Source organism: Canis lupus, chromosome 20 (assembly GCF_011100685.1).
Source record: "Canis lupus familiaris isolate Mischka breed German Shepherd chromosome 20, alternate assembly UU_Cfam_GSD_1.0, whole genome shotgun sequence".
NCBI lineage: Eukaryota > Metazoa > Chordata > Mammalia > Carnivora > Canidae > Canis > Canis lupus.
In genome coordinates, this window is record NC_049241.1 from 4,066,466 (window position 1) to 4,209,352 (window position 142,887).

Sequence of the window (142,887 nt, forward strand, 5' to 3'; positions counted from 1 at the left end):
GGCCTTTGCACTTGCAGATCCCACTGCCTGGGATGACTTTCCCCTATTTAGACTCTTGGCTCATTGCCTGGCCTCCAGGTCCCTGCTCAAAAATCATCTCCTCCAAGAAGCCTTCCCTGACCACTCATGTATGACCTGTACCCTCTAGATGGCTCTTGGTAATACAGCAGCCACCAGCCATGTGTGACTCCTGAGTTCTTGAAATGCAGCAAGTCAGAGCTGAGACACGCTGGGAGTGTCAAAGACCTCGGATTTCAAAGACCTAGTATTTTAAAAAAATGTGAAACATCTCATTAATTATTTTTTGTATTGATTACATGTTGCCAAGATAATATTTTGGATCTATTCGATTAAACAGTCTTTTTTTTAAATTAAACATAATCTTAATATTAATTTTGTCTTTTTTAGTTTTTCCAAAGCAATGAGAAATTTAGAATTCCATGGGTGGCCCATTCACCTCAATCTCTCTTTCCAGAGCTCACCCCATGTGATGTTTTACAGACTTGCTTGTCTGTGTGTCTATCACCTGGGAGTCCCCAGCAGGACAGGGATCCCTGTTCCCTTTGCGCACACAATGGTAGCCCTCAAGGGAGCCAAGTGCCCACTCTGTCCACCGTTGCACTAAGCTTTGCTCCTGAGCATCTGAACTTGGAGTGAGAGTGAGGAGTCAGGGGAGGAGGGTTGGGGTCCACGGCAGTGAGGGGGCACAGCAGCATGTGAGGTTTGGATTCAGGTCCAAACACAGCCTCTGGCTCACTTTGTCTCGGCAGGTTTTACGGCCTGTCCTGTGAGGATCCCGGTCTCTGCCCAGAGGTTCTGATGGGCTCCAGGAGGTGGGAGAGGCTGGCGAAGCTGCTGCCGTGGCTCACCCACACCTGGGCTGGACAATGAATGAACCATGCCTGCAGGGGGATCACCACCTTTCCCACGGCCCCGTGGGAGGGGGTGCAAATGGAAGAGCCAGGCCCGACTTGGGTGGGAGGTCGTGGTGCCTTCTGGGGAGGGGGCAGGAGAAGGGTGCCTTCTGCCCCGGGGACACACAGGTGGACATGGCATGGTCCGTGTCCTCGAGAGGGATCTCAGAGAACTCCAAGGAAGCTAGGTGAAATGGCACAGTTGGTCAGAGAGCGGCGTGGGGTTCCAGAGGCAGAGGCCAGGGTGGGGGGAAGCTGCCCAGAGGACGCGGCATCTCGCCTGGCAGGAGAGGCTGGGTAGGGCCTGAGGGCAGCCATGCAAAGGCAGGAGGGGTGTGGGGTGCTGAGGAGGCGGTGAGTCTGGGGCGGTGGGGCCCCAGGGGTAGTGGGAGCTGCGCGGGGCTCTGTGCCCACGGGTGTGGTGGTCGCTGCTGCTCCAGGCCCTTTCGGAATGGGACCAGAGGACCTCAGGTGTCCCTGCCGGAAGGATGCCGAGGAGTCGGCCACCGTCGGTCCACACCTGCGGCTGCTCAGCGCCCCATCTCCAGCCTGCCCTGCAGGGCAGAGGGTGCGTCTCCCCCCGCCGGTCTGTGGCCACCCTTCTCTCAGCCTCTGTCCACGCTGTCTTTTCTCCGGCCTTCTGGCCTCTGGGCAGTGGTTATGGATCCCGGGGCTCCCCTTGCAGGGTGATGGGGAAGCCCGGCCCCAGGGGTGGCTCGCGGGCCCCCCCTCTTTCCCAGGAGCTGGGTTCTGAGGGTGAGGTGCCCGGCGGGGGGGGGGGGGCGGCGGGGAGAGGTGGTTGGGGCTGGCTGGCTCTGGAACTACCGCACCCCGCTGTGGGGGGGCTGGGAGGTGGAAGGGGGGCTGAGGAGCCGGGATTGATTGCACACCTGCACATAATTACCAAATGATCTGTCTTCTGGGAATTATTTTTAACTTAATCTTTTATTTGGTTCCAAATAAAGTGAGAGAGGGACCAGCAAAGCCTAGGAAGGGGCAGCAGGGAGCTGCTGGGGTACCAGGGGGTTACCGCCCCTGCTGTCACCCATCAGGGCGCCTGGCACTGCCGCTCCCTGGCCGTCGCGAGAGGACGTCCAGCTGCTCTGGGGCCTGCGGCTGACCTGGGGAAGGTGGGAGCCCAGCTGAGGGCAAATGAGACCCTGCACTGCTTCCGGGGGAATGTGTGTGTGTGTGTGTGAGAGAGAGAGAGAGAGAGAGAGAGGTGGGGGTGACACAGTACTGGGAAGGACCAGGTATGTGCCGATGTATAGTGTTTCTATACGTCAGGGGTGCTGACAGCAAAAATCACAATGCAGATTCCCAGGCTCCGTCCCTGACAGACCCAATCCGAAGCCCCGGGGGACAAAGTTCATGAACCTTCACTTTTGGCAGTCCTGATTTTTCGCTCCCCGAGAGAGGCGACGCAATGACTCGTGTACATTTTAAATCTTGAGAATCACTGTCCGGTTCTAGCAATGTAGGATCTTTGGCAGTTTGGGAACTTAACAACAGTCAGTCCTTGGGCAGTTTAACACCTTTAGAAGTCTGGAATATTCTGATCTTAGGGGGACGGGAGGATGTTCGGAATTGTTACAACTTCCAGGTGTTTTCATTTTTGAAGAACCATTGAAAGTCTAGAACGTTCAGATGCCTGAGAGCAGGGTTTTGCAAATGTCAGATGCTCCTGTCTCTTCAAAATTTCTGCCTTCCCCCATGTCACGCCTATTACATATTTTTTCCCTTTTTTGTCGTCAGGTACCATTTGCCTTCTTTTTAAAAAAATTTATTTTGGAAAACTTCATTGCTTATTTATTATTTATTTTGGAATAACTTCAGACTTGCAATAAGAATACATAGAGTTTCTATGGAGGCTTCACCCAGCACCCCCTGATGTTGACAATCTTGAGCATGAGTGCGATTGTTTTTGTTTTTAATATTTTTATTTATTTACTCATGAGAGACACAGAGAGAGAGGCAGAGACACAGGCAGAGGGAGAAGCAGGCTCCTTGCAGGGAGCCCGAGGTGGGACTCAAGCCCAGGACCCTGGGATCATGACCTGAGCCGAAGGCAGAGGCTCAACCACTGAGCCACTCAAGTGCCCCTAAACTGCAGATTTCTTAGCACCAGGAAGTCTTAACCTATTTCGTACCTTTGGGATGAGGCCCTGGACTCTGCCCTTTTATCAGGTCCTGCACCCATGGATGAGACACCCACCCCCCCGACCGGGGCCATGTCAAAATAGCCCCGTCCCTTTGGTCTCCTGCGGACGTAGTTATCACATCTCAGCTCTTACATAAATCTCCATATAGGAAAAGCACGGAAGTCTGGGAAGTTATGGGGTCTGGCTCCCAAAAGTACACCACAAAATGGGAGCCATCATGTCAGCACAGGCCACTGGCCACAGTGCCTGCCACGATTGCACCACGTCTTCTCTGCTCCCCATCCTAGGGGAGTACCCTGGCTGGAAGCTCTTCACCACACCGGGCAGGGACGGGGTCCCGGGGAGCACTGTTCCCAGACTGTGTGGTGTGCCAAGGTGAGCGACGGGCAGCCCAACACAGCCAGGCCGTGTCCAGTCAACATTCTAAGGACACAGCTTGACCTTATTACCGTGTGGATAAGACCATGGCAACACCACGCTTACACCTGCTGCCCTTCGGCCCACTGAAGGTGTGCTCTGCGACCTCCCTGTGTCACCTGGCCTCTTGCAACTGAGCCACAGGCCTCTTTGACGTCTGTGACTTACACGCTGAGATACCGGGTTACCACCAGCAGTGCACCTTAGGTCTTGACAGAACGGGGATAGGAGAGGAGGAGGAGAAAAATAATGAGTTACTATGTACAGGTATGTTCATATGAAAGCAGAGGAAAATACTCAAATTCTACAGTCTCCATTTGTGCGCTCAGGCATGAGGCCTTAGCTGCATTGACAATGCCATCTTCACTCCCGATTCAGTGTCCCCCCAGGCCCACTGGAGCTCGGTTCCTGGCCTGGTGGCTGCATTCCTGAAGGGGCTATTCCACTAGTGCTTCTGCCTATATGGGCTGCCACAGGACATGGTGTACCCCAGGGGAGCCCCGGAGAGCTCCTGATCTCCAGGGGCCCGCACTGTGATTCTGCTGTCTACACGCTGGGAGGCCCTCAGAAACCTCTGCTTTAGGGATGCCAAGGTGCCATCCCACTCAGCCCACAAGGCAGGGACCAGCTCGACCTGGAGCGGTCATATGAGGATGGGGGGGGGCATTTTCCGGTGGGTGCCGAACAGCAGCCTGGCCGACCTGATCGGTGCCAGGTTGGAGCCCAGCTGCTCTGGGGGTTTGAGGACTGGGGTCCCTGAGGACTCACTTGGGTCTCTTTGATCCCACCCTATCCCTGAGGCCACCCCTTCCCATCTGGCACCCAGGAAACCAGGCCAATTCTGGGGCTGGGGTGTGTGGGGTGGGCAGGCTGGTGGGGCCCGCAGGAGGAGCTGCGGGAGGAAGGGATGAAGAAGGCATGCACCACGGGGTCAGGAAGGAGCCGGGGTGCAAGCCCAGGCCGCAGGCAGTGCAGGGGCCCCGGGCGTGCAGCAGCAGGCCACGGTGGAGACACAAAGCGCCCATTCACTGTCTCCCAGGGCAGTGGCGACTCGCAGGGGAATCCCTCTGCCGCCTGGGGCTCTGGGGAAGCCAGTTCCCAGGAGACAGCTTCGTGCCTATGTGGCATGACATCTCACCCGAGGGGCGGGGTGAGACTCCTTGAGCCTCGCTGCCAAGATTGTCACACAGAGCTTGCAGGCTAAGCCCTGTCCCCGAACGACAGCACCAGGCACTGCTCCCAACAGCTTACCCGCACTTAGTCACCGAATTCTCACAACAACTCTGTGACGTGGCAACTGTTAGAAATGGGGAAACTGAGTCTCAGAGAAGCCAGGATTCAAATCCATGAAGTCAGGCTCTGAAATCCACAAGCCTGACCAACTTGCTGTGCTGCCTCCATAAACCTGGATCTCATGAAGAGGTGACTCCTCGTGGATTGCAGATCGAGGGCCTAAACTCGAATCCTGGGCTGGAATTCGAGTGCCGATCCCGGGCACCCCTTCAGGCTTCCCTCTACTCCTGCTTGCATTCCCCTCCACCCCTGACACAGAGCTTAGGCAGCCCATTTAATCCCTACGTAGCTCTAACACTGAGGATGTGCCGTCTTGCAGGGTGCCGGAGCCTGGCTCCATGTGACTTCCCAGGAAAGTTCTGGCTCCTCCCAGGCAGGGAGCTCCAGCCCATCTCCTCTCCTTTTCTGAACATGCTCTAGGATATTCCTGCTTCACCTTCATGGTAGGACTCAGTTCCTTCTGGGGAGACTCTGCATAGTACAGAGCGGAATTGAATAATCAGCTCCCTTATGCTAGGTATGGATCTTGGTTAATACGACCAGAACTAGGCACTTCCTTATTTACAGGCACAGTCCCATTGGTGATTTTAATTAGTTCTCAATTTCCATTAGTTCAATGAAAGAGGCCCTAAAATACTTTTCACTTGACATAACTATGACTTCTAAGATTTGAGAATTTTGTTTTTGCCTCTTTTCAACCCTGTCATGCTCAAGGGCATCAAGAGGGCATCTTGGTGGGGGTGGGGTGGGGCAGGGTAGGCTGGCTCTAATGCCCTCACCACAGTGATAACCAGCATCAACACCTGCTTTTCCCACTGGTATCTCATGAACACACCACAATTACTACATTGGGAAACTGAGACTCAGAGATATGGAGGGACTCCCCAAGGTCACGTGGCCAGAGGCGGGCAGAGCTATGGTGCTGCTGAAGCCAGCACAAGAGAGGGGCAGAGCGAATGGTAAAGCTGACTGATACTTTATTATTTTTTTAAAAGATTTTACTTATTTATTCATGAAAGGCACAGAGAGAGAGAGAGGCACACACACACACACACACACACACACACACAGAAGCAGAGACACAGGCAGAGGGAGAAGCAGGCTCCATGCAGGGAGCCCGACGTGGGACTTGATCCCGGGACTCCAGGATCACACCCTGGGCTGAAGGCAGGGCTAAACCACTGAGCCACCGGGGCTGCCCTGACTGATACTTTTTAACCATTTACTATGTGACACGCATTGGGCTATGTCTCTCTCTCTCTCTCTCTCTCTCTCTCTCTAAAGATTTTATTTCTTAATTGAGAGGAGAGAGTGCACAGGGGAGTGGGAGGAGAGTGGGGGCTGGGGGAGACCAGAGGGTATGGAGGGGCAGAGGGAGAGAGAGAAGCAAACTGCCCCCTGAGCAGGGAGCCCAACGGATGGTGGGGCCCCACCCCAGGGCCCCAAGACCATGACCTGTACCAAAGACAGCTGCTGAAGCCACTGAGCCCCCCAGGCGCCCCAGGGCTGAGCCTCTTACAGCAATCCTCTAGGGTAAGTGCTGGTTTTCCCCCTTTCTACAGGTGGGAAAACAGAGGCAAAGTAACCTGCCCAAGGCCCACAGCCAGTGTGTGGCTAAGCTGGGACTTGAACCCGAGCGGGCTGGTTCGGGTGCATGCTCTTCACAGCTCCTAAAGCTGGAAGGTACAGGTTTCAGCTCCAGTAACGAGGCTGGGCCAGGCTGGTCCCCTCCAAGGATGCATTCTCTCTTGTGAGTTGGGCATAACAGTGTCTTCCCCATGCGGCGTGGGGCAGCACCCCCACCCACCGTGCCGGGCCGACCTCTCAGAGCAGGTGCAGAGCCGAGAACCCAGGGAAAGAGAGTTTACAATGAAAGACAAAGAAAAGAGAAATGTTCGAAAGCCTTTTTGGAGTCAGGTTGCCTTCCAGTCTCCTTCCAGTTTATTCCTTCAACCGATCTTCGTCAAATGCCTGTCAAAGTCTCCCTGGGGCCTAGGAGGCCCTGTGGGTCTGGAAACTGTGACTTTTCTCCCCTCATCCCCTGCCCTCAGGCCACCAGTCTGCCAGGCTGCTCCTCCGGCCTTACCTGCCACCCACATGCCCCGGGGCATTTGCACCGGTGGCTCTCACTCCTGGACAGCTCTTCCCCCAGATGTCCCCTTGGCCCACAGCTTCGTTTCCAAAGACTTGTCATTTCTCAGGGGGACCTTCTTTGACTACCACGTCTGACATCCCAACACCCTCTTCCACGCAGTGTGTCATTCTCCCGTCCCAGCTCCATGATCTCTCTTTCATCTTTACTGTACTCTGGGTGGTTATTGTTATTTGACTACCAGATTGGCCAGAATGGGGATCTTTGATACGCTCACACTGTAACCTCAAAGGACCCAATGTTCTTGTGGGTGACCACCATCTGGGAGGTGTCTACAGCCAGCCCAGGGCCTCAGAGAAGGCCTCCGTGGGCCTTGGGCCCTCGGCTGGCAGGAGAAGGGCATCCGAGCCGGAGGATGAGCAGAACTCAGAAATTTGACATTAATACCTCAGGACCTAATTCATAAAAACATCTAATTACAGGGTGCCAGCGTTTAATTGTCATTTAGGTAATGACCTGCAACTGCGTACAAATTATAGGGTAATCAACTCAAACGTGCTTGCAGCTGCTGTAAATGCCATTTAATCTAACGTGGAGCTCCCCAGCCAGCGTCTCCGGCACTCAGACAAGGGCAGCGTCCTGGGGACGTCCTCCGTTTGGCTCGAAACGCCGCAGCGGGGTGAATCGCGTGAAGCTGGGCTGCAGATGCCAGCTGGCTTGAGTTTCTACCCACCCTCCACCCCGCCCATGAGCACAGGCTTCCTCATAAGCCCCAGTTTGAACTGCAGCAAATAGAAATTTAGGTTCCTGAATCTGGAAGGGGAAGGTCGACCTCCGGGTGGGCTTGGGGTGGGCGGGGAGCCCAGAGACGGGGTGTGGCTGGTTTGGCTTCCTCTCCGTTGGCAGGGACGAGACCAGATTAGAGGTCAGACACCGATGGCCCGTGCTGTGTCTTCTCTGGGCCTCACAGACCTCTGGAAGAATGCATCTGAGAGGGACACCGGGTGGCTCAACGGTTGAGCATCTGCCTTTGGCTCATGGTGCCATCCTGGAGTCCCAGGATCCAGTCCCACATTGAACTCCCGGCAGGGAGCCTTCTCCTTCCTCTGCCTGTGTCTCTGCCTCTCTCTCTGTGTCTCTCATGAATAAATAAATAAAATCTTAAAAAAAAAAAAAAAAAGAAAAAAGAATGCGTCTGAGATCCTTGGACCAGGCTCATGCTCCCCTGTAACTACACTCCCCACCGCTCCCTATCATCCTCCCTAAGCCCTCTTTCTTTCACTGTCCCTTGAACCTTTGTCACGTGTGTGCTGTTGGCCCCAAGTTGTCTGCCCCTTTCCAGAAGCAGGTGCCCATGGTAAGAGCAACGTGGGCTTTGGAGCTGGACACCCAATGGTTGAAATCTCCACTCAGCTGAGTGGCCCTGGGCAGGCAAAAGGATCCCTTTGAGCCTCTCCATGTGCCAGAGAGACCACACACATATGTAAAATGCCCGGCTTGCAGGGTTTGGCCCACACATTTTCTAGCTGCAGAAGGCAGCATAGTGTACTGGTTAAGAGAGTGGGCTCTGGCGCTGACTGCCCAGGTTCTCAACCCAGCCCTGGTACTTATGAGCTTCCTGGACTTGCATGTACTACTTTACCACCTAACATCCCTGCTTCTCTATGTGTGGGATGGGGGTAATCATAAAGAGCACCCCTACCTCCTAGAGTTTATGCAATGAGTTTTTCTAATATGAAGTGCTGAAAATAGTGCCTAGCACACAGTAAGCACTCATGAAATGTTAGCCATGAGTACATACTGCTTGCTGAGGAACTGTGGATGGAGTGGAGGACAATATAGCCCAAGTCCCTGCACAAGTACACACATGTACACAATGCATGCCCTACTCGTTCTCCTCTCCATCTCCTCAAAAACGCTCCCTTGCTGAGAGAGAGTCTGGAGAACTCCTATGCACCCTTCAAAACCCAGATGGCTTCTTCATCTCTAGGGCAATATCCATTGGATGCTAGTTGCTCTTGTGGCATCCAGCTTAAGAGGCCATTGGCTTGACTCTGTCTCTGGGAGTGTTTGGGGGTGTTTGGACGGCTGGCATCATAGCTGCACTGGGCATGACACTCAGAAGAATTTGCTAAATGTTGGTTGAACTGATCATACTGAATCAGCAAGCAAAGAGGATCTTCAGAGGACCTCTGTGCCAGGGTAGATAACTTTTAACTAACTTTTTTGAAAAAGGAAAATGAGGAGAATAAATATATAACAATAAAAAAGTACTTACTATAAAGGTAAAACTTTCTTTTTTCAACCTCTCGAATTTTCTAGACGTAGCCAATGTGACTAGCTCCTTGTATTGCACTGTGGGTGTGTTCTATGCATCTACACATAGTATATATTTCTCTCCAAATAGACCCGTTGGTTTGCATCTCTGTTTTCACTTGCTAATATTTCTTCAACATCCTTCTATTTCAAATTTCATAGAGCTTCCCCCACCGTTGTAGTGGCACCTGATGCTCCAAGCTGTGACTTGGAGATCCAAGCCTTATGATTTATGTAGCTGTCCCCTATTAAGAAACATCTGGGCTGTTTCTGATTTTCGGTTCCTACACAAACATCTTAGCGCATACACCTTGGCATACGCATCTGTGAGTGGTGACGTGTTCAGGGGTGGCGAGCTCCCTGGAACTGGTGGTGGGACCCCCACGACGGGGCCTTTGAGTTGCTTCAGCCCTTTGGCATTTGACTTGTCTTTTGGGTGCTGAGTGCTAATTCTAGTCTGCTTTACAAATAGCCTCATTGTGATGGCTTCCTGCCACAGGTCAAGAGCTCCCAGGTTTGGATGGGTAACACCATCGAGAGCAAGAAGCCAGGTAGACTGGCACATCTCTCTGGCCACTCTCTGCCCCTCTTTGCCACCAACCAACAGTGACAACGCCGCTTTGCCCAGTTCGCTATGGATTTTTCATTGTGAATGTGGAGTTTCTCAGCCATGCGCAAAGGCATTTAGTCAGTCAGGAACCTCCTTCCCCCTCCATGTGTTAGATCCAGGGAAACTGAGGCCCGGGAGAGGTGCTTTGTGTGTGTGAGGCCCTGCCCGGCTGGGACAGGCAGCCGACACCCGCCTTCCCCGGGCGACCCCCATCAGGGGCCTTCAGCCCTGTCCCTTGGCCTAATCCCGTTTTCTGCCCTGCTGAACAGTGGAGAAGGCTTATTTCTCATCCCATTTTAATGCAAAGGAGGCTGCCAGGCCTGGCTTGTTCTGAGTGTGGTGACAGTGGCCGTGAATGGGGACCCCAGTAACGGGGACAAAAATGTGACAGGGCCCTCCATCATGGCATTGTCTGACAGTCAGGACATTCTGGTTGCTCCTGGAACCCTCTCTGGGAAGGGGCAGGGGCCCCCGCCTAGTATGCTAAGCAGGCAGAGGCCAGGCCCGCCTTGGGCCACCCGGCCTTGGCCTGGTCAGTAATTCCATTGTGTCAGGGGCTCGGACCTGAGCGATTCAAAGCATCCCCCCAGCTGCCTCCCTCCCTCAACCTCCCGCCCCGGAGGCCTGGATGTCTGGGGTATGGGTGGAGGGGCTCCCACACCCTGCCTTGGGGAGGCTGCTAGTCCCACTGCCCTGCTGCGTGACCCCAGGACAGGTGCTTCCCTCTCTGGGCCTCAGCGGGTAACAATAGCAGTGACCACAGCCACGACCATCGCACAACGGCAGATATTTCTGCGTGTTCACTGTGAGCACTTGACATGCATTCTCTCTACTAATTCTCACAGTAACCTTGGGGTGGAGCCACGAGCACCCTCAGTGTACAGCGAGGCACCCCGAGAGGGGTACCCAGGTCTGGAGCGGCGCAGCATGGTTCGGCAGGTGGGCCACAGGACCGCGGAATGCAAGCACGACTTTACATCGCCCAGTAGAAACACAGCCACACGTGTGAGGATCTCAAGCATTCTGGTAGCCGTGTTAAAAAAAAAAAATGTAAAAAAGAAACAAGTGAAATGACTTTTAATAATATAATTGATGTAACTCTACCCAAAATATTATCATTTCAGCATGAGATCTATATCTAAAATACAATAATCAGACATTTCCTATTACTTTTCTTCAAACTAAACCTTTGGAATCGGGCGGATAGGGGACACTCACAGCACACCTCAATCCAGACTTGTCATATCTCTCTTTTTTTTTTAGATTTTAATTAATTAATTTATTTATTTATTCATGAGAGACACAGAGAGAGAGAGAGAGAGAGAGAGGCAGAGACACAGGCAGAGGGAGAAGCAGGCTCCATGCAGGGAGCCCGATATAGGACTTGAACCCGGGTCTCCAGGGTCACACCCTGGGCTGAAGGCAGCGCTAAACCGCTGAGCCACCCGGGCTGCCCATATCTCAAGTGCTCAGCAGCAACCTATGGCTGGTGGCCGTCGTGCTGGACAGAGCAGCTCTTCAGGGGACCAGCGCACATGCTCAAGCTCAGCCTGGGCTGCTCACCTGCTCTGAGACCCAGCCAGGGTGCTTCACCTCTCTGGGGATCAGTCTCCTTCTCTAAAGCTCCCTTCACAGCCTCGGTGATGGAGAGGAACAGAGTGAGGCCCAGGTCTCCGTGCTCACGGCTACTCGGGTGTTGGCACTCTGGCACGGCCTCTTTGAGGCCCTGGATCCTTCGGCAGCTCCCCTGCAGGGCCTTTCTCCCCAAGCCTGGTGGGGCAGCGACCCCTCCTTTCAGGCCCAGCAGAGCCCTCCCAGCTTCTGGCCATCACCCCTCTGGAGTACTGGGATGCGGGCAGTGGGTATGGCAGGGGGCGGGTGATCTAAGTCGTTAAGGGGAGTCCCAAGACTGGTTTCCTTTACTAAACCTCCCTACGCTGAACCCATTTTGCAGAAGTGGAGACAAAGGCCCATTTACCCAAGGACACAGGGAAGCAGTGGCTGAGCTGCATGTTCACCTGCCTCCTGTAGAAGTTTAGCTAGGAGGGTCCTCCCTACTCCAATCTCTTCAGAGATCTATGGATTTTCTCTTCAGAGATCCCCTCCACTTATAAATGAAAATGCTACTCCCCGGCCGGCGCGCAGCCCACAGAGAGGCAGCTGGAAGAGCCTGTGGTCAGGAACTGGGTTTGCCCAAACTTAGTCCTGGCTGGCTCTGTGCGATGAGCCACTCGAGGTAAATATCACCCTGTCCCCGGGTTTGCTCGCCGGCAAGTCCAGGGTGTCTCTCTGCATCGAGTGCAGGAAGGTGGGCACGTGTGAGCAGTTCCAGGTCAGGGGTGGAAGGGCATCGATGCGGCTTCTTTCTCTCCCATCCACCATCCTCCCCAGACCCCATTGATCAGAGGAGGCTCCTGTCCTCAGAACCGCAGCCCCACCAGCTCTGCCAACCCCCGGCTCCTTTCCATTTGCAACTGGACAACTTCCAGGGCCGGAGTTGGGACAGGCAGTAATGGACCACAGAGTGAGTGATGGAGCCCTGGGAGCAGACTGGGAGGAAATGGGGGTTGGGGTGGCAGAGGACAAGGCCGTTGGGGCTCCATGCAGCTCAGGAGTGCTGTGCCTCCTGTCTTCCCCTCCTTCTGACCCTGTCTCCTCCTCCAGCCTCCCTCCAGCCCTCCCTGGTGGGCACAGCAGCCCCATCTTCTAGAACTGGAGACTGAGGCCCGGGGAAGAGAAGAGGCTTGCCTGAGGTGACACAGTAAGTGAACTCTAGAGTCCCAGGCCCTGCTTCTCCTGGTCCAGAGGTGCCTGGGGACTCTCCCAGCAGCCGGGAGTCCTCCCCATCTGCTCTGGTGCTTCGAGGTCCAGCCCTGAGGCTCCAAGTCTACTCTCTCTCTGGCCTTGGACTGGGCATCTGCCGGATGCAGGGTGCTGGTTGCTTCCCACCTTATGTGCTGTGTGACTTTGGCCAAACCACTTCTCATGGAGTCTCAATTGCCTCATCCTCAAATGGGGGAGCAGGACCTTTGCACCTGCTCACAGAGCAGTTGGGAACAATGTGAGAATAATTATTAGGGCCTTGGCCCTTCAGGACGTGCCCGTCTGAGCCTTGACCCTGGGGCCTTCTGTATCCTGGAGTCCCGATTGAAACCAGGAGCCCCGATGAGCACTAGGCTAGCCCAAAGTAGGATGAACCTGCGTCCCCCCCAACTCCAGAGCTTCCGGGGCCCAGATCGTGGAGTTGTCTCTGACCACAGAAACTTTGTGGGCTCTTCATGCCTGAAGGGAGGAAAAGCTGCCCCAGGAGAGAAGCCCCTGGTGAGGGCTGCACAGTTAGCCAGGGGTCCTACAGGAGGCCCTGCCAGGCACCCTCCACCTGAGCAGCCACCATCAGGGCTCCAGGAATTGCTCTGTTCCTTTTCATCAGCAGATTGTGAAGGGAGCCACAAGGTGGGGAGCTGACCCCAAGAGGGGCAGAAGGGCCTGCCCAGGCAGGGGGTGAGTGCATCCCCTGGTCCTGACGCTGATGGCCTCATACCTGCCCGCAGCACACAGGGAGCATGTGGGAGCCACATGCATCCTCATTTACTGAGTGCTTGCTGTGTACTGAGCACCAGGAGTTAGGGTAGGCCCAGCCGAGCAGTCCCAGTCCTGCTCCCAGGAACTCCCACCCACGGGGGACCACATCAACCAAGTAGGGACAAAGGAACAAAGGCCAGGGAAAACCTGCATTAGTGACAGAGGAATTGAAAACCATGCAGGGGTAGAAAGTCACTGAGTTTGGGCCGGGGTGGGGGGAACAGTGAGGAGCAGGGGACCCACCCAGAGGGGCTTAAGGAGACCCCTCTAAGGAGACCAGAGCTGACTCACGATAGCATAGTTGGGAGACATGTGTCCCGGGCAGGGGAACAGCAAGTGCCAGGGTCCTGAAGCGGGAAGAAGCTTCTGGGGGCCTGGGAACAGAAAGGACCTGTGTGGTTGCAGTGCAGGGGTGAGAGGAAGGGCAGGTGTGGCTCTGAAGACTCCATGTGGCCCAGATGAGGAGTCGGGCTGGGAATGCCGGGCTGTTCTGAGCAAGGTAACGACATCTCTGATCGCTCGGTGGGAAGGGAAGCCAGGAGACTCGCCAGGAGGAGTCTCACCTGGACTCACCTGGACGAGAACTCATGGTGGCAGGTCCAGGGGGGCAGTGGAGGCGGGGGAGGACAGTAGATGGATGCCAGAGCTATTAAGGAGTGGGAGACAGTAAGTAGGCTCAAGGATCAGACATGGGAGGCGAAGAAGAAAGACAGGTGAGGAATGATGCTGAAGCTTATGGTCTGAGCAGGAGGATCTGAGGGGATAAGTAGGAGTTCCACACTGGCCTCATGGAATTGCCCGTGAGACCTTAGAATGGATAGGACACGGGTAGTGGGATGCCTGATTTCACTGGGGTGGATGTTTCATACCAATGGATGGTCATCTGGAGACAGACACAAAGAGAGTAAGGAGGGTGGGCCCCTGGCCAGGCCAACTTAAGCTTAGGTCCCATTAATCAAGGTCTATACCTAGAATGAGGGAGGTGACTCATTTGTTTGTGCCTTATGCTCCTTGGACTCTCCCTGAATCCTGTGCCTGGCCTGGTTGAGAGGAAGCAGCCAGGATTGGGAAGAGTCTGCAGCCACCATTTGGTAAGTGGGGCTGGGAAGATGCCGCACTCCATCTTGAGTCTCTGCTGGCAAAGGGAGGAGGTGGGGCTTACGGCTCCAGTGGCCAGAGCAGAGAGGAGGCTCCAGTGTGGTGTGAGGGAGAGTTTCCTCCCAGCCGGCTCCATAGGCATGGGGCAGGCTGAGCAACCACAGGGGAGCTCTGCACGCAGGGAGCTATGTCACTGGGGACGCAGCCCCGCCTGGTCTCCTTCTCCTGGGGGCCGGACTCTGGGATCCGCAGGGCCCCTCCTGCTCAGTGATGCAGCCTCCAAAGGGGAACAATGTTCCCAGGGAGCAGCAGGAACCACCACTGATTACAAATTGCTCTGTGATTTTTCTCTCGTTACCAGGGCGACAGCAGGCTGAGCATCTTAAGCAGCAGCAGGATGCAGCTCTTTTAAAGCTGCAGATGATCTCCATATAGGATTCACCTCCTCCACCTCCTCATCCTCCCCTTGCCCTTGCCTTCCCGTCTTCTTCACCCTGTTCCCTCCCTCCCTCTCACTCACCCTGTACTTGGCATTGGGGATCATTCCTGTTCCCTACTCACCTTCTAAGTACTTCTTTTTATAGCTCGTGTGCAGGCTGCTTGCTCGCAACTTCTCTGGGCCTTGGCTCATCTGCAGAACAGGATGGACAGGTGCCTGGAAGACCCAACCCATCCCCACATACCCAATACTGGACCCAGCTCACCCAGCTCACCTTTCGGTGTCCAGTGCTGATACTCCCTCCGGTGGGAAGTCTCTTGATTTCTCCAGCCTGAAGCATGTTTGCATGTATTCCTCTGCCTGCACCGTCCAATACAGTCGCCACGGGCCACAAGTGACCACTGAGCCCTTGAAATGTGGCCAGTGCCACACGTTGAAACATTTGAGATGTATCAGGTTAAGTGACATTAAAATCACTTGCACTAGTTTATTTTCACTTTTTAAGAAAGATCTAAGTGACCTACGTGGCTCGCATTCTAGTTCTGCTGGAAACGACATTAAACGGACTTTCATGAATACGGAGTAGCAATGACAGTATCAGCTGCTGTAAGACGGAGCTCGGTGACTCAAGTCATCCTGACAAAACCCCGGACATTCTGTTAGTTTTCCTAGTTAGTATTCTTATTTCAAGGAGGAGAAACAAGAGGCTTGGAGAGGGAGCCCCTTGTCCAAGGGCACACAGCCTGGATGGTAGGGGCGGGTGGAGACCCCCAGTCCCCATGAGAGGCTCGAGGAAATCCAGCTGACAGACACAGAGGCCGAGGCTGGAGATTTCACAGCTGGGAGGGGCAGGTGGTGCAGCTTCTCAGGGCGGGCAATGGCCAGATGCTGTCCAGGGTGTGAGGTAATGGTAAGCTCTGGGGGGTTCATCACCAAGCTTTTAGCCCCTTCTCAGCACGTCACCCTGAAGCTCCGGCCTCACCACTGCATTTAGGTGGTTCTGACAATCAGGAGCCAGCTGCCATTCTGTCCACAGGCTACAGAGGCCACCTGCCCCCCCACACCCCCCCGCCCCGGGCCCCGTAGCAGCTCATGCAACAGCCTGGTCGGTGAGCATGCTTGGTCGGAAGTCTCTGAAGCCACACATCTGCAGGATAGGGAGGGAGCAGGAGGCCCACAGGACACCCCAGGGTGGGGCTGCCACCCAGACTCAGTCTCAGTGGCTCTAGAGATCTTGCTCTTAACCCTCCTGACTGCTGCCCAAGGCTGGCCGTTCTTCTCACCCTACCCCATACATTCCCTGCCCTTCCCTACCCTGCTCAGCACCCAGAGGCTGACCCCTGAGGACCCCACCATCCAGGGTCTGATGCCTGCCTGCATCCAGCCGGGCTTAGCCAATGGAAAGGCAGAGGAGGGGCGCAGGGGCACTCAGTCCCCACCTTTCTCTGTCCAGAGTCCCCCGTGGCTGCCTTCCTCCACCTAGAGTTGCAGCTCCGACATGAGGCCCCCTCCGGTGGCTCCAGGCCTCTCCAGGGACCACTCCCTGCCTTGCCCCCAGGTCCAGGGTGGTGATGGCACTCCCCTGTGCCCAGCTCTGGGCGCTGCTCTGACCCTGGGGGCTGTCAATAGTGCCTCCATCCGGAGCTCTTCGGGTACCCTGCTGAAGGGACATTGGTGTCCTGCCTGGACCTGCATGAGGCTCATCCACACCCCAGAGCTCAGCCAGCCACCTGGCTCTGGCTTCTGGTGCAGTCCAGCCATAGCAGCCCCGGCTTGCTCTCCCTGGCCCTGCAGCCACCACTTTACATCTGGTTTCCTGTGTGTTCTGCTTCCTCTTGCGGTCATCAGTTCCGGTGAGGCTTGGCCTCCTCACTGGGTCCTGGCCTCACTCAGGGCCTATAGCTCATTATCGCTCAGGGGCTCCTAGAGACACAGCTCTGCATCCAGTTCTTTCCCCATCTCCTCTATCCCAGGGCCTGGCGCACAGGTGACCCCAGTGCATTTTGTTCAATGACTGAGTAAATGAAGCAATACAGAATATCCACGAAGTCTGGAAACAAAGCCAGATATATGCATGTGTATGTGAGTATGTATGTGTGTGGACATAAGTGTATATATGTATAGACACACATATCCAGTGCATATACATATGTACATGCATACACACGTGTGCATATACACACAGACACATACACATACACACACATATTCATACGTATGTATGTGCATAGAATGTCGTCAAGGACATCTTTAATGTGCAAAACCATTTAAAAATGCCACGTAAAAAATAAATAAGTAAATAAATAAAAATAAAATAAAATAAAAATGCCACGTAAGTGTCAGACGCCCTGGGAACTCCGTGCCCTGAGGATGCCAACCTGGGGGATAGAACCCTTTCAGCAGCCTCCACAGCTTCTGTAGTTTACTCTGTCCAGCGAAGCATCTAGCACAGGGCCTCCAGCACACTCTGCGTGAAGGAGTGTTCAGTAAATGGATGAACAGGCACTCGCTTGATGGAGGCACGATGTCCCTGGGACTTTGTGTCATTTCTGTGGCCAGTGCCAGGCCTGAGCGCTGGGCCCGGTCCTCAGGCAGCATGGCGAGCTAGTGGGCGGATGGGAAGCATGGGTAGGTGTGTGCACTCTGCAGGAGCCCAGGTTCTGGGCTCACGGCTTTGTGGAGAAGGCAGGCTGGCTCCTCTCCGTAAGCCCCTCCAGATCCACTCAGCCCTGCTCGGTGCCCTGGGGGCTGACTTTGGGTCTGCGTCCGTGGCCTCCCAGCCCACTGGCTTCACCCGGCCTGAAAGGGGATCAGAGGGTGAGTGGGGCTCCCTGGCCCCTCCTGCTGGGGGAGCTGTGACTGCATCCCCCCATGCCTACGGCTCCTTGGGGCAGCCACCTCCCCAGCGGCCGCTGCCTGCACAGGTTCCAGGGAGGGCTGCTCTGTGCCCCAGGCCTCAGGAGGGAGCAGCTGGGCACTGCTGGCAGCGCCCGTGTACGTCGCTGTCCCTTGCTGGTTTCTCTGACCCTGCTCACGTCTCTGTAACCAGCCCTTCATCAATTACCCATTCGGCTGTGCATGCTGTCTGTTCCTTGCTATGACCCTGCCTCCTTCTCCAGGCAGCCCACTTGCCAGAATTGAGTCTTGGCTTCTGTAAAATGGGAGCAGCCACCATAATAGGGGGGCTGAACAGGTTAAATGAGAGAATTAACCTGGAGCATGCCAGCTCATCGCCGGGGCACAGGACATGGCTGTTATTTAACCATGCTACAGGGTGGGGAAGTGGGGCGTAGGAGTGGGAGCGGGCTAGGATGGTGGTTAGTATCACAGAGCCTGCAGTCAGATGGTCTGGGTTCAAATCCCGGTGCTACCCACACAGCTGTGTGACCTTGGGCAAATCATTCGGCCTCTCTGTGCCTTCTCTGTAAAATGACTGGCAGCGTAAAACTGGTCAGCGTAAAATGAGCGGTAGTTCCGATAACATCTACCACACGAGGGCTAAACACATCAACAGCACCAACTACCCTAACGGCAGGGCTGTGACTGCCACTACCGAGCGGCCACAGAGCCCCCGCATGGGCTGGCCAGAAGTCACGCGGCGGCGGCAGGCCTCGGCGGGCACCTGCCAGCGTTTACGCCAGGGTACTTGGCACACACGACAAATGGGAGTCTAGCTCCGGCGCCCACACGCTGTTTGACTGTCCCACATTCTCCTGACCTCTTCCTTGTTGGCCGTCGGAGCGATGTGGCCAAGCATCCCGGGCTCGATCGGGGGATCGGGGTGGTGGGCGGGGGCCGGGGTGCTCCTCTCACCGCCGCGGCCGCTCCACCCGTCTGCCATCCACCTGTGGGGACGCGCGCCCCTCGCCCCCTCCGCTGTCCTGGCCGTGTAACCGGAGCCGCAGCCCGGGGACTGGTCGCCGCGGCCAGATCGCACAGGTATCGGCTGACGGCCGTGGCCCGTTTTACCTCCACTCCGGCGCCGTAACAACGGCCGACAGTCCTCACAGGGGCCCGGGCCCCCCAGGGAGAGGCCCCGCCGTGCTATCGGCCTCGCGATCTCACCCCTTCAAAGGCCTGCCCTCCCCGCCGACCTGTCGCACAAACGGGGCCTTCACTCGCTGCCAGCGACCGTCTGCCGCCCTGGGAGCGCCGGGACCCCCGTGCCAGCCGGGCCGCGGCTCGCCCTCTCCCTCCCCGTGAGCCTGCCTCCCCACACACCTGACCATTCTTCTCCCCTCGGCCTGGATTACACCCCGTGAAAGCCCTTTGTTCTGCTGCCCTGGTCGAAACTGGGTCTGGCACGGCGAGGGGCCGCCCTGCCTCTGCCAAAGCAGCGCCGGGCCGCGGGCAGCCCCCGGGCCCCTGCCCAGCTGGCTCTCGGGGAGCTGCAGGCTCGGGAAGCAGGTTGGGATGGTCGGGGGGTGAGGGGGCTGCTTTGGCCTCAGTAGCCTCGGTTTTGTCTCTTTCTTGCCTCGAGATGCCAGGCTCTTTTGCTCTCCTGGTTTCTCTGCGCCAGCGCCAGCGGAGGCCCGGTCTGGTGCTCTAGCTCCGCCCTGCTTCCCTGGATGAGCCACTGGCCCGCCCTGAGCCCTCTCTTCCTCATTTCCAAGGTTGGAATAATGAGACCCGCCTCCCTGTGTTGTTGCGGGGACCAGAGGTTCACAGTACAACGGTGCCTTCAGGAATGCTGGACCTGGTGGTGGCGGATCTGTGCGAGCTGCCACAAGGCCGAGGGGACACGGACAAGGACCAGGCTCAGCGGCCGGCATTGGGTCAGAGACCTTTACAAGGGAACCCATGCAGAGCAGTGAACAGGGGAGGCTAGAGACGCCCAGTTTCAGGCCGGGTTTGGGGGTCCTTGAGAGAGAATTCAGCCTAAGTGAAGTCACACTAGCCAGATTTGAAGGACTTAGTAGCCACGTGTGGCCAATGGTTCCCATACTGGGCAGTATGACTTTAGAACGTTTCTAGCACTGCCGAATTTTCTTTGGATGGTGCTCCCGTAGAGCCTGATGAGTGACTTAACTCAGCGCATGCTAGTCGAGGCCCTATAGTATGCTGGGCCCCACCTGGACCTTCTAGAACCTACCAGTCACATAAGCCTTCTGAGCTTCCATTGCTTGCTCTTCCCACACACATTTATTGGGCATGGGCCACATGCTGGCACTAGAGGGTGGGGCATCCAAGCTCTGCCCTTGGCCAGCTTGCAGCGGGCAGTGGAGTGAGAGCTTGGATGCACAGCACAGTAACCCAAACCTGGGCGTGATAAGTCCCCCGAGAGCAGTGCTGAGGGCCCCGGTGATGAAGTTGCACCCGCTAGGGCAAAGGATGCTTCTGTGCTTCCATCTGGAAACATGCCAGATGGTCTGAGAATGAGCTCCTAGGTCTTCATATTCTGAGTTAAGCATCCGTGACTCCCACTGCCAAGGTTTTGAGTGGGCCTAGGATGTGCTTCCATACATCCAGGGATGGAGAGCTCCTTATCTCCACTTCAGCAAGATTTAGCCTAACCTAGTTGTGGTAGGCAGGATAATGGCCCCCCAAATATGGTCATGTCCTAACCCCTGGAACCTGTCAATATGTAACCTTATATGGCAAAAAGGACTTTGAGCGTGTGAATAAATGAAGGATCTTGAAATGGAGAGATTATCCTGGATTATGCAGAAGGACCTAATGTAATCCTAGGTCTTATATGAGGAAGCGGGTAGGGTGTGTGTGTGTATGTGTGATGACAGAAGCAGAGATTGGTGTCATGTGATGTGCTCTGAAGACAGAGGAAGGGACCCTGAGCCAAGAAATACGAGTGGCACCAGAAACCGAGAAGTCAAGGAAAGAGGCTCACCTCTTAGAGGTTCCAGAAAGATCCGTCCCTGCCAACACCTCGATGTTAGCCCCGTGAAACTGATTTCAGACTTCTGAATCCCAGAATGGTAAGGGGATAAATCTGCATTGGTTTTAAGCCACCAAGTTTGTGGTGATTTGTTCCAGCAGCCACAGGAAACCAATACACTGGCATAGTGGTTAACATCATGGGTTTTAGCACTGGACTGAAATAGGTTTATATCCCAGCTACTACCTTCTCTAAATGAATAATCTTGGAGAAGTGGCTCCATTTCACAAAGCCTCAGTTTACCTTAGCTAAAAAATGGGGCTCATAATGATACCCAGCCCATAGGATCATTAAGGGATTTGAGGGAAAACATGAAAGCAGATTATTCAGAAAGCGCTCCCTGTTGGCATCATTACCACGACCTCACAAAAGGCAGTATGGGGTTTACCAGGAGTGTAGTGACCAGCGGCAGACCATCTGGACTAAAATTACTCATTCCTGCCTCAGCTTCTGTTGAAAATTACAAATTTCCTGTGAAATTACAGTAATAGTGGGAACATGATGAGGATTACATGAAATACTCCGCATACAGCCCTGAGAATAGAGCTGGCTCCCGGTAAGCATTTAATCAACACTATTATTATTGATGTTATTGTATTTGCAGCATTAGTGCTCCATCCTGGGGACCTCCCCCCACCCCCCCAGGTGCGGCCCCTCAACAGCCAGGCCCGTCAGCCAGGGCTGAGGATGTGGTCAGGTGGGCTGCGTGGCAGTGCCCTACCGAGGGGCCAGGAGGAATGTGCCTGTGACTGCCCTGGCCAGGCCGGGCTCTCTGTTGCTCCACTTTCTTTGCCCCCTGCGCCCCTCAAGCTGTCCAAACACTGGCCAGGCGCCCGAGGAGGACTCCCAAGGAACAGCTCTGGGAAAGGTTGGCCGTCCACAGCATGCGGCTGGAGGAAATGGCCCTTGTTTGCTTTCCTGCAGCCCTAGGAGCTTCCTTCCCTCTGCGTGTTTGCTTTACTTTCCAGCAGCTGCCTGCTGTGGAGGGCTGGCTGCCCAGTGGACCCAGGTCCTGGAGCCCCAGACACTTCCAGACCCAGAGAGGCAGCTTAGAACAATAGCTCAATTCCCTGGCCTCAACTCCCAGAATCAACTCTCGGACTGCCTGCCCTTGGAATGAAAGAAAGAGCAACCAAACCCAGCATTTGCTGAGCACCCACTGTGTGCAGGCTCCCTTCGCAGCCTGAGCATCCACCTGGTTCAGCTCCTTGAACCCTCACTGAGACACTATGAGCCACTACTTTGCCATCTCCATCTGCCAGCCGGGACTGAGGCCTGGAACCGGCAGGCAGTGCACCCAAGTTCTCAACAATCCTAAGAGTTGCACTGGGTCTCCAGGAGCCCCGTTCCAAAACCACCTGCCCTGTGCACCCCTTGGAGCTTTAACACAGAATCAGAGGCTCAGAATCACCAAATCAGAACATTTCAAAACAGAGTCGTAGAATGCAGGAACCAGATGATAGAAATTCTCATCACTATTATAGGATCTTGTAAAAAAAAAAAAAAACAAAAACAGAGATCCTTATTCTCAGGCCCATTACATCTCTTTGCCAGGAGACCCTAAATATTCTATGCCCTTCCTTTGGCTTAGTCCCTCCTAAGATTTGCATTTTCTTGCACACCCCCAGTATGGGGCTCTCCTTCCTCACCTAGCCCGCCCAACCTCCCAGCAGCTTCCATCCCCCCTCCGCTCCCTCCTCCTTGCCTGCATCAATTAGCACCCCTGCCTCTGAACATCTGGTGACAAACAGTGGCACTGATTATAAGGCCGCGTGTTTTTTGTGCGAATTTCACAGAGCCGTCCCAGGGGGAGGACAGGGAGTTGCATCCTCCAGCTGGGTGTTGGTGAGAGGCTGCTCTAGCTCCCCCAGCAGGGAACTTCTGATTGTGGTCATGAAGGAACCTCATGAGATTCCTAGCCAAGATCAGCCCCAGAACATTTGTATGGAAATAAAACATGCTAGTGGGAACAAGTAAAGGTTGTCCAGGACAATCCAGAACTTGACGGAGAAGCCCCCTCTGCAGCACCCTGGTGGGTGCTTGTCTAAAGCCCCTGGAATTCTTCCAGCAAAAGAAAGCTCACTACCTCACAGGCTTTCCACGGTTTATCCAGGGTCATCCTGTGGGATGATTAAACCCCTTCTTGGGGGAATCCCTCAAAATGTAAAAGCCACCACTGTGTGGCCAAGAACCCCCACTTCTAGGAGACAGGAAGACTTTGCAGCAAGACTCACAGCAGAACTAAGAGATGGATGTTCAAGTACCTCTGCTACCATGTTGTTAGTGATGGTGGAAAAACCAATGGAGGCCTTGCCCAGGTGCACCTACAGGAGGATGAGGAAATAAATTTGGGTACTTCTGTGCTATGAAATCCTCCATGACTGTTGAAAAGGATGAAGCAGGTCTACTTATGTGTGATGTGGAGTTGAGAGAATACCTTGGGGCAGAGGCACATGGCAGGGACATACACGTATGTGTTCGTATTCATACATACCAACTGCGGTCCTAGTGGCTCCCTCTGGGGAGCAGGATTGGGGGATATTTTTTCATCTTTTGCTATCGATACTTCTGTGTATTTTTAAACCAGGGAGCAAACATTACTTTTGTTAATAAAAGATATAAAGGAAGATGTCCTTCCTTATGCTGAGGCAGTGTGCCTAGAGAGAGCCTCAAGTAGGAAAGGTGGACTCACTCCCCATCTATCAGCTCATTTGCTGAGACTTTGGCTGGGCACCTGCCTCTAGCTACAGATGGACATGGCTCCTATCCTACTGTTTTAGAGGGTAATTCTAGTTGCTCTACTAGAAAACCTGGGCATCTTGGTGGCTTAATGCAATCGAGGTGACCCCTTGAGTTTCAGCAGTCTGCAGTGGGTGTGTGGCAGGAGGCAGGCCCAGGCTCCTGCCACCTTGTAGCTCCTCTGTCAAGAACCTACCGACTGCTGGATATGATGCATATCCACTGTTGCTCCTGGTTCACTGGGGGTGGAGTGGGAAGCAGTCCTGCAGAACCGGCCCCTAGACATAGGACTAAGACCCCCAGGAAGTGGCTCTGCTCTGCACAAATGTTCTGGACCTTTTTGCCTCCACTACCAACAACTTCTCTTGTGCAGATTAAGTGGGTAGTGGGACTCAGGAGAAAAATTAAGTGGGCTCACCTGAATATCCAGATGGATCTGAGTTAAAGCTGCCCTAGGAGCTAAGTCTGAGCAGTGCCAAGGAAGTCACACCGGCTCTGTTTTGAGGCTCCTGCCGGGGACTGCTCTGTGCTTACTATGGACTTGGCATGCATCAGCTTCCTCACCTCTAAATACCACTAAACAAAAACATGCATGGCATAGTGACTGGCATGGGTAAGTGCCGAGAAGAAAAATAATTACAGGGCAGTAGGTAATGATGCTCTGGTATTTTAGGCAGGGCCATCAGGAGTAGTCTCTTTGAGGAAGTGACTTCTGAACAAGGCCCTGCCTGCATCCTCAAGGTTGGGGATGAGCATGGCACTTCAGACCTAGCCAGGAAGCTTATGCCAGTGAGCAAGTTGATGTCCTTGCTTGCCACATCATGTGGACTCCTGGGCTGGCCATGGTGTTTGAATCTTATTAAGTTGTGCTGGGAAACCAATGCATGAATGAATGAAATGAGAAAGTAACAGGGGTAAGAAGGCAGCACAGAGAGGCCAAGTGCAGGGAAGTACAGGCATCCCGGGAGACCTGTGGATGTATAGCCAGCGCAGACTTGGACAGAACAAGATGCCTGTGGAGCAGGAGAGATTGGCCAGGTAGCAAGCACAGAAAAGTTTTCCCAGATAATGGGCCAAAGATGTAACCTGGCCACTTACAGGAGAGAAGACAGAAAAGGCCAAGAAGCCCATGAAGAGATGAGCAAACTCATTAGCAGTGACCAGAGAAGCACAAGGTATCACTTGACAACAATTAGACTGGCAAGAATTAAAAAGCCGGGTGCTATTGCATTTGAACCAATAAATGTGAATCCTTCTGGAAAAAAAAAACAAACAAACCGGGCGCTGCCAAGTGCTGGTGCGGGCGCAGAGAGGATCCCTAGTGCCCTGTGTGGGAACAGTAACTGGTGGAGCCAATCAAGGGAGCCACGTCCTGGGGCTCATGCAAATGAAGTCGCACCTACCCTAGCCAAGACACAGCAATTCCGCTCCTGGATACTTACCTGAGACACTCTCACACAGGTCCCTTAGGCGACATTTGATGTGTAAGGAGGCTCGCTGCAGTGCTATTTGGGGCAGTGGGCACTGCAGGCATGGATTCCCACCACTCAAGAGTAGATGGCCGTATTCTGAGCACCTAGCATTTGCTAGACATGGTGCAGTGCTCTTGACCTCATTATTTCATTGCACAGAGTCCCTCCTATCAGTGTTTACTGCTGAGGAGGCTGAGGCTCAGCAAGTGGAAGCCCTGGCCCAAGTCACAGAGTCAGGAGCTAAGGTCTGTGTGGCTTTGCCTCCCCCAAGTCAGCTGTCCTGAGTGATTTCACTCAGCTCCCAGTGAAAGAGGTGGCTCCTGCAGAGATGGTGGCTGGGAGGCTGGGCAGGACCTGGTTTTGCAGGACACACCTGGCTGCAGTCAGAAGCCCACTATGAGCCTTGGCTCTGCTGCTTAGCAGCCCCATGACTTCAGACAAGTCGTCCCTTTGCTTGGTACCTCAGGCTTCACACTTGTGAAAGGGGCACAATGAAACTCACATCAGAGACCTCAGGGAGGCTTCTCAGGTCAAGCTCTGGGCATAATAAATGTTTGCTTCCCTTCTCCCTATTGCCCCGAGGCATAGGGGAAGTCTCTCATCTCCGTGCCAATTTTAAATAAGGAAAGCTTCTCAGAGCAGGCGTATCTACTCAGGGAAACTGGCTTTGCAGATGTTAGATCCAGGCAAACTGAATGACCTCTCATTCCAGCTGTGTGGCTTTTGAGGGGTGTCCATTCCTCTCCCATTGTTGAACCAGCTGGTCCAGGTGAGCAGACACTCTGACCAAAGCACTGCTACTTGGTCAGGGCCAGGAGCTCTGGGGGCTCTTAGTGAAAGAGCCTGGTGTGGGGGAGAGGGAGAGCCCCCAAGGAATGGATGAATCTACACACTGACATGGGGTCATGTCGGAGGGGGGCTTCACAGGCTGGAGGCGGTGTGCTGGTCCCTGCTCGACCCCCACCCTTTCTCTGACCAGTAGACCCTCTTTCATGAAACTGCCTTGGCAAACATACTGGGGAGTCCAGCCTCCCCTACCATTAGCCTCGACCCACATATACCAGAGAGGCCAGGCGTGCAGCTGCAACCCTCCTCATGGAGCAAACTGGCATCCAGGGTGGCAGTAGCTAATATCTGAACACTGACAGGGGAAAAAACCAGAACCATCTGAGGCTTCATGTCCTTCATGTCCCAGGCGCCACCCCCCTCAGCAACCTGGGCGCACCATCTCACCTCTTTGTACCTCTAGTGTCTCCATGGGGACAACTGACTTCTCACTGGCTTGTTGTGTCCATACCATGGGGCAACCGAGGGGCATTAGGCACACAACCCCGATAAGCCACAGTCATTGTTATCCTGGCAAGTCCTACCCCTCCCAGAGCAAAAGGGCCTGAGCCCTCGGGGTAACACTCGGGTAACAAAATCCCATTTGTCAGGACCCTCAGTCAGGAGATGGTAAGTTATGCTGCTGTAACAAAAGCCCCAAATCCCACTGGCTTAATACAACAAAAGTTTATTTCTCACTCATGCAAAATGTCCCAATTGGGTCAGCTGTGGCTTTGTTCTGCGGCATAACAGAGCAGCAACCACTGTGGGGGACACTGGCCATCACTCTGGCAGAGGGGAGAAAGGAGCTGGGAGGTGCCACTGGCTCTTAAAGTGTCCACCTGGAAGTGAGACCCATCACTGCCCTTTCTGTTCAAATTGGCCAACATAAGTCATAGGCTGACCCTAAGGGGTGGGCACCACCCCCACGTGCCTGGAGGATGGAGAGACAGAATCTTTGCGAGCAGGTGCCAATGACTGCCCTGCCATCTTTCCTTCTTCATTACTATGATTGTTGCTGTTATTCTTTTAAATATGGGGCTTGGAAGGATCCAGAAGCCAGTCCCAGACCACAGAGCAGTCACTGGCACAACAAAAGCCATCCCCTTATTCAACAAGCATTTATCAAGCAGCTACTATGTTCCAGATACCACCTTAGGTACTGGGGAAATAAGGCAAAATAAGAATGTCAAAATGCTCTGTGTTTAAAGCTTTTTCTTTTCCTGGTGGTAGCAGGAGCCCGACAATAAACAGTCAACATAATAAATAAGTGAATGAGGGCATGAGTGAAAAGGTAGAAACAAGAGCAAGGGTAAGAAGTAAGAAGGCTGGAGTACTGGGAGGAAGAAGGCCCTTTCACTCTTAAATTATGTTGTCAGGCCTTCTCGAGCGAGGACTTGTAGGAGGTGCAGGGGTGAGCCGTGGGGATGTTTGGGAAAGAGCATTCCAGACAGAAGCAGCAGCATGCACAAAGGCTTGTTTTGTTATTCAATCAACAAACATTTATTTATTGGGGCCTACTCAGGCTGGGCAGGTGCTGCTGAATTCTTGGCATACAGAGCAGAATGAAATAATCCCTAACTGTGAAGGCTTCAGAACCCAACAGGGGAGAAAGGAAAGGCCAGATCATTAAGGAATTAACCATCCATCCATCCATCCATCCATCCATCCATCCACTAAGCATTTATTTAGTGCCCACAGAGTGCCTGCCCTGCCGGAGCCTCGGTGCAGGATCAGACAGTCTCTGTCCTTGAGTTTCTCCCCGTCTGGTGAGGGAGGCAGGTGCAAACAGGCAACTACTCTCTAGTGTGTAAGAGAGAAGCACAGTGGCCAGAGGAGCCCAGGAGGGGCCCGTGGTCCAGACAGCCGGGAGGCCAGACCACAGTGGTGAGACCTGAGAAGGGAGCAACCGTTGGGGTCATCTTTGATTATAGGGCAGACGTTGAGTTTTACCTTCTTGGGTGCTGGATACTTTTTGTGTTCCTGTCAATCTTCTCAAGCTTTATTCAGAGATGCAGTCATGTCACTTGTAAAGAGTTTGCTTCCTTTGAGGTCTTGCTTTTATGATCTAGTAGGTGAGTGTGGAGCTGTGATTGGTGTACAGCTGATGATTCCCTACTGCTGAGGCAAGGCCTTCTGGAACGCCCCACCCGCCACCCTGTTAGTGGGAGGAGGTCCTATTCCCAGTCTTGTGTGACACCAGGTGACCTTACCTTGAACCCTTCCAGATGGGTCCTCCCCTGGCCTCAAGTAGTGTCCTTGTGTGCAGGAACAGATTGCTCTGCGGGGTCCTCAGGCCCCTCCGCAGATCTGGGCAACTGTCTCCCCTGTGGCTCTGCGCGGTCAGCCACGGCTGCCTCCGTCTCCGTGGACTCCAGCAAATTCTAAGCACTGCAGCTCCCCTCCCGAGGCTCCAGCCTGGAAACCCTCAAGGCAGCAAGCTGAGCAACCACAGAGCGTACTTCATTTGTTCCCTGTTTTGTAGGGATCGTTGTCCTCTGTGGCCTGAAATCCAGGGCCTTGACAACGACTGTTTCATGTATTCTGTCTGTCTGGTTGGTTTTGGGCAGGAGGATAAATGGGTCGCCGCGACTCCATCCTGGCCAGAAGAGGACAGCCCCAATAATTCCGTACCCTCCTCACCTGAATTAGATTCTTCTCTCCCTGTTCTCCTCCCCTCCTGCCAGCTCAGACCCTTCACCGTGCCCCCAAGGGAGGCCACATGGAGGTCAGAGAGCCTCGGACCTGGAGGGGACCCAGAACGCCCACAGAAGGAGGAGAGGTTTATGTTGCAGTGCTGTCCAGGGGCCCGGCAGCATGTACTCAGAAGATATCTGGGAGCCCACAGGAAGCTAGCTGGGATGTCTAGGGAAGGATTGTCATCCTCCACACCTTCCACAGATGACAAAACGGAGGCCCAGAGAGGTGAAGCCCCTCCCAAGGTCACACACACAAGAGGTCAGAGCAGGATTTGAATCCAGGCCCAGCAGACCGTGATATTAACAGCTAACATTTGTTGGGTACTTTTTCTGTGCAGGGCACTGTTCTAAACACTTTCCATGGCTCTGCTGTGTAATCCCTGGCACAGCCCCATCAGGCAGGAATGCCTGGCTCAGTTTCCAACAGGCAACGCTGTCGAGGGTTTCAGAGTAGTGGGCTCTGGAACGGAGGTTTGCATCCCACTTCTAGCTTTTGAAGCATGTGTGATCTTGAACCTGTTACTTAAACTCCTTGCCTCAGTGTCCTTACCTAGAACCAGATGTTATAGGTCAAATTGTGTCTCCCCCCACCCAAATTCAGGTGTTGGAGTCCTAATACCCAGGGCCTCAGAACATGACCTTATTTGGAGATAGGTTCTTTAAAGGGGTGATCAAATGGAAAGGAGGCCATGTGGATGGCCCTAATCCAGTACGACTGGTGTTCTTACAAAAGGGGACACTTGGACCCAGAGAACATAGAGGGAAGTCAATGTGGAGAGGCTCAGGGAGAAAGCAGCCATCTATGAGGCGCAGAGAGAGGCTGGGAACAGACTCTGCCCCGCAGCCCTGAGTAGGAACCAGCCCAGCCCATGCTTTGATTGTGGACTTCCAGCCTCCACAACTGTTAGGAAGTCGGCTTCTCTTGTTCAAGCGCCTTGAGCCTGGGAGGCTGTGTTCCGGCAGCCCTAGCCAACTCATACCAAGGCCAATAGCCGCCTATTCATATCGTGGGGATTACACGAGAGAGTGTGTGTAAGGCGTTTGGGAAAGGGCCTGCCACACACTGACACTCAGTAACTGGTGAGGAAGCTGAGGCCCTGAGGGGCTGAGCACCTTGCCCAGGATCACACAGTTCACGGTGTCTGAACCCCAGCCCTACGCTTTTGACGACTCACCTGCCTGAACTGCAAGCCAGGCTCTCTCCTAAGTGCACTTCGCCGGAGTTCCTGCCACCCCATGCCTTCTTTGCCCATAGTTGGTGCTTAACCACATTAATCGATCATCCTCTCAGAGGTCAAAGGGGAAGAAAGTGAAACAGCAGAGAAGAGGGCCAGGCTGGCAGAGAAAGGATCTAACTCAAGGAAGTAATTATATATTAAGTGAAAAAGTCCACCGGCATGCTCTCTGATTTAGCACCACCACGTCTCTGAGGGATCTGCAGCCCTGGCTGCCTTCCAGTAGCAAGAGCTGTGTCAGAGTATCTGCTGCAAGTCACGTCTCTGCCACCGTCCAGGTGTGCTGGCTAGCAGGTGGGCGCTGGCAGGTGGGCTGGAGGCTGTGCAGGGCAAAAGAAGATATTCCTGTGGAGAGGAGGGCAGCCTGGCGCCTAACTAAGTGCCAAATGACAGGCCCTGGGAGCCGAGCCTCAGTTTGCTTGTCTGCAGTATGGGTGTCACTGGTCCTGGCAGGAGCCCCAGGACCTGGGGGTGTTCAAAAGCCTGTTACTGAGTGGCAAATCCGAGCTATGCCTTGTTGGAGACCAGAGAGGGTCAGGGGGAAGCTGCACAGAACATAGTCCTCTCCGGTCAGCCACCATGGGGGAGGGGTGCAGGGCAGTGGGGTAGACAGGCAGATAGGCTGCCTTTGGGGGGTAGCAGAAGGTGGGGTGAGCAGACTGCAGCAGCTCTAGGACCACCTCTCAAAGTAGTCCTGATGGACTATGTTCCCCTATGCCGGGGGAGCGGTGGTGTGTATGGGGGTGGTGAAGAGAGCAGTTAGGTGGCTATTGAGAAGACTTTCCCAGGCTCTGAATTTGAGAGCAAATGTTACCAGAATGAAAAGTGCCCAAGATCATCACAACTCAGCTCCCCCCACCCCTCATCTCTGCCCTGGGGAGAGGGATCATAATGCAGACCAGAGAGGGAAGGCATTATCTCAGGGTGTACAGCCAGAAAGTGGCTGGGCCATGCTGCCCGGGGGGTGGGGATGAGGGTGGGGGCAGATGTCTGGGAGGCGGGGGCCCTTGGTTCCCAGAGGCCTCGGGTAAATTTTGGGTCATCAGATTTTGCAAATAAAAATATAGGATGCTAGTTAAATTTGAATTTCAAATAAACAATGAATTCTTCTTAGATAAGTATGCCCCGTGTAATATTTGGTACATACTTGTACTAAACTTACCATTGTTGCTTATCTGAAATTCAGAGTTAGCTGGGCATCTCGTGTGTCCTCTGACAACGGTAGGCACAGGGAGGGGCAGGAAATGACTGGGTCCGGAAGGTAGCAGGGAGCTCCCAAGTCAGATTGTCTGAGTTTTGGTCCTGACCCCACCATGTAACTAACCCCATAACCCATCAGATTGCTGGAAACTCAGCCTGTGTTTTCTCCTACCTTCATCGCACCAACCTCATGAGACTGGCGTGAGGACTCCATGAGATCCTTCTAAAGCCCTTAGAATACAGCCTGGCACACAGTCCAGACTCAATATATGCTCCCTATTTGTATTATGTACTGAAATTGGGTGAGCAGAGGAACTATAATCGATTGTTAGCCATGCATATAAGGTAGCAGGTCTCAAATGTCGGGGTGTCAGGACTCCTTAACATTTAAAGAAATTATTGCAGATCCAGAGCTGTTCTTGTGTGTCTGGAGATGGGGGAGGTTATCTATTGTTACAATAATAGAAATTGAAGCTGAGAAAAAAATGTAAATATTCATGTATTCATTTTAAATGAGAATGAGCCCACTGTGTTTACATAAATAACATATTTTAAATGAAAATAGCTCTATGTTTTAAAACCAATAAAATAAAACAGTGGGGAAAAGTGGCATTTGTTTTACATTTTTGCCCATTTCTTCCATGCTTGGCTTCATTGAAGTCGGCTGGAGGCTCACATCCGCCACTGCATCCAGCCTCCTGTGCTAGCACCCGTCATCTGGCCTTTAGAAAAGCCCACTGTATACCTATGAGTGCACGAGTGTGAAAAAGGCAAGTGTGTTAGTATTGCCATAAAAATAGTCATGACCTTCTAATCTCCTAATCCTGGGAGAGGTCCACGGGCCACACGTTGAGAATCCCCCTCTGGGACCCATCTCCGGCAGAGGCCCCTCACCGCCCCAGAGCCACCTGCTGATGGGGACAGAATGCAGGCCAGCTGTGAGGCAGTGCTGGTGGGGTCTCAGCCACCGTGGCTAGTCACAGCTACCGTGGGCTCTGAGGGCCGCAAGAGGCCTGCCTGGGATTAGCGTGCACTTTACAGCGGAGTCGCTGAAGCTCAGCCGGTGGAAGGGCCTCCCTGGCCCAATCTGTCCACAGGAAGAGGGACAGGGCTGAGACTGGAGTCCAGGGTCCTGGACGGAGAGAGGGGCTTTGCACCCGGGCACACTCCTCTCTGTGAGGTCAGACCAGAGCTCAGAGGGTGCTCTCTTGGCCCTCAGGGGTCATTTCTCTCTTCATACTCCATGATCTCCCATCTGGGTATGTTCTCTTGAGGGAGATGGCCCTGAGTGCCCTCCAGCTCGCATGCCCCTGCTTCCTGGCCTGCCCCTGCACCCAACACACACACACACACACACACACACACACACACACACACAGGGCCTGCTGCCAAGCAGATGCCCAGGATTAAAGGTGAATGGTGAAGGTCAAGCCAGCTTCCAGGTAAGTCAGGTTGCTCAATCTGTGAGCAGCCTCTGGGTGTACATCTTGTGAGTGTGACCCTGTACCCCTGGGGGTGACAGAGCCTGTCAATGAGGTCCGTCTGGGCTCCAGTCATGGCAGATGTGCGCCTGCACTTCCCCTTTGTGAGTGCCTGGTCCCTCCATTGGCCACGTGCCAGGCCCTTGGGTCTCTCGCTCAGTGTCTGTGTGAGACTGTGTGTCCGTGCGCACGCACACGAGCATGTGGCATGACGCTTTCTCTGGGTCGGGGGTGGCTGACCATCTTGGAGGCTAAGCTGAAAGATGGCTACAGAGTTCTCCCGTTGTCTCCAACACATTCTTCTGGGGCCAGGAGTGTCGTTGCGGCAACCAGTGGCCACCTTGTCAAGGGAGCAGATGTGTCTGCGATCACATCAAGAGAGCTTGATCTGTCTCTGCACTCCCATCTGGCCCCGAGTAGGCAGGCGGCACTCAGGACGTGCCAATTCCTGTCCCCTGGCTCCTTAACTCCAGAAGCCTGCCTGCGCCCACCACCCCCACCCCCTGCCTGGGCCCAAGTGGGGGCCCAGCGAATCTGGGAACAGGCTCCAGGTCTTTGGTCATTCTTATTCAACAAAGATTTATTAACCCAACTGTGTGCTGGGCACCAGAGACCTAGCGGTAGCCAAGACGCATGAAGTCCTACCCTCACGAAACTCAATAAACATATTAATACCCAAGCCTCACACCTCCTCAGCCCTTACACTATGCCAGGCGTTGTGTTTTGCAGTTTACATGTGTTGGTTCAACACCTCACTGATTCTACGACTGCCCCTGTTCTACAAATGGGGAAAGACAGGCACGGGTTATATTACTTGCTCTAAACCACACAGCAGTAAGCAATAGAGGCAGGTTGAGCACTGGGCATCTGGCTCTAGACTCTTAACCGCTATATCGCACAGCCTCTAGTAAGTGAGAAAGACCGTTTAATATCATGGCAAATGCCACAAAGAAACAAAAAGGGCGGATGAAGGGTGCTGGAAGCCAGGGTTGTTGGCATTGAAGAATTGGCATTGGAGTTGTCTTAGTAACCAAAGAGATCCAGCCATGCAAAGGTCAGAGGGAACCACATATGCAAAGGCCTGGAGGCAGGACAGGAACTGGCACAGAAGGAAGGCCACCAGCCACAGCTTAGGGAGGGAGGGGCTCTGTGTCCTAACAGATGACCTTCAAAATCTCAGTGGCTTCCACGGCAAGAGGTGTTTATCTTGCTGTCGGTGTTCCTGATCAGGAGGCCGCTCTCCTCCAAGTGGCCATTCAGGGACCATTGAGAGCCCTTCCTTTTGTGGTTCCACTGCCCATACCCTAGGGCCCCGGAGTGGCTGTGTCACACACTGGAAGGGAAAGAGCGTGAGAGGTGCTGAGGGGCTGGGAGGCAGCATGTCACCCCCACTTCGTGGTCTGAGCCCAGTCCCCTGGCCACTCTCAACTGCAAAAGAGGCTGAAACATGCCCAAGCAACATGACCTGGGAGAAGAAGACCCTGCCATGGCGCAAACGTAGCCAGACTCTGCCACCAAATGGCTGCTGGGTGTGCCCACGGAGAGTGGTCAGGTTTGGGTATATTGTGGCATAGACCAACGGGATATGATGATGGATGGAGGAGTGAAGGAAAACAAGACTCAAGACTGATGACAGGGCAACTGACAGGGGTGGGGAGGGTGAGACTCTGGGGAGGGGAGAATGGGAGGACTTGGGTTTCCCTTAGCCAGCTGCCAGGGCACCCCCTGCAGGCCTATTCCCTTGGGGTCCTTGGGAAGGCCCTGCCCCTGCCCTGTGGAGCCTTGAACTGGGCTTAAACTTAAGTCCAGAGGATGTGTGAGTGCATGCCCACACATGTATGCACACATATGTACGTCTGAAAACAAACAGGAACTTTATCCCTCCCAAACCAGCCTCCAAACTACTTTACTGCTGCTAGAGTGCACCACTGTTGGTGAAAGGACTTTCCCAGGAGGCACAAGGCCCAGCTTGGTCTTCTTTCTGCTAGACTTGCTGTGTGGCCTTGCATAAAGCCTTACCCCTCTCTGGGCTTCAGTTTCTCCATCTCTAAAATGAGAGGTTCGGGGGCACCTGGGTGGCTCAGTCAGTTAAGGATCTGCCTTTGGCTCGGGTCATGATCCCAGGGTCCTGGTATCAAGATCACATCAGGCTCCCTGCTTAGAGGAGAGCCTGCTTCTCCCTCTTCGTCTGCCACTCCTGCTTGTGTGCACAAATGCTCTCTCTCTCTCTCTCTCTCTCTCTCTGTCCCGCCCCTCTGTCAAATAAATAAATAAAATCTAAAAACAATAAAATAAAATAAGATAAAACAGGAGCTTTGGTTCAAATTAGAGGCTGCATGCTGGTGGCCCAAAAGCCAAGTTCAGCTTATAGCCTACACCATCCTCATGGTATTTGTCAAAATACCAAAAAGGTGGGAGATTTTTATGTAAAATTTTGATTCAGTCTCTTAAGATTTAGGTCTTTTTAAGTCCATTTTGTTGAAAAGCCATTTTAGGAATAAACCAAAGAGGGGGAAATATTTTGCTAATATTTTTTGCTAACACAGAGCCTAATATTTTTTAGCATAAGCTGTGTTTGAAGAATCTTATAATTATGGAAAGAATAGTAATACATGATAATAGTAATATTTATTGTTCAACCATTGCTCTGCAACTCAAAGTGCCATACAGTCATCAGTGTGAGGAAGACCTCGCGACATAATTATTATCCTACTTTTATAGATGGAGAAATTGAGATTCAGAGCCCAACTGAGCTGGGGACCTCAGAGAGGGAGCAGCCCCAGGGTTGGAAACTAACTGTGCTAAGGGGCCAGGTGACACACTGGCAGCCAACCTAGATATTCTTCTCGAAGGCCTGGCTGCCCTCATGTCAGACATACTCTCCATCTGCATAGTAGGGAAGGACATGGAGGTGATTTCTAGGGTATCTAGGGAGGCTTAGTCAGAACCTTCTTGATTCTTAGACACCATGAGGCCAGGAACAGAGGGACTATAGGCTTGGAAACTCTCTTCGCTCATGGTAGACTCTGGTTTTCTCAGGCAGAGATAAACTGTGACATGGGATCTGTAAGAAGCTTCTGTATATTTTCTCCTACCTAACTGCCCACCCCCCACCCCCCATCCATCCATCCACCCATCTACTCACCCATCCACCCATCTACCCATCTACTCCCCTATCCACCCACCCACTCACCCATCCAACCAGCTACCCATCCATCCACTCAGCCCTTCACATCCCTACCCATCCCGACACCCAAGTAAAGAAGAAATAAATGGTCCAAGGGAAGAAATCAACCAACCATCCAGCCATTTTATTTGTCCATGCTGTGATCTAGGCCCAGTGCTGACATTGGGGAGTCCAACACAGCCTAGACACGGAGGAGTGCCCAGTGCATGGGGCCATCAGGCTGTGGTCTCAGAGGTATCTGAGTTTCACCAGTGTCTGTGGGCACAGAGTTCAGAGGTGCCATCTCTTGGTGGCTCAACACAATCGCCAAAGGTCCCTATAGTCTGCCTCACACCACACCTCACCCGCAAGCAGAGACACCTGGGGACCAGCAGATGCATAGGCACACACCCACATGTACACACACCACCCTGCATCTCTCAGGCACATGGAGAGAGACACACACATAGATGAGTATATGCACGAGCACACACAATGTGGGCACATCAGCCCCCCAAGGGTACTTGATGGTGCAAAGTCACATGACTACCCCAAGACTCCCCAAGGTCATACACACATACATACACACACGTGCACACAGAAATGCAAACGGACACATATTAGAACACCCACAGCCTCTTGGAGGAGAGCCTTCCAGGTTGACAGGCACTGGATACAGGTGGACCCAGAGCAGAGAGGCCTTGTCCACACCTCTCTGTCTGTCTGCCCTAAGACCACGACATCCAGGAAGCCATGCTGAGCCCTGCTGCTCACGGGACCCCCTCACCCCAACTTTTCTGCCCCATAACTGAAGACTATGCCTCACCTCTCGGGACACACAGCAATGGCAGGGGTGTGCCAGTGAGGAGCGGGCTCCCTGAGCTGGTTTCTGCCGAGTGGCGAACCATCAAGCTCTGTGATGGTCACCCAATGCCAAGGGTACGGGCCTGCCCACCACATGGCTCATCTCGAGGTCACAGCTCAGTGACCCTACTCAAAAGGCCTTGGCTGGGGATCTGATTCCTTTCCCAGGTAATATTGATGACACCCCAGCCCAGGCATCCAGGGGCCGCTTCTGCCCACCTGGCTAACAGAACTCGAGAACCCAGCTATGTGAGGGTCCCCATGGGGACCACGCCTCACTCCTCCTTACCCCAAAGCAAGTACCAGAATTAAGAAGAAGCACAGGCCACGGAATGATACAGGCAGACTCAATATAAATAAAATATTCATATAAAAATAGTCTCTTACAAAATATTCTCTCTTATCCAGTGGCTCACTTTCCAAAAGATGGAAACTGCTGGGAGTTTTATTATTACCCTTCCTCTCTCTCTGTATTCCAAACTGGATTCCTCTACTGGTGTTAAGTTTGATCTGGGGAGGACTAAAGGATGGGAATCATAACTGGGGAGATGTCTCCAAATCTGGATCATCTTAAATTTCTGGATAAGTAGCAGCAAACAGCAAAAAAATATAAACGTGTGTGTATATATATCTATATATGTATAAAGGACGTCTGCTCTTAAACATCTAGTGCTGCAAGGGTGGGGAGTACCTGCAAAATCAACTAGTAGAAATATCTGCATCAAGGATAATTATGTACAGTTCTACTTGGCTCCTTGTCCTAGTGACAAAATTATCCCACAAGGAAAGCAAGCGGTCCACGTTGATTGCAGAAAACGGATCCCGACGAGGTGGAAGGATTCTTTTTAATTAAATAAATTAATATTATTTTTTATCAGAATAAATTGTTAAATATTGCTATGTTGAGGCCCCAGGGTCCAGAGCTCCTGGTGCGAAAGGCTCTGCTCCAGCCGAGGAGGGCCCTGGGTGGGCGCTGTCTGGGGTCGGGGTGGAGCAGCAGTGGCTACGGACGAGAACAGTCCCAGGCTCTGGGGAGATCTTTCATTTGGGCGCCTGCAGAAAACCCAGGAGAAGTGTCCCCATAGCAGAAAAGACAAGCTCAAGCTCAGCATTCCCCCCGTGGAGGCCCCTGAAGAGACCTGCCAGGGTGACTGCAGCCCGGGAGCTGTCCGGTCCCTCCTGCAGTCTGCCTCGCAGCTGGAGGCGCCCACCTGGCCCTAGGGCGGCGCCGTCGTCTCAGGCTCACTTGCACGTGTACACCTCGGTACGCTCGCTGCAGGTGTTGCACTTGACATAACAGCACCAGTGAAACTTGCAGTTGCACTGCCACACGCGGGCGTACTGGTGGGTGTTGTAGCCGCGACCGCAGCACATGAGGTCACAGCCGCTGGCCTGCGGGGCCGTCTTGTTGCAGGCGCGGCCCTGCGTGCCCACGCTGCCCGTCACCGGGTCCTCCTCGCAGTAGTTGGGCGACTTCTCGATGTACACCAGGTCTGTGTCCATGGGCTTGCGGTAGGACAGCGGCTTCTTGATCTTCAGGAAGGTGGGCCGCTTGTTGCGGCTGGCGCGCACCGGCTCCACGTGGACGGCCTCGTTGTACTTGTCCTTGAGCACGTAGCCCAGCTCGCGGAACTGTGGCAGTGTGGTCCAGCACGTCTTGGTGGTGCACGAGCCGGACACACCGTGGCACTTGCACTCCAGCTTCATGTTTTCCTCCAGGATCTGCAGGGGTGAGCGGGGAAGAGCACAGCGCAAGTCACTGCATGTGGCGGCCTGCGGCAGCCCACGCCCTGCCCACGCCCCCCACCCCCCACCCCCCACCACCTCCACCTAGCCAGCTAGGACTTTTTGTGATTCTTTGTGGTCAGGCCACAAATCCCTCTCACCTCTAGCCTTTGTGCCATGCTTCTACCTGGAACCCACTTGCTCTCCTGGCCCCCGGTCCCGCTCCTATCTGGTCCTGAGATAGATGCTGAGATCAGTCAGGCCAGTCCAGGGCACACAGGGGTTCCCTTTGGCCTGCACAGGCTTAAAAGCATTTTTGAACCAACATTGAAAAACCAGTAGAGGAGCACCTGGGTGGCTCAGCGGGTTCAGTGTCGTCTTGGGCTCAGGTTGTGATCCTGGGGTCCTGGGATCGAGTCCCACATCAGGATCCCCACAGGAAGCCTGCTTCTCCCTCTGCCTATGTCTCTGCCTCTCTCTGTGTGTCTCTCATGAATAAATAAATAAAATCTTTAAAAAGAAAAAGAAAGAAAGAAAAAAGAAAAACCAGCAGATAGAGACTTCCAGGGTTGGTTGGTTGGTTGGTTGGTTCCAGCAAACAGAAAAGGCACCTGGCAACTCCAGGGCAAGATTCAAATCATTTAAGGTACTCGGGTCCAGCTGAGCGCTGACCGACTGGCATGGAAGCTGGCCACAAATGCTAGCATGGCTGTCCTGCTCACCACAATCTCTGGCAGCAAGCCCTGGAGCTGAACCAGCAACCATCTCCTTCACAGGCTGGCATTCCTCAATTTGCCGCAGTCCCCACCACTCCATATTGTATCCCTGACCTCGAGTATATATTTAAAAGGTCATCTGCTTTGACCACTTATGACATCTGCCAGGCACAGTGAACCCCTGGGGCCAGGAACACCTGGCTCTGATTTAACCTTCCCTGGCAGCTTTCTGTAACCTAAAGGCTCAAAGGAATGCCTCTTCTGAGATCCCAATTCCCCTCCAGCTCCCATCACCATGGCACTGAGAGGCCACCCTGTATGAGGAACAAAAAGCACAAGATACCTGACCTTGGATTTAAACCCCAGATCTAACCTGAACCAGCTGTGTGTCCTTGGGCAACTTACTTGAGTCCTCTGTGCTGGGTTTGCTCGTACGCAAAATGGAGATGATAATTTAATTAGTAGTGATCATACAATGAAATACTTGGCAGCAACAGAAAAGAGTGAACTAATACACACAAGAACAGATCTCTAAGATGTAATGTTGAGTGAAAGAAGTCAGATGCCAAAAAGAACATACTATGCGATTCCACTGATAGGAAGTTCAAGGAGAGGCGATACTATTGGCTGGGTTTCGTTAATCTTTACATACAAGGGCAGTGGGCCACAGACGGCCTGTGAACCGTATTTTGCTGACTCCTGCCTTGGAATACCCCTGCGAGCAAAGAAGGCAACATTTACCAAACCCCCCATGGTACTGGATATTTAGGTTGTTTTCAAGCTTTTGGGTTCTATGGGGTTTTTAAAGTTTTTTCTCTCCCTCCCTCTCTTCTTTCTTTCTTTTTATAACTCTATTATAGAAGGCAGTGGAACTAAAGCTTCTCTTCCTTCCTCATCCTCTTCAGCCTGATTTCATCCCAAAAGACATTTATGAAGCTCCTACTGTGTACCAGGCATGGGGATGGGGATGTACTAGTGGGCATAGTTTCTGGGTCATAACATATGAGCATTTTCATGGCCTTCATCTGGACTGTTAAATTAACTTTGCCTGTTATCTAGTGGGAAGAAATGGACTGATGACTGAACATTTATTAATCACCTGTCCAGGCACTGGTCATGCTTTTGTATGTGGCATTACTTAATTCCACGAGGTAGGTATGATACCATCTTATGAGGTAGAAGCTAGGCTCGCCGAAGTCCTAGAGCTGGTCTGGAGGGCATTCAGAGACAAGGGTCTTATTGCTGGGAGTTGTGAATCAACTGCTTGGTGGCTGCTTACTTGCTTCATGACTTTGAAATTGTCACACCCTCTCTGGGCCTCAGTTGCCTTCACTGTGACATGGAATGAAGGCAATTCCATCTTTTCAGGCCAAAGTCAGGGCACTGGACCAGAATTAGACGTCCAAAAAATAATCATTAGTTCTGTCTCTGGGCCTGGGCCAGTGCGGGTCCTGGGGACACAGAGGTAGTAACAAGATAAGGTCCCGGTCTCCAAGGATGGGCTCGTGTTCAGGGTCCTCTCAGTCCTAAGAGCTCTGCCTCTAGGAGGAGGTGACCAGTGCATGGATCAACGGACTCAACAGGAAGGGAGCACACCCTGTTTCAACCATGGTATCTGCAATTCAATGAGCCAGCAACACCACAAGTATCCAGAATGTCCAGGGACAGAGATTCCAGTGGCTAATGCTCTGACTCCAGGACACCTAGTGTGAGAGCACCTACTGTGCACAGTGTCCTCACAGGACCCGCACACACATGCAGCTGCTACTGAATGAGCAGCCCTCCCAAAAAAACACACATGTCCCTTTCGGTTGTCTGTGGGGAGATAGCTCCAAAGTGTCCAGCTCTCCTTCCTGCCTTGGCCTGAGAAGCGTGGGAAAGAGCAGGGCTCAGAGAGGGGTGTGGCAATGTGCTTTGGGGGCAGGGTTAGGCAGCAGGTTCCGGCTGACTGAGGCTTTAGTGCAGTTGGAGATCTCAACAAGACATGCTGGGGACACTCAGAATGGATTCTGACAATACTGAGGATGTGGGGCACCTGGAACCCTCATCACAGTTGGCAGGTGTACACACACTGCACGGCTCTAATAAGATGTGCTGACCTACAACTCAGAGATTTCACTTCCAAGGTATACACCTGAGAGACTGGAATGCTTGTATGCGCAGCAAACAGGTTCAAAGACATTCATAGCAGCAGTATTGATGGACATATGGAGAGTGCCCAGGGGGGTGGATGCACGGTATCTTCACACTGGGCACTCTCCATATGTCCATCCGTGGTGGGATGGATAAACTGAGGGGTGCACTCAGTGAGACACTATAAGACAGTGACAATGAACAGATACAGCAAAGCACATCACAGAGGTCAAACTCAGAAACACAGTGAGGAGGGGCGCCTGGGTGGCTCAGTTGGTTAAGCGTCTGCCTTTAGCTCAAGTCATGATTCTGGGTCCTGGGATTGAGCCCCGCATTGGGTACCCTGTGGGGAGCCTGCTTTTCCCTCTCCTCCCATGCGTGCTATCTCTGTCTTTCTCTCAAATAAATAAATAAATAAATAAATAAATAAATAAATCGATCGATCTTAGGAGAAAAGGAAAATAAATACAGTGGGAACAAAGCAATTGTAAAAGACTTCCACAGAATGAGTTCATCTATATAAAGTTCAAAGGTAGGCAGCCCCCCCAAAAAACACACATGTCCCTTTAATATAATACAACTGGATTGTATTGTTCAGGGGCACTTACAGAGGTAGAAAGTATAATGAGAAGTAAAGAAATGAGGGCCACAAAAATCAAGACAATGGCTGTCTCTGGATGCTTTATAATTATTCTTTTAAATCAACACAGATGTCCTGTGTGCTTTTTTGCACATAAGCTATATCTCACAATTTATAAAAATGCAATGGGTACAAGAGCCACAGAGCACATGAAAGGATGCTCAATATCACTAGGCACCAGGCTAATGCAAATCAAAATTGCAATGAGATACCAGTTCACACCCTCCCTCTAGGATGGCCGATAGAAGAAACACTGGCCTAGCAAGTAATGGCAAGGGTGTGGAGAAATGGAGCAGCCCTGTGGAAAACCATATGGTAGTTCTTCAAAATGTGAAGCTTAGGGTTATCATATGGCCCAGTGCTATGACCAGAATGTTTGAGTCCCCCTTCTCAAATCTGTGTGTTGAAATCCTAACCCCCAAGGAAGACAGTAAGTAGGGCCTTTGGGAAGTTTTTAAGTCATGAGGGTGGAGCTGTCATGAATGGGATGAATGCCTGACAAAAGAGGCTCCAGAGAGACCCCTGGCCCCTTCCACCATGTGAAAATACAACAAGAAGGCACTGGCTTTGTTTTTTGTTTTTTAAGATTTTATTTATTTGAGAGAGAGAGAGAGAGCACAAGCCAGGGAGGGAGAAGTAGAAGCAGACTCCCCACTGGTCAGGAAGCCCAATGCAGGGTTCGATTCCAGAACCCCAGGATCATGACTAGAGCCGAAGGCAGACACTCAACTGATTAAGCCACCCAGGTGCCCCAAAGCTGGCTTTGAACCAGAAAGAGGGCTGGCGACCATGCTGGTATGCCTCCTCCAGAACTGTGAGAAATAAATGTCTATTGTTTGTAAGTCACCCAATCTGTGGTACATGGTTATAGCCGCCTCAACAGATTATGACACCCTGCAGTTCTGCTCCTAGGTATACACTCAGGAGAAATGAAAACATACGCCCATACAAAAAACTTGCAAACCAATGTGAACACCAGCATTCTTCATAATCGCCAAAAGTGGAAACCACCCAACTGTCTGTCAATTGATGAATGGATAAACAAAACGTGGCACATCCACACAATGGAACATTATTCAGCCATAAAAAGGAATGAAGTGCTGACACACCCTATAGCATGGATGGACCTTGAAAGCATTATGCTCAGTGATACAAGCCAGACACAAAAGACACAAATTGTATGATTGTGTTTATATGCTATGTCCAGAATACACAAATTTATAGAGACAGGAGGTAGATTAGTGGTTTAGGAAGAGGCTGGGGGAAATGAGTGACTGCTAGAGAGTACAGGTTTCTTTCTGAAGTAATGAAAATATTAGAATATTATGATGGTCTAACATATCTGAGAATATGTTTAAAAGTGTTGAGCTAAATACTTTAAATGAGTGTACTGTATGGTATATGAATTATACCTCAGTAGAGCTGGTTTTTTAAAAAGTCACTGGAAGGTTTTAGTGAAAAAAGCAATAGGTTGTATTTTTGAGGCTGTGACACCAACTGTTTTTGTTGTGGCGGATGCTGGGCCAGGAGCCCCAGTGCCAGAGGTCAGGCTCCAGGGTCAGGTTGGGTGCAGCTGCCACTCCCGCTGCATGCAGCCTCCCCTACATTGCCTCCCTCTTCCTGTGAGGCCACAGCTGGCCCGAGGCCATGGTAGTATTTGTGTGGGCCCCTAATCAGATGATGGCCAGCCTGTTAACCCTGCAAACTCTGCATTTTCAGAGCCTCAGTGATCGCATTATATCCACACTAAGCTGGGCATAATCAGCCGCCCTGGCCAGAACTGGCCACCCAGACGGGCATCCGGATGGGCACCCAGCCCTCTCCCCGAGGCAGGGGACAACAGCAGAGGAAACAAGTGTGGGACAAAGCCACATTCTTTGCACTCCCTGCCCCCACCCCTCGAGGCCAGGCTGGCTACCAGCTTCTCAGCTATCCAGAGGGACTTCCAGGGCTCCCTCTACACTTGAAGAGTCTGGATTGTGGTTAAGTGACACGTGGTTGGAGGGTCTGCAGGCTCCAAGATGACACAACCCCATGCACCTTCCCAGTGCTTGGCACATAGCAGGTGCCCAGGAAATGGCCAAAGGTAAATTCGCCAACAGGAATTGATACCGGGGATTGATACCGGGGTCCTGGGATTGCATTCAAACTATTTCACGACCAGCATGCAGCAAGCCTGAGCTACCACCCTGAATGTTCAGGGTCTGGGAGGCCCTGCCTGGCTGGATGGAGGAGTCCGGAGGACCCCGGGAGCAGGCGTGATGTGTGGAGGGGTGATCAGAGGGCTTGGAGCAGCTGCTATGGACCTATGTTAATATTTTATGTCCCTGGTTGAGGTGCTGGGTCCCAGCTTACAGAGCAGCCACCTAAGACTGCTCGGGATCTGCCACTTTGCCATCCTGGGATGCAGAGATGCCTCGATGCAAAAGGCAAGTGAAGGGGGAAATCCATCTGGGAGGCCCAGGGCCTGGTGTCTCAGTGTCTCTGGAGAACATGGAGTTCTCCGGTCTCTCCAAACGGTGGCCTGGGTTCCGAACACAGTGAGGGCCTCAGATTAATGGGCTGGGGGGCACTCTGGGGGGAAAGAAGTGGCTGCTCCAGGGTTCACATTTTACCTGATTCCTTCTCTTCTCTACCTGTCGCTGCTGGTCAGCTAGGAGATGCAATTTTATCGTGAGTGGATGGGGAGGCCAGGAACACAATTCTGGATTCACAGAGATCTTGTACTGGTTGTAACAAACGTGCCACTCTGGTGCAGAAACTGTGCAGGTGGGCGCAGGGCCGATCTCTGTCCCTTCTGCTCAGTTTTGCTGCAAACCTAAAACCGGTCTGAGAAATAAAGTCTATTTTTAAGAAAAAAAGATCTCAGGAGAGAAAGCTGTATGCAGGGACAGTCTCCAGTGCTGAGATTGGGTTTGTCTCCACTGCTCTTTGGCCGAGTACCCTTGCTGGCCCTCAGTTTCCCCATTTTGAACTCAAGGGTCTGAACTAGATGATTCCCAAGGCTGCTTCTGATGCCATCTCTCTGTCTTAGCTTTGTATCCATACTGGTCCATAACCTATAGAGTGTTTTCAGAGCCCTGACGGCACCTGATTTTCCTGACACTCCCTGAGAGATGGATATTATCATCCCATTTCACAGGTGAAGAAAGTGAGGCTCAGAGAAAGGGAGGGACTTAGGCAAGGTCAGAGTGTGTGTCCGTATGTCTCTCCAGACCACTCCCCATACTTTTGCCTCTTGCCGTGTGCGGGGGAGACCACGTGGCCCCTGACCATTGCTATTGGTGATTGCTAGGTTGGGCCTGGTGCGTATCAGTCATGGGGTAGTTTGAATGCCACTGTCACTTCCAGGTGGGCCTGACCAGTGGAAGCACTGGTGTGAGATGAGATGGCAGGAGGCAAGTCCTGCCAGGTACACCTCCTGCTCGCTGCCCCCTGGGCCCCACATTTTCCATCTCCCTAGAAAGATGCTCCACTCCTGTTAGTAGTCACTCCCTATTTCTCCCTTCCCCTCAGTCCCAGGCAGCTACTAAATAGTGTTCTGTAAGGTCACCTGGGTGGCCAGGTGTGATACAGGGGTCCTGGGATTAAGTCCCACATCGGACTCCCTGCATGGAGCCTGCTTCTCCCTCTGCCTGCGTCTCTGCCTCTCTCTCTGCGTGTCTGTCATGAATAAATAAATAAAATCTTTTTTAAAAAGATAAACACTGTTCTGTCTTCACGATTTGTCCATTGTAGACACTTCCCATAAATGGCATCATACAACACGTGGCCTTTGGTGTGTCTAGTTTCCCTCCCTGAGCATAATGTTTGCAAGGTCCTTCCGTGGTGTAGCATGTAACCAATGCGTCCTTCCTTCTTTTATTTATTTATTTATTTATTTATTTATTTATTTATTTATTTATTTTTGTGTCCTTCCTTCTCATGGCTGAATAATACTCCGTCATGTGGCTACCCCACACTCTGTCCTGTTCCTCGGGTTGCTGGACAGCAGTCCCTCTCTAAACTCTCCCTAATTTCCTAGTCTGAGGCAACCCTGGTGGCTGCCCGCCACCCCTCTGGGGCGAGCTGAGAGGGAGCCCCTTCCCCTGGACTCCCACGTCTGTCCTTGTCCACCCTTTGGCTCTGCCCCCTGCCCCTTATCACGCTGACCTTTACTGCCATCCTGGGGCTCAACCCAGCAAGTCTACCACTGGACATATGGACCCTCCGGGAGGCTCATGCATGTGCCAAGTGGCCAAATGCCTCACAGAGGCATTAACCGAAATAGCGAGAGGCCCAGAGAATCAAAAGATCCACCCGTGGGGACTGATTATATAAAGTTGACGCTTCTGTAAACTGGAATGTTCTGCAGCTGTGAAAGAGAATGAGGCAGTGAAAGAGAATGAGTACGCAGACCGCGAGCTCATTTGTGTGAGAAAGAAAAGATGCGTGCATGGGTGTTACTAAGAGCACAGAATAATATATCTGGAATTATACATGAGAGATTGGTAAGAGCGGCCACTTCTGGGGGGGGCCACCCAGCGCCAGGGGCCTGGGGAGGGGGGAGCCTCCCTTTCGTACCTTTTGAATATGCTATCATGTCAGGAAAAAGCCACCCTGTCCACAAAGCCTTCCTTGATTGTCAAGGCAGTCAGTGACTTCCTTATGGTCTTCCTGGCTGTCCCGGGCTGTGGAGTACCTGTCACCTCGGCCCGGTGACTGTCCACCTGTCAGCAGGTCTTTGTGGTGCACATGGACATGTACCGTTCGGATGCCTCTTCTAGGGAAGTCTTGCATCAAAGCTACAGTTAGTGTCGTGCTAGGAAATTGGCTTGGGGGGGCAGGGTCGGGGGAGCCCTGTTTTGTAGTGTTTGCTAATCTCTTTGGGATAAATGTTCCTACCATGGCTGATTTTAAGCTACACATGATTTAACAATTGGCTCCCAAATCCCTGAATCTTTACCACTGGGTCTTGTGAGCCCAGAGGACGCTCCAGCAGATCATGGGACCGGGAGTGGAATCAGCATACAGCCCGCCTGCTATCAGATACTCCAGGGCCTGTCCCAGCCACAGAACGACAGCCTTCCCGGGTGGGCTGCAGCCCGAGGCTGTGGGGACAGATGGAACAGCAGGTCTGGCCACTCTGATGGGCAGTACCTGCTCCAGAGTTCCTCCCAAGGCTTTGTCCGGCCAACATCGCAGCAACCCCCAGCCCAGTCCTGCTCCTCCCCTTTCCCTCAGCTGAGCCCTAATGAACAGCTCTGACCTGCAATTCCATCCTGGCCTCTGCTTCTGGAGGAACCCCCCTGTGACATTCCTCGGAGACTGAGGCCAGACATTCACCTTCACCTCCCCAGCCTCTGGCAGAGAAAGTCTGGCATGGAGAAGGTACTGACCAGTAGGACGCAGAAAGAAGGCCTTAGCACATGTCTACGCATGTTCATTCACTTGCTCATTTTGCATCGAGCACCTGCTGCTGAAAAGCCTTGATGCAGGGAGATGCTATCCTTGCGTTCTCTGGGCCTGCAGATCCAAGCCGGGAGCAGCGACACTGATCCTCCTGAATCTAATGGCAAAGCAGTGCGTTCTACGAAGAAGTGGAACAGAATGCAAAGAAAACTTTTGTCCTAAGGATAGCTGCTCTTGAGTGCAGCTCCAGGAAGTCCCCCCCAAGAAGGCAAAGGCTGAGCCGGCAGCCAGATAACAGGAAGGATCAAATAGAATCAGCCCAACACAGCAGGATGGGAAAAGGGCATTTCAGACCAGGAAATAGCACATGCCAAGGCCTAGAGGTAGGAGGGATGTGGCCTGCCCACGAGAGAAATGGGAAGGGACGGGGGGCTGGCCACTCAAGGTGGACACTCGATGCCCTCTGGATGGATGCCCCATGGGAGGGACTGTGTGTCCATCCAGAAGGCAGGAAAGCCAAGGGGTGCCACAAGGGCCTTTCACATAGGAAGTGGCAAGGGCCAAATGACACCTGTAAAGATCATTCCAGACAGAGCAAAAATTAGGTTAGAGAAGTTCAGAGTGGCAGGATAGAGACGGGGAAAGAAACCAGCCCTATAGCCCAAGCCAGAGACGACAGTGGCTCTAACGAAGACGGTGGGAGGGGTCGGGAGGGGAAAATCGGCAATACTTCGTGAATGCCCCTTGGGGAGTTTACTGGGGGCCCGGGGCAACTCACGGGCCTCTCGTATGGACACGGAGACTATGCACTGAAACTAGGAACCCAAAGAAGGACCAGGCCAGAGGAAGAGCATGCATGGAGGGCATAATGAGGAAATTCCAGGCACAGTGAGAAGCCCGGGGCATCTGGGGAGCCTTCTGGTGCCACTGAAATCTGGCCGGGTCAGCCTGGGTGCCCACAGGAGATAATATGACTAGAGTCCCAGGCAGGATTCAGTCACTTCCACAGACTCAAGTGCTTGAAAGCGATCAGAAGTGAGGTAAAAACTTATAATTTTTGGCATTAAAAAAAGAAAAAGGGACACCTGGGTGGCTCAGCAGTTGAGTGCCTCCCTTCGGCCCAGGGCGTGACCCCGGGATCGAGTCCCAGATTGGGCTTCCTGCATGGAGCCTGCTTCTCCCTCTGCCTGTGTCTCTGCCTCTCTCTCTGTGTCTCTCATGAAAAAATAAATAAAATCTTTAAAAAAAGAAAAGAAAAAAGATTACAAAAGCACAAATCTGAGAAAGACTGGAAACCTTTAGATAACCACAAGTTCAACAGGAACTAATAAACTGCTAAAAAGCCAATAGCCTGAGGTCATATTAACTGAGGTCTGGTGCCCACAGTAAGGGAGGCAATTGCCATGTGATTTTCAGAACTCAGCTACACCCCAGCAGATGGACAGACACAGAGCACGTGTAGGGGAAAGAGCTGGAGCTGCTCCTCCATACCAGAGGAGCTGGAGCTGCTCAGCCTAGAGAAGGCAGTTTCTGGGTGTCCCTGGTCCCTGCCCTCCCTGCTCTGCAGGCCCATCCTGGGGCAGGGTGAATGGGAGGTACTGTGTGTCCACCCAGGGGGCAGCACTGGGACTCCAGGTGGAGAGGAGTGACAGGATAGTGGATCCCTGCTCAGGGAGACGCCCGCCCTCCGCTACCGAGCTGACCAGAGCTGGATGGGGGCTGCTGGGGAGGGGATGAGCTCCCTGTCCTGAGAGTGTGCAGCAGCAGCAGTGGGGTCCGCAGTGGGGATTCCTGCACAGGGCAGGGTGGGGCCACCCTCAATCTGCTTCTCTGCTCCCCAACCTGGCCCCAAACCTGTCTGGAGAGCAGGAAGGATTTTCCGCACCGCTGGAGGGAGAAAAATCAATCTCTCTCTGACAGGTCCCCCAGGAAGTGCCAACAATGTACCAGGTGCTGCCCGGAGCCCAGAATTACCCAGGACAGGATTCTTCGGCCCAGGAGGAGCCTTGGGAGAAACCCAGCTCCAGAAAACGCCTTGATTCATAACGCCAAAGAGACACCATCAGAGTTGGCCTTCTGGGCCACTGCAGACTCTTGGGGCTGCCCAGAGGATCTGGGGGTGGAAGGGGTTCTGAGGGGAGGGAGGTCAGTGACCTCTGGCTCCCACATGGCCCATGCCGCATGGCACTCCAGTCACCGTCTGAAGCATTCTGAGGGGCATCTAATTTCCCAGCATTGAGTCCCACTGCTCCTTTTCACAGACCCGCCCACACCGAGGCCACTGGGAAGGACATGAGGGCCCGACAAGTCCAGGAGGACAGCCCACCTCAGGGCGGCCCGTCCCTCCTCCCACGCCCGCCTCCAGGTGTGCAGCTCCTTTGACCCCCGCCTTGGTCTGAGCCACCCAACCCTTCGACAGCCTCCAAAACTGGCCCTCTTCAGAGCACCCCTGCCCTGCCCCCCGAATGCCAGCAGGACTCAGCCAACACCGATTTCTCCTGCTCCCAGCGCACTCTTCCTTGTGCCTGTTCCACAGCGAGCCTGGGGTGGCCTCGGAGCTCTACAAACACTGAGTCCTCAGGGAGGCTTGCCAGCCACTACAGTCATCCTGTCAGCGTCCGCTCCCAGTTCCTGCCAGCCATCACTCCCCCTTCCCACTACTCATCACTCCCAGCTTCCACCAGTTGTTACTCCCAGATCCCACTGCTCAACCCTCCCAGATCCCACTGCTCTTCATTTTCAGATCCCACTGCTCACCCTTCCCAGGTCCCACTGCTCACCCCTCCCAGATCCCATTGCTCACCCCTCCCAGGTCCCACTGCTCACCCCTCCCAGATCCCACTGCTCTTTGTTCTCAGATCCCACTGCTCATCCCTCCCAGATCCCACTGGTCATTGCCAAGGATAGGCTCATGACTCAGGCCAGTCAGAACAAGTCTTGGGGATTCAATGTGAAGAAAAGCCAAGAACTGTTGGTTATTTCCCACCAGATGTGAAGAAGGAATGCAGGGGCCAGAGTTATGGCTAGGCATCTTGGGATCATCTGGGTATGAGGATGCAGTTAACTAGGAAAGCAGAGCTGAGAAAAAAGAGAGGGTTATGGGTATATGCAACTGGTTCCTAGGAATAGCACCTGCATCCTGGATCAAGCTGGACCTGAATCCATTCAGTTCCATGAACTGCTGAAATTCCTTTGTTTTTAAGCTGGCTGAAACTGGATTTCTGTCTCCTATGTCTTAAAATATTCTAACTGATACACAGCTCCCTTTATCTGTGTAGGAGAGATGCCTGTTATAAAGCTGATAGGCAGTCCATGGGTTTTAAGTCACAGCATGGAGCAGACCTGGGGGGCCAAAGACTGGTTTGCTTGAAAAGGCCAGGACCTTGAGGGCTGAAGACTGAAGTTAGCTGGGTATCTGCTGCTTCCTTCCTGCCCTTTGATCCCCTCCACTGCTGGCCACCCTGGCTCCTCTGCAGGAGGGCTCAGTTCTGGACCATTTGCACCCCAGGTAATGAGCAGTGACTCGGGCAATCAGAACTGGTCCCTACATGACAACATGTTATGATGAAAAGCAGCCTGCAGCTACCTAGGTAGCCCAAGAACCCCGGTTCAAGTCCTACCTCTGGTCACCACATGCCAGTGATGACAGAAGTGACTGAAGGAGCAGGGCACACTCCCTGTCTGGCCGTCCACCCCCCATCACAACCAGCCTGCCTCCCACCACAGAGGCTGAAAACCCAAGACTCCACTTGATAAGAAGAAAGCCCGAGAGACTGACTTCTCATTTCCTGCCTTTGGACGCTGTGGTGCTTAGGCAGCCATCTTGTGACCAAAAGGCAAGAGAACCAAAAGGCTGACCGGAAGGATGGAAACAACCTGGGCCCTCAAAGAGATTGTTGAACCTCTGGAAAAACAAAAAACAAGCAACTACAACAACACCTACATCCAGACTTTATTTTGCAAGAAAAAGCCAACTCCTATCATGCAAACCACTTCTTATTGAGTGAGATGTCTTATTACTTGTAACCAAATGCAGCCTCAGTCATTCACCCCCTCTTGTCAAGTAGGAGCAAGTCTTTCTTCAGAGAGAACAGTGGGGATTCAATGGGAGATAGGCTATCGGGGCCTGGTCCTGGGCTTCTCATATAACAGCCCAGCCTGTGTGTTTTCTTGTTTTGTTCGGGAATGCTGAGATGCCCGGGCATGGCCCTGGAGGGGCAGGGGCAGGGGCAGGGGCAGGGGCAGGGGAGCGGCGTTGTGGGGTGGAGGAGAGATCAGCTGGAGGGCCTGCTGCTGCCTCTACACTGCTATGTGGCTCTAGGCGAGTCCCTTTCTCTGGGCCTCAGGGTCGCCACCTGTGCAACGAAGGGGCTAGAGAGGGACCTCGAAGAGAGACGCCAGGGACCCAGAGGGGCAAGGAGGACAAGGGTGGGGCAAGGAGCCATGGGCTGAGGCTTGCCACACTCTCCCAGATGTCCCCAGGATATGTGTCAATCTCAGGGTGGTAGAGTAGCCATGCAGACACGGGGGTCATTGTGAGTACTGAGTGACCTCTGCTGAAGAGGCTCTGGGCCTCCATCCTCCCTCCCACCTCCTCCCACACCCAGGCCGACTCACCCCAAAAACCCATCCTGTTGGAAACACCCCCAGCCCAGCTCCTGAAGCTCGTCTGTGCTACTGCCACCTGGTATGGGAGCCCAGGGCATCTTCATGAAGCCCCAACATGGCCACTTCTTCTCCCCACACACCACCCAGTCCCGTGCCTGCAATGTCTCCCATCACGACGTGTTACCACTGGTGCTTGCTCCCACTCTCAGATCCTAACCATCCTCTCCCCAGCAGGACACCTGGTTCCAGAACCTTCTCCACATGAGCTGGATCACCTGGGAAGGCCGGCCGTTGGTCAAGGAGAGGCACAGAAAGTGGACGGCAGGTCTGCTGGGCACGGAGGCCTCACCTCCCTGGGGCTGATGTGTGGGTGCCGCAGAAGGGAGGTGACCTGAGGTGGGATGGTCACCAAGTCCTGCTGGCTTCCTCTCCCAGGTCTCCACGCCCTCCCCACCCCAAGCAGCTTGTGACCCAAACCACTTGCACCGACGGAGCTGAACACTTGTCTGTCATCCTCTGGGTGTGAGAAGGGGTGCCCCTTAACTGCGCTGGTGCCACTAGCTCACGGGTACATTCCCGAGGAGCCAGACAAGATGGGGGCCCTGCTGGCGTCAAGGCCGGCTCCCGTGCTCATTTCCTGTGAGAACCCAGATGTGTGGGCAGTCTGTTTGCCTCCTTCTCTGGCCCGGAGGCTCACCTGTGCACACTGCACCCACAGGCCCCCTGTGTCCCCCAGCCTCTGGTCAGGTCCAGCCAGCGGGAGACCCCACAGAAGACTGGAGGGCAGGAAGAAAGGGAGGCTGGGGATGCCTGGGTGGCTCAGCGGTTGAGCATCTGCCTTTGGCTCAGGTTGTGATCCCAGGGTCCTGGGATCGAGTCCCACATCGGGCTCCCTGCAAGGAGCCTGCTTCTCCCTCTGCCTATGTCTCTGCCTCTCTCTCTGTGTTTCATGAATAAATAAATAAAATCTAGAAAGAAAAAGAAAGAAAGAAAAAGAAAGAAAGAAAGAAAGAAAGAAAGAAGAAAGAAAGAAAGAAAGAAAGAAAGAAAGAAAGAAAGAAAGAAAGAAAGAAAGAAAGAAAGAAAGGAAGGGGCTAGGACACTGATGAGTAAGTTATACCACCTCCTCATTTAATGGAATTCACCCATTGATGGTGGGCGCCAGGGTTGAATGACCAAAGGCATAGTGCCAGGCCAAAGGAGGCTCTCTAGAGACATAGCTGCTGTTGTTCTGACCATTAAATTATTTACAGGGCTGCGTGACATTTTTGTGTTGGTCTGGGGTAAGAGTAGGGACGATTTCTCAGGAAAGAGCTCCAGGCTGGCTGCCCGCCCAAGCTTCACCTATGCCTCCCTGCAGATCATGAGCCCCGTGAGGGCAGGAAACCACGTGCACCCCCAGTCAAAGCCACTCGCTTCGTCCAGCTGCTGTTCTGAATAGTTCGCATAAAGCAGCTCACTGACTCGGCACAGCAGCCCCCCGAGGCAGATCTGCCGTCCTCACCCCCATTCCGCAGGTGAGAAGGCCAAGGCCCAGCCCAGCGTGGGGACTGGCACAGCGCGCAGGCCCTGGGCCTCTGGAGCCACCTGCGGCGGGGCCGCGGCCTCTTCCCTCGCCTGCCTGCGGGCCCAGGGCTGCTCCGGGTGGTGCTCCCAGGACCCCGACTCCCACTGGCCGCCCGGATGCTGGAGGCGAGGCCCTCTGGGAGCTGCCCTCCGTCCTGGAAACGGCTCACCCAAACCCCCTCAGGGCACCAGCCCGTGACTGGTGGGTGCTGCCCACAGGCCGGCCCCGCTCCGTGAGGACAGCTCGAAAGGGCCGGTGCAGCCCCGGAGCGCGCCGTGGGAGCCGCGGAAGCCCCGCTCTGGCTCCGTCACAGGCCCGGGGCTCCCAGGCAGCCCGCAGCCCCTCCTGGAAGGCGCGCCACGGCCCGGCCCGTAGGCCAGTCTCCTCGTCAGGGGCCCTGGTCTAGGCCAGCGAGCATCCGGGGGGGGGGGGGGGGGCAGCTGGCCGCGGACCGTGCTCCCGGACACCACAGGAGTGCGCCCTGCCCTGGGAGGAGAGGCGCGGCTGCCAGCCCAGAGGCAACACCGCCTCCCCTCCTCCTGCTGTCCTCCTCCTCCCTGTCCTCTCCTGTCCCTCCTCCGCCTGTTCTTCCTCCTCCTCTTGCTCCTCCTCCCCCTTCCCCTCCTGCTCCTTTCCCTTCTGCTCCTCCTCCTTCCCCTCCTGCTCCTCCTCCTCCTTTCCCTCCTCCTCCTGGTCCTCTTCCTTCCCCTCTTGCTCCTCTTCCTTCCTCTCCTCCTTTCCATCCTGCTCCTCCTCCTCCTCTTCCTCCTTCCCCTCCTGTTCCTCTTCCTTCCCCTTTTGCTCCTCCTCCTTCCCCTCCTCTTCCTCCTTCCCCTCCTGTTCCTCTTCCTTCCCCTTTTGCTCCTTCTCCTTCCCCTCCTCCTCCTTCCCCTCTTGCTCCTCCTCCTGCTCCTCCTTCCCCTCTTGCTCCTTCTCTTGCTCCTCCCTCTCCTCTGTCTCTTGCTCTCCTTCCTCCCCCTCCTGCTCTCTCTGCTCCTCCTCCCCTAGCTCCCCTCCTCTTGCATGTCAATCCATCATGAGCAGAAAGCTGCATGTCATTCAGCCGCAGCTGTATTCCTCTGGGCAACTCAGATGAAAGAGAGAGAGAGGAAAAGGCAGCTTTTTTGGTAAACACTCGGAGTATTTTCTTCTCAGTCACATTCTTTAAGTCATCTTGGATGCACTGACTTCAAGCAAATATTCCTGTCTGCCTCAGGTGGGGACGGCAGGGGAAAGCTGCGTTCCAGAGAACGGCGCCACTGGAATGCAACCAGGTTGGCTCTGAGTGCAAGGCGGGCACAGCGTCTGGCCTGGGCCTCAGGAAAAGGAGTGTCAACCCAAACTGGAGCGAGAAATTCCTGGTCTGGACTGGGACCTTCTCAAATTCAGTGCTGGCCACGTAACAACTGCTCTAACACCATCTATAGCTCCCCGTTGTTGGGGTTGAAGCCCAGGCTCTCCAGGCCTCCACGAACTTGGCCTCTGCCCAACTTTGGGGACTTGAAGGAAGCCACGTCTTGGAGACAAACCCCCTCAACCCTACACTTGTCTCCTTCCAGGCTCCCACTCCCCCCAGTACACCTGCATGCCCCTGCTCACAATCACACACGCCCTCTCCACATGCATGGCCCCCAGTGACCCCCACACTGTTCACACCCTCCCAATCATCACCACACACCCCGTCACCCATGTGCTCACATTCATCTGCTCCCTCACACCCAGTCACACATACATGTGTGCACACTCACACATACCACCACACACCACTCACCCCTGCACAGCTCATGCCCATCTAATCCCTCACCCACCCAGACACACCAACACCATCCTGTGCTCACACATGTACATACATATAAAGAGCCCCCACATCCTCATACATGGACACATGCACATCCATCTCCCCATACACACTCACACATGTCATACAATACGACCCCATACTCTTGCACACGTCATACATATACACCTATCACATGCTCACACACATGTATACCCATACATCCACACATACACTCACACATGTATATACACACATACACCTCCTCTCACACACACTCACACACATCATACACATATACACCCCTTATATGCTCACTCGTGTACCTAACCACATACATCTCCCCTCCTACATTCACATACATTGTACACATATACACTCACACACATTATACACACATCCTCAGACGTGAGGGAACCCAGATGGTGGAGGCCAGCAAATGGGCTCCGCTGTGCTTCCTAGCCAGGCCCTGGGCCAGGCCTTAGCTTTGCTTACCTATAAATGGAGACTAGCACAACCCCTTCAAAGGGCTGTTGTGGGCATTTAAGGTAGAAACCTCATCTGAGAGGTGGAACAGACAAGCCCCAAGCGGGGCAATGGCTGCTCTAGTGCTGCCTCCTAACCCCAGCCTGTCTCTCCCGAACACACTCCGCTTGATTCTCACAAGCTGACTCACCTGGAGGCACCTGGGTTGACCAAGGGGCAGGGGCTGCCTCCAACAGGGTCGATCCGAGAGATGGGGTCTGGGTGGGGAACGTGGACTGTGGCTGGGAGTGAGGCTGTCAGGTGACCCCAACGGTTGCACAAGGGGTAGGGAAGCCAGCAGGAGGGCGCTGGAGCCACTGAACCCACCTGTTCCTCCCCACTTCCAGAGCTTCAGTGAACTGGCCTTGGCATGCATGGATTCTTTTACTAATTCATCCTTCCACCACGTGTTCACTTAACCCCTGCCCTTGGGCTGTGCCCTGAGGTTGACGGCCAGGTGGGCAGAAAGAGGCAAGTCCCCTAAGAGGCAAGCCCTCTGTTCTCTGGGAGCTTAGACTCTGGGGGGAAGGTGACCATGCATCTGACTGTGCGTAGGCCGAGGTCAGCCCCCACCAATGGAGGCTCTGAAGGAAAGCACACACCTGCCCCTCCTGTGGTCACAGACCCTAGCCCTCTCCCTTTCCATTACCCTACTGGAAAACGTTTTTGAGATAATGGGGGCTATCATACAGCATTGGAGAACTGTTCATGTTATTCTGGGTAATAACAGTACCGTTGTTACATTTTTTAAAAAATCCTTATTGATTAGTGAAATAACATGATGTCTGGGATTTGCCCTCAATTGTTCCAGTTTAGGGGAGTTGGGGTGGACACTACAATAATATTGATGGCTGGCTGCTGGCCAAATGTTGGGGTTGTCATAGCTGGGGGTTGGGTGTGCGGGGTTCATTATACTGTCCTCTCTCCATCGACCCCCACCCCGTTACCTCTGACCTCAGCTCCTATGCTTTTGTCCACTGCACTCCTGTTACAATATGTTCCTAGCTGTTTCTCCAACACACGAGGGATGCTCTTGCCTCAGGGCCTTTGCACTTGCTGTCCCTCTGCCTGGAACACTCATCCCCACCCTCTCTATATATGGCTCTGTCTCTCCCGTGACCTTTGCTTAAGTCTCTTCTTTCCAAGAACATTTTCCCTGACCCCTGCCCTGGTTCATCTGGTTCCCTTGAGTTAGTAACTGACCAAGCACATATTTTCTTCCTTTGGTTTCTCTCGTCTCCCACTGGAACACAAACTGCTCAAGGACAGGGACTTGGTCTGTCTGCTCCTGGGTGTGTCCCTGGCACCTAGACTGGTGCCAGGACCATAAGCCAGTGCTCGGGAAACACTTGTTGAATGAATGGCTGAGGGCAGTTAACTATGGAGCACACCTGGAGTGAGGTGAGGAAATATCCTCCGGCACTGAGAACTGACGTTGAGGAGGACGAGGCTGGACATGAAGGAGGCAAGGACAGGCCGGGCAGAGAGAATAGCACAGGCAAAGGCCCTGGGGCAGAATGGAGCAAGAAGTCAAGACCCGGGGAGAGGGCCAGCCTGGCCTCCTGATGGGAGACTGGAGCTGGGGGTGGGCTTGGTATTTGAGAAGCCTCCTCAGGTGGTCCTCGGATGACAGAGCAGAGGCCTGAGCAGGTGCAGGAAGCAGGAAGATGGAGGCTCAGCCAGGTGGAACAGCAGATGAAGGGCAAGAAAGCTCACAGAAGCTAGAGGACCACTTGGCCATTTTCCAGAAAAAGGCCCCTGTAAACCTGCTTTGGTGGTGAAATCAGCTACAAACGGTCACAGCACCTGCTGCCTTTCATGGTCCTGGCCAGCCATCCGCGGCTACAGAGCCTGGGCACCCAGGGCATGGCCCTCGGCCTGTGTCTGTCTAGACCCTCCTCTCTAGACCTGGGGACTGGGCTCCTTCAGGGACAGCCCTGACAGTGGTGAACTTCAAGGACCCCTGGTATCTATGACCACCAGGATCGTTTAACAGACCAGACCAGATGCAAAACCTGGATGTGAACGTTCAGAGCAGCACCATTCGCAGGAGCCCAAAGGCGAGACACCCCAAGTGTCCCTCGACTGCTGCGCAGAGACACAAAGTGTGGCATATCCACACAATGAAATATTATTCAGCCATAAAAAGGAATGAAGTACTGATACAGGCACAACGTGGATGGTCCTGGATGGCACGATGCTAAGTGAAAGGAGCAAGACAAATGGTCACGTACTGTTGGATTCCCTTATATGAACTGGCAAATTCATAGAGACAGCGACTAATAGCTGCCTGCGGCGGGAAGGTTAAGGAGTGGGGAGTAACTGTGAATTGCTAATAGGTACGTGGTTTCTTTGGGGAGTGATGAAAACGTTCTAAAATTGTTATAACAGGGGCGCCTGGGAGGCTCAGTCAGCTGAGCTTCTGCCTTCAACTCAGGTCATGATCTCAGGGTCCTGGGATGGGGCCCCAAGTCAGGCTCTCTGCTCAGTGGGGAGTCTGCTTCTCCCTCTCTCTCTGCCCCCTTCCCCTGCTTCTGCTCTCTCTCTCTCTTGCTCCACTCTCTCTCTCTCAAATATATAAATAAGCTCTTTTAAAAATTGTTATGGTAATAGTTGTGCAACTCTGTGAATCCCTCTGTGAGCACTTACTGGCAGGTCTTTCTGAACCCCACAAAGCGCATGCCACCCCAGGGCCTTTGCAGCTACTGTTCCCTCTGCCTGTGACACCCTCCATCCGGTTCCTTAGCTCCAGCTCAGTTCCACAAAGTAACCCTCACTGGTTAGCCTCTCCACAGTGCCCTATGCACTTCCCCCCCAGGGTAACCCCCTGTCCTATCACCCTGTTTACAACCTCCCCAAGCCCTGGGGGCACCTGAAGGTCACTTGTTTGCCTCTTCCCTCCCTGCCTAAATGTCAGCTCCAGAAAAGCATCACCCTCATCTGTCTTGGTCAGGAGGCGTCTAGAAGAGGCTTACTTCACAGGAGATGCAAGCCGGCATTTGAATGCAATGAAGGAGGCCACCTGGGTGGCTCAGTGGTTGAGAGCCTGCCTTTGGCTCAGGTCGTGATCCCGGGGTCCTGGGATTGAGTCCCATGCCAGGCTCCCTGCAGGGAGCCTGCTTCTCCCTCTGCCTGTGTCTCTGCCTCTTTCTGTATATATCATGAATTAATACATAATATCTTTTTAAAAAATGAATGCAATGACGAAGTGACTGATGAGCAAATGAATGAGTTCACCCTGGATCGGGAGCCTAGCTGGCCCTTTCCTTCCTGGTGGGATCTTGTAGAGAGACCCTGACTTAGTCCACAAGGGGATGAAGGCTGACACCCCAGGGAGGGGTTTATGATGGGGGACATAAGGTAGGGGTGCTCCAGAGCATGGAGGAAAGACCCAGGAATGAGGTCATGCTGCCTGAATGCCCTCTGTGCCCCTGGCCACCTCCAGATGAATTGCCCTGACCCCAACAAGGCTCTGCCTGGGTGACCAGGTACCAACGGAGCCCTCTAAACCCTTATCCCAGAACAGGCATCCGGGCAGGGGAGCTGGTATCTAGGAGCCCCGAGGTTTCATGTTCCCTCACATGCCCCAGAGGACATGGGCACAGGGACACCTCCCCTGAGATAGGCTTTTTCCTGCCCCACTGATGGTGTCAGGTTTTTTTCCAGCCAAACGACAAGGAAAAACACCCTGGGTTATCTCTATGCCACGGCAGTTCCCAGAGAGGTGGGGTGAGACCTCTCAGGCGGAGGGGGGCCCTTATTGAGCAGTGAACCACCCTGAAGCTACAAGGAGCTGTCACAGGAGCTGAGACCCAAGGGCCCAGAGGGACCTGGGGTTTTGTCTCAGCCTAGCCACCAAGAGCTGTATAGCTTCTGTGCCCTCTCCTTCCAGCCATCTCTGAGGCTCTGCCACTGGGCCAGCCCTGTGTGTCTGGAGGCATGTGAGTGGGCCTGGAAGAGCCTCTGAAACCACATCACACCAAAAGAACTGGAGCACCTTACAGCTGAGAGAGGAGTTTTCAACATCCTGACTGGGAGTCCTGACTGCTGCCACCTGGCTGGGCAACCACAGGAATATGACTCAGCCTCTCTGAGCCTGGTTCTTCAACAACTAAACCTTAGAACAACAACAGAAACCATCTCAGGGCTGCTAACTGAGGCAGAGGATGTGACATGTCTGCCTCATAGGAGGGAGCTGGAGGAACCTGGTCAGTGCCTCCAAATTTTTGCAGGACTGTTTTCTGCAGAGGATGCCAGTGAGTTTGTGGATCTGGGGAGCAAAGCTGGCTCTTCCTAGTTGTTTTGGGGGCAACTCCCAACTGAGAGCCTGCAGGATGACAACCGACTGAGAAGGAGTGGGCTCCCTGTCGCCAGAGGTAAGCAAGCCAGATTTAGATCTGCACCATCCAGAACAGCAGCCACTGGCCACATGAGCACATGAACCGGGGTTAGTCTGAATGGAGAGGTGCTGTAAGTATGAAGCAAATGCCAAGATCTCAAAGACTTATTATGGGGAAAAAGAATATCATAAAGTATCTCAGCATTTTCAGATTGATTATATGTTGAAATCACAATATTTTGGGTGTCTTAGATTAAATACAAGATATTAGCAAATTTAATGTCACCTTTTTAAACCTTTTGGTGTGGCCATGAGAAAATTTAAATTACATACATGGCTCCTATTAGTTTCTTTTGGACAGCTAGTCAAAATCCTTGCTGCTCCAAGGGTGGCCCCAGGTACCATCAGCACAGTCTCGCGGGAGCTTGTTGGAAATACAGATTCTCAGGCCCTACCCCAGACCAAAGAACAGGAGTCTGCATTTCCACATGCTCCCTAGGTGATCCGTGTGCATGTTTAAATTTGAGATGCCTTGCAGATGCCTTGGCTGGTGGTCTGGGGGATCCCCCCTTCAGGTAGGGAGTCGGAGCTAGTGACCTGCAGTCCAGCCCCCACTATGTGAAATATAATGTCCACAGTGTCCTTTAAACCCGCTCTATAGAGCCAGGAACCAAACCTCCTTTTGCAAGAGACTAGTCTCTCTTAGAAGTGAACAGTATCAGGGAATACGCCATTGTTTGGCATCCTAACTTTTTAAAGGCTGGGAAATAATCTCAGAAAATAAGTGAAATGTTAAGTGTTAAAAAAAAAAAAAAAAAACCGCAATCAACTCCCCCTAAATTCCTCCCTCTTTTTCTCTCTGAAACCCTGGCCCACAGGCATTAGATGGCACTAAATATAGAAATGGTAAGCAAGTAAATCACTCAGAGGTGCCACAGGTTGCCCAGGGCCTGTTTTACGGTTGAGTTGTAAACCATTGAGAGCTGAGAGCTGTAATTAAAATGCTGACAGCCTCCCAACTGGGAACAGGCCGGGAGGGAGCAGGCTGGGGACCCGTAGCAGGGAGCAGGGAGGGTGGTGCCTTTTCCAAATGCACATCAGTCCAGGTTCAAAGTCCGCCACTGGCTTCCCGGGACACAACAAACCCATGCTCCTCACTTCCCCAGGTCCAGGAGGTGATGTGCCCCCCTCCTACAGCCCCACTCCCAAACAGCCAAATGACTTCATGTCCTCCCCTCCCCTCTCTGGCTCAGGGAGAGACCCTCAAGCCTCGGCCTCAGGCTCGTGCACCTGTTGTTCCCTGTGTCTCAAATGCTATTCCCCACATGGCTCACTTCCTCACTTGCTGCCCAGAACTCACCTTCTCAGGCTACCCTGAGGACCTATATAAAATGCTCCCCCCTCCGCCCTCCCTATCTTCTCACTGTGCTCTATTTGTTCATTATAGCATTTATTATTCTCTGACAAGTAGATTCTCTCTATATTTGATTGTTTGTCCTCTGCTTTCCCTCTGGAATGTCAGCTCCATAAAGGCAAGTACCATCTAATCCCAGAGCCTAAAACAGTACCAGACACATAAATAGGTGCTTAATAAACATTTGTTGAATTAATGAATGCATGGATTTCCATCCCTTTCTTTCAGTTGGTCTGGTGATCTCACTGGGAAAATGTCCAACTTGCCAGCAATGAGCTCAGCTTTTCACCCATCCATTCAACCAGCCATCCTTCCAAATAACTATCCATTCATCCATCCCTCCATTCATCCACCTGTCCATCCGTATAACTATTCATCCAATGATCCTTCCAAATACTATCCATCCATCCATCCATCCATCCATCCATCTATCTATCCTTCCAAATACCTATTCACTCATCCAATCACCTTCTAATATCTACCCATCTAATCATCTCTCTGTCCATCCACATAACCACCCACCCACCCATCCAAATCAACCCCCAGATGGTTAGACCTCCTATGCTGGGGTCCCACAATCCCCTAGGCTCCCCTTTACCAAGTCCAGTTCCTGTCATCATGAATACATGCAGTAATTTGCCATTTCCCTCTGTTATTACAATATAACAACCACAAAAGCAAAAATTATGTGTTTTGTTTGTTTTTGATTTCCAGGGCCTAACACTTAGTAGGTGTTAGTTAAGGTTTCCTAAATGAGTATTTTTTCCTTTCCCGTTATTTACTTGTTCTGCATTCCCTAGCAGCCTGTGAGCTCCCTGATGGCAAGCACCATTTTTTAGTCATCTGGGGGGGGGGGGGGAGGGGGAGTGTGTCTCTAAAATCTCTTTTTTTAAGATTTTATTTATCTATTCATGAGGGACACACACACACACACACACAGAGGCAGAGATACAGCCAGAGGGAGAAGCAGGCTCCTTGTGGGAAACCTGAGATCCTGAGACTCCAGGATCATGCTCTGAGCTGAAGGCAGATGCTCAAATACTGAGTCACCCAGGTGTCCCTGGGGGGGGGGGGGGGGTGTCTCTAAAATCTTACGTTTGACATAAAAAAGACATGCTATAAATATTTCATGAATGAGTGAGTGAGTGAGTGAGTGAATGTGCAGAAGAGAGGAATATAGCAAGAGTATAGACTCTGGAGCTAGACTGCCTGGATTCAGATCCTGGCTCTCTATTTATTAGCTGTGTGACCTCAGGTGAGTCAAAGAACTTCTCTGTGCCTCAGTGTCCTCATTCATAAGAGGCAGATAACAATAGTACTTAACCTCAAGGGTTCTTATGAGATTTTTTTGAGTTGATAGATATGAGGTACTTCAGATAGTGCCCAGAGTAAGACAAAGGCTACATAGCTGTTTAAAAATGAAATCTCCATTTAAAGCTGGCCCATAGGAACAAATATTAATGGCACAGAGTCTTGAGCTTAAAGGGTAGGAGGGAAGCGTCTCTCTGAGCCTGCACTGTTCCCACAGGAGGCCCGCTACAGCAAACACTTTAACTTTTTCCAGCCACACTGGGATCATTTTGCAAACTACCAATATTATGTCAGGTGGTCACAAGCGCTATGTAGAAAAAGAAAACATGGAAGGGGACAGGAAGTGGTGAGGCAGATGGGACAGCAGTCTCAAATAGGGTGGTCAGGAGAGACCTCCTTAGGAAGGTAATATTCGAGCAAAGACTAGAGAAGGTGAAGGGGTGAATGTCTGGAGGGTGGAGCATTCCAGGCAGAGGAAACAGCAAATGCAAAGGCCCTGAGGTAGGGATATACCCAGTGTATTTAAGGCACAGTGTAGGTGGAATAGACTGAGCGAAGAGGAAGTAGAAGGAGATGAAGTCAGAGGGTCACAGGGGCCCAGGTCATGAAGGGCCTTGTCGGTCATTGTGAAGACTTGATGTCTACTCTGAGTGAGTTGGGAGCCACTGTGAAGTTATGAGCAGAGGAAGGACAATTTCACTTACACTTGAGAAGACTGCAGGGGGGCAAGGCGGGAGCAGGGGGACAAGTTAGGAGGCTGCTGCACTACTTCAGGGAAAAGATGATAGTAACTTGGACCAGAGGATCAGGGATACAGGTTTGCTAGAAGGGGGAAAATCCTGGATAGATGTCGTAGGTAGAACCAACATATTGGATGTGGGGTGTGAAAGAAAGCCAAGGACAAAACCAAGCATTTTGGCCTGGATGACTGGAAGGATGGTGCTGCCATTTCCTGAGCTGAGGGCTCATGAAGCAGGAGCCCGTTTCTGGGGGCAAGATGAACAGTGAGGTTTGGGATGGAAGGGCTTTCCAGCAGGCATCCCGGAGTGGGAGTGGGAGGCAGCTGGACATATGAGGACTGCAGTGTGGCTGGGGAGCCTGGGCGGGGGACGGGCCCCGACTTCTCTGCAGGGCCCGGAACGTGGCACGCACTCTGGCCCTGCATCCTTGGGTCCCTATGGCGTGAGGCCAGAAAGGACAGAGACAGGGCCTCTCTGGTGCAGGGTCAGACACGACTAGCAGACCCAGATGGACCGCCCCCACCTCTGAGAGGGCAGGAGCAGTGTGGTGTCGCTACAGCTCTGTCCCCTGGCAACCCTTCCTGTTCCGTTAAAGTGACAACTCCCAGTGACCTCCCAGACATCTCCTCCCCGGTCCTTCTAGCATGCTGCTTGTCTGGTACATGGGGGAAACGGAGCTTTAGAGCTAGAAAGATCCATAGGAATAGAATATAGGCATGAGACCTAATTGTAGCTTTAAGATGACTACTATTGGGACGCCTGGGTGGCTCAGTGGTTGAGCGTCTGTCTTCGGCCCAGGGCGTGATCCCGGGGTCCTGGGATCTAGTCCCACATTGGGCTCCCCACAGGGAGCCTGCTTCTCCCTCTGCCTGTGTCTCTGCCTCTCTCTCTCTGTGTCTCTCATGAATAAATAAATAAAATCTTTTTTTTTTTAATAAATAAAATCTTAAAAAAAATAAAATGACTACTATTGCTACTACTCATAATAATATTCACAATAGCAGCTACTGTTCTCCGAGCGCTCATCCTGCACGAGAGCACAGGACTCAGCACTAGGGCGTTCAGTCTGCACAACGGCTCCGGGAAGTACCAATCATTGCCTTTCTCCCAGCGAGGAAACTGAGGCTCAGAATGGGAGGGGTGCTCAAGGTCACATCACAAACAAGCTGCCAAGTTGGGGTTTTTATCGCAGCTCTTTCCACAGCCATGTCACTCCCATCTCGCAGCACGGAGCAAAAACCCAATATCCTTTCATGAGTCAAGAGCACAGTGTGGCTAGGAGGCCCCTTCCCAGGACCCTCAAGGCCCAGAGGAGCACAACTCCCCACATGGCCACCCTCCCAGCAGACTGAGTGACATCCAGCCAGACCCTCAGTTGCCTTGTCTACAAAATGAGCACAATGTCTCCCCTCCCCTGGAGGTAAGTAAGTTCTGAGCCTCGCCATCAAAGTGTTAAAGAAAAGTTTTGCAAATTATAAAGTATTTTATAAATGTTATTGTTAGGGGCGCCTGGGTGGCTCAGTCTATTAAGCATTGGCCTTTGGCTTAGGCCATGATCCCAGGGTCCTGGGATCAAGTCCCATGTGGGGCTCCCTGCTCAGTGGGGATCCTGCTTCTCCCTCTGCCTCGGCCCCCTGCCCCCCACTCACACACACACTCTCTCTCTCTCTCAAATAAATAAATAAAATCTTTAAAGAACAAGAAAAAAACTCCCCAAATGTTGTTAGAATTATTATTTCACAATATAATCAATCCTTTCAGGTCCCTGCCCCTGCCAAAAAGTATATATGTGCACACACATATATATACATATCACCATACATACATAGATGTAACACACATACACACACACACACACACACAGCATACACTATTCGGGCTGGGAAGAGGCTTCATAGAGCACAGGCTACAAGGGCAGATGGCTGCGAGGGACCCCTGACTCAGATGCTTTCCCCCTGAGCAACCTCAGTGTACCACATAACCGTTCTGTGCCTCAGCTTTCCTCATCTGGAAAATGGGAGTGAAAACATAGGCCCTCCCCTGTGAGGTGGTTTGTGGAGAGCACTTGGAACTGGTGGGCACATGTTGGGTCAGGCCTTGAGAGAGGCGCACAGAGCCCCTGGGGGCTGGTCTCCCACTGCCGGCACCCTCCTGGCCCAGGGCCTGGCTGCACCCCCCATGTCCTGGGAAGGCCTGGGACATGCAAGTGACCTCTGAGATGAGGTCACTCGTTCTGCTACCGCTGGGACATCCCAGGAGCCTGAGACGCTGCCTGGACCTCAGCTGTCCATGGGTAGAGCGGAGTTCACAAGGACCCCCCTACCACCCCTAAGTTCATCAGGCCAGCAAACAGGATTAGCTCCTACAGACAGAGTGCTGGACTGAACTAGCACTCACCAGGGTGAGCAGTGGCTATCATCTGCATCTCAAAGTCAAGATTTAAAGAAGCCCCGCCATCAGGCAAGGAGCCCCCTTTTCAGGACACGCTAGCACCTAGATCTCCCCTCAAAGGATATGCAAGTGTTCGGGATTAGGGAAAGTGACCTGTGCTCCCACACCTCACTGGGTGCCCCCCCCTTCCCTCCAGGATCACTCCTGCCCCTCTCCCCTCCCTGCTTTCCCCACCACCACTTGGCTCCCCCTCCTCTCGTCCCAGCAGATTTGATAACACCCAGGAGTCCCAGTCCCCCTCCTGAGGACAAAGGCAGCGATTGTCCCTGGTGGGCGCCTTTTGACTAGGTCTCACCATGGTGAAACCGAGCCCCCGTGGCCTCACCTCACTTGGGAGGCCTCTCAGGGCCCCCTCTTCCCCTCAGGTCGGTTTCGAATGAGCCCCCTGGCCGAAGGGCCAGCAGCCACACTGGAAATTCCTTCCAAGGGAAATCAGATGGCCACTATTGGAGAACCCCTTGGGCTGGCCAGGGGCCAGGAGGTGAAAGGATTCGCTGCCACCACGCCTGCCAAGATCTTCCCGAGTCCCCTTAATAACAACACCAATGTCTGTGCCCACCGCCACCCTAGGAGGATGGATGCTGTCCAATGATGAAACCGTCTGGGCGGTAGCCACGAGCCACACGTGGCTCCCCAGCACTTGAACTGTGGACTACAGAACTGAATTTATTTTCATTTGTTTGCAACTAATTTAAATGTAAATACCCACATATGGCCTGTGGCAACTGTATGGGACAGCACAGTTCTAAGCACCCCATCTCCCTGAGAACACCTGCTGTGTGCCAGGCCCCATGCTGGGCTCTGAGAGATGCCCAGGCGACCCTCACAGCTGTCTGGAAGGATGAGGAAGATTTGGCAGGGGGAGAGGAGGTGGCTCCCAGGCTGCCCTCACAGGCTGAGCAAGCCCAGAAAGCCTGTTAAAACAGAAGGTGCAAAAAAAAAAAAAAAAAAAAAAAAACCAAAACAGAAGGTGCCCCAGGTCTCTGCACAGGTGAGGGCATTCCTGGGCACTGCCAGGTGTGGGCATCTCCTCCTGAACCCCCCATGACAGCCAGAACCCCTCCCCACTGGGAAGGGGCAATGTGCAGAATTGTCCTCATACAGCCAACTTCCCTCCTGGCCTGAAGTGTCCTCTCCCAGGCAGGGGACGGTGGCCCAGGACGGTGGCAGGGCCACAGCACCCGGAGTGGGAGAAAATTCAGTGTCTGAGTGATCCACAGCCCCCTAAATACCAGACACTGGAGTCTTCTGGGGGTCAAGGACTGTAGAGTCTTCAAGTCCCCCCAAACCAGAGGATCTGAGAATATTAGGAAAACATCTTAGAATCGCAGTGTGTCAGAACCGGGGCTGAGGATAAACGCATCCAAGCCCAAGAACCCCTGAGGCTGGTAAGACAGTTCAGGGGTTAGGAACTGAGTCTGGAGCCACACTGCTTGGGTTCAGATCCAAGGGTGGCACCTGCCAGCTGTGTGACCTTGGGCAAGTTTCTTAACCTCTCTGTTTCTCAGTTTTTCCATTTGTAAAATGTAGACAGCAGAAAATGCTAACCTCATAAAACTTGGTGGGATTAAATTAGCACATGAATGTCGAGCTAATATTAGAATCGTGTCTTTATTCTCCCAGTAAACATATACCTGCCCACCAGCCGATCTCACTTTCTGGTAGCAAGTTCTTCCTCACTGGAACTGCAATTTCCATCTTCCCATATTCCTCTAGTTCACGAGTCCTGGGCCTACCTGCTACCTTACCACCATCACTCCTAACCCATCCTTCAGCCGCTGGGGGTCGATGAGGCTGCCCATTCCAGGCTGAACCTAAGCTCCTCCCAGGCCAGAGTGTGGAGCCACCTCCTGTGGGCCTGCGCTGGGCTGCCTGTGTCTATTCCCAGGTCAGGGTGGGGAGGTGGTCTTAGCAGCTCACCCAGAGCAAAGTGGGCTGCTGAGCACCAGGCTCCAGGGAGCTGGGGACCCAGAGACATTTGTCTTCTGTGGGCTCTGCCTCTGCTCCCCACCTCTGTGGCTCCCTATCTCATCCCCTCCCTGCCCCAGCACCATCCGCTGCTATCACCAAGGCATCAGGGTCTAGACCTGGCTGGGCTCTGCCTTTGCTGTGTCATCAGAGAAAACTAGAAAACCTCAGGCCTCAGGAGCATCATCCACCTGGGCCTGGGCTGGTTTTCTTCTGACCCCTCCTCAGCAGCTTCTACTCCAGACCCATTCTGGCTCCTTCCCCTGGGCCCGCACACCCCAGCCTGGTCATCCCAGGAAGTAGTCCCCGATGGACCTCTGGGCCCCCATATCAGCACCTCATCTAGCCCAGCTCCCACCTGGGCCAGCCACAGGGACAGGAGGAAGGCAGGAGGGAGGCAGGGCTGGGAGCCAGGCCTCAGGTACGAATCCTACGCCTCCACTCTCCTGGCGTGTGTGGTCTTGGCAAGGGCTCTCTGCATCTGGTGTCGGTCTCTCTTCTATTAAATGGGCCCAAGGAAGGGAGGGTGTCAGTTCTAAAATAATTCTACAGTTCGGCTCCCCTGTCCTGAGGCCACTCTCCTCTATGGAGCGGTAGGGGCTGGGTGGGGTCCCCAGCTTGCAGGTCGAGCACATCGATATGCCAAAAAAAAAAAAAAAAATGAAAAGAAAAAAAAGAACCGTGATCTAAAACACACACCTCAAGTGAGAGTTAACTCAAAATGGATCACAGAACATTGAGGACACTGTGCTCAGTGAAATAAGCCAGTCAAAAAAGGACAAACAGTGCATGATTCCACTCGTGCAGGCAAATTCATAGAGACAGAATATAGGAGGGTGGTTGCAGGAGAGGGGGGAACGAGGAGTTAGTGTTTAATGGGGACAGAGTTTCAGGATGGGAAGATAAGAAAGTTCTGGAGACAGGTGGTGTTGATGGTTGCACAACAAGATAAATGTACCTATACCACCAAACTGTACATCTTAAAATGATTATGATGGTAAGTGTTATGTATATTTTACTGCAATTAAAAATAAATTTTATGGGGTGCCTGGGTGGCTCCTGTCAGTTGATCGTCTGAGTCTCAGCTCAGGTCATGACCTCAGGGTCATGAGATTGAGCTCCACGTTGGGCTCTGCACTGCAGAGTCTCCTTCTCTCCCTCTCTCTCTGCCCCAACCCCTGTTTGTGTTCTCTCAAATCAATCAATCTTTAAAACTAAGTAAGCAAATTAAAAAAAATTTTTTTTAATAAATTGAAAAAATCGGCCTTTGTTGCTTTAAAAAAGAACTAGTTAATTAAAAAAAAAAAAAAGAATCACGGGCTCAAATGTAAAATGTAAAACTACAAAAGCTTTTGGAAAAAAAAGGGAAAATCTGTGGGGCCAGGAGTCAGCAAGTTCTTGGCCAAGACCAAAAACGCTGTCCACAAATAGGAAAATTGATCAACTGGGTCTGATCAAACTTAAAAATGTACTGCTCTGGAAAAGACCCCGTGACAAGGATGAATAGACAAGCTATCTGCTGAGAAAAAAAAAGATTGGCCAACCATGGGTCTGACAAAAGACCAGCATCTAGAATATAGAAAGAGATCTCAAAACCCAACAGCTGAAACATAAACAATGCAATTAGAAAATGGGCATGAGACATGACTAGACAGCTCACTGAAGAGGATCTACAGATAGCAAATAAGTGCGTGGAAAGCTGTCCAACATCATCAGCCATCAGGGAAATGCTCATTAAGACCACAGTGCGAGGGGCACCCGGGTGGCTCAGGGGCTGAGCATCTGCCTCTGGCTCAGGGCGTGATCCTGGTGTCCCAGGATCGAGTTCCCCATCGGGATCCCCGCATGGAGCCTGCTTCTCCCTCTGTCTGTGTCTCTGCCTCTCTCTCTCTCTCTCTGTGTGTATGTCTTTCATGAATAAATAAATAAAATCTTAAAAAAAGAAAAGTCCACAGTGCAATACTGCACACACCTATGAGAACAGCAGAAGTAAAACCCAGTGAGAACACCCAACGCTGGTGAGTATGCGGGGAAAACTGGATCCCTCATATGTTGGTGGTGGGAATGCACTTTCTTACAAAGCTCAACACACAATGACCATATATCCCAGCCATTGCACTCTGGGGCATTTTATCTCAGAGAAATGGAACCTTATGTTCACCCCCAAACCTGTGCGCAAATGTTCAACTCAGTTTTGTGTGTAACAGACCCAAACTGTCTTTCAATAGGTGAGTGGTTATGAAGAGACTGTGGCACATGCACACATGGTAACAGAAAGGAATGGACTATGGATAAACACAGCAACTTGGAGAGATCTGGAGGGAATAAGGCTGAGTGAGAAAAACCAATCTCGATAGGTTAGATACTGCATGATTCCATTTATACGACATTCTTGAAATGATAAAAATTGTAGGAACACAGGACAGATGAGCAGTTGCCAGGGATTAGGACAGGGTTACGGGAAGGAAGAAAGTAGATATAGCTCAAGAATCCCTGCGGCAAGCAAATGTTGCGTGTCATGCCTGTACCAATATCAGTATCCTGGGTGTGATATTATACTATAGTTTTGCAAACTGTTGAAGAAAATTGGGCCAAGGTACATAGGAAGTTTCTGGGTTCTGACCATTGCGTGTATATTTATAATATGTCGACCTATGAAATTTAATTTAAAAATACAAGAAACCCAGTAAAATCTGAATTTGAGTTAAACAACAAACAGTTTTTTTTAGTATAAGTATGCCCCACATAATACTTGGGTCATACTCATACTACAAAATAATTTGTCATCCCAAATTCAAATTTAACTGGGAGTTAACTGTATTTTATCTGGCAATCTTACTCCTGGGAAATTCCCCAAGGTAAGAGCAGATACTTGTCATTTCATTCATTTACTCAACAAATATTTCTTGAGTTCTTACTATATGCCAGGCACTGTTCTAAGGCCAGGCAACACGCCTTGAACTTACATCATCCCTACCCTGCGGTGCTGACATTGCAGAGGAAGAAGACAGGCAATAAACGCATAATGATCTGTGTAAATAAGGTAACTTCATATGGTGGTAAAGTCACATAGAAAATAAAGCAGGGTAGTGTAGAGAGAGCTGAGGTGGACGTAGGAGAGGAAAGTCAGGGAGGGGCTCCCTGAGAAGGGGATATCTGGGCAGAGAGCTGAAGGAAAAGAAGGAGCTGGTTATACAAAGATTGAGGGAAGAGCATTCCAGACAGAAGAAAGAACATGTGCAAAGGTCCTGAGGTGGGAACAAGATCGGCCAAATCCAGGAGTGTCTTCCCCTTCCCCACATGTCGGATCTGGAAGACGCTTCTGAGATCATGGAAGAAACTGAAGCCCTGGAGGTCAACTTTTGTCCAAGGCCGCCACTAGCCCATATCCCTCAACTTTGGCTAGAAGCCTCTCCATGGGGAAAGGTGAGAACACACAGCTGCGCTTGGATCTGGGGCAGAAATTGAGGGCATGGCAGGCGGAGGGGTGGACTCCTCACAGCCTTGCCTGGTCAGCTGGCTTCAGACCAGGCAGGGCTTGGCTCCTCTGGCCCTCTACGTGCCACCGCTGACCACTCCATCTGGTCAAATATGCAAGTGGCCCTTGGGAAAGTGGAGCGGAGCATAGCTCAGTCTTATCTGGGCCCCGCCCCAGCTGCCAGGGGCCAAGTCCCTGGTGTCCCCTGATGCACAGGCCTGCCTGCTGCCAGGGCACAGTGGGAATCCAGCTCCCAGGAGCACCCAGACCAGACGGGGCAGGGCAGGAAGGGACAAGACCGACCCCCCCTCCCTCCGGTGAGCAAGAGGCTGGGCAGGGACTGGAAGGTGACTTCTCACTCCGGTGGAATTCCATCCCCCTGAGCTCACCTCCCTGGAGCAAGCGCACATTCCAGCAGGGCCAGCCCAGTCCCAGCTGGGCCCCGTCCCCAGGGCTGCCTCTCTGGGACTCAGTCACCACAATCCCAGGTACGGATGCTGGGGGCCCCCTCCCTCCCTCAAGGCCCGCAGAGCTGCAGCACACTCCCCTTTGCACAGCAAGGCCTCTGACAGACAGCCTGCCCTGCCAGGTGCAGTATCTGTGCGGAGGCTCTGAGAGGCGGGTCCCCTAGCCCCCTGGCTGGGGTTCCAGAGCTGGGACCTGGCAGGGGGTATCTGCTGAGGTAGGATTGGGGGCATCCTGCCCAGCAGGGGAATGCATCTGGAAGGCCCCACACCTGTCTCTCCTTCCACCTCCATGACTACTCTTTTGCTCCCCACAGCCTTCCTGCCCAGTGCTCCCCTCCCCAGGGCTGTGCCTGGCTCTCCTGCTTTCCCACGTCTTCTGGTTCCTCTGGGCAAGCCTATCACACACCGGGGCTTCTGTTACTGCCTCCTGCTGGTGGCTGCCAGGAAGTGGCTGCAGCCAAGACCTCACTCCTGAATTAAGACCCAGGCATCCAGGATGCCCCTGGGCACCCCAACTTGCAGCCCCCAGGATCTCCCAGTCCCAAAGGCATCCCTATCATTTCCTCCGAGACTGGTTTCCTCCCCCTGCCTCAGGCCCTGACCCCAGCGAGAAGCGGCACCCACCCATCCATCCCAAAAGCAATTCAAGATGGGTCTTGGCTATTCTGCTCCCTAATGGCTTGTCCCTCCCCACATGCTGCTGCCCTGCCCCCTTTACACTGTTCTGTACTTTATCCCAGAGGGGCCAGAAACCTGCCCATGCACTCCCCTGCCAAAGCCTTTCAGGAACCTCCTGCAGAAGGGGAAAGTCTCACTCCTTGAACTGGCATTCAAGACCTCACATCTGGCCCTGGCTCCCCGCTCCAGCCTCCTCACCTATTCCCCCTCTCTCCCCAGACCCACAGAGCACTCTGCCGGCCCCACACTGCCTGCACTGCCCTCCCCCTGCCTCCACCTGCCTTGCAAGTAGGACTCCTATTGATCCTTCAAAGCCCAGCTAAGGAGTCCCTTCTTCCTAGAGGTCTCCAGACTTCTCTGAGAGGAAACCACTGCCTCTTCTCTCTGTGTTGCATTTCTCCTATGGAGGGTCATCCTCAATCAAATTTTTATTCTTCTCAACTCTCTCACTAGACTATCTTAAGGGCAAGAATCAGGGTTAGTTCATCTCCCCCAAAAGGCTGGAAAGAAACCATGCAAAGCCATGGATTCCACCATCCAAAGATTTCAGCCCAGCGCTCTGACACGTCTGTCCCTCCCACCCAAAAAGGGAGGATCTTTTCCACCAAAAAGATCCTGTGACTCCAGGCTCCACATGTGAGGATGGGAACCTAATATTCTAATCCCAACCTGAATAGCATGGGATGTCAATACAAAAATATTATGGCCCTAAAATGCCTGTAGGCAGAGACTCTAAGATCACCTTCCCAAAAGAGCTGTCGGCACCCCCACTTCTTTCTTCTCACCTGACCATGCTAACTTGACCCCGCGGACCACACAGCTACATGAGACAGAGAGGGGAGAGCCCCCGCGGCCTGCAGCAGTGCCCCCCCACCCTGAGGCCCGCATCTGCAGGTGATCACCTGGCTCTGCCCCGGCTCACACCCAAGCTAGAGACCTATAAGGGCATAGTGCCCCACGGCCTTTACCCGCCCGCACCTGCCAGGTGAGGCGGTGGGCTGCCCTGGGTCTCCCCTCACGGGGCCTGCCACCACCTCTGCCCCTCGGGACGCCTAACCCTTCCCCAACTTCCTCCTCCTTTGCTCTCTTACCACTGCCAACAAGCCCAGAGCCTGCGGTCGGGTTGAGTCTTGTCTTCTCACGGCAGGAGCAAGGGAGCCAGCGATAAACACATCTGCGATCCCTTCCAAGATGCTCAGCCAGGGGCGGCTGTGGGCTGGCCTCCTTTCTCCTGTGCGTGGGGCCGTGGAAGCCTATTGTGGGGGAGGTCCTGTGGTGGGCCGCTGTGCCTCTGAATAACAAACAGCACACACGGCAGGACCCTGCGGGCATCTCCCCCTGCCCCCTACACCATGCCTTCACCTGGCCCTGACCAGCACCTGGGGATCACATGGTGGAATGGAGGCCTCAGATGGAGATGAGGCCCAGAGCTGATATACACTGAGCCTTACCAACCCCAGGCTAAGTGGCTACCCTTGCTCCTCACCACTTGGATGTGTGCCTGGACCCTTGGGGTACCCTATAGCAGGGTGTGAGAGTCTGGCCACCGCAGGGCTAGGCTGGGACGCTGCCTTCCCCCTGTGCTCTGCCTGAGTAGTGTGGCCACTGCCCTGGGTGGCCTCTGATTGCACCCCACAAGGAGCCAGACTGGTGGTTGCTCAGGTCTCTTCCTGTGTACACTGGAAAGTCTCGAATTCCACCTGTGAGCTCTGGAAAATACACAGTGCCTGGGTGAATGAATGGCTGTTTTAGGAAGGCACCCGCAAGGGTCCTCCCAAACCAGACTGGAGCTGGGAGGGGTGCGGAGCTTCCTTCAGCTGCATTTCCCTGAGCTAGGAGAGTTGTTCCTGCTCCAAAATATCAACTTGGACACAGCCCACTCTCTTCCCAGACCCATTTCCAACCCTGCCGGAGGCCTCACTCTGCCTCCCCAGAGTCATCTCCTAGGACTTCTGCACCACCTCTGCTCCAGAACCATCAGTGGCTCCCCAGTGACCACCAGGCACTCAACCATTCACTCCGTACCTATGTAGAATGCCTCTGCCTGCCAGGCTCTGGCGTGTGGCCGTGAGTGAGACACACGGGGTCTCTGTCCTCATCAAGCTTATGGTCTAGGGAGAGCAGAAAGCTGCAGAACGAGGCAACACCTGAGAAGGGGCTGGGAAGGAAGTGAAAGGAAAGCTTTTCTGAGGAGAAGACAGCTGAGCTGAAACCTAAACAGTAAGAAGGCAGCCACAGGAAAATCTGAGGGGAGAACGCAAGGCCCTCATTCCTTAACCTGGCATGTAACCTTGCCGGCTCCTCAGGTGCTGTTACCCCTTCAGGGACCCACAGACCAGCTGCTCTGGCCCCTAAACTGGCCCTAAGTCCCCACCCAGACCTGGGTTCTCTTCACCTCTCTTCTCTGCCTAGCCAGACCGCACTTACTTCCTCCAGGAAGCCCACTGAAGTTGGTTTTATGACCTCTGACAGCTCCCATCATCTGCATTGCCCCAAAGCTGCCTGGCACAGCACCACGGGCCTCACACCTGCTGCAGCTGCGTGGCTTCCCAAGCCCTCTTGCATGTGATATACCCAGAGTCCTTCTTACCCCAGGCTAGGGAGTCCCTCCTTTAGGTCTCCTAGGGGTCCAACCAGGTAGGCACAGGTGAAGAAACAGGCCGGAAGAGGGAAGCCACTTGCCTTCCTTCCGTCCACCCCCAGGGAGCAGGAGCTTCCAGGGCAGGAGGGAGCCTAAGAGCTGTGACCTCAACCCTAAGGAGTGATCTGACCACAGAAACAGGAAGGACTGAGTAGCGGAGAACCCTGGAGGGGGGGCCCTGGCCCCAGGCAGGAGCTCCCAGCTGGGGGACTGAACAGGCAGGGCCTTACGCTTCGCCCCAGGACATCGTCCTGGGAGGGCCAGGTGAGCCGCTCTGCCTGTGTGACTCACCGTGGCAGGGCAGCTGGGGAGGCTCTGACACACAGGATGCGGTGGGAGGCTGGAGAGGAGGAGGAGGAGGGCAGGGGACCCGAAGGCAGCAGGAAGGGCCAGCTGGCCTGTCTCATTCCTTTGCACACCAGGGGGGGCTGGCTCCCCTGCAGGTGTGCGGGCTACTCCTGACACTACTTGCCAGACAGACTGCCTCGAACATGACACATGTTTGCACAACTTGTAATCACACCCAACCTTGCCGAGGACTAACTCTGTGCCAGGCCCCGGGGTAAGTGCCCTCCTGCCTTGTCTCCTTCGCTCTCCACCGTAGCCCTAAGGACACTCCTGCCAGCTCTGCTTCCTTCCCAGGAAGGAAGGAGTGTCAGAGCCAGAGTGTGAACCCAGGCAGCCTACTGCCGGCCCATGCTCCGACCACCACACCTTGGCAAGCAAAGACTGCCCAGCTCGGGAACCAGATGTGCTGGGTTCGAATTCTGACTTTGCTCATTAGCTGTGGGAACCTCCTTCATTTCTATGCCTCAACGTCTTCACCTGTGAAACAGGGATAATGACAAGACCATTCACAGGGATGCCTAGAGGATTAAGTGAGCTGATACATCCAGAGCCAGAAGACACCTGTTCCATGGATGCGCTCTCGCAGAACAAGACCATGCCACAGAATCCTCCATCACCCGAATGAGCAGCTCAAGGCCTACATGTTGCCAGGAGATGTATGCAACTGAGCCTCTGGTGATCTTTCTTTTCACCTTTTCTTGATTTTTCTTTTTTTAAGATTTCATTTATTTATTCCTGAGAGACACAAAGAGAGAGGCAGAGACACAGGCAGAGGGAGAAGCAGGCTCCCTGTGGGAGCTCGAGGAGGGACTCAATCCCAGGACTCTGGGATCATGCCCTGAGCCGAAGGCAGGTGCTCAACCGCTGAGCCACCCAGGTGTCCCGACCTTCTCTGTATTTTTTAAGTCTGCCAGTGACTACCAGTTTTAAAGTCCAACACTTAAAAATGAAGCGATTACACGTAGAAGTCTGAGTCTGGCAGCCATGGGCCGGCCTCCCCACGTAGCCACAGCAGGCAGGAACCCAGGGGAGTCTCATAAATGGGGCCCGGGTTCCCTGGTTCACCATCGCCCTATGCACGGTCTCCCTCACGCTTGTCACTCCTGCTCCAGCCCGGCTCCTGTGGCTCACACATGTCCAGGTAGCATGGAGCCCTCCCTCCCTATCTGCCCTGGCTCACAGACGCTCCTCTATGGAGCTCCAACTAGTCCCTGGAGATTTTCCTCTCCCGAGTGGGCTCTGAGCACCTTGGCCTTCACAGGCACTTCCAGAACCCACCCCCAACCTCAGGCCTCTGCCCCAGACACCGCCCACACCAGGCAGCCTATCTTGGGTGCCCCGAGACACCTGTTCAAGCTGCTGGCGCTTGAATACTTCCTGGGATGGAGAGCTCACTTCCTCGGCAACTCAATCTGTTTCTCAGTGGCTGCGGCTTGTCCTCACAGTGGCAGGACCTGCCTCTGTGTGACACTCACTCCCCACAGGCTCTTCCTTTATACTCTGGGCCTGCAGACCCATGTGCTCCCCTGCCTTGGGACAGCCAGCTGCTCATGGGACAGAGTGTCCAGCCCCCTTTCCATCCCAGCCGCCTCCACTGGGAACATCCCGAAGCATCCCTGACTCTCTTGTAAGCTAAGCCCAGAATGCAGGAGGATCTGAAGAGGCAATGGAGATGGAACAGTCACCTCCCTTATTCTGAGCTCCAGATCTTGGTGGAGGCGACCGAGGACACTTCAGCGGCCCCGGCAACTGCTCCTCAGGGGTGATTCCTACCGAGCTCACCTCCACCCGTCCCCCTCGCCCTAGCCGACTCCGTGGACTCAAGGACAGGGCGTCGCCCCCCTCCCTCCCTCCTGCCATGCCCCGAGTCACAGCCCTCGGTGCTAAGAGGGACCCGGTCGTTCAGTGTGTCCGGTGCCCGACCCCGTGGCGCGGCGCTGTCTGCGGCCTGCCGGGCTGCCGGGCGCCCGCCCCGGGCTGCCTACCTTTCGGCCCGCCTCGTTATTGTGCAAGTTCATGAGAGTCCGGGCATTCTGCTTGATCTCCCGGGCATCCACAAAGACCTTGGCGAAGCCGATGCCGTAGCGGATGTCGGCAGAGCAGCCACCCCACTTCCAGCCCTCGTCCCGGTGGTACTGGCCTTGCTTCTCCTTGTCGCAGCCACAGTCACTCAGGTTGCCTTGGGTGCAGGCGGCCGTGATGGCGTGGGCCACGCCGGCAGCGATGATGGCGTAGGTGAAGGCAGCCTCCCGGCTCCCTGCGAGGAGAGGAGGAGGGGACGGCGTCAGGCCGGGCGCACCCGCCGCTCCCTCCCTCCCGGGAAGCTCCACCGTGGGCGCTCGCAGCGCCCGTCCAGAGCCATCCGACGCCCCGACGCCCGGGCGAGCGCTGGACGGAGCAACTCGAAGGCGCAGGGCCGCTGTCCAGCCTGTCCAGCCTGCCGCGAGGCCCGTGTGGCGCCCTGGTGAGAACCACCCGCTCCCCGCCACACCTGGGGCCGCCCTGAAGCGGGGCACGCGCACTCACGGCACGGGCACCTGGCGACAGACCACAGCAGTTCTTAAACCCCTACAGGCCCCGAAGCCAGAGCAACGACTTTCAGCCAACCACGACCCCTCCCCATGCCTCAGTCTCCTCAGCTATAAGGTGGGGACATGGCAATCGTGCCTTTCTCAGAGCAACGACAGAGAACGTTAAGAGTCTCTCAGCTCCGTGCCTGGCTCATGCTCCTGCCTGACAGCAGGTCTTGTGCTCCTGATCCCTATTATTATTGTTGTGTGTCACCTGTCCTTTATAGGGCCATCCCTTCCTCTTCTCCATGGCCCTCGCACTAGACTGTGAGCCTCTCCAGAGAAGGCTGGGACCTGGCCCCCTTCACGTCTGCATCCTCGGGCATCAGTCTGATACAGAAGGCAAGGGCTAGCGGAGGGGAGAGGGACTGCCCACAGTCAGGGTGGAAAGGGGCAGGAGGAACCCTGGACAAGTAGGTCCAATGGAGGGGAGGGCATTGGGGGAGCACTGAGGCAGTGCCTTCCCACAGGTCTTCCCGGCTTTTTGGAGACGGCCCTGCCAGGAGGCTGGAAACTACCTATAAGGATGTATAAAGGCCCTGCAGGACGGTGCTAGGGCTTTAAGTGGGAGTGGAAGGATCCCGAGTAGCTGGGCACAGCAGCACTGCCACTCTGCCTCTTAGCCTTTCTGAGCCTCAGTCTCTCCATCCACAAAAAGGGTTCAAGAGCAGAGTCTACTGTACAGGATGAAGATGAACCCAGGCACTCTATGGGAAGCCCCAAGTGAGCCCTCAGCAAATTTTCTCTCACAGTGGGGGTTCAGGGAGGGCTCCCCGGAAGAATAGGCCCCGCGCCCAGAGCAGGTGAGAGAGGCAGGGCTGAGCCAGCACCAAGGGGCAGGGAGAAGGGTTCCAGGGTGTTGTGGCGCCATGCCCTCAGCAGTGGGGGAGGACTGGGTGAGGCAGCCTCCAAGCTGCTTCAGGCCTCAGGTTATGATTTCCCCATCCACCTCCAGGCCTCCCTCACCCAGATTGCTGAGGCACAAACAATCTGCCCCCACCCCATCCCCGACTACGGCTTTCTCGCTCTGCAGACATGCAGGCCTCTCCACCTGTCAGATGGCTTTGCTATATCAGGGCCCTCTGCCCTGATGCTCCATGCCAGCCCATCCGTGGGGCTCCTGTTCTCACAGGGCTTCCAATCCCAGCTCCACCACCTCCTGCCCGTGACTTAGGCAAGTTCCTCCTCCTCTCTGAGCCTCAGTCTCCCTATTTGGGAAATGCGGACGATGCCAATGCCTGCCTGATAGGAGCAGCTGAGAAGTTACAGGAGTGTGTGTGACACGCTTAGCCCAGCACCCAGCTCAACAAACACCCCTACACCGGGCACTTCTCCTTTTGACAGTATCTCAACCCCTGGGATGTGAAGAAGGGCATTATTTGAGCACCTACCAGGTTCCTGATTCTGCACACCTTATTGATCACACTGGTATGAGAAACCATACATGTGTCACATGCGCCTTGCAGAGGGCTGAGCACAAAGTAACATCAACAGGAGGCAGCCCCGGGTGGATATATGCATAGGCTCGACCTCTGGGCAGGCTGGACACCTGACAATGCTGTGAAGTTAAGAAATGCTGCATAACCTCTTCTAGTGCATGGCTGGGCTCACAGGAAGGCCAGGGAATCCGTGGGGGGCCATGTGTTGGAGACAGAACTGATCAGCAGCAGGACAAGTAGGAACGGAAAGTGGCCATCTCGTGTTGCTGGGCTCTTGCAGAAAAGGGAGCTAGCGAATTAAGGCCTCAAGGACGATTTAAGGCCTCAGGACCAGTGATCAGGACTTGAGTCCCACCGGGGCAGAACATTGGAAAGGAGCTAGTACTTGATGGATAGACTCCACAGAAGAGGGTAGATTGGGAAAAATCAGCCCCGCCCCCAGGAAAGCAGGTGTGACGTGGCCAGAACAGGAGGTACGAGGGTGAGGAAACCAGAATCTCCTGGGAACTGGGAGTCTTGTCCCTGCCTTTGAGATTTGGCTCCAACTTGTCCCTCTGCATGCTCAGGGGCTCCCAAGTCAGGCGGGAAGACCAGCCCCAGGCTGGTGATTCCCTAAGACCCCTGGAGAAGCAAAGACAAAGCCCCCAGGCATCAGTTCACAGCACAGACCATCAAACACACAAGAAAATAATATGCTGGAGACAGCCAACAGCGAGATTAGACCCTCAACAACATCAAAGAAGAGAATCATCAGATGAAGGGCATAAAGAGAGCAAGACGAGGGGCAGGAGGTCATCCCCATTTCGCTTTCCAGCTGTGTGACCTCAGGTAAACTCTCACCCAAACTCTGGGCTTCAGTCCTTCCACTATAAAATCAGGATAACAACCACTCACTTTCTTAGGGTAGAGAATTAAAAAAACTAACAAAGATGAAGCATTTAGCACAGGGCCCAGTATGAAAAAGGGGCGCCAAAGGTTAGATTTATTACAATGTCTCCTGATGTCGGTAGTAACAGTTCTTTACTGCTGGGAAAGGTAAAGGCTGGGAGGCTACATTGATCTTCATTTATGTTTGAAAGAATTGAAGCCAGGAGAAAGGTCCAGCTTGCGCAAGCCACCCAGACAGGGAGCAGCAGAGCTGAGCCGCAGACTGAGCCTCCAGACACCCCATACAGATCAAGACCGGTCCCCAGGGATTTAATGACCCGAGGTACAGCGGGCACCATTGGCAGGCTCTCCAGCTGAAGGGAGACCTGTCCCCTTGACCAGACCAAGAATGGAGTATACAAATTGAGCGGGGGGGCAGGCTGGTCATCAGAGCTTTGCTCTTCTCCCAGACTCCTCCCTGGGGCGGTGGGGGGGGGTGCGGGGGCAGGGGCAGGGTGGGGAGTGGCAGGACCTTTGTGGTAATTTTGTATGCAGCTGCTGTACCTGCCCCGCAGGATGGTCCCCTGGTGTCCCTGAGCCCCTTGAGTAGCGTACAGTGATGGAGATGGTGACGGACAGTCAAACACAGCTTCTGTTTCCAGGCACACCCCCTTAAGGCTGGGGGAGGGCAGCTGCACCCTGACACATTTAACTCCCCTGAGTTCAAGGTGGACTCCCCACACCAGAGTGAAGTGCCACCATGCGCCATGGCCTTCCCCTCTCTGCCAATCTGGCCTTCACCTCAGCACCCCTGCCCCAGGGACGTGAAGGCTATGGCTGTGAGAGTCCCCAGGAACCCAGGGACTGGCTGCTCAAGTCCAGTGCCTCTGGATGCTAAGGGTCACCATGAACCTCTGCTATTGACCTGGATGGTGGCCTTGCCCACCAACATTAGACTGGCACTGCTCAGTCCCACCTCCCTTTCTCCCCCACCGCCCACCTGGCCACTGAGGAAACTGGCCTGGGCATCAGGCTGTTAACCCCTTTACACCTCTGTTGCTTCCTCTGTGAAATGGGCACAATGACATCAACCACGAGTGAATCACAGAATGAGGGGAAGGTGCTGAGCACAGAGCCTGGCATGTACTAAGTGTTCCGTAAATGCCAACCATCATGGTCGTTTTTGTAATTATTACTTCCAAGTCCTATTTTGCTGTCTGTGTACTCAGCCACCCTTCAGGTTCATAGGAGGATGGGGATCGTGTCTGTCTCACTTCCACTGTTTACAACTCTCACCACAATGTGTGAGGCATGAATGAATGAGCAGGGCTGCATTCCAGCTGCACCCCTGCCAGAAGCTGGATGACCTTGGGCAAGTCACTTAACCTCTCTGTGCCTCCATTTCCATGTCTGCTAGTATCACCTACTCTGCAGGAAGAAATATGTACCACCTGGCACATAGCTGGTGCTTAAACAAATGCTAGTGAGTATTACAGCGATTATAATTGATGAATTTACAGGCACACCCTTGGGACGTAAAGAAACTCCCTCCGCCCCTGATCTAATTTTCTCCATAGCCCTCCTGCCATTTTAGATTTATCGTCTGTTCCTCACACACCAACCGCTCCCACTGCTCCGCTGGAATATAATTTCCTTGAAGGCAATCACTCTGTCATGTTCCCCACTGGGTCCCCAGAGCCTGACACACAGTAGGTACTTGGTAAATTCTGTTGCATGCATGCATGCATGAATGAATGAAAGAATGAAAGCTCCAAACTTGGTCAGTGGCCAACAACCATATGACCTTTATTTAGGGCTTATTTGCCAGGCTCCCTGCTAGGCACTTTGGAAAAGTATGCTTACCTACTCCTTAGGAAAACCACCCCAAATGAGGTACAGGGAGGGTCTGATTAGGCAGGTGGGGAGCAGTGGTGAACTTGGTCCATTCAACCTACTGCCCCCAGGGTATCAGCAGAGAGTTAGCCAGAGGCTGGGTGGCTTTGTGGAGAGTTGGGGTTGGGGTGAGAAAGGCAGAAAGTAGCATTTGCTGAGCACCTCCTATGTGCCAGACCTACACTTGGCTCTGTGTGGTATCTCCCAAGACACCATTCTCCACAATGTTACAGGTGAGGAGACCAAGACTCAGAGAGGTAGACGTGATTTACTGAGGCCACTCACCCACGGCCAGAACTGGGACTGTAGGCCCAAGTGTCCCTTCTCGGTCCTACCCACCTCCTTTCCTGGCTCCTTGCTGCACCTGAAAGCCCACAGTAAGAGAGATTCCTTTGGCTTAAGGCATGGATGCTTATCAAAATGCCTTTATTTCTGCCAAGAAATGCCATTCGGTTATCAGTCAAAACATATCAACAAATAATTTATAAGGCTCATTCTAAGAAAATGACTTGCTAAGCTAAGAACAGGTTTTGATGGCAAAAAGAAGGTAGAGAAGAATCCCAAAATCTTTTTTTTTTTAAGATTTAAAAAAAAATTGAGAGATAGAGAGAGAGAACAAGCATCAGAGGGAGAGACAGAAGCAAATTCCTTGGGGAGCAGGGAGCCTGATGTGGGGCTCGATCCCAGAACCCCAGGATCATGACCTGAGCCGAAGGCAGATGCTCAACCAACTGAGCCTCCCAGGCACTCCAAGGATCTCCAGATCTTAAAATTTCAGCCTCTCAGGGTGAGAGACCATGTTACACTCCATCCATCCATGCCTCCTGCATGGGGATACTGCATTTTATCAGTGGGGATACTGAGACTCAGAAAAGTGACTTACTCAGGCAGAGCCAGTATGAAAACTTGGAGGTCACCTGCTATCTCTAACCACTCCACGGACTGCCCTAGACCCTGACCATGCTCAGGGCTCCCAGCACAGCCCCTGTCTCAGCACCTGAGGGAGCCCCTCTAGCTGGGTGATTTCCCAAATGGCACCTTGTCAGTCTCTCTTGAGACATCTGCAAGAGTGTGTGTAGGACATCTGTTTTACTGCTGCAGAAACTCTGCCCAATGGCACAGGTCTTTATAAGCATAGCAAAGTCATAAAACACTATTTGCGAGGCTCTTCCCTAAGCACTCAATATAGATCAACTCAATCCTGGCAACTACCCTATGAGGTGTGGACCATTACTGTCTCCATTTTACATATGGGAAAACTAAGGTTCAGAGAGGTGATGCAACCTGCTGAGATTAAACCCAACTAGCTCTGCTCCAGAGTCCAACCTACTCTCCTGCCTCAACACCAGGATGCCCACTCAGTCCTCCTGGCCTCAGCCCAGGCTCCTCCCCAGGTCTTCCACATGAAGCCAGAGAGCAACACACACTGGGCTGGGCCAGTGCTGACCACATGCCCTCCAAGAAAAGACCCATGTCCTCTCTGTCTGGACTGTCAACCTGTCCCTCCCACCCACGAGCAGAGGAAGAACCTCCATCAAACTTCCTTGACCAAGCCATGTGCCCTGTTCCTGCACTCCACATATATTTCTTGAATGCCTACTAGGTGCCAGGCACTGTGCTGGGTGCTGGAGATACCACAAGGACAGATTCAGGCATGGTCTTGCCTTCACAGGGGGACAGACAGTAAGATCACACCACTTGGTGGCAGCTGAGGACTCTGAAGAACATAGAACAGAGCAGTGCTGGGAGCAGGGAAAGAGTAGGGGTGGCAACTTTAGAGCTCCGAGGAGCCAGCCATGCACCTCTGTCTGTGGGGAGAGAGGGCTCCAGGCCCAGGGGTGGCCCTGATGAGGACCCCGAAGTGGTCTAGCCAGTGGCAGAGGCAGGTGAGCCAGGGGCACAGGGCAGCAGTGACAGGTTCGGCTGGCTCCACCATCCTGCCCTGCACAGAGGCCCCACATGTCTCCAGAATCAGAGAATAGACCGCCAGAGCCACAGACAGAAAGCCCATGGGTCCCTCCTGGAATGACAGGTTCATGGAGGCCAGGAGACTTGCCCAAAGTCACCAGCGACTCAGCAAGACCAGGGGGACTAGACCCAGGCTCTCCTCACTCCCGACATGAGGCCCCCACTCTCACCTCCACCCCATCCTCCTTAATTCTCAGTGCAGGTACATTTTCCACCCAGAAGTGGCTGGCTTCCACTCAGAACTTGGGTAAGATAGGGCTTGTCTGTCTTTCCTCTCTACTCCTTATTCAGCCGGGTGACCCTGAGCAAGGACACTGCCTCCCTGAGTCTCAGCTTGCACATCTGTGAAATGGGAACCACCAGGAGGATGCTGCCAAGTTGCCAGGAAGAGTCAGTGCAACCTCGAGGTGAATTGCCCAGACCCCGAGAAGGTGCTCAGCAAAGAACCGGGTTATCACTGAGGTGAAAATGGGTAGCCTGGTTGATGCCCTCCACACAGCCCAGCTCCATAACGATTCCGGCGGGTACAGAGGAAATAAACTGATGAGCAAGCCTGCCCGAAAGATTCCATTCCACCGCCCTGTGCAATCGCTGTAAATGGCTTGCCCCGGAATATTATCTGGGTGTATTTACGGTATCTTACTGGAAACCACAAAGTGCATTGTATTTTTTTTCTTTTGCTATTTAAAGCCAGTGGGTCAGAGAGTGAGCAATCTGCAGTGACACAAGCTGAAATATATGATGATTTGGAAAATATACAGATGGAAAAAGGTTGCCTTTGCCAGTCCCGTGGCATGGCGGCTCACAGCCCTTCTGGGCTCAGAATGCCACAGCTGGCTGTCTCCATCCAGAGGAACTAGAGAGCCTCTCGATGAGCAACTGGAAGAAGAGGGGTGTGTGTGTGTGTGTAGGTAGTACCTGTCTGGGCTGCGCCTGGCTCAGATAATGGGCCCACAGCACCGGAAACTGGGGGAGGGGCATGTGCCCTTCTCGCCCAAAGCCAGCGCACACCACTGACCATCCACGAAAGGTCAACGTCTGCCCCTTCCTGCCAGCGTGCCTTTGCACATGCTGTTCCCTCAGCCTGGACCTGCCCTCCCTCCTGTCTGCCTGATGAGGGGCAATGTAGCCAGGTGGTTAGAAGTAGGGCCCTGGAGGTCAATAAATCTGGGTTCGCATCCTGGCTCTGCTTGCCCATGGCAGGACCTTGGATGAGTTAATGGACCTCTGAAGGCCTAAGTTAACCTCCTTGTTTGGATGGCAAAAAAAACACAAAGCACAAAACAGACTCGGTCCACACCGGGGAAAGGATCAATAAGCAGGAGCTCCTACAAGATGCATGCTGGGGACGCCACTCCAGTGTCCCCTCTCTGAGGGACCTTCCTGACATCCCCTCCCTCTGCTTGTGGTCCTGCACCTTAGCCTGTGTGTTGAACTGAACTCTTGTCTCTTCCCACGAGGCTGTGGGAGCTGGATTGTTTATCTGCGAAGTCTCCCACAGTTGATGAATGAAAGACAGAGCGTGTGTAAGGGTGTAAGCGTGTGAGTGTGTGTGTGTGTGTGTGTCTGTCTGTCTGTCCACCATAGGAAAGCTGGAACGGGAACATTATAACAAAAGACTCATCTCAAAGAATAGCGTCAGGAGAGCTAAAACCCAGGATGAACTGAAGCTTGCAAAAAAAAATGCAAACGAGACAAAAAGTCCTTTGTTAGCTGCGTTCTAAGCAAGAATGGGGAAAGAATAGGTCTTTCGCTGGGGCAAGATGGCGTATTGTTAAGAAATGGCAGAGAGAAAGTGGAGCTGGCCCGCCCCTTGCTTCTGTTTCTCTCACTCCCTGGAAAGGCCTCGAATCCATCCCTCTAAGCAGTCATTAGCTCACCAGACATGTGCTCTAGTCTCTTTCACAGCCCGAAACGGGCAAAAAGACAGAGCCATTTGTGGGGGTGCAGATTCCCAGGGGAGGGACCCTAGGCCCAGCAGGTCCCCCCAGGGAGGGAGGGGGAGCGGCTCTAGAGAACTGGTGACAAATGTCACAGGAGCAGAAGTCCAGAAATGCTTCAAAATCACCGGGTTTGCAGACGCAGGAGGGCGTAGTGCCCTCCCAGGGCCTGAATCCTGGGTCATCTGTGCCCATCCCTGGAAAAATTCTGGCGGGGGAGTACCAAACAGGAGGTCGTGAGTATCTGGAAAAGAATGCAGCAGTCCCCAGGAGCACACGTTGGGAAATCACCATTTCTTTGTTGACAGTAATGCTGGGGACATTGCAAATTTCTATATGTGCTAAGAATGTGATTGTCTTCCCACATCCTGTCTCTCCCCTGACACAGGGGAAAGAAATTCTTCTGACAGATCCCCTCCCAGGCAGAGCCGTGCTGGACTGATTCATGTCCACCTCTCTCTCCAGCCCCTTTCTGTGCTCCCTACCCCACACCCTAGAGTCTGGGGTGCCTGGGTCACACCTGCAAGTCCCTCTCTTCACTGCTTCTCTGCCACCATGGCCTTCCCTCCCTCCCTCCCTCCCACGGTGGTGGACCAGCCCATTGCTGTGCTACAATCCACCTGCTCCCCTGCCCAGTGCCCTCTCCTCTTCTATGAGATCCCAGAGCACATTTCAGCCCTGGCTTTGCTGCTTCTCCCCACCAAACCATGAGCATCTTGAGGGCAGAGCCCGTGGCCTATTCATCAGTCTACACACAGAAGATTCTAGTAAATATGTTTGGGGCGGATAAATGACTGAATGGGTGGACACAACGGTGGGGCAGGGGGAGCTTGTGGTGTGTGATCCCACGAGGATTTAAACTAGATGAATTCAACCAAAAGCACCTAGGGAAAGATAAATGACAATATTGTTGGAGGGGGGGAGGGAATGTAAATTTGTGTAGCCACTATAGAAGAGAGTATGGAGGTTCCTCATAAAGTTAAAAATGGAGTGACCATATATGATCCAGCAATCCCACTCCTGGATAACATACCCAAAGAAAACGCAATCATTCTCTTGGAAAGATACCTGCACCTTTGTGTTCACTGCAGCATTATCTACAAAAGCCAAGATGTGCAAACAACTTATGTGAACATCAATGGATGAATGGATAAGGAAAATATGATTGATACATATAGTTGGATATTATCCAGCCCTAATGAAGAAGGAACTCCTGCCATTTGTGACAACATGGATGGACTTGGAGAACATTACACAAAGTGAACCAAATCAGACGCAGAAAGTCAAATACAGAGAAATCCACGTACATGTGGGATCAAAAAAAACAAAAGAACACTAACATGTATACTTATACTTTAGACACATACTCTTCCTTCTATACTGTACATTACTACATATACATTATATATTCATACAAATGTTTTACTGTAGAAAACCAGGTATTCTGAATTTTGTGGCTGATTGAAGGGACTTTCAAGTCCCTTTGAAAGGGGGGGGACTTGAATACATTTCACTGTGCATGCCAATGTCAGAGGCTAGGGCGTGCCTCTACTGTGCCACTGCGGAAAGACGTAGGACTTGGTGACTGAATACACCTAGGTCAATTCCTGGTTAGTCCCAAACCACATTATGAGCATGATCAAGCTGTGAGAATCTCCGGAGTGGTGTTTCTTAGTGTGGGGGGCCTCTGAAGAGGAGTTCCACCAGATGGTCAGTGAGTCCCAGGTCAGAAATGAATGGACCTTCCAGGGGAACACTGTTCAAGATGTTCTCCTGCCTGTAAGACTTTTCAGAGCCTTTAATATGCTGGTGGGCATTCTGGCTCCCTTGAGCAGGGAGCATAGCATTCTAAGTTCCCCAATTTATCATCCAAAAAACCCTCCTATGTTTCTTCAGAGGGTTTGGTGGTAGTGGAGGGAGGAAGAGAGGGGGTGGGCCCTGCTGTTCTGCTGAACAGACCCTGGGACCAAGTCTTCTCAAATCATGCTATGGGGAAAGGGTCTTCCCTAGGCCTTGACCTAATCAGAGTTTCTATCCCATTTGAAGCCAGTGCAAAGGTGGAAGGGAGAACCAACAGAAGGCCAGGCTAAGATGGGTTAAAATGAAAATGTGCAGTCTTGTATTGGGGCCACAATAAAAAGCATTTGCTCACACAACGGAGGGAACAGAGTGCTTCCTGTGCATGAGGTATAACCCAGACCTGGGAGTCAGAAGAGAAACAAGAGCCAGGTCTTGTCCTCAGGGGCTCAGAGCAACAGCTGGTACAGGGTAGAGAGGAGCTTCAGGGTCGTGCATGTCTTCATGTGTTTCCTGAGCACCTGCTGTGTGCCAGGCTCTGGGGGGTGTCCCAGGAGAAGATGATTGACAGGCCTGGGTTCCATGGACACCCCCACGGTCAGGGAAAAGACTGATATTGGACATATCCTTACAAAAGTAAGCAATGTTACTTCTGAGAGTGGTAAGTGCTGTAGAAACATCAGTACAAGTTGACCAACCTTGATGATCAAGGAAGGCTTCCTGGAGGAGATGGCATTTGAGTGGAAACCTGCTGGGATACCTCCTATCTATTGCCACCTTCTCCCTCTCACCCTTCTCTTCCATTTCCTGCCTCCAGAGGGAGTTAAGTGCAGGTACCAGTACCCAGGGAGGTCCCCACATCCTCAGTGCCCATCTGTGGCCACCATGTCTTCCACATGCCAGGTGCTGTGTCAGAGGCTTCTGCTTCCTCACAGAGCTGTCTTCTGGCCCAAGAGATAGATGATAGCAACACCACAACTATGATTTCTGGAGAACTGTGCCAGACAGTTCTGAATGCTTGATGGGGAATAAATGATCTCAACCTATGGGACACAACCTATGGAACAGATGCTATTATCATTGCTGTTTGGTCAAGGTCCATAGCTAGTAAGTGGGGAAGACAGGAAAAGAACCAAGCAGGTGGCCTCAGGGCTGAACTCTCATACAGTGCTGCACAAATGAGCAAATAGAGAATCTGTCCCCAGGTAGTGACGTGATATGAAAAATCCAGCAAGGTAAAGAGCAGACAGGGACAGGTGGTCTATGCTACACAGGGGTGTCATGAAGGCTTCTCTAGGAAGGTGACATGTAAGCCAGGAATGGAAGGGCAGAAGAGCGTCCGGGGAGAGAGCATGCTTGAGGGTCAAAAGAAAGGCAAGGAGCTGTGGTGGAAATGAGACGAAGATGGAGTGGAGATGGAGTCTGGCTGCAGGTCACCAAGGTCTGTAAAGGACCAGGGGCCCTGTCCATATTTGATTCCCAGAGGAACAAGAAACCACTACAGGGTTTTACACAGGGGGATGCCATGATCAGAGCAATGCTGAGAAGATGCTATGCTGGATGGCTGTGTGGTTGGAGGCGGGGGTACATGAGGGGCTGATGGAGCTGTCTGGGCAACAACTCTCTAAAGATGGAGGTTTTGAACCAGAAGGTGGTGACAGAGGTGTGAGAAGTAGACTGACAGGCAGATTCATTTCATAGGTAGAGTCCAAATGGTGAGCTTAGATTAGCAATTGCATCAATAGCTTCTCCCCATTCTTCTCTACATCTGCCCACTCTACTGCTCTGAGAATAAAATCTAGTGCATGCATCCTCAATTCCTTGAGCTCATCTTCATCTGAGATGGGCATGTGAGCCTCCTGGGAGGGGTAAAGGGATGATTTCTGATGGACTTAATCTACAGGTGCCAGGGTCTTATATCCCTCACAATGTTGTCACCTGGCAAGGTGGATCATGGGACTCCCCCATTCTGCAGATGAGCAGACTGAGATAGGAAAGGTGAGGTACTCTCTCAGAGTCCTAGTGATGGGACTGGGATGGAAACCTAGCTGTGTGACTTTCCTATGAATTCTCACTTGGCTGCCACATGGTCTACCAACAAGATAAGGTTCTCAAATACATGTCAGCTTAGAGAATCTGAAATCTGGCAGGCTCACAAAACAGAAGAATCTCCCAGCAGCAGGGAACTTGGCACTGCCCATCTCAGCTCTACCACAAAACAGCTAGTTGACTTTGGTCAGCCTCTGCCTCACTCAGAGCCTGAGATGGAGGTAGACAGACCACCTTTTGCAGGGATGGATGAAGCCATACAGGAGGAAGGGCTGTCGCAGTGCCTGGCTGCTATGGATCCTCGGTGAAAAGACAAAGGACAGGAGAGTGAAGCCCCACTTGGGCCACCATCCCTGGGGCCTGCCTGGTCCAGCCTTGCTCCCCTGCACCATGACTCAGTACTATAATCACGATGGCCAAACCTGAGGGAAGAACATACAACTGGATGGAAAAATGGGCAAAAAGCATGAACAGGCAACTCACAAAAGAGTAAACATGCACAGCCAATACATAAAGGAAGAGGGTTCCCCCAAATTATTTCTCAGGGGAAATCAAGACAACAGTAAGAAGGCATTTTATACCTGTTCCCTAGGTATGAAATCTGGATAATCCCAAGTATTGGAGAAGCTGTCAATCAATTCTGCTGGCGGGCACTTGGCACAATCACTGCAGAAATCAGGTTGACATTCATACCCTGTGGCCATCAATTCACTCCTCTGTATACACTCAAGAGAAACACACGCACATGGGTGCCAGGAGACATGCTCAAAGAGGCCGATGGTGGCAATGTGACACCAAATGCTTAAAGGTGACCCAGATGCCCCCTAACTAAAAGCACAGGAGTATAGACTGGAGTCTATTACCACAGCCAAAAGGAATCAACAACAGCTGAAGGAATACTGTAGATGGTTTTTTTTTTTTTTTTTTTTTTTACTAGTAAGTGACAATAGTAAATCCAAAAGATTGCATATAGCATGATGTCTTTTCTTTATAAAATTAAATACAACTAAAACCAAATAATTTACTTCTGGGGACTATATCGCTATGATACAACAAACATAAACAAGCAAGGAATGGGAAACCCAAGACTCAGGATAGAGACAGTGTGGCTTGGGAGGGAGAGGCAGGGGGTGCACAAGGGATGGCTACAGCAAGTATAAATTACCCATTCTCAGTTCTAGTTGTGTTGGGTGGCAGATTCAAGGGGAGTTCACGGAGTTATTTAAGGAAAGGAAAAGGCTGAAGGGGAGGTGAATGCCTTCTTAAGCCCCCAAGGGCCACACTGGGTAGAACCTGATAAATTTGATATGGAGCCACATACCTCATTCCGATAACCCCTGGCATTTAAGAGCCCTGGAGAGCTGGCCTGCAATATCATCTGAGGCTACTGACCCCCTGCCTCCTGAGGCTGCAGACTCCTGTTCAAGATCCTCTTAGCAATCCAACATCCATGTCTTTGCCCCATGATTCCCTCTGCCAGGGATCCCATTCACTGGTGAAATTCTTCCTACCCCTTAAAACCCAGATCAAGGGCTATCTTCACTGTCCAGTCCACTTCTCCCACCTTGGAGTCTCACCTCTGAGCACCCACTACATCCTATTGGCCTTTCCCTAAAGCACAGACCATTCCACTTTCTGGTTGCTCATTGTTATGGGCTGACTTGTGTCTCCCATCCCCTTCATATGTTGCAGCTCTAACCCCCAGTGTTACAGAATATGACAAAGGACAGTGTGTATTCAGAGGTATGACCTTCAAAGCAGGGGTTGAGTTGAAATGAGGCCATTACGGTGGGTCCTAACCCAGTCAGACCGGTGTCCTTATAAGCAGAGGAGATGAGCACACAGAGACATGAAGAGCATGTCCACAGGGGAAAGATCATGTGAGGACACAGTAAGAAAGTGGCCATCTGTAGGGCAAGGAGAGGGCCTCAGAAGAAATCAAACCTGCTAACACCTTGATCTTGGGCTTCCGGCCTCCAGAGCAGTGAGAAAAGAAGCATCTTTGTCTAAGCTGCCCAGCCCGTGGTTGTTTGTTACAGAAGCCCCGGGCTGGCTTATAGACTCATGAACAGTCCCTGTCCCCTGAGAGATGGTCTAGGTGGGGCTCCTAGGCCTGGCCAACAAAAGCACTGCCCTTGGCCACTGTGATTGGTTTGGGATGGACACATGACCCAAAGTCAAGCCCTGTTGGCTAATCCACCCAGGGTGAACTGTAGGACTTCTGTAGGTGTCACCAGAGAAAGGCTAATGCTCTCTCTTGCAAATCTAGAACCTGGAAGTTGTGGTTCTGGCACTGTAAGAGCCATCTTGCTACCCCAAGAGGCATTCTGGGGTTGGCAGAAGCCAACACCACCTCTGATCCAAACCATTCCAAAAGTCAGTACCATCCCTGACTTTGCAGTGACTCAAACAGACACAAATTCACCTTTTTGCCTGAGGGGGCTTCAACTGGGTTGTAGTTTCTAGCATCCAAGAGGGCTTTGTCTGGTACATGCCCATGGCCTTCTCCTGAGAGCTATACAGTAAAACAGCTCCTGAGAGCTATTCAGGAGGGGAAACAGAGCCGTAAAACACAGAGCTGGAGACCAGAGCAGAGGCAGAGGAGACAGAGGAAGGTGAGCCTTTAGGTCTCAGCATAAGATGAATACTATGCCGGGGGTAGTTGCCCACCCCAATGTCAACTTTCCCCTTCCTCTTGTCACAGACCCTGAGCTTATCTCAGAGCTACTCTGAGAAGAAAAGACTATGTTTCCCAGACTCCCTTGCAGCTAGATGTGGTTATGTGACTGAGTTCTGGCCAATGATGTAAGTAGAAGTAGGAAGGTAGTGGGGGGAGGTGATGTTTCCCCGCCATCCAGAGTGTGGCCTTGGTGGCCAAAACTCCCAAAGTCAAAGACTACACTCTTGATGCCTCACCCACAAGGCAGCCCGAGCCTCACCCAGGAAGAGGCAATCCCTTAAGGGCAAGAGCACTGGGGAAGAGGCCAGAAAGCCAAAATCTGAGGCTTGCTTCTTGGTGTCCTCAAGTAGGATATGTTTATACATGAGGAAAGCAAGGCTCAGAGGGGAAGTAACTTCTTAGCCCCTGGGGGTCTCACCTGGGCCTCCTCTTCCTCTCTCTATTGCCACCACCTTTCAGGTTCCAGGCCCAGGGTAACTTCTTCCTAAGTGGCCTTCGGGTCATCAGCTCCCTCCATCCTTTACAACTCATTTCCAAAGCAGAACTCCACTGCCATCACTTAGGCCGTAGCCAGGATCACCTCCTGCCTGGAAGACTGGACCAGACTCTAATTCCTATCCTGGCCCCTCCACAGTTCATTCCATTCCCAGCACCTAGAGCAATGCTGCTAAATCCAAAGCCAGATCTGCCATTCCCTTGCTGTCCATTCTCTGGAGGAAAACCCCAACCCTTGACTTTGCCAGAAGATGTCATGCTGTCCCCCTCCTGGCTCCTTCTCTGGCCTCTGAGACTTCCTCCTCCACCTGCTTGATATACTCCAGCTACACTAGCCCACTCACTGGACCTCAAACACGTTCCTGCCTGGGGGCCTTTGTACATCCATCCTCTTTGCCCCGCACACCATTCCCCAAACATGCCCATGGCTTATTCCCTCATGAATCCAGAGGCCTTCCTTGACCAAACAGGCTGGAACGGCAGCCTCCAGCCATGCTGGGCACTCAATAAATATTTGGTGAATATATGAGTTAATAAATGACATAATAAATGAATGAGTGTTATAGCCACCCTTTAATGAATCTTCCAGAATTGCTATTAGGCTGAATCATATGCGCTGTTGCCATTTTTGGAGGCCAAAAATCATTGAATAGTGGCTATTTCATACAGTATGACCTTACTTTGGCAGCTATGCCCGTGCTCAAAATTTTCTAACTGCTCCCACCACCCAGAAATTCAAACTGTTCAGACTTACGCCACATGCCTCCCAGCCCTGGCTCCCACTCACTTCCAGGCCCTTGGACTTGTTGCCCTAGCACTGCCATGCCCTGGGTTTTCTTGAGCTCCTCTTTTTGCTTGGATTCCCTGAGGCCACTCAACGTGCATTGGATTCCCTCAATTCTACAACTCTGGTCAGCTGGGAGGGCTGCTGGACAGCAGGAGCTCCCGTAAACACAGCCCTCTGCTGTACCCCAGCATGCTCTATTACAATGCCAGGCTATGGGCTGCTTCTTCCAAGGCTGCAGCCTGTGGTGGCATGAACCGAGTCCTGGAAGACTCTGTCACTCACTCTTCATTGACCTAGGACTAGTCCCTTCGGAGATTGTTTCCTCATCTGTAACATCTCATACATCAGCAAAACACAAGTTTAAAATAGTGCCAGAGCCCAGGCCTGCGTTCCAGGAACAGGGTACTGGGGATGTGAGCAGGAGAAGGCAGAAAAACTATAGGTGCCAACAAAGGCCCCCCCAGACAGAGATTTCAGGGACCTACACTGGACTCCCAGTGTGACACCACCTCCTGGTGTGAGCCAGGGCAGCCCCGCCCCCTCTCTGGACCCCTGTTTTCCACCTGCAAAGTCAGCTTGAGGTTGGTAAGAGGGAGAAGGAAGGGCAGGTGGCGCAGGGCAAAATTCTAACCATGAAGATGTCAGAAAGGGCACGCGTGGAAAGAGAGGCTCTGTAAGAGGAGGCTGCCACACCCCCCTGCCAACCTGACCATGAAGCTGGCATCTGGCTCCCTTGGGCATGAGTAAGCAGGTGCCTACAGAAGATGGGGACAAAACAAGACCTGCTCAGGACTGACATGACACTGTTCTTCCTTCCAAGAAGGAGGAAGGAAACCCAGTGGCGAATGTGACAAGGGAGCCCTGGCCCCCATGGAGCTGGCATTCCCAAGGGGTGAGGAATGAATCACAGTGCCAAGTGCTTGGCTGATGGGCTGGAGCTTCGTGGGGAGAGGGGACTTCTTTTAAGCTTTATTTATTTATCCATGAGAGACACAGAGAGAGGCAGAGATACAGGCAGAGGGAGAAGCAGGGTCCCTGTGGGGAGCCCGATGTGGACTAAATCCCCAGACCCCGGATCACACCCTGAGCTGAAGGCAGACGCTCAACCACTGAGCTACACAGGTGTACCAGGAGAGGGGTCTTTAGACATCAGTGATCAAGGGAGGCCCTGGGAGGCCCAGAGGCTAGGAGGGAGAGATGCGCTCAGAGAACGGGCTCTGGGGTGCTGGCTGTGATAAAGGATGTGAGGCAGAAGGAATGTGCGGTGCGGGGGCCCCAGAGCAGGAGTGATGTGTTTGGGAAAAAGGACCAGCCTGGGTGGGCAAGGGGGCGGGGGAAGATGGAAACAGACATGGGCAGAGGTCAGCAGTGTTTTAAAATGAGAGGGAGGGCAGCCCTGTGGCTCAGCGGTTTAGCGCTGCCTTCAGCCCAGGGTGTGATCCTGGAGACCCGGGATCGAGTCCCACGTCGGGCTCCCTGCATGGAGCCTGCTTCTCCCTCTGCCTGTGCCATTCTCTCTCTCTCTCTCTCTCTCTCTCTCTCTCTCTCTGTGTGTGTGTGTGGTGTGTGTGTCTGTGTGTGTGCCTTTCATGACTAAATAAATCTTTTAAAAAAATTAAAATGAGAGGGAGCCTCATGGAATTTAAAGCAGGGAAATGACACAATCTGATTTTCACTTACAAAGGAGGACACTGCCTACAGGAAGGTCTGCAGAATAGCCAGAGGGCAGCAGGATTGATGCGGGTGCCAGGGACCCCAGAGGTGCCAGGTGTGGGACCCGACGAGGAGGAAGGAAGGTCGTGGAGAAATGGCTGGATTTGGGGAGAATATTTTCAATATCCACTGAATTTACTGATGTTGGGGCCAAGGGAGAGAGAGAACTCGGGGTGCTTTTAAGAACCACTCTAGCTCAAAGAGGCCTGAGGTGGACTTACTTTCAGGGAAGTTCACAGCTTGGCAGCAAGCCTGCAGAGATCCTGGGCCCCTAGTCCAGACACACACAAGCAAGACACACAGCGTGGCCTTCTCCACAAATATCCCAATGACCAACAACCCCCCCTTCTACCAGGTTTTCCTCACAATTGCTTTGAAAAACCAAAAGTGTGACCTGACACTTTGTGCAAGTCTGTGTATATGTGTATCTGTGTGTGTGCACACACACTCGCATGCCCATGTACGCATGGCTGAGCAGTACACATTCCCACCAAACAGGGGTTGCAAATTCAAATGCCCACAGTGGCCTGGGGAGTCACATAAGGGGACATGGTGGTCATAGGGAGTGGTGGGCTGTGGCAATGGCTCCATTTAAAGGAAGCTGCAGTCTCAGCTTGACCCCATCATGACCATGTATGCCCATGGTAAGTTATCAGTAGATCTGCCAGATTTTTTTAAAATAAGACAGAAATTCATTCTTTTAGCTGAAAAACTTATGCTTTTTTTTCTTTTTTTTTTTTAAATTGGGCTTCGATTTAAGAAACATCAGCGCCGTCCCGGCCGGTTAGCACTTAGGCCACTGGTTGCTGGTTTTCAACTTTGCCATACGTGGTTGGAGTGATCTGGATTTGAATTTGAGAGCTGACCCTCACCCACCGGGAGACCCGACTCAAGTCGTGGCACCTGCAGATCCCATCCTCGGGAGCACGGCTGCTGGGGCAGGTGACAGGCTCCCAGGGGGCTCCCGAGGGTACTCGGGTGGCCCATGGCCGCGAAGCCCTTGCGTAGGTCATCTGGGTGAGCACATACCCACTTTGAGCTCCTTCCCGAAGACGGTGCGCTCCCCCAGGGCTGAGCAGTTCCAGCGGCCGTTGCGGAACTGAAACTGACACTCGTCGAGGCCCATTTGCGAGCCTTCTCCTATGACGATGATGGCGTCGGGGCGGCTCTGGCATATCGCCCGCTGTCTGGGAGCCAGGCCCGGGATCTTGTTACAGATGATGCTCGCGCCCAGAGCTACCACGGAGGAGAAGCCACTGGAGCAGGGGACACAGAGAAACGGAGCGTTAGGCCAGCGAGGTGGGGGCATGGCCTCCAGGCCCTCCCAGAGCGCCAGGTGTTGCTGCTTCCACTCCTCCCACCCCTCACCCACTGCTCCCAGCAGAGGTCTCCCAACTTTTTTGATACTGCACCCCAAACCCACATTTATTCATTTTTTTATTCCATATCGGTACTTGTGTAGCATGCATATTCAATACCAGTGAGGCTTGATTTCCCTTTAAGATACAAACACACACCCACACAAAGATGACAAATGTCACAAATACAATGTTGTACACAAAGCAAGTTGCCCTCCTACTTATGGTTAGGGTTCAATTGAGGTGGAATTTAAAATCATGCAAACTAGGCTCAACTGGGTGGCTCAGCAGGTTAGGTTAAGAGTTCGCCTTTGGCTCAGGTCACGATCGCAGGATCCTGGGATGTAGCCCCCAGCCCTGCAGCAGACTCCCTGCTCAGTGAGGATCCTGCTTCTCCCTCTCCCTCTGCCTGCCACGCTCCCTGCTTGTGCTCTCTCTCACTCTGTCATATGAATAAATAAATAAAATAAGATAAGATAATGCAAAATAACAGCCAATATTGTTTAGGAATTGTGCCAATGTGGTAAAACTGCAAAGGCAAGCAAGGGGATGAGAAGTACAAAGTTTCATTCAGCAGTTGCCCTGAGAGGTTGTGGGTACACATTTAAAAAAAAAACAAAAACTGCTGGGGATCCCTGGGTGGCTCAGTGGTTTAGCACCTGCCTTCGGCCCAGGACATGATCCTGGGGTCCCAGGATCGAGTCCCACGTCAGGCTCCCTGCATGGTGCCTGCTTTTCCCTCTGCATGTCTCTGACTCTCTCTCTCTCTGTGTGTCTCTCATGAATAAATAAATAAAATCTTTAAAAAAATGCAACTGCTTGTACACGTCCTATATACTTCCTGGTATGTACGTATATGTTGTATTACAAACAAAATCTTTCAAAAGTAATTGTAAATAGAAGGTTTAGTATTTTCTTTCTGCATGCCAATGGAGCATGTGTACCCCACTCCAGGCATGACCCGTCTAGAAAATGCCTATGACTATTCATACTGTTTCTTTTTTGTTGTTGTTTATTTATTTGACAGAGAGAGAGAGAGTGCCCAAGCACAAGCAGGGAAGTGGCAGAGGGAGAGAGAGAAGCAGTCTCCCTCGTGAGCAGAGAGGCCAACACACAACACACAAAGCGGGGCTCTGGGATCATGACCTGAGCTGAGGTCAGACGCTCAGCCAGCTGAGCCGCCCAGGTGTCCCTATTCATACGGTTTCTATCTTCCTAAATTATTCTCTGCGCAGATACATGTTGGACACCTATCACGTGCCAGGCACCATGCCGGGAGAGAGTCAAGGGCCTGCTCTCCTGGATCTATGTGGAGGGAGACTACCCCCATTTCACAAATGAATCAAACAGACTGTTTCGGACAGCCTTCGGCACTGTGAGGGAAGTAAATGAAGAGGGTGGGCTTGGAGGGCCGAGAGAGGGGCCGCTTTAGCGGGGTGGTCAAGGACGGCCTCCCTGGGGAGGCGCAGTGCAGCAGGGCCTGAATGGCCAGGAACCAGCCAAGGGAAGGTCTGGGGAAGAGTAATCCAGGCAGAGGGAACCGCAAATGCAAAGTTCTGGGAGGGGAACAAGCTCAGGATCACCGAGGAACAGAAAGAACCCACAGAAGCTGGTGCAGAGCTCGGGGAAGGGGTCTGAGGAGAGAATCTGGTAGAGGGCTAGAATGTTCTCAGGTGCATCGGGAAGCACTGTGAGCAGGAAAGTGACAGGATCCCATCCGTCCAGCCCCTCTGGGAGGGAGAGAGGCATGCGGGGTGCCAGAGCAGGAGCAGAGAGAATGGTATGGGCAAGAGGGGGTGCGGGCTTGGCCTTGGCAGCAGCAGGCAGTGGCTGTAGATGGAGCGACCAAACGTGCATGCGGGTGGACTGATGGAAGGGTGGAGTCGAGGGGGAGGGATGGGGGAGAGTCCGAGGGAAAGGCAGGCGTCAGCGTGACTCCTAGGTATCTGGCCGAGGGTGGGGCCGTTTCCTAATATCAAGATAACCCCAGACAGGCTCCAGTGGCAACCCTGATGGACCAGGTAGCCCTCCCTTTACACAAAGATGGTCCACACGTCCGGAGCTTTTGACTTCACCCCTGATGCCTCACTCTGGTTATAATAATAAGAGCTTCCATTTATTGAAGGTCACGGCCAGCCCTGGGCAAAGTGCCTCACACTTTCCATCCTGGGACTCAGCTACAGGAAGTTGTTCTGGAATTGGAATTTCTTAAAGCGAGGCTCTGTGCATCAACAGCGCAGGAGATGGGTGACCCCACTCCTCTCCAAGCACACAATTGATCATTCCTACCCTCTTTTCCTTTACTTCTGCCTCAAATCAGCCCTCTTCCTGCCTCCGGCCCTTTGTCCTTACTGGTCTCCTTCCCTGGAATCTCTTTCATACCCTGAGCTTCACAGGCTTGGCTTCTTGCCATCATTCCTGTGACTTCAAGGGACACCTTCCTTGACCATCCCAGCTAAGGGAACCTGCTTCCTCACCCCACCCCTCATAACTTTGCATGACAGTCTCTGTTTTGTTTACTTAATTCTCTTGATTACTTATGGTCTCCTGAAATGCTTTGATGTACATGTTTGGTTCTGTGTGCCCACTTTGTTTATCACTTATCCTTCTCGTTAGACTATGAGCTCTTTGGGGACAGGAGTGCTATTAGCCTGGTCACTAAATGGCTACTAAATGAATGAATGAATGAATTATGGAGCTCTCAAAATTTCACTCAGGTTAAGTACCTATGACCCCCCTCCCCCATAGGCACTGAATGCATCAGTGAACTTTTGCAGCATCCCTACCACGCCAAGGCAGGATGGCAGGTGTTGCTGAAAACATGAGATATATGTAGCCTTTCTAAACAGTCCCGGTGGGCAGGAATTACCATACCCCTTTCACATATCTGAAAATTGAGGCTCACAGAGATTGAGATCTAGAGGCTAGTGGGTCACCCATCTGAAACAGAAGCCTTGTTAGAGCGCTCATTCATTCATTTCAGCCACCAAGAGACAGCCTGATACAGCTAGAGCTGGAATGTTTGAAGAAGAGGCAGGATGGAAAGATGGTCAAGTGGAGATGTTTTGCCACAAGTCAGGGGGAACCTGTGACTATCCAGCTGACCACCAAGGAATTCCTACCCCAGCAGCGTAAAATAATATATTAGAGTCAAAAATTCACAGGAACAATTAATGTAGCAGCTAAAAGGTCAGGCCTAGGGTGCCATCCAAGCTTCTTTTTCACCTACTAGCTGTGTGGCCTTGGGCAAGTTACATCCCCTGTCTGTGTACTTCAGCTTTTCTATCACAAAAATTAGGATATAGATCATTAGTCTTCATTTCACAGGGCTGCTGTGAAAATTAAACGTGTTAAAACACGGAAAGTGTTCAAAAGGTGCCAGGCACCTAATAGGTAGTCAATAAATGTGCTGCTCTGGTGGTTTTTATTGTTGCTGGATTCGATTGTTGGAAGGGGATAGTACTTGATTCACTGGAACTATCCACGTTAACAGATTACTGCAGACGCCTTGCCCTCAGCCCTGAGCAGGGAGGAACCAGGAACATTTGGGGAGCTGGAAGGCTTCTTAAGGGCCCTGGGACTCTACCCCTCATGCCCATTTTACAGATGGATAACCCGAGGCTCAGGGAGGAGCAGGGCCCGGGGCCAAATTCACCTTGCAACCCCTTTTCCTGACCTGGACCCCTCCCCGCCCAAAAGGGCGACCGCGGTGCTGAAGGCCAGCGCCCTCGGTAGCTCCCTCCCTCCGTCCGGGGCAGCTGGGCCCCCGCGGGGCCAATGAGGTCTCCGCGCGCCGGCGGGAGGTCTGGCGGGCGGGACGGCCAGGGGAGGTTATTTTTCTGTTGTTTTCCCTCTCCCTCTCCCTCTCCCTTCCCCGGTCCCTCCGCCCCGATTCTAATTAAAAAGAAGATAAAGCCTCGCGCGGCCAGCGCCAATCAGCCCGACCAGCTTCCTGGATGCTGGATGCGCGCGGGGCGGCGGGGCGCGGGCCAAGATGAAGATTAAAGCAGGGAGGAAAAGAAAAGCCACCCAGACGCGGACGAATCAATAACACTTAAAACACACCCGCAGGCAGACAGCGCGCGGGCCCCGCAGCCGCCTCTCCGCCTGCGGTCGCCTCTCGGTCCGCGGTCGCGGCGGGCGGCAGCCTGGTCCGCTCCGCGCGCACCTGCTTAGAGCCGCGGCGGTTCAACTTGCGAAACGCCCGCTACCGAGAACGCGGGGCGGGGAAAGGGGAGGAGTGGTAGTGGCGAAACACAAAGGCTCGGGCGCACACACCCCCGCGCCGCAGCCCCCGCAGGCCGCCCCCTCCCCGAAGCCGGGCGGCGGGGAGGTGGGAAAGCAGGTTGTGCGAAACCCGCCAAGGTGGCCCTAATTTAGCGCCAGAACCTCTATCCATCCCTAAAGCCCCCCACCCCCACCCCCACCCCTCCGTGCTTCACACGCATTATCTCCTAAGTACAAAGGGTGACTGGCCCTGCAAACGCAGCTCCAAGACGCGTCCCGAGCCGCCCCCTCCCACTCTCCAGCCGGAGCGCCGCCCCGGCCCCACCTCCGTAGAAATGCCGGGGAGCAGCAGGGAGGGCCGCTCCGCAGGCGCGCCCGCCGACTCCGTGCAGTCTTAGGGGGCGGGGTGGCCCGCCTCTCTCCGGCGCTGGTTCTGCGAGCTTGTCTCCCTGGGTGTTTGGGGGCGCCTCTCGTGCTACCTTTGTGTGTGTGTTCGTCGGGCCTGGGAGGCACTGTCCCCGTGGCCCGGGAAAGGGCTCTGGGGTACTGAGGCTTCTTGGAAATCGGGTGGTGCCAGGGATGTGAGCAGCGGTTCTTGTTTTTGCCAGCGAAGGTCCCTCCCTCTGGTACCTGCTTCCCGTGGCACGGACCGGCCCCACCTGCCACCCGGGGACTGCCCAGTCCCCAGGAGCGGCTGTGCCCGCGCCTCTGTTCAGAGTTCTCTCCGGCTCTGGGGGCTGAGCTCCTTGGGGGCTGCTGTCGTCCTGACTCTCGGCTCCGGTGCTCCCGTGGGACCGGCAGAAGTGTCCCCAGCAGAGACTGACCCTCTGCAGGAGCTGGCTCTCCTCAGAGTCCCCCAAGCCGGACCGTCCACACTGGTTGTCTCTGGTTCTGGGGGTTCCAGACTCAGACAACCTTAGGATGGCCCGACCTCTGCCCAGCGTCCAGAGCTGTGCGCGCCCTGGGGCGCCCGTCCGCGGGGGGCCTTTGTGCGCCCACCACTCGCGCACCTCGCCCACCCCGCCTCTCCGAGGGGCCCAACAAGTTGGTGGCCGCCGGCCGCCCCCCTCCCCGGGCCAAGCCAACTTTGCCGGGACAGCGTGCGGGGGATGCGAGCGGCCCTTACCCGATCCGGAGGTAGACCATGCCCAGGCTGAGAAAGAGGTGGCCCAGGCAGCGCCGCGCTTTCCGGTTCATAGTCCCCGCTGTGCGCCGGGGCCGCGGGCCGGGCTGTGCTGATCCCGCGGGCCGGCCCCGGCGGGGCTATCAACATAGCCCGCCCGGTTGGCGCGGGCCGAAGCGTCCCGGGGGCCGTCTGTCCGTGCGCCCGTCCGCGCGCTCGGCGCCCGAGCCTCGCCGGGAGCGCGGGAGCCACGGAGCGGGAGGAGGGAGGGAGGAGCGAGCGCGGCGCGGCGCGGGGCGACGCCGGGCTGCGCGCGAGCGGCCGGTGCAAGTGTGTGGGGCGCGGGGAGTGCGGGGGCGCCGCTGCCGCCCGCCCCCGCCCCCGCCCCCGCCCCCGGCCCTCCTCCTCTCTCCCGCCCCCTCCCCCGCCCGCCTCCCCGGAGCGCCCGCCCCGCACCCCGCGCCCGCGGGACCCGGCCGCCAGCTCCGAGCGCGCGCGCACGCCTTGCCCCACGCGCTCCCGCGGCGCCCCCTCCCGGCTCCCGGGCGCCGAGCGGGCAGGGGGCTGTGGGACCCTCTGGGCCCCGGGTGGCTCCCGCGCAGGTTGCGGGCCGAGCTGGCGCCTGCGACCGCCGGCGGGCCGAGGGAATCCAGGCTCGGCGGAACCCGAGCGTGCCGTGCCTCCCGGTGCTCCCCGCGGGGCCGGGCGCTCAGGGCTGGCGGGGGTGCCGGCTAGGCGGCGTCGGGGACCCCCACGCCCCGGGTTCCGAGGCCAGCCCCGGGGGAGGGCGCCCCCTTCCGCGAGCGGGGACAACCGGCTCAGCAAACTCCCTCCCCCCTGGTTCGCGGGCGGGGGCTGCGGCAGGTGGGCGCCCAGGTGGGGCGGCCTCCTCGGGACTGCGCTCCTGGCGGCCGGCCGGGGGCGGGCTGAGCCGGGACGCCCCGCGCGGGACCCAGACGCGGGCCTCCCGAGCCGCCTCCGCTCAGCGCGCGCTCGTGGCGACACCTGGTGGGGGCCGGGGGGCCCGAGGTGCAGACCCCTCCCCGTGACGTACACCCCAGTCCGGCGAGCTGCCGGCTGTTGGACTCGCGTTCCAGCCGAAGAAACTGAGGCTCGGAGACGCGAAGGCGTTTTCCTAAAGTCACCAGCTAGTGGGTGGGAGCCAGCTTGGAAGCAGCACCCACCCCCCACCCACACACATTAACTGCCAGTCCTTCAGAATTACTCTCCTAGATCTTCCCTGAGGGCCGCTGTTCATACCTTCACTCACATCACACGAATGTCCGTGCCAGACATCACGGCAGACACCTAGGATAAAGGCAAGAGGCACATGGGACCTTCTGTCTTGGAGCTAGTGAGGGAGACTGACCAGAGGTAAACAAATACATAATTTCAGACATCACAGCGAGAAGCGAAAAAATAAAACGGAGTGATGAGAGAGACAATACTGGGTGCCAGGGGATTATTTGAGATCAGAGACGTAGCACTGGAGTCGAGGCATGAAGGACCCCGGGTCTGGGGTCCCAGCATTTCGAGAGGGAGGATAGCAGTGCAGAAGCTTGGAGCTGGGCAGGAGCACCAGGAGGGGATGTGGGGCTGAGCTCAAGGAAGGGAAAGAAAGCCAGTGGGGTAGAAGGGAGGTGATGGGGGCACACAGATCCCACAGAGCTGTGTGGGCATGTCAGGGAGCTTAGATTTCGGGGGGGGGGGGGAAGTTCAGCAGGAAGACATTGGAGGGATATGAAGAAGGGTGACTCATCCGATGTGTGTGTTCGAAAGCTCCCCTTGGCTGCTCCCTAGAGAATCCGGGAAGGCGTGGGGTGAAGGGTAGGGCTGGGCAAAGTGGAGCCAGGCAGACCAGAGAGGAGACTACCCCAGGGGTCCAGGTACAAACATTGGTGGTTTTAAACCCCGGCCACACAAGTAATTATTCCACGTGCCTCCCACTGAGAGGTGCGCTGTCTGTGCTCTCCCTGCTTGAATCCGAGTGGGCTTATGTGTGGTAGAAGCAACGCTGTGAAACTTCCAGGCGAGGTCAAAGGAGGCAAAGGCAGCTTCCGCCTCATTGGCTGGAACACTCCTGCTGGAGCCCTGAGCCACCGTGGAAGGAGTCTGGTGGCTGCCATGATGTGAGGAAGCCCAGGTAGGTAGGTGTTCAATCCACAGTCCCAGTTCAGCATTGGAGTTATCCTGGCCCAGGTGCCAGACATGTGGCTGAAGGAGCTTCCAGATGATTCCAACTCCCAGCCGCCAAGTCATCCCTGCCTTTGAGTCTTCCCAGCTGAGACACTGTGGACAGGGGCTTCTGCGGTCATCCCCAGGGTGCTCTAAGTTCCCAAGACCCATAACTTGCAAGTATAATGAAATGACTGCTTTATGCCACTATTTTTTGTGGGGGGAGGATGCTTGTTACACAGCAATTGTAACTTGAACAGCTGAGGTGGAAGTAGGGTGCAGGGAGAAGGGAGGATGCTGGGCATGGGTCACAAGCAGCCCTGCCAGGACATAGAAGGACCCAGTGGAGTGAGGGGTTGGAAAGACAGAGAGAGAGATGGACAGTGAGCCCTAGGCCGGCAGGAGCCCTCACATGGATGAAGGTAGCAATGAGGGAGAGTGGGAGAGGGAGGTTAGAAGAGCCAAGGGCTTGGGAGGAACAGTCCTCAAGTCTGTCCTAGCCTTGCTCTCCCTCCCGTATTCCTCCTTGTTCTCTCCCACCCCCAGATGCAGTCAGCGCTGGGTTCTGAGCAGTCGTCCTCCAAAGCATCATTCAAATGGGTCCTCTCTTTCCTGGATGCATTGTCATTCTCTTGGACAAAAGATTTATTCACAAGTGTTGGGCGACACTCAGGATGTTGGGGCAAGTGCTGGAAATGTAGCAGTGGATCAAATAAACCCAGTGTCTGCCCTCCTGGAGCAACTATTCTGAGGGCTGATTTGATTACCAGACACACAGGTGGCACTTACTATGTGCCAGGCACTGTCATCAGCACAGGGACTCAGTCCTCTAACAATACCGTGAGGCAGGCACCATTCTTTTGTTAATATTTTTATGATTATCATAATTATCATCATTTTATCGTTTGGAGAAGATGAATTAGGGAGGGATTAAATAAAATCCCAAACTCCCCCAGCTGTCACATGGCAGAAATGGGATTGGAACCTGCAGAATTTTGACTTAGAGCATCTGCTCTAATCCTTCAATTATGCCTCCTGTCTAATGGAAAAGAGAGGTGGAGGCTACTGCTATGGAAAAGAAGGTTTTAGGCATCAAGGTGGGAGATGCACGGAGGACTGTGGGGACGCAGAGAAGAGGGCTGCGAATGAGTGGGTCATGGAAGGCTTCCTGGAGAAGGTGTTCCTAAAGCAGGATCCAGAGGAATAAGTTGGGGTTCACCAGGCAGAGTTTTCAAAGCCAGAGGGAGCAAAGCCTGTGGAAGTCTGAAGGCCCTGATGAATGGAGCATCAGAGGGAATGGAAGTAGGGAGGGCTGCAGAAATGAGACCCAACAGGTCATCTGGGGACACAGGGCATATGAATAAGTTTGGGCTTTATCATAAAGGGAAGCAGGGTGTCACACGATCAGGTTTATGTTACAGAAGGCTGATGGCAGCAGTGACAGGGAATTGAGGGAAGGGGACAGCACACGGAGGCAGAAGGTGTCAACAGATAGGCAGGGCAGGAAGGCCCAGCCCACGCCACGGTGCTAACAGACAGCAAGCAGAAAAGTGGACAGATTTGAGAGCTGGTTTGAAAGCAGCATAGACAGCACGATGCATCCCCATGGACAAGATTCTGTCCTGGAGACACTGTGACTGGTGAGGACAACACAGAGACAGGACAGGGAGAAGCAGGTTTGAGGGTGCTGTGTCTGTAGCTCACTGAAGGGCCAGTTGAATGAGTGTGCCGGGCACTCAGGAGGGAGAGTGTGGGCTTTGGAGGGTGAAGGTCTCCACAGCTACAGGCAGGCAGTCCTCCAAACCAGGGCACGGCTGAGATGTTAGGGAGGCTGAGAAGGCTGAGTGGGGACTGCCTAGCACAGAGCCCCAACTCAGCACCGTTGGAGGAACCAACCAGAGAGGAAGAAGCAGCCAGAGGCGACTGTAAAAGACTAGCTGGGGTGGAGAGGAGGTTTCTCAAAGAGCTAGAGAAGGTGCAAAGAGGAAACCCTTGGTGGCTCAGTGGTTGAGCATCTGCCTTTGGCTCAGGTTGTGATCCCCGGGTCCTGGGATTGAGTCTCACATCAGGCTTGCTGCAGGGAGCCTGCTTCTCCCTCTGCCTATGTCTCTGCCTCTCTCTCTCTCTGTGTGTCTCTCATGAATAAATAAATAAAATCTTTAAAAATAAATAAAAAAGAAGGAGCAAGGGTTTGCAGGGTCAGAGCTTGCAGGGGAAGCAAGGACTGAAAAAGATCCAAAGTCATCAACCCAAGCATCCAAAGATCTTTACAGCATGGCTCCAGATCACCTTTCCAGCCTCCACGTTTCCCAAATCCCCTGTGCCCATATCACAAAAAATTAATGGGTTGCCACCAATATTTACAAAATGGAATTAGACCAGAAAATAACAGCAGACATTGTACATAATAAGGGTCCAATTGTGTGGTATATACTGTGGGTTGTAATAAAAACAAACTTGAGACCGTTCCTCCATCCTGTTATTCCTTTTCATATGTCTGGGATGCCTTTCTCTTCTTTTCCACCTGGCTAGCTCCTCTCATCCTTCAGGACCTTCCCAAGTGTGAGGGTCATCACAAGCCTTCCCTGATTAGCCTTGCCTCTGTCCTAGGCACTTGGTCTCTTCCTCTTTCATCCATCCATCCAACATTCACGGAAGACAGTTTTGTCCTTTGTGCTCCATGGCCCGTTAGCTGTTCCTGGTGGAGTCCTTCCCACCGGAGGGATGTCGGTTCAGGTGCCTCACTTTTCCATTAGAACATGAGGTCCTTGCAGACAGGACCCTCGCTCCTGCATCTCTGTATCCCCAGCACCCCGCCTCGACTGAGGACCACCATGGCTTGATCAAAACAAAACAAAACACAACCCATAGACTTTGGAGTCAGAGGCTTGAGTCTGAAAATACCAGCTCTGCCACTTAATAGCCGCAAAATCCAGGCCAGTTTTTTAAAGAGTTGTTTGGCTTTCTCTGGGAGTAAAAATCTTTCACTTGAATGAGAACTCCCCCAGAGGGAACTATAGCTGATTCATTACAAGACCCCGAACCGGCTGTGACTAACTGCTTCATGACTCAGTGGGACCTATTGCAGAAAGTTCTTCTTTGGCAGAGTCATGCTAAGCAAGAGGCTTTCTCCCCATGTGGCTCTTTCTGCCTGTATCAAGGCAGAAGGGTGTCTCTAGCAGGTGCGCCTCCACTTTGAGCCTCGCCGAGCCTGCCCGGGACAGGGGCACAGAGGACCCTGGCCTTTGGCTCCCCCTGCTGGATACAGAAGGAGAGGCTGCTTGGGTCCCGAGGCCCGCATCACAGCACAGGCCCTGAGCTCCGCTAGTGCCCATTCCCTGCTGTAAATGAAGCAGCTCTTGAAGTTTCAAGTTCTGGCTTCCTTCTGTTATCTCCGTGACCTTGGGAAACATACTTAAATGCTGCTTGCTTCAGTTCCCTCATCTGTAAACTGGGGATTATAAGAGTTTCTACCTCCTAGGGTTGTTGCCAGGAGTGAGGTGCACACCCCGCCCCGTAAAGTGCTTGCCATGTGCCACGCATGCAACTGAACCATAAAACTAATGGAAAGGCCACAGCCGCCACTTGGCACCACCACCAATCAGGACAGGATGTCCGTGTTTAAGACCACCTCCGTCGTTGGATTCCTAGGGTTCAGGTTGTAGAGTCTTCCCTTTTGTCTTTGCTTCTTTTGTTTCTTCATGTATGCTTATGGGAAAACTTCAGCAATGCAAACCAGGGAAAAAGCTTCTATAGCTAAAGTATTTGGAGCTGCTGGGAGCAACTGGGAGGAGCAGAGATTCCCGTGAACCAGGCCCCCAGGGATGGGTGTCTGGGGAAGGCTGTTGGAAAAGTGTGGGTTTTTCAGCATGAGGGAACTCTGGGAATGTGGGGCCTAGGGCAGAAGCTGTTCTATGGAAGCCAGAGAATGAGCTTCTCCCCTCAGCTTTGTCACTACTCTGTGTGGCTTTGAGAAAGTCCCTGAATTGTCACTCCTCAGAGACACTTCCCAGGCCACTCAGTCTAAAAGAGCCTCACCTCCAGCCACCTTCCCTCCCTTCACTGATCTATTCCCTTCACAGCACTGGCCACAGCAGGGACCCCACTTTTCCTCCTGCATCCTGTCTCTTTCTTGTCTGTCTCCCTACTCTAGAAGGGCAGGTGGGAGCGGAGATCCCCCATGAGGTCAGTGGAGGGTCCTGTTCATAAGGAGTCTTAATAAGGAGCGTGCAAGAGAGTAGGGCTTAGTGGGGCCTCTCACCAGTGTGGCCAGAGGAGACCTCTCTGCTGACAACCATATGATGGAAAACACACTCTGTGATGCAGTTCCCCTCCTCCAGACATCGTCCCCAGCAGACTCCTCCCCCAGGCATGTTCATCTCCATAGGCCCCCGCCCTGGCCCCTGTCACAGCAGCCAGCCAGCTGTATCACCTTGACTTGCGGGCTGGTCTGTCCCCCTCACCTCACGTGAGCACTTCCAGAAGAGGGCTCACAGATGCCATGCTCAGGTGATGCTCACAGGACCCAGGGTAACCAGTCCGTGGAGCGCCAGAAGTTGGGAGGCGACTGGGAGGAGCTGGAAAGAAGGTTGCAGGGAGCCTGGGTGGCTCAGTGGTTGAGCGTCCGCCTTCGGCTCAGAGCATGATCCCGGGTCCTGAGATCGAGTCCCACATGGGGCTCCCCATAGGGAGCCTGCTTCTCCCTCTGCCTGTGTCTGTCATGAAAGGCTGTGGATGTGGGAAGCCACAGTGTCATCTGCGTCTGAGGAGGGCAGTGACCCAGTCCTGTGCAGGTTTCCATGAGTGAGGTGAGCCGCTATGATCTTGTGGCTGTCCGGTGTCCAGGCCCTGGGTGACTGGCACGTCAGTCTCCACTTGGAAGGCTCCCACTGTGTGTCAGGCAGTGGGCATTGCGCAGCCTCTCCCACAGAAGCTTTGCCTCCTCCTCCTGCTTGGGGCTGTCGACCTCCAGGCCCTCTCTCCCACGATGGGGGCAAGTGGGACAAGAAGGGGGACCACATTCCCACAGCTAGGAAAGAGCAACAACACAGAGCCCACCCACTTGGTAGAGTAAGGAAATGGTGTCTCCCTCGGAACTGTGATAGCATTCACCATTTATTGAGCACCTACTATGTGCCAGGCCCCCTGATGGACTCTGAGTTTTTTGCTCCCTGGAAACACTCTTCTCCCAGGTAGTTTTACCAGTGGTTCCTTACTTCATTCAAGCAGTCCCTGATCATCCATCCTGTCCCTACACGGCACCTACACACATCTTACCCTGGCTTTATTTAGCTTCTAGGCGTTTGTTGACACTCTCTCCAACTTTACACAATGGGTTTCTTCATTGGCTTATTTTAATCTGTTTCCCAGCTGTACTGTTAGCCCTACAAGAGATAGATACTCATCGCTTCGCTGCTGCATTCCTAGAATGACGGCTGGCACTTAATCAGCCCTCGGTGAACGATTGTTGGATAAATGAGTAATTGAGTGGGTCTCATTTACTCCTCATAACCACCTCGTTTTCCAGAAGAGAAGACTGAGATGTTGAGAGGTTAAGTGGCTTGTCCGGCAGCTAGCGGAGTGTCTGGCACACAGTCAGTGCTTAATAAAAGTTAACTATCGATTCCTTTTCTGTCTTGCCCCACGTCTTCCCACCCCTGCTAACAACGGGGCCCTCTATCCTGGTTTCATCTCCATTCCAGCCCTCCCACTGCTGTGCATGAGGTCAGTGATTCAGTGCCTAACACAGTGGGGCCAGGATGAGTAGGGCCAAAGCATCCTGACTGGGAGGAGTTGGAACATGGGGATCAGGGCTGGAAAAGCAGCGTCTCACTCCTCCTGCTGCCAAAGTCCTATTAACTGCTCGGCTGGGCAGCAAACCCAAAGGCCTGTTTGCAAACTTGGGGCAGAGCATGAAGGGTGCAAGGAGGCAGCCCATCCCATAGATGAGGAGACTGAATCCCAAAGCAGATACTAGAAGATCCTGAGACTTGGCCAGCTTCGGGAAGAGTCACACATGAAAGGCTGCTGAGGCCGTGGGGCAGCAGACGCAGCCTGGAGTCCCAGCTTAGCCACTTGCTATGCTATCTTAGGAAAATGATTAGCACCCCCTCAGCCGCAGTTTCCTCCTCCGTAAAATGGGGATGATAATAATGCTACCTCTGAGTTACATGTGATCACGTATGTAAAGCATCTAGCAGAGCCTCTGGCATATATCATGCGCTCAACATACATTGATATTTGATGATGATGACAGTAATGACATATATTGGAACCCAGCCTTTAGGACCAGAAGGAATCTTAAAGGTCATCTATGCTCGTGTTTCTCAAATTTCTTTGTCTGTCACAATGACTTGGTAACGAATACAGATGCCCAGGTCCCTTCCAGATCAAGCAGGGCTGCCTGGGAGAGGTGGGAGTGGCTTTTCTGCTTCTAAGCAGCCCCCCAGGGGCCAGCCATGTCTGGCTTTGCCGGAGCAAAGGCTGTTGAGGATCCAAATCCAGACCTGTGGGCTGGGAGGTGAGGAGGCAGAGAGAGTCGGCCTCCAACAGACTTACTCTGGAATCCTGGGCAAGCCCTTTCTTTGCCCTCTCTGTGATCCATCCTTCCCACTCATACCTTGAGGAGTTTGGACAAGTCATCCAGAAGCAAGAATGAGACCTGAGGCCTGGTTTGCCTGAGACCTGAGTAGAGGTGGGTCGTTTTGTCTGTGCGACTCCCAGGTCCTCACAGGAGCAAGCGGGGAGGGAGCACAGTCCCTGTCTTGGCTTCCTGCTTTGAGGAAGCCAGCTGGCAGCAAGAGAAAGGCAGGCTCCCATTTCAAATCCCATCTCAGCCATGTGACCTTGGGTGAGTGACTTAGCTCCAAAGCTCTGTTTTCTCATCCTGAAAGTGGAGATGCTCATCCTCATGGTAGAAGGTCTCTGAGAAGTCACTCTGGCAATGCGTTTGGAGCCAGTGGGTCTTCTTAGATACATCTGAGTACTACAGTCTCATGTGGCCTCGTTGATCACCGGCCAGCTGACCGCGGGCTCCTGGTCACCTTGGGAGGACGCTGCTTATCACAATTCCACCCCCAAGGTCTTCCTCAGGATAATCTGTCCCGGGTGATTCATCTCGTGGGCCGGGCCCTTCCTCTCAGGCCTGAAATATCTCCCTCCCTTCACCATTCCTGGGTCAGGCCTGTGACCCCCACCATGTGACTTCCTCTGGGGACTGGCCCTGGGCCCCTGCCCGCCTGCCAGCCCTCCAGTCCCTGGCCAGTGACCCATTCTGGGCCTGACATATCAGGCAGGGCTCAGCTAGAGAGGAGGAAGCCCACAGCTTGTTGTGCTGGGGAAAAAGTGCATCCCCATGTCCGGCTCCCACCCTGGCCCAGCCACACCTCTGCCTTCGGCAGGCTGGGCTTCCGCCGCACATCCTGGCATAACCTGACCCGTTTATCACCCAGCTTCCGTGTGGTGCCCTGCCCCTCGGGCACACGCATTCCCAGGGAAGCTTCTGGGCTGGCTGGAGCAGAGGGGTTGACCAGTGTACCCCACAACTTTGTGGAAGTCACCTTTTTCTGGAACCAAGGACAGCTCTTTGGAGAAGGTAAAGAGTTGTAGACACACATCCCAGCTCCACTGTGGACTTGCTGTGTGACTTTGGGCAAGCGAGTCTACCTCTCTGGATCTTAGTTTACCTAATTTTAAATAGAGAGAAAAAAATACTTCCATCTCCCATTGTTGTGAGGATTAAATAAGATAATACAAGTTGACTGATACCCAGGCTTCACCTCCAACCAATTAAATCCAAATCTGAGGGATAGGTCCCAGGCATTGGATGCAGCCAGGCATGGAAATCACTGGTGTAGAAAAATAATATTAAGAGCCAAAGCTTTGGAGGAGATCAACACGGGTTTGGATTCTGGCTCTTTTATATAATTATCGACCATCAAATAGATCACTAGCCTCCCAAAGCCTCGGTTTACTTGTGCATAGATGGGAATAATAGTGCTGAACATTCCAGTGCTGTTGGGAATTAGTACTTAACATTCCAGTGCTGTTACAAGAAATAAAAGGAATAATACGTAGTATGTCTTTTGCACATAATGAGCACCCCAAGTGACACATGTGAGCAGACCTTTGTCACTTCACCACAGTGCACACAACAGTGAGCGCTGTGCCCAACCCACACGTGGCACTTCCAACAAACATCTGCAAATGAGTAAGTGCGGCTTACCATAGGTTATAAAGTGAAACATCTGTTATCACAAGACAAAGCTCCTGTCTTTGGACAGACTTTAAAAATGACACATCCCTTGCTTGGGGCACCTGGGTGGCTCAGGGGTTGGGCATCTGCCTTTGGCTCAGGGTGTGATCCCGGGGTCCTGGTCCACGTCGGGCTCCCCACAGGGAGCCTGCTTCTCCCTCTGCCTGTGTCTCTGCCCCTCTCTGTGTCTCTCATGGATGGATAAATAAAATCTTAAAAAAAAAAAAAAAAAAAAAGGATATATCCCAGCACCTGGATCTGCTAGGAGTGGCCAGGACTCTGTTGTGACCACTGAGATGTAGGTGGAAGTCCCAGATTCTTAGTCCCTTGAATTTGCCCTTCTTTGTGGACCTCTGGCTGCCATCCTGAAGAACGGCAGAATGGAAAACAAGAACTTGCCAGCATGGAAAACAAGGACTTGCCAGCGTGGGTGAACTGCCATTGCAGCCCAGACTGCACCTCTGGGCTTTCATTTTTCCCCCAAGTGAAAGGAAAATAGACTTCTTGTTGTTTAGGCTCCTGGTTAGGGAGGTTTTTTTTGTTTCTAATAGAAGGAAAACCGATGCTTTGGGCTTCCTTGTTGTTCTACTATCTTTGCTTCACAAATTTGTGTCTCGCCCTTGCACAGGGGCCATGCTAATTTCTGTATCATTCCAATTTTACTATATGCACCCCCAAATCAAGCACACTCATTGTTCTTTCTGTTCATAGTTGTCAGACTCCAGTTAAATCTATGCCAAGAGGACCAGCAGCCTGTGTCATTAATTCCCTTGTCAGCCCTCTAGGTACCCTGGAAAGCCTGCCCAGCCCCAAATCTGACCTCTAGAAGGTTCCAGAAAGGAAAGTGCCTCACTCCTTCCTCCCAAGACTGAAAGCTCCTGGCTCCCATTGCTCTCCTGAGCATGGTCTCTGGAGTCAGGCGAGTATATGAGAATCTTAACTCCTGCACTGATTTGCCATGGGCAAGGTGTCTTTGAACAAGCCTGATTTCACATTTGTAAGTGGACCTCTGCCAACCAAGAGATAGATTTAGTCCGGGAACTCAGAGAGGGAAAATGCAAAGTAATGCTTCCAAATGAACCCAGAACTAGGTCTGAACATCTAAGGGAAGGGAGGTGAGAGAGCAAATGTGATTATCACAGACCTGGGCATTATAAAAACAATAACCCAGCCACAGAGTGTTGGGCGTGTGCAGGGAAGAGAGTGCGAGGGACTTAACTTTTCTCACCCTTCACAGTAGGGAAAAATAGAAGTGAGAGTGAAACATGTAAATTAAACAAATATACAACCCCCCCCCCAACTTCTTAATGTTCTTCATAATCTTAGGGGGTCTTGTAGGAAACAATATCTGATACAGTAACAAAACAATGGAGCAGTGGGTCAAGTTAGCAACTGCTTTGATTTCAGTTAAATTCTTTTTCTTTTGTTAAATTTGAGGATAAATCAGCTCCATATTTTATTTTTAAAATTTAGCACACAGAATAAGAAATAGGTGTATTGTGAAGAAGCATCATAAACAAATGCCAAAGAGATGGACGGTTTACTTAGCAAAGACTTTTGGAAATGTATCTAATAATAAAAGCATTCAACTTATACCATACTGATGCGTTTATTAAAGATTTCAGTGTAAATGATGAAACTCTAAAATACTACAAAAAACGAATGTGTCTTGTTAACTGGTACAAAGGTAAAAGGGAACTTTCTAAGGAAAAGGCAATGAAAGAGATGACAAAGGAAAAAATGATGTGATAAGGTTAAAACATCAATACATCATAAAACAGAACACAAACAATATAAAAGTAAATAGTTGGGTAAAAATAATTTTGACAAGAGGTAGCTATCCTTAATACATAATAAAAATCTCTAAAAAGTCACTTTTATTCTAATAAAGAACATGAATAGACAATTATGGATAGAAAAAACAGTAATTACAACAAATATAATAAAAATTACCAAATTCATTACTAGAGAAATATGCATTAGAGCCACAATAAAATACTATTTATTATCTATACAATTGACAAAATATACTTTTTAAAAAAATATTTTACTTGTTTATTTGAGAGAGAGAGCAAGGGAAAGCACAAGCTGGGTGAGGAGAAGAGGGAGAAGCAGACTTCCCACTGACTGAGCAGGGAGTCTGACACAAGGCTCAATCCCAGGACTCCGGGATCATGACCTCACCCAAAAGCAGACACTTAACGGACTGAGCCACCTAGGCGCCCCGGCAAAGTATACTTTAAATGTTAATTCTCACTGCTCATTAAAACAAGTATTCATGCATCCTTTGTGAGGTTATAAATTGATATTTATTTTAGGAAAGCAAACTGAGAATTATCTCAGAAATATTCACAGTCCTTAAGTCAATAGTGCTACTTCTAAAGAAATAATCAGAGATGGGTTCACAGATGTCTATACAAAGATGTCTATACAGATGCCTAAACACTGTCTTTTATTGCAGTGTTATTTATAGTAGTGAAAATTAGCAATAATCAAAATGTCCAACTATAGGTAAGTAATAAAATACATTATGATTTATAATTCATGAATTTGATAGAATATTATACAGCCATTATAACGCTGCTTCCAAACCTTATTTAAAGACTTGGAAGGTTTTCATGATACAGTATTAAATGAAAATTCAGGACCTGACCTTATATTTGTATAATTATTACAATAAACATCACAAGTGGAAATAAAGAAAAATTTGCTTGAAGAGTGTGATCGACTCTAAAGTTTCTTTTCCTTCCTTCCTTCTTCCCTCCCCACCTTCCTTCCACCCAAACTTCCTCCTTCTTTCTCTCTCCTTCTTGCCCCCTGCAATATATATGCCTACAAAGATATCTGGAATGATATTGCCTAGCATTAATCCTGAATATCTGGAGTGCTGAAATATGTGTGATATCCTACCCCCTTCATTTTTGCACCATTCTGCCTATAGTTGAATTCTTTGTAAAACGTATTTAGCATTTTTATAAGAAAATAAAATCATTTTCCAAAAAATTAATAATACCTATTTTTGTAGAGTTTTGGTGAGCATTGAATAAGATGACCAGGAAAGCACCTGGCACAGTGTGGCAAGCAGAATTCTGAGTTGGCCCCAAGATTCCTGCCCTATGCTGGACAAGCCCCGTACATGCAGCTCCTGCCTGGAAGGTCCCCTTCCCTTTCCCTTTAGCTACTTTTTATTCATCCTTTGAAACCTGCTCAGGTCAATGTGAAGAATGTCCAGACACCTAGGCACCACTAATGAGATTGTTTCTCCAGACACATAGAGTCTAGCAGTGACAGCCCAGTCAGATAGTAGAAAGGGTTGGAATACCTTCATAGAGCAGTAGCATCCAGGAGTGACAGTTCAGAAGTTTCAGATACAAAACCACCTGAGACAGCCCAGCTCCTGCTTTACTGACCCATCTTTTTCTTTCTTTTTTTTAAAAGATTTTATTTATTTACTCATGAAATACAGAGACAGAAGCAGAAGGAAAAGCAGGCTCCCTATGGGGAACCTGATGCAGGACTCGATCCCAAGACCCTGGGATCACGACCTGAGCTGAGGGCAGATGCTCAACCGCTGAGCCACCCAGGTGCTCCTGACCCTTGTCTTCAGGCTTCCTTTATTCCACTACTTTCCCAGCGTCCTTGTAACAATTGTTTTAATTTAAATTAGTAAATTCTGTCTCGGCAGCCCGCAACTCAAGTACCCAACTGTTGCTCTGTCTCTGCAGAGTTCAAAGCTATTAAATGTTTCTAGAATGAATATTAGTTGCACAGAGGGCTGTTGTGAGAGGCTATCCTTACCCCAAGTCAACCTTCTGAAAGACGGGTAAGGGGACGGACGCCTTTGCAGCCTCATCCTGAGACATCCTGGGCTGGAGGGCAGGGCAAGCACCGATGGCTCTTGCATGCTAAGGAGCTATGCCTGCCTGAGAGAGCAGAAACTCGGGTTTGGGGCACCTAAGTGACGTGCTCAGAGCCACACAGCTACAGCAGAGCACAGGACCTGGTCTTCTGAAAAATGCCCTGGTTAGGCTTGTGTGCTCCTGGAGGATGCTAGGCCAGGGTCTCCTCTGCGTCTACACTCGCTCAGCACACAGACGGTGCTCAACACGTGCTCAAGGGCTCCCTGGTCCTCCCAGGAGCCCCAGGAAAGTGGAATTATCAGCAGCTTCATTTTGCAGATAGACTGAGCCTCAGAGGGGAGACATGCCCCCAAGGGTCATCCACATGTGATGTGGGGGTCCTGGACAAGATGCCAAGTCCACCAAATGTCAGAACCCAGAACTGTCCCTCAGTCCGCCTGGCCTCTGAGAGGATGGAAACCCTGCGGGGTCGGGTGGGACCAACTCCCTCCGAGCAGCCTGGTATGAGAGGAGTTGGCAGGTGTTTGGGGGGCTTCGTATGTGACTGAAGAAGGGGACGAGGGGCGCCCAGTAAAGCCCAGCTGTGAGCCACACAACCCAAAGTGGGTCACATAGGGCCTGGCCCGGCCCGGCACGTGGCCTTGGGGCGAGAGAGGGCGACGGTGAGAAGATACGGTGTCCTCCTGGCTGCAAGGGGCCAAGCCCGTGGGCCAGGGGGCCAAGGGTCTGGCCAAGCAGGGGCCGTGGAGCCGAGCAGGGGGCCAGGGGCCAGGCCCAGTGGGTGGGCCTCGCGGAAGCGGTGGGAGCGCGGCCCGGAGGCAGCCCCCGGAGACTGTGGCAGGCACAGCTCCTCTGCACCCCGCCGCTCTAGGCCCAGGGGAAAGCCACCTCCGGTTTCCTCAGCCCACGAAGCAACTCTCACAGAGACTCTCTGCCTTTGGTGGCCTCGGTTTCCCCATTTGTAAAATGAGGGCAATGCCGGGGGCAGCAGATGCTGGGGCGTGCAGCCTTTCTTAAGGCCTTCCCCTCGGGGAGTGATAGAGACTTGTCATAGTTTCTTGTGGGATTGACTGTTGCCTCTCTGGTTGGGGTTTGTCCTGGGGACTGTCCCTTGAAAGGCTGTTTTTCTGGAGGTATAACGGCCCCTCAGGCTGGGCTGAGGACACTTCCCTGGGTGCAGGAGATGCTGTAACCTGGTGGTCCAGAGGGGGCTTGTGTGACTGTGTGACCGCTGGCACAGTGGAGCCTTGCTGGTCCCAGAGAGTCACGGACGGGAAGGGGGCCTTGGCCCTTGGCAGAGCCACCTCTCCAAGCCTCCTTGTTTTCTTTTGCAAGATTGGGAAGCTGATGATGCCTGCCCAACAGGCTGATGAAAAGTCAGAGCACATCCCTTATCCTCTAAAGAGACACCTTGACGAGGGGTGGGGTAGGGGAATCTGCATGTGGACAGTATTATCATATTATCTTTAAAAGGATCTTTTAAAGGAAAGGGTGCTTTATAAAAGTAGCTTCTGAGCTGTTCTATATTGAAAAAAAAAACACTTTTGTGTATTGACATTAGAAGCCATTATTACTTTGGGATGATTAAATACACTCATGCATAGCTCTGTTATGTCCCAGGCACAGTTGTAGGCAGTGTGGGTAGAGATGTGAGCAGATCAGCCAATAATCCCTATTTATATTCTGGTAGAAAGCAGCTATTCCTATGATCTGGCCCAAGAATTGAGACGGTAAGCATAGTCTTGCACATGCTGACCCGCATAAGCGCCTGATGCCTCCTTGAAGCCCATGCCTATGTGCCTACAGCTGAATTGTTCAGAAACACACATTTGATGACAGCACTGAGGTGCTCACACCCCTTCAGTGCCTGTGAGCTTCCTTCAGGAGCTGGCCCCAGCCTACTTCTCCAGTTGCACCTCCCTCCTCTCCCTAAATTTTCAGGAACGCCTGGCTGCTCACCCCTGCCAGAATAGATCAACTCCTTAATACCTCCCTGCTCTTATGTATTTTTTCCTTGTTTGGATGTGCTGATCTCAATACTAGACACGAGATGGCGCCGAAACTGTACTCAAAGCTTTCTCTAGAAGTCACGGAGCAGTGGCTACCTGTAAACTGGCTTGGTTACTGGGGGGAAAAAAGACCCTTAACAAAAAAGCCCCTTAACAACTTGTTTCATAAACAGCTTATGTATTTTTGGTACTAGTATTGATGACTTTTATGTATCTAATTAACGTTCCAGATGTAAACAGGAATGGGAGTAATATCTACCCAGTGTTGCAGAACCATCATCCATCCTCAGACAGCAAGCCACATAGCTGTACTCGGGAAGCTAGTTCAGGATTTGAATTCACTCACAGCTTCTTCCTACAACCTTTGTTGCCTGGATGCTTCAAGGACTTTGGCCAGAGTTGGGGGGGGCATCCCCTTCTCATCGTCAGGCTCTGCTTTTCATAAGCCAGGAAACAGAATTCAATCAGGAAGATTTTTTTCCCCCCGAAGTCCCATTTATTTTCCCAAGTAGTATTAGGTAAAAATCAGATCGTGTTACTTGCACTGGTTTCTCAGCAAAATTTCTAACATTTCAAATGTGTGAAATTGGAGGCTGCCCGGCCCCCAATCATAGGAGGGTCCACAAAATGGATTTAAATCTGTTGTCAAAAAGCAGTCATGACCTGGTCTCTGCTGCCAGGTCATGAGGGGACATGCCATCCTTTTATAGATGAGTTTTTCTCCCAAAGACAGCCAAATAGAGTCTAGGGAAATATTAGAATAATTACAAGAGCTATGATTTTGCCTTGCCTTGTTCAAATTTGTATTTCTGGTCATGTTGTATAATGTATTATACAATACATCTGAGTTGTATTTATCAAGCCTGTGTTTTGCACAGGGCACATGGCCAGGAGTCTCACTGGCTTGTCCCAAGATCTTTTGACCTGAGTGGGATCCCTGGAACTTGAGCAGTGCCTCTTGGAGAGTTTTGTCTTTCTCCACCTCTCAGCCTTATTTCTTCATCTACAGAATTATGCTCATAATCCCTATTCCCTAGAGTTGTGAAAATTCAGTAAGATCCTATAAGCCTTTTCCCAGACTTTGAGAGCTGTGGTGTTGGGGGCAGGATAAGCAAGGCTGCTGGTAGACTACACAGCACATTTGGGAAGATGAGAAAAAGGCATCCCTTTCTCCTGGTAGATGCAAACCTGTGCCAGGGTGCATGGTGGGTTGAGCGTGATTGGAATTCAGCCCCATTAGCCCTTGTGGCCAGGTACCCAAGGACACCATCTATACAATGGTTGTGGCAGCCCTGTAGGTGAAGTCCAAATTCATATGGGACGGACTACCCAGAGAGCCTCCCCCATGTACACACCCTGTGTTTCTACCAAACTGAGGCCATCAGTGCCTTGAAAGTAAAGGATCATTTCACCCCTCGCTGCCTTGCACATGTGGGTCCCGCTGCCTTGCATGATCCTTGCCTCACTCGTGCTGTCTCGTTGAGCTCCTGCTCAGCCATGAAGACCCGCCTTAGGCGAGTTTTCTTTATGTGTTCCTGATTTGATGTCTTCTACCACTGTGGCCCTTCCCCTTGATCTGAGGACACACCACTATCCTAGCCCTGACACACTTATCTTTTCTGTTCTGCTGCTCTCCTAGCTTTGGACCATGAGAAAGAGACGGACCCAGAGAGTGAGCCCCCCCTTGTATTCTAGACAAGTCCCACTTGCAGCATGTGAGCTTGTTAATGCAGCACAGTTCTTTGCACGGAGTGGTCACTCTGAGGAGAAATTGCCAGACTATGGGAGCTGCCCAGGACCAAGGAACATGACTCATTTATCTCCTGGTGCCCAGTTTGCAGCAGCCCCAGGGCCCAGGGGATTGGTGCCAGTGTCTGTTGACTGATTCACTCACTGACTATGTCTCATGGTTCCTTTCCTGCCCTAGCCCTGAGCCAAGGCCATGGAGCCCAGGGAACCATGGAGGTGAGCAAGGGAAGGACAGTTTGGGAATAGATAGGGTTTTCCAGGAGCAGGAGGAGGGGAATGCAGGGATTGTCTTGTAAATGTGCTACCCACACCTAAAATCTATACACTCATTACCCTTGTGAAAATGAAAACATTGTAAATTAGGCTGATGCACCCAGTTCAAGCACTTGGACCAGAGGTATCTACTGGTCCAAGTGGGTTGATCTCTACGTGTGCTTTTTATGCGTCCATTAGAGGGCATGCTGGCTATGGTGCCAGAAAAAGCTCCCAAATCTCAGTTGCTTAACATTGAAAAGTTTATTTCTCACACTGCATAGTATAATGTGGTTGGAAGGAAACTCTGAGCAACAACCCCAGAAGGTGTCTTGGAGTCTGGGCTGGAATGGCTTGTGACTGCCAACTCCTTGACCCTGTTTCTAGCTATGAGAGGAAGATTGAGGGGGCATTTTAGGCTGGAGGCAGCATATGCTATTTGTTTCCACATTCTAGCAGCACGAACCCAGTCAGGGTCTGAAGTAACTGCAGAGAGACTGGGAAATGAGTCTTTTTTTTTTAAGATTTTATTTTTATTTTTATTTTTATTTTTATTTTTATTTAGTGACAGCTGGGTGGCTCAGAGAGTGAGTGTCTGCCTTTGGCTCAGGGTGTGATCCTGAATAAAATCTTGATGATGCTCAACCACTGAGCCACCCAGGCATCCCTGGAAATGAGTCTTGTATGAAGAGGGTTTGTGAGCACCCAGCAAATCCTGCTGCCATGGAGATGGGTAGCAATAGAATATATAATAGGTATTCTATAGTGACTAGGTGATAGAATAAAAGTGGTGGGATTTGGGCTATTATTTTGGCTCTAGGGAAGGCAGGGTTTGTTGATGGAATAGGTGTGATGGATATGGGAGAAAAGAATCTAAAGATGATTCCTGAGCTCTTGGCTTGGGCAAGTGTAGAGAGCAAGATGGAGCGACTCATGTCACGTAGGGGCCTGTGTCAAGCAATGACACGAGCAGCTAAGTGGATGGCAGCTACCAGATATGGCAGAGACCAGCATCAGCTGGCGACAACCCGGGAACTGACGGCGAGCAGGGGCAGAGGAGGTCTGCAGGGGCCCAAGACCACTGAAATCCCTTTAAATCCTCTCCTCAGACACTGACCCCTCCAGAAAGGCAGCTGCTGCCGAAGGCTCTCTGCCCAACTCATCTCCACAAAGAACAGAGATTCTTCACTGAACAGAAGCAGCAGCGAGTGCTGAGAGCTGACCTGGACCGGACCGAGGCCTTATCTCAACTGCGCGTCCACGGACTTGGTGTTTGGTCTGTTCACTTCCTGCCCTCCATGTTATCTTGTTCACTGTGTGACTTGTCTTGTGTTCTGCTTCATGTGCCGTGTCAGAAGCCAAGTTAATCACGTGGTGAAATGTCACTCAGTTTAGAAACCTGAACCTACTTTATTTATTTTATTTTATTTATTCATGAGAGACACACAGAGAGAAGCAGACACACAGGCAGAGGGAGAAGCAGGCTCCCTGCTGGGAGCCCAATGTGGGACTCGATCCCAGGACCCCGGATCACGCCCTGAGCCAAAGGCAGACGCTCAACACTGAGCCACCCAGGTGCCCCCTGAACCAGCTTTATAATTATGTTCACCTTGCTTCATGATTGCATAAAGCTGACATTGGGGGTGTGTGGCCCTTCATAGCATGCTCATGACAGCAACACAGAGGGTTCATGTCGCTGGATCCTGGACAGAGAGTTAGAGACTTGGAGCAGGAAAAAAAGGGACAGATTTTTCCCCAGGGCAGGACATGGGGGTGGGGGGTCTTCTGTGTTTGCATTGTCCGGTGTAAGATACTATTAGATATCCTTGGGGAAAACAAAAAAAAAGGATATCCTTGGGGAGAGCACTCCAGGTAGGAAGGAGGCCAGAAGTCATGGGAGTTGGATAATATTTAATACCGTGACACTGAGGGTGCAGACAGAAACATAGTGACCTCACCCTGAGTCCTGGGCATGCTGACGTTTAGAGAGAGAGAAGAGAAGCACATGAAGGAGACAGAGGAAAGGGCATTCAGTCAGGCAGATGGCAGACTGGGTAAATGTAATGACATGGATTTCAAAGAAGAGATGATTTCAAGAAAGGTGATGCCACCTTGTGCTGAAAACCCAGTGAGACAGTGAACAGAGAGACCAAGAGGGGATGATTAGATTTGGTACCATGGCGACTACTGATGCTCTTGGTGGTACAGACAGAAGACAGTTGGGTGAGTTGATGGGAGAATGGGAGTGGATGAAATAGAGACCACAACCACAGGTAATGTTTCTCTGACTAAGGAAAATGAGATAAAAGGAGACCTGCCCTGGGAGTTAACATTGCTCATCTTGGGACTAAGGGGCATGACTTTGACACCGCAGGGCACTTTATAACACTGTCTTAGCCTTGGCTTCCTACTTGTGCGAAGCATCATGCTTTGTCATGTCTTTCCCAGCACACCTGAAGCCCTGAGTCTGCACAATACCCTATGTGTGCTTGTGGTTTTTAGATTCCCCCGAAATTCAGAGCCCCACCCCCACCCCCACCTCCCATTGACAGCTTGTTCTCCAGATTTTACTTTCTAAAAGGTTTTGGTTAGCTTGATTTTTTAAAATCCCACCTCTTAACACCACCTCAAGGAGCTCAACTGCTGATTATTTTTGACAGATGGCCTGTTGACTTGGCTTTTCGCAGTGGTTAATTCTGAGTAACGAAAAATGAAGAGAAGGGCTTTGAGGTTATCTCTGGAGCTTCCAGACAGGTGAAATAGTGACAGTTCTCTTGGAGCATTCCAACCCAGTTCTTTCTCCTTCATTGGCAGCTAGGCTGTAGATTTTCACTCTGACTGCTGGCTCTTGATTTTCAAAGATACCCACAGACAAGGAGAAGAAGGTACAGATAGAGCAATTTCAATGCCACAGAGCACGCTGTGCTTACCTATATTCAGCCACTTTCTTGAATTCTCTTATTACAAGCCTTTGGTTAATTTCAAGAGTCTGAAAGGGTTGATTTTGACTAGTTTTGCCAGTGTGCTCATTGCTTTTATGAAGCAGAATATTGGAAGTCCTTTTTCTGTCATTCTCTCTGACACCTCTCTAAGCTCTTTAGTTTCTGGTAACTCACCTGTCTGTGTACTTTAATTCTCCTCTACTTATTTCTTGTGTGTGCTTTATGGATTTTCTGCATTATATAGGAGTATATCTGAAATAATTCAAATGTTCTCTTCCCCAAATTGTCCATTTTTCTACCAATTGGTTTATGACAGGTACTTTTTCAGACAGGAGAGGGACTATTCGCACTTGAGAAGAGTAGACCTGAAACCAGGATATCAGACACACAACAGGACACTTCTGACCAAAGATATGCCTAAGTAGATTGTAAGAATATTCACAAAGAATAGTTATTTATACACTTTATGGAAAAGGAGATTTCAAGCCAGATGAATTCATTTTCAATAAAGCATTGACTCTGGAGGAGGAACATGAATGTGGTAAAAGTGAAAAACCAATTTCACTGGAGCTCAGAGCTTATTCCTCGAAGAAAAATATCCCATAATCACTTGAGGGCATTTCAATTGTAGTGTAGACAAAGATGAGAGAAGCTGCTAGCATGAATTCTTATGTACATAACAAATGTGTGAAATTATTCTGTAAGAGCACAACCCAGGCAGGAGTAAAACTTTTAAAATGTAATCAGTATGGGAAAAACTTCAGTCATAACAAACCTCATAAGATCTGTAGGGATTAATAGTGGAGAGATTCCCATAAGTGTAATAAATGTAGGAGGGTTTTCACTAGGGAAGAGAGCAGACAAGTCATACTGTAAAGAATTCCTCTGATTTTACTGTAAGTGAGAAGCTATAATGCCAGGAGTTAAAACTCCTTAGCCACCAAAATTCTGCAGCGATGATAATCCTTATAAATGCAATGAATGTGGTAAAGCTTTCTTCAGTGAGTCATACTTTATTACACATCAGAAGAAAACCCTAGTAGATTTCTAGGGTTGCCATAACAAATGACCACAAACCGAATGACTACCCAGCAATATATTTTCAACATCTGTACAATATAAGTTTGGCATCCATTGATTGTGTTCATCCCTTAGAATTGGTCACATTTTCCTGATACTTTGTATATTGAGTCATTTTGAATTAAATTTAGACATTGTGAGTATTATGTTGTGTTCTCAGTCTTGGTATATGCCTCGTGAGATGTTACTTTGCTGTAGAAAGCAATCGACCTGGTTTGGGTCAGTCAGCCTTTGTGTCTGGTTGAGATTGTGTATTAGACCACGTAGCTCCATTGTTTCGTATGTGTGCCATATGTGCTCAGGGATTAGGCTGGGACACCTGCAGAGACCCACACAGAATTAGGAGCCGTTTCTGGTTCTGTCCTCTGGAATTCCCTCCCACACTCTCTGGTCCTCAAGGGCTCTTTTCCTGTATTCACTGGCCTGAGGGATATGGTTTCTATTACTCTTGCCAGGCCAATCCAGGAGAAAAAAAATCCATGAAAGCCAAGAATTGGGTAGCTCAGCCTCGTTCATATACATCTGGTTTATTTTTCAAGTATTTTTGATCTTTGCTCACGTTGAAGTCTTATATTCATGTCTAATATTTTCATGCTTATATTACATATGTGGTTATTACAATATCTGCACTCTTGGTTATTACAGCATCTAGATTCTTAATTTCAACAGAAATTAGGCTTATGTATGTCTTAAAAGTTTAGATTTTTTTTCACTCATATATAGCTGATCTTACTCTTGGAACTATTTTATGAATGAATTACTATTTGTTTCCCTCTTGTTCTTGAGGAATAACTAGAGAATGTCTATTCTGAATCATACACACTTGTAAAATTTGAAGTCCAAACTAATATGAAGGAAGACCTCCATTACTATCAGATCCATCTGAAAATTACAAAAGTAAAGTGAAAACATTTTAAATTGAAATTTGGTGGGAGGAAAAAAAAAAAGAAATTTGGTGGGAGGGCTCCAGTTCTTTTCTAGTGAAAACTTGCTCTTGCTAATTACAGCTATAATCTTTGGGAAGAACATGAAAAATGGCTACCTGAGGACTCTGAAAAGTGAACAAAAGCAGGCCAATGGTGGAGCAAGCCAAAATTTGGAGATGCATCCTGCTTGTGGGTGAGTTCCCATTTCTTTTCTCTCATGAAATAATAATAGCTACCACATTATTTTAGCCAGAGGTAAGAGGGGAAGGGGACTTTGAGGGTCACAGCAAACTGTGACATGCTACAACTTGGGCGAATCTTGAGGTGCTCAGTGAAATGAGGACAAATATGGAATGATTTCACTTATATGAGGTCCCTGGAGTCATCAGATTCAGAGATGGAAAGTAGGCCTGCATCTGAATCTGATGACTCCAGGGACAGAAAGTAGGCTGGAGGTCGCCAGGGACTGGGGGAGGGACAAGTTTCATGGGGACAGAGTTTCAACGACACACGATGAAAAGAGTTCTGGAGATGGATGCCAGGGATGGTTACCCAACAACGTGCATGTGCCAAAGCCACTGAACTACATATTTAAACATAGTTAAGATGTTAAATTTGATGTGTGAGGTATTTTATACCAAGTTTTAAAAGGGAAAAAATTGCTTTGTCTTTATGTCTGTTTTACCTTAAAACAGCCACCTGTGACTTCCTCTGCTCACGTTTTAATGTGGTGTATCTCTCACTCCCTGTTTAAAGTATTCGTATTTAGAAAACATATCTTATCTAGTATGGAACTTGTTTTTCTTAAATCACTCTTAATATTTGTCTTTATTCGGATTATTGAGATTATTAACATCTCATATAATTATTGATACAGTTGGATTGAGATCTATCATTTCCTGATGTATTTTCTATTTATCTCTTGTTTTTTTTATTCTTCTCTTCTGCTGCTTTCTCTTGAGTTATTTTTTTTTAAGATTTTATTTATTTATTTGAGAAAGTGAGCGAGAGAGAGAGAGAGAGAGTGAGCACAGGCAGGGGGAGCAGCAAAAGGAGAAGGAGAAGCAGGCTCCTTGCTGAACAGGAAGCCCGACATGGGGCTCGATTTCAGGACCCCAGGATAATGACCTGAGCCTAAGGCAAAAGCCACCGAGGTGCCCCAGGTTTCAGCAGTTTTATTATGATCTGTCTAGGCATGGTTTTATTCAAATTATTCCTGCTTTAGGTTTGCTGAAATTCTGTGTTTTTAAATCACAATTGGGTAGTTTTATGACTGTTATTTAAAAAATTATTCCCCCATCCCTTTCCCCTTTCTTATCATAATAACCAATTACATATATTTTAAATATTTTGATATCGTGTGACAGGTCACTGAAACTCTGTCCATGTTACTCATTCTCATTTCTTGTATTACTGTCTCCTATCATCTCCATTTTGCTATTGAGCAGAGAGGGAGATCTTATTTCAGGTATATAGTACTTTCTATTCTAAAATGTCCATGTGCTTATTTTTGTAATTTTGCTTACTCTACTGAGAAATCTTATCTTTCTGTTCCTTCTTAGTTACTTTCCTTTACTTTATAGAACCTAGTCATCAAAGCTTCCTAAAAGTCTCTGGTAATTTCAACATCACGTGAACGTGGGTTTGGCCTCTGTTGAAAGTATCTATCCCTTAGAGTTACTCACATATTCCCCATTTTTTCTACAGCAGGTAATTTTGCATTATATCTTGAACTGTCTGAATACTCTGCTGTGTTCTCAGTCCTGCTGTGGAGAATGCTGATGTTTAGAAGACAGCCAACCCGGTCCGTTTAGTGTATACGTGTTGCTTTGTCTTCTTGCCCCATTGGCTAAATCTCTGCTCTGTTTGTTTGGGCCTTCTCCAGACATGCTCAGGGGGTAGGATGAAACCCTTGCAGGAACAGGTGCAGAGTTGGAGAACCCCTTCTCTGATTGTCTCATCTCTGGCTTTCCCTCTCACACCGTCTATCCCTCAAGGGCTCCTTTCCTTCTTTCTCTTGGTCAGAGGACATGACTTCTCTTACCTCTTCCATGCTGCTTCGTGAGAAAGAAAAAAGGTATTCTAAAAAAGAAATGGGAAACTATCCTCTTTGTAGGATGGATCTCCAGCTTTTGGCTCCCTCTATGATTGACCTGTTTCTGTTATTTTGGGGTCCTGACAGGTTTTTTAAAAAAATATTTGGTCCAGGGGCACCTGGGTGGCTCCATGGTTGAGGGTCTGCCTTTCGCTCAGGGTGTGATCCAGGGGTCCTGGAATCAAGTCCTGCATCAGGCTCCCTGCATGGAGCCTGCTTCTCCCTCTGCCTGTGTCTCTGCCTCTCTCTGTGTGTCTTTCATGAATAAATACATAAAATCTTTTTTAAAAAAGATAAACAATATTCTGTCTTCATGATTTGCCCATTCTAGACACTTCCCATAAATGGCATCATACAACATGCGGCCTTTGGTGTGTCTAGTTTCCCTCCCTGAGCATAATGTTTGCAAGGTCCTTCCATGGTGTAGCATGTAACCAATGCGTCCTTCCTTCTCATAGCTGAATAATACTCCATCGTGTGGCTACCCCACACTCTGTCCCATTCCTCGGGTTGCTGGACAGCAGTCCCTCTCTAAACTCTCCCTAATTTCCTAGTCTGAGGGCAACCCTGGCGGCCGCCCGCCACCCCTCTGGGGCGAGCTGAGAGGGAGCCCCTTCCCCTGGACTCCCACGCCTGTCCTTGTCCACCCCTTGGCTCTGCCCCCTGCCCCTTATCCCGCTGACCTTTACTACCATCCTGGGGCTCAACCCAACAAGTCTACCACCAGACATACAGACCCTCCGGGAGGCTCACACATGTGCCAAGTGACCAAATGCCTCACAGAGGCATTAATCGAAATATCAAGAGGCTCAGAGAATCAAAAGATCCACCCGTGGGGACTGATTATATAAATTCAGACGCTTCTGTAAACTGGAATGTTCTGCAGCTGTGACCTGCATGGAGACCTGGGCCCTGCCCTGGCCCAGCAGGCAAAAACTCATTATCCAGGTTATCACTCGATGTCTCAAGAGCAGCACAGGCTTTCAGCTTGCTTAATATTCTGGTCTTAGATCATTCTTCATATTTGAACCCTGGCATTATGTTTATTTTATTTATTTATGTTTATTTTTATTTTATGTTTATGTTATTTTAGGTATTTAAAGGAATGTTTACTGTAATTTATCCACAGTTTATAAAAAGAGGTGTTCATACTGACTAGACTATCTTATCACCTGCAGGAACAATAGTCACATTGTATGTGTCAGGAATGTGATTTTCAGACTCTTCACACAGACTGTGTTGGAGGAAAAAAAGTATGTTGTCAATAATCTTGACTTTGTGACATATTCATTCTGTGTTGCTTCTAATATTATGTTATAGGAAGAATAATAATTTTAATGTTTTGATTGCATTTTAAAAAATGAAATAACACCATGGGGCACCTGAGTGGCTCAGTCAGTTAAGTGTGTGCCTTTGGCTCAGACCATGATCCCAGGGTCTTAGGATGGAGCCCTGCATCAGGCTCCTTGCTCAGCAGGGAGCCTGCTTCTCCTTCTCCCTCTGCCCCTTCCCCTGCTCCTGCTGTGGTTCTCACTCCCTCTCAAATAAATAAAATAAATAAAACTTAAATTAAATTAAATTTAAAAATCTTTTTAAAAACCCACCAGAATTTGATATTATAATCTTCATGTTACTAAAGGGATATAACAGTGGTTAAAATTATTGACCTCTGGTTTCTGAATCTGACATATACAATTAAAGATTTGAATTCATGTTCTGTTCTGCCTCCTTGTATCTAACTTCATTTAAACTATATATATATAGTCTATAGTTTCTACTAACATATGAAGATTTAGTACATAATGTACTAATGTACAAAGATTTATACATTTTGCAAGGGGATAAATAATTCTTACATGTAAACATTTTGCTGTTATTCGCTGATGTTATAAATTATGTCTAGATAATTAAAACTGCAAGACTTACTTATGGACTATGTAGATTTTCTCTGACCTTGTACATGCTCAATATTTAAAATTCTGTCTTACAAATATATTCTGTGCGCACATACAGACACACACATATGTACGTATTATTTTAATAAGTGATTAAAGTCTTCAAATTGGTTATCTAGGTTTTGTCTTCCTTGTTTTTCACTTTGTCATTTAACAACTTACTTGAGTTAGCTGATCTGTAATAAACTATACATACTTGAAACATACAAATGGATTCTTTCAACATATATACACATCATGAAAATATCACATCACCACCCCCCCCAGACTTTCCTCGCGTCCCTTTGTAAATCTTGCCTTCTGCTTTTCTTGTTCCCCTTGGCCACCTGCAGATAGTCACTGATTTCCTTATCACTTAAAAGTTTGTCACTGGGTTAGGGGTCCAATTCCTATGAATGAGATTTGAATGAAATCCCTGAATTATCTCATATAGGTATACTCTTAAATGATCTACTATGTAGTTGTGAGCCATGTGTACCAAAATAAACAGGCTTAACAGAAAAAGCCTAAGTCTTTATGTTTCAGTTAACCCAGAGAGCACACCCTTTACACTATGATGAATTGGTTTGAAGTCAGTGCCTTGGATCATCCTTTAAAGGCATAAACTGTCACAGAAAAATTACACATTTATTGTCGTTCTTTGATTTTTGTCTTTTGGTGCTGATGAGCAACAAAGGACTGATGGTGGCGTAGCCATTTCCCACAATCATTTGGACACACAGACGCACAGGGTCATTGTTCCACAACATTCTTGAAGAAGAGGAGACAATGAAGTCCAAAAAGTACATGACCACAAAGAAACTCATGAGTAAGAGAATGGTCGCAGTGGCCTTTTTTTCTGGAGATGTCTTTGAAGAAAGATTGGTGCTGTGAAGATGCTGGGTCTGCCTCTTATGTTGGTACAAAAGAATCACCATGTACCCACTTGAGAGGGCCATAAGCCCCATCATGGAGACTTCCTGGAATGCCACCAGTGCAAAATATATGTACCTAAAGAAGTAGCTCACAGGACAAAGTGAGCAGGATTCAGTGACAAATAGAAGACAGGCTGAGGTCACATTGGGGGTGGCAATAGTAGATATTAAGAAATTACTATTAATGGCCGTATTGAAGACCCAGAGGAAGAAAATGCTATACATGTTTTGGTGTGATGATTTATGTTTGAACTTTGCCAAGTAGGAGCTTCGGGGACTCAGGGTGATGGCCTGGGTGACACTTAGGAGGCAGGTGGTACAAAAAGATAGGCCCCTCATCAATCTGTAAAAATAGATAACTGATTTACATTTTATGTCATCCCAAAGTTTCTGGGACCCAAAGATGTCTGCAGTCATGAACCCCATGGTTAGTAGCATGACTATGTGGATTAGGGCCAAGTGAACAATGATCAGGTCAGTTGGCTTAGGCCTGTGCTTAAGAAATAGGGTGTTGAAGTGGAAGATAAGAAGGATGGCATTGGCTGTGATCCCAATTCCAATTTCGGAGAAAGAGGCATTCTTTACATCAATAAAACTGGAAGGTTTGTTATTTTTATTCATCTTTATGATGGTGGAAAATAAACATGTAGTAAATGCCTAAGGAGAAGCTCAAGAAAAACTCTTTATCACAAATATGAACAAAGTTATCAACTTAACCATCACAATTGCCATCCTGAAAATAGGTGGAGTAATCCCAATGTCCTGCTTCTTACCCTTTAGTGCAGAAGACCACTCTACCACCCTCCTGAAAGCCATCTCCAAATTCCCCTCATTTTGCAACTTCCCAGTCTTCTCTGGATTGTGTTTCCATTGTTGGGCTCATACAGTACCGAAGTTTACCTATATAGTAAAAATAGCCAATTTGCCTTTGTACTTACAGAAACCTGATAAAATTCTGGATATATAGTAAGAGCTCTATAATTTTTGCTGAATTACAGTGAAGGAAATTGCCTAAAAGTGGGAATAAGGCCCTCTCAAGCAAAAGGAGTCAATGAGATAGCCATGCATACAGATGTATTAGTTCACTACAGTCTTTATTCTGATTCTGGTTTATTTCTAGACCAAATAAGACTAAAATATTGATGTGTGGTTCTTAAGTCAGGCAGCCGGAATTTAAATATATGAGCTGACATTTGATACAAGCATGAACTTGAGCAACCAGTTTAGCATTAAACTGAGCTCACATGTAAAGGATAACTATAGTACCTATATCCTAAAGATATAAGGATAAACAGATTAAGTCAATATACTGAACATGGATGAGTGCCTGATGCATAGGGATTGCCACAGAAATGTTAGCTATTATTTTTATTATTATTTAGTTCCTCATACCTGTGACTTAAGAGAGTTGATGCAATTATCTAATAATTCCCTAGCTCTGTCCTTTCTGAGAGAGAGAGGAGAAACAATTATTAAAATAGTAGAACATTTTAATGAGCTATGTTCATAGGACGCTGGTGAAATTTTACTCTTTTCTCAGATTCCTCCAAGAAGTTTCACATTTTATGTATTTTTTATTATCAGGCAAGAAGGGGGCAAAAAAAAAAAAGCAATTTTAAGTGAGCAAAATCAAATAACTAATCATTAGCAGGAACAAATTCCCAAATTTCCCAATTTTCTCCCCAAATTTCTTTTCTCTCTATTCTTTGCAAATGGTACCAGGGTAGTAAAGATAACAGCAATTTAAATAGATTCTGGGTTATTTTCTAGAAAGGTTTTAACCAGAAGACTGATGATCACCCCAACCTGAAAGATGTTTCTCCACGGAAGTTCAAGCATCCAAGTCTCCTTCAATTAATCACTGATATCCCATAAGGACCAAATGTAAAATTTACACTAGGGAGCTTGGTGATGGCCCTACACAAGGAATATCTTCCCTATACAATGCAGGTATTTACTTTAATTCAAGCCTTAAAAATATGGGAGTACATAACATTGTAAAATGGGTCCGGACACATATTTTCAGATTTGTCGTCTATAAATCAAGAATGTAAGGCTCAAATATTTTCACAGGTATTTAACAGGTACTTCTATTATGTTTAGTTACCATCAACATAATATAGCATTTAGATGGGCACTTGTTCTAAAGCCTTTGGGGAATTTTTATTTTATTAAACAGAAATTCCTTAATAGCATTAGAAAAATAATATCTTTTTTCTTCTATCCCCTCCATATCTGTCTACTTTTTAAATTCAATTAATTAATATATAGTGTATAATTAGTTTCAAAAGTAGAATTTATGATTCATCAGTTATATGTAACACCCACTGCTCATTACACCATGTGCCCTCCTTAATGTTCATCACCAAGGTACCCCATCCCCCTGCCTATCTCCCCTCCAGCCACTCTCAGTTTGTTTCCTATAGTTAAGAGTCTCTTGTGGTTTGTCTCCCTCTCTGACTTCATCTTATTTTATTTTTATCTTCCTCTATGATCCTCTGTTTTGTTTCTTAAATTCCACATATGAGTGAAATCATATGATAATTGTCTTTCTCTGATTGACTTATTTCACTTAGCATAATACCCTCTAATTCCATCCATGTTGTTACAAATGGTAAGATTTCATCATTTTGATGGCTAATATTCCATTGTGTATATATACCAGTCCCTCTCCAAAATATTGAGCAAGTAAAGTGATATAATTTTTTCTAGTCACACATTCAGCAAGTTAGGGTTTACTCCTGTGATATGCCCAGAAGAAATAACAGAAAAATATTAATTTTCTGTGTTTTCTGGGTCACGATGATATCATCACGTATACAGTCGTAAGTGGTATTCGTTGTCTGTTATGTGCTTAGGAAATATATATATATTCCTATAAATTATTTCCTATAGGCATTGAAATATATACTGATAACATTTTAAAAGAATAACACTAATTAGATATACTATTTAAAGGATAACATTTTGGGTCACCTGAGTGGCTCAGTCAGTTAAGTGTCTGCCTTTCACTCAGGTCATCATCTCAGGGTCCTGGAATCGAGTCCTGCATCAGGCTCCCTGATCAGTGGAGAGTCTGCTTCTCGCTCTCCCTCTGCTCCTCTCCCCCTGCTCGTGTTATCTCTCTCTCTGTGTCTCACATAAATAAACAATATCTTAAAGGACAACATTTTAAAGAATGGTATAAAATAAATTACAATGAAAATTGTAAAATTTTTATGTGTAATTTCTGTGAATACAAACTTTGCTTTAATTTAGTTTGAAAATACAGTTTTATAAGTATGTAACATTGTAAAAGTGGTCAAGTAGCATATTTCAATCCTCTATATTAGGGTGTAGAACTCCCATTACTTTCAATATTACTAAGGGGACTGCAGTCCTACAAATAGAAATTATTAAGGTAAGGCAGGGGTGTATAGTTGCCTTGAACTTGCCCTGGTATTTAGGAAATCACGCTTTAGGTGGTCATTGCTTTAGAACCACTGGATCCTACAGCTAATCCCTTTCTCTGAGCCTGCCTCTCAGGAAGCCAACCTGTAAGAAGGGGCTCTAAAGATAAACTCCTAGTTTTCATTCCTCCTCATGAATCAGCCTGATTCTGTATGTGGGCAGTTGCACCTATTAGAAGTTTCTTATTCTGAAACACAATGATCTCCTAGTAACCTCTAGTCTTAATATCTGCTCATTGAAACCAAACAGAGCAAATCTATTCCTTCTTCTTATAACATCCTAAATTAGCAGAGGATTACTATAATGTGCCTACTAAAGTTTTTTTTTTCCAAGCAAAAGAGTCCAGTTTTCCCTACTGTTCCATAGTAAGACAGGTTTCCAGATTTGTCTCCATCCTTAATGACATCTCCAGTTTACCCATATCTTTTCATTTATTACTTTATACATTTTTAAAAGATATCATTTATTAATGAGAGACGGGGGGGGGGGCAGAGATATAGGCAGAGGGAGAAGTAGGCTCCGGGGGGAGCCTGACATGGGATATGATCCCAGGATCCCGGGATCATGACCTGAGCCAAAGGCAGATGCTCAACCACTGAGCCACCCAGGCATCCCTCTATTTGATACATTGAAAGAGATCCTTTTCCCATGAGTAAAGGACATGATTTCTTAAAAAAGAAAAAAAAAAAAGGCCACTAGAAATTCTTGTTTTTCTATAGGAGAAATCCCATAGGAAGCCCAAGAAAAGTTAATCTCCTTTTGCCCAGTATCATGACACAATTTGATGCATTCATGAGCATCCACTTATATCTCCTCCATGGAGTAGAGGAGAGACAACAGAAAATATTATCTCACTCATCTAGCTGTCTCTAAACTTGGTGGATTACACAAAATTATATTGATGAAGCACACACTCCACAAATACACATTTTATATTTGTTTGTAAATATTATAAATATGTGTAGATTGTAAACATTATAAAGATGTGTCACTATATTATTTTTATATAAAGTAGTAGGTACAAACATTTCATAAAAACAAACTAAAAGAAACTAAAAGAAATTTAGTGTGTCCTTTCACAGTCATTACCTGAATAAACCACTGTTTTAGGAGATTAGGGTGCCAGAAAAGAATCATTTCCCGTTAGCAGAATGATCTAGGAGACCTTCCTCAAATAAAGCTCTTAGGAATAGTTAATGTTGAGATGGTCCCTGACTTACCTATATACCAGGCACACACAAAAAAATCTCATTTTATAAAGTGGAGAAAAATAGCTGCCCTCAGAGATATTTAAAATGACATAATACCACAGAGAAAATAAAATGGAAGAAAATTCTAAAATAGGCCACATCTGGAGAGGTCACTTTGTGAAAGATGAAGGAGAAGCAAATAACAGATTAGGGAAAACAAAACACAATTGAGTAAGAAATGCCAAATAGAAATCTGAGCATTCAGGGGCACCTATGTACTCAGTCAGGTAAGGATCTGACTCTTGGTTTTGGCCCAGATCATAATCTCAGGGTCATGAGATCGAGTCCTCAATCAGGCTTCACACTCAGTGGGGAGTCTTGTTCAGATTCTCTCTCCCTCTGCCCCTTCTTGTGCTCTCGCTCTCTCTCAAATAAATAAATAAAATCTTTTAAAGAGAGAGAGAGATTTGAACATTTATTTTGAAAAGTTACCACCAAGAGCTCTTAGACCTGATAGTGAAGCTATCAGAAAGATATGGCAGTTAAGACCCTGTGATACCCTGATCAAAAAAAGCAATCACTGTAGACATTCTGCATTTATCCAAATCATGGATAATCAAGAGGGTCATCAACTAGTGAAGAATAGTAAGGTCATTTCACTGGATCCAGTGGTCACAAAGGACGTGGAAGGTATAATGGAGAGAAGAATTCCCTTGCTAGACCCCAATACAAGTTTGGTCTCTTGTTCTTTTGGGTGGAACAGATTACATGGTGAAGGGAAAGAAGGAAGGGCACATGCACTTGCTCATGTGTACCGTGAAAATAATAATGCACATAGAGGTGATGTAGAAGTAGCATGATTAGTGTCAGCACTTAGGAATGTGCCTTAGATATATGAAAGAGCAGACTTTGGTTTATCACTATTATATGTGTCAAATTTTCCACCGTTGTCATTACATTTGTCATCTATGAATTAAATTGAACATACAAAAGACATTTATAAGGCACAATTGATCATACGCTATGCGTTTGGGGCTGTGGGCATATTAAGTAATATTCTCTACCTGAGGCACAATTTTAGTTGGAGAACTATGAGGAGAACTACTGGCATACCTTGTTTTATTGCGCTTCACAGATACTGTGTTTTTACAAATTGATGGTTCAAGGCTTCAGGGGAGGAAGTAACTACAGATGCCAAAATAACGAGAGAACCAGAATCAGAAGTAGAGCATGAAGACGTGACTGAATTGCTGTGATCTCGTGATCAAATTTGAACAGATGAGGAGTGGCTTCATATAGATGAGCAAAGAAAGTGGCTTCTTGAAATGGAAACTACTCCTGGTGAAGGTGCTGTGAAGATTGTTGAAAGGATAACAGAGGACTTAGAATCGACATAAACTTAGTTGATAAAGCAGTGGTGGAGTTTGAGAGGATGGACTCCAATTTTGAAAGACGTTCTACTGGGGGTAAAATGCTATCAAGCAGCATCGCATGCTACAGAAAAATTGTTTGTGAAAATTAAGAGTCAGTTGATATGACAAACTTCACTTTTGTCTTATTTTAAGAAATGGCCACAATCATCAACTTGATCAGTCAGCAGCCATCAACATCGAGGCAAGACCCTCCACCCACACAAAGATCACAACTTGCTCAGACAGTCATTAGCATTTTTTTAGCACTAATGTATTTTTAAAGTAAGGTATGTACATTGGTTTTTTTAGACATAATGCTTTTGAACACTTAATAATCTACAGTATGGTATAAACATAATTCTTATATGCACTGAGTAGCCAAAAATTCATTTGACTCACTCTACTGTGATATTCACTTTATTGTGGTGGTCTGGCACCAAACCAGTGATACCTGTAAGCTATACCTGTAGGGAGGAACAGCTGGCACAGTCAGGAAAGTCAAGTCTTCACCAACTCCGTGTCAGTGCTGTGTACAGAGCATTTGTGACCCGTATGAACTCCGGAAGGATGAGGAAGAAAAATTTAAGGAATATATAAGTACATGGATGGCAGCTATTTTTCAAAAATAATGGATGAGAATTATGTATTGATTTTTACAAATTGAAAAGATCGTAAGGTACATCTCAGGGTGCTCACTTGAACTCCAGTATTTAAAGTATCAATATATTTTCATCTACTTTGAGAACAATCATGAGAAGAGGAATTCTTTTTCTAAATTAAAGAAACATTAAAATCCCAGAGGCACTACATCACAAATATGAAATTGTCAAAAATCAGGAACCCAAATGGTCCTGCGTAAGAATTGGTTTCTTCAATCAACCAACCAATGGTGAAATCAGAGCAGGATGGCTTTTTTGTTGAACTGCTCTCACTTTCATTTATCACCAAAACGTTTGTATTTTAGTCACAAGGAAGGAGATCTGTTCACTTTTACCTGTTCATAATGAATGCATGATAAGATGAAGTTTGGAAAAAATATTTAAAACCCAAGCATAGAGATCAGGGTCATAAATTTTCTTCCTGGTCAAATGTGTTTCAGCATGTACGTCATAAATGGAAGGGGAAGGAAATTTTTGAAATGAATATGAGCTAATTAACAAAGAAAAGATAAATTGATCCAAATAGTCTTTTCTCACCAGTTTCTGGGGGATCAGATCCTTAAACAAGCAGAAGAAATCTCTGTCATCATCACTTTGTTTTCTTTATTTTTTAATTAATTGCAGCCTCACTTTCTCTATTCTGTGATTTGAAATTTCTACCTGCTAAGGCACAGGCTTAAGTGCTAATGCCATTGATTTGAAATCTGTGAAATTAAAACTGGGCAAGCAAGGCTTTCATGAGAAAATACTGGTAGATTTTTTATAGTACTGTGGTTAATGTTGCTATATAAAGCAATTTTTTGAACAAAGAACCTTATTTCCTAATAAGGAATCTGACTTTTCTTAATTACACAATTACAGCAGCACTTATTAAATAATAGTTCTAGTTGACTCGTGGAGAGAAGTAAACTGAGTATACTTAATTAAAAACCAGAGCTGAAACTTACCCTTTCAAAATAAGTTATGAATATGAATTAGTAAGGTTTGGGTTTAAAATGAGTGGATAAAACTAGAGGGTATTGTGCTAAGCAAAATAAGTCCATGAGAGAAACAAATACCACATGATTTCACTCATATGTGAAATTTAAGAAACAAAACTGATGAAATAAGGGAAGGGAAGGAAAAATAAGATAAAAACAGAGAGAGGCAAACCATGAGACTCTTAACTATAGGAAACCAATGAAGGTTGCTGGAGGGGAGGCAGGTGGAGGGACGCGGTAATTGGGTGATGGGCATTAAGGAGGGCACTTGATGGAATGGGCACTGGGTGTTATATGCAACTGATGAATCACTAAATTCTACCCTTGAAACTAATAATACACTATATGTTAACCGTTTAAATTGTAAAAAATATGAGTTGATAATATAACAATACATACCTTCAGAACAAATAAAATAAATAAGTGAAAGCCATTATATTCAGAGAAATGAATGGTTATCTAAAATTAGTGGACTATCATGTGAAAATCAACTGATTTTCATGAGTCAACAAATTAAAATATAAATACATTAAGAAGATTTCCCATTGCATAGCAGAGAAAACAATCCTCTGAGCTGTGGAAGATGGTTAGAGCTGGATGGCTCACCGGAAGCTACCCAAAACTTCACCATTAGACCCAATTTGCCTGCTTCCACCACCTGCCTAGGGCCCTGCCCACTCACTGATTCTTAGTCTGGGTAACAAAGAGGCACTTACGTGGATGGACGTGTAGGGCGATCCGTGCTCGCCAGAAGAACCCACACAGTTTAAAGGCAAGGATGTCATTAGCTCATCTCTCTGCAGGCCTGTAATTTTAGTGTCTGTCGAAAGGTAACAGGGACAGGCTGGGAGGGCAGAACCATGGAGTTCCCAGTGGGAACATTTTACTTGTCTCTTAACTTTAATTGATTCTCTCCTGGAAAATAACAATCTGGGAAGAGCTGAGCTCAAAACTTTCCGAGTTCCCTTGCCACAATCTGCATAAAGGGATCAGAAGGGTGAAAATCATGGCAGAAGTTACTAAGTTCTCTTATTTCAATCCTAGAATCGGAGGAGTACAATCCCATTTCAGACTTTGTAAAGCCACTCCACTGGAGTGAGAGGTTCCTGGCACCTCATGTGAGTGCAGTGTGGCTCTGAGTGTCTTGTCTCAAGATGTGGGCTCCCATTCTTCCCTGGGTTGATTCTCAGATGAAACTCATGGTTTCTAGATATTATCGCCCATGTGTCCCATGATTTCCATTTCATCAGTTTCAAATTTCAAGCTCTCAACTCAAATAAGGTATAAAAATATCCCTTGTGACCATAGATGAAGGCAGCAAAACCCCTTTGGAGCTGATTTCTTTTCATTTTTCCAGGAACACCTGCAGTGGCCACACAATAGGCTATAAACATGCGTCCTCTGCATACTGGTGACTCCAGGCTCTTTCTGTGATGGAACAAACATCTGCAAAGAGCTGACAACCTTCTGTGTTCCTTGACTGAGGTACTGAGATACAAGTTTCTTTTCTTTCTTTTCTCCTCCTCTCTCCCTTTCTTTTCTTTTTTCTTTTCAACTAGGCTCCATGTCCAGTGTGGGGCTTGAACTCATGATCCTGAGACTGAGAGTCACATGCTCTACCAACTAATCCAGCCAGGTGCCCCTAAGAAATCCAGTTTCTGATCCCTCTGAGGTAACCAATGAGAAACACATCATGATGGGTCAGTGTGGTGCTGACCAGAGGGTTTTCTGGCAGGAGAGGTATCACATGCTTTAATAAGAACATTCTGTAGAAGCAAAGTTCTTACACAGTAGGATCTTGAGTGATTCCCAACTTTCTTTTTTAATTAAATTCATTAAAAGGGGAACCAGAAAGAAGACAATAATTTCTGCACATTCAAAGAAATTAATTTTTTTCTAAAGATTTTATGTATTTATTCATGAGAAATGGAGAGAGGGGCAGAGACATAGGCAGAGAGAGAAGCAGGCTCCTGATGCGGGACTCGATCCCAGGCCCCACCTGAGCCAAAGCAGATAGATGCTCAATCACTGAGCCACCTAGGGGCCCCACATTCAAAGAAGTTTAAAGAGAGAAAAATAAGATGCTCTGCGGGGGGGATTATAACATACCTACCCAGACTACATACCACTGATATTTAATAAATCAAGGTTTTATTTTAAAAGTGCATAAACTTTAACGTGTTTTTCAGTGGTGAGGGCTAACCCAGGTCATGATATGTGGGATCCACCACCCAGGTCTGCACTTTCTGCCCCTGGTTTTGACCAGGAAACTTTATCTGTGGCTGCCAATCAGACATTCTGAGCAAGAGTGGGAAACTGTGTGTGAGTGGTAATCACACATGTCAATGACAAAATTCTCTCCTCCTGTCGTGTCAGTTGGGCACCATCTAGCAAACACATCAGCCAGCTAAGTTTGGCTTTTTTGTGGACACGTTTTCAATTTTCTTGGATAAATACATGTGTGGAATCACTGAGTTAAAAGAGTGTTGTTCTGACTCAATAAGAAACTGTGAAAACTTTTCAAATGTCATTGTACCATTTTGGGTTCTTCTCAGCAATATGTGAGATTTCTAGTTGATGAATATCCTTGTCACATTTTTGTTTTTTGGTTCTTGATTTTAAATATTCCAGTGAATGTGTAGTGGAATATCACTGGAGTACTTACTACAATCTCTAAAGAGCAAGTGAACAATTGTTCATGTGTTTACTGTGTATTGTCTGCATATCCTGCTTTGTGAAATTAACATTGACAAAAGACTTAAAAATCTTTTGCCAATGTTAATGATTTGTTTGTCTTTTTGTTTTTGAGTTGTTTTTTTTTTTAATAATCTCAATACAAGTATTTGGTTGATAAATACTGTTTGCCTATTTTCTCTCAGTGTATGGCTTTCCTTGTTAATATTGGAAATTTTGGGGCATCCTGGGTGGCTCAGTGGTTTAGTGCCTGCCTTCGGCCCAGGGTCTGATCCTGTGGTCCCGTGATCAAGTCCCACATCGGGCTCCCTGCATGAAGCCTGCTTCTCCCTCTGCCTGTGTCTCTGCCTCTCTCTCTCTCTCTCTCATGAATAAATAAATATTTTTTAAAAAGATATTTGAAATTTTGACTTATGATTAATAAAATTAGTCAACACAAAGCCTAATTATCATTTTTCCTGTTATGATAATTGCTTTCTGTGTCCTCATAAATCTTTGCCTATACAACATCATGAATATGGTGTCTGATGTCTTCTCCAAAAGTCTTTTTAGTTTTAGTGATGAAGACTATAGACTGTCTTGAATTAATTTTCATCTATTCTGTAAGGTAATAGCCAATGTTCATTTTTCTCATATGTATATCCACTTGGAGAAAGTGGAACCCTCTTACACTGTTGGTGAGAATGCAAACTGGTGCAGCCACTTAGGAAAACAGTGTGGAGGTCCCTCAAAAAGTTAAAAATAGAGCTACCCTACAACCCAGCAACTGCACTACTAGGTAGTTATCCAAAGGATACAAGCATAGTGATTCTAAGGTGTACATGCACCCCAATGTTTGTAGCAGCCATGTCCACGATACCCAAAATACGGAAAGAGCCCAGATGTCCATCAACAGTTGAATGGATAAGAAGATGTGGTATATATGTACAATGGAATATTACTCAACCATCAAAAGGAGTGAAATCTTGCCATTTGCAATGACATGGATGGAACTAGAGGATATTATGCTAAGCTAAATAAGTCAGTCAGAGAAAGACAAATACCATATGGTTCCATTCATATGTGGAATTTAAGAAACAAAAAAGGTGAACATAGGTGAAGGGAAGGAAAAATAAGACAAACACAGAGAGGGATACAAACCATAAGAGATGCTGAATTCCAGGATACAAACTGACGGTTGCTGGAGGGGAGGTAGGTGGGGGTAGGGATAACTGGGTGATGAGCATTAAGGAGGGCACTTGATGTAATGAGCACTGGATGTTATATGCAACTGATGAATCATTAAATTCTACCTCTGAAAAAGGAAAGAGAAGAAAAGAAAAGAAAAGAAAAGAAAGAAAGAAAGAAAGAAAGAAAGAAAGAAAGAAAGAAAGAAAGAAAGAAAGAAAGGAAGGAAGGAAGGAAGGAAGGAAGGAAGGAAGGAAGGAAGGAAGAAAGAAAGAAAGAAAGAAAGAAAGAAAGAAAGAAAGAAAGAAAGAAAGAAAGAAAGAAAAAGATTTTTTGAAAAAACTTCCTTTTCCCATAGGATTAGCTTTCTCTATCATTGAGAGAAGAGTTTTGAATCTTTGATAATAGCTGTGAATTTGTCTATTTCTTCTTTCTGTCCTTACCATTTTTTGCCTCGGTATTTTGAAGATTTGTTAATACCTGCATAAGCATTTAGGATTTCTATTATCATTATGAAATGCCCTGCTTTACTCCTGAGAATAGCTGTTGTACAGAAATCTAATTTGTTTCATATCAGTATAATCCCTGTAGCCTTCTTTTGAGTGTTATTTTCATCCTTCTACTTTAAACTTACCTTTCTGTTCAAAAGGGATTTCTCACAGACAGTGTAGAATTAGCTTTGGTTTTGTAAACCTAATTTTTCAGCGTCTGCCTTTTAATTGGAGTGTTTCAACACTACATGTAGTGAGATCATTAATATAGGCTTCAATCTGTCATCTTGGTATTTGTCTTATGTATGTCACA

The 142,887-nt window shown here is 50.7% G+C and overlaps 2 protein-coding genes, 2 long non-coding RNA genes and 1 other non-coding gene across 5 annotated transcripts; 1 reads left to right on the forward strand and 4 right to left on the reverse strand.

Annotated features, from left to right (window-relative positions):
- Positions 1-11,149: 11,149 nt before the first annotated feature.
- On the reverse strand, positions 11,150-21,095 carry LOC111091227. The gene is made up of 3 exons (XR_005374548.1): positions 20,769-21,095; positions 15,198-15,331; positions 11,150-15,115 (listed from the first exon to the last, which is right to left on the reverse strand). It is a non-coding gene; the product is annotated as an uncharacterized LOC111091227 (long non-coding RNA).
- A 14,662-nt stretch (positions 21,096-35,757) lies between these two features.
- Positions 35,758-102,494, reverse strand: WNT7A (Wnt family member 7A). Its single transcript, XM_038565531.1, has 4 exons — positions 102,324-102,494; positions 96,642-96,868; positions 77,400-77,671; positions 35,758-38,219 (listed from the first exon to the last, which is right to left on the reverse strand). The coding sequence occupies exons 1-4, from the start codon at positions 102,392-102,394 to the stop codon at positions 37,740-37,742; spliced, it is 1,050 nt and encodes a 349-aa protein (XP_038421459.1). The 5' UTR covers positions 102,395-102,494; the 3' UTR covers positions 35,758-37,739.
- Positions 102,495-103,381: 887 nt separating this feature from the next.
- Positions 103,382-107,038, forward strand: LOC119864567. Its single transcript, XR_005374395.1, has 3 exons — positions 103,382-103,694; positions 104,274-104,463; positions 105,042-107,038. It is a non-coding gene; the product is annotated as an uncharacterized LOC119864567 (long non-coding RNA).
- Positions 107,039-113,332: 6,294 nt separating this feature from the next.
- Positions 113,333-113,436, reverse strand: LOC119864834. The gene has a single exon (XR_005375317.1). It is a non-coding gene; the product is annotated as a U6 spliceosomal RNA (small nuclear RNA).
- A 16,789-nt stretch (positions 113,437-130,225) lies between these two features.
- Positions 130,226-131,152, reverse strand: LOC106560070 (vomeronasal type-1 receptor 90). Its single transcript, XM_038565256.1, has one exon. The coding sequence runs from the start codon at positions 131,150-131,152 to the stop codon at positions 130,226-130,228; it is 927 nt and encodes a 308-aa protein (XP_038421184.1).
- Positions 131,153-142,887: the final 11,735 nt, after the last annotated feature.

What these genes read in the sequence shown, in the direction of transcription:
- LOC106560070 (XM_038565256.1), bottom strand. Translation starts at nt 131,152, where the DNA reads ATGAATAAAAATAACAAACCTTCCAGTTTTATTGATGTAAAGAATGCC.
- WNT7A (XM_038565531.1), bottom strand. Translation starts at nt 102,394, where the DNA reads ATGAACCGGAAAGCGCGGCGCTGCCTGGGCCACCTCTTTCTCAGCCTG. An exon ending in ATGGTCTACCTCCGGATCGG is followed by an intron (nt 96,869 to 102,323) that starts GTAAGGGCCGCT and finishes CCCCTGCTCCAG; the next exon opens with TGGCTTCTCCTCCGTGGTAG. An exon ending in ATAACGAGGCGGGCCGAAAG is followed by an intron (nt 38,220 to 77,399) that starts GTAGGCAGCCCG and finishes TCACCCCTGCAG; the next exon opens with ATCCTGGAGGAAAACATGAA.